Source organism: Quercus robur, chromosome 4 (assembly GCF_932294415.1).
Source record: "Quercus robur chromosome 4, dhQueRobu3.1, whole genome shotgun sequence".
Classification (NCBI taxonomy): Eukaryota; Viridiplantae; Streptophyta; class Magnoliopsida; order Fagales; family Fagaceae; genus Quercus; species Quercus robur.
Window position 1 is genome coordinate 74,199,482 of NC_065537.1, and position 143,572 is coordinate 74,343,053.

The 143,572-nt window shown below is 35.3% G+C and overlaps 10 protein-coding genes and 2 long non-coding RNA genes across 32 annotated transcripts; 8 read left to right on the plus strand and 4 right to left on the minus strand.

Moving 5' to 3' along the window:
• Positions 1–3,044: 3,044 nt before the first annotated feature.
• LOC126722577 (putative disease resistance RPP13-like protein 1) lies at positions 3,045–4,622 on the plus strand. The gene has a single exon (XM_050425725.1). It carries the CDS (start codon positions 3,234–3,236, stop codon positions 4,620–4,622), a length of 1,389 nt encoding a protein of 462 aa, XP_050281682.1. The 5' UTR covers positions 3,045–3,233.
• Positions 4,623–8,735: 4,113 nt separating this feature from the next.
• Positions 8,736–10,038, minus strand: LOC126722579 (uncharacterized). Its single transcript, XM_050425726.1, has 3 exons — positions 9,993–10,038; positions 8,806–9,653; positions 8,736–8,750 (listed from the first exon to the last, which is right to left on the minus strand). The coding sequence occupies exons 1-3, from the start codon at positions 10,036–10,038 to the stop codon at positions 8,736–8,738; spliced, it is 909 nt and encodes a 302-aa protein (XP_050281683.1).
• A 38-nt stretch (positions 10,039–10,076) lies between these two features.
• On the plus strand, positions 10,077–12,159 carry LOC126722580 (putative disease resistance protein At3g14460). Its single transcript, XM_050425727.1, has 2 exons — positions 10,077–11,211; positions 11,318–12,159. The coding sequence occupies exons 1-2, from the start codon at positions 10,077–10,079 to the stop codon at positions 12,157–12,159; spliced, it is 1,977 nt and encodes a 658-aa protein (XP_050281684.1).
• A 6,915-nt stretch (positions 12,160–19,074) lies between these two features.
• On the plus strand, positions 19,075–21,277 carry LOC126723702 (uncharacterized). Its single transcript, XR_007654423.1, has 3 exons — positions 19,075–19,352; positions 19,776–19,955; positions 20,470–21,277. It is a non-coding gene; the product is annotated as an uncharacterized LOC126723702 (long non-coding RNA).
• A 728-nt stretch (positions 21,278–22,005) lies between these two features.
• Positions 22,006–25,334, plus strand: LOC126723703 (uncharacterized). 2 transcript variants are annotated; one of them, XR_007654424.1, is made up of 3 exons: positions 22,006–22,133; positions 22,305–22,381; positions 24,860–25,334. It is a non-coding gene; the product is annotated as an uncharacterized LOC126723703 (long non-coding RNA). The 2 variants fall into 2 exon arrangements; XR_007654425.1 differs by lacking the exon at positions 22,006–22,133 and having other exon boundaries at positions 22,153–22,381; positions 24,903–25,334.
• Positions 25,335–36,873: 11,539 nt separating this feature from the next.
• LOC126723701 (putative disease resistance protein At3g14460) lies at positions 36,874–52,341 on the plus strand. 16 transcript variants are annotated; one of them, XM_050427462.1, is made up of 10 exons: positions 42,763–46,393; positions 46,794–47,076; positions 47,669–47,921; positions 48,041–48,422; positions 49,083–49,158; positions 49,231–49,696; positions 50,135–50,259; positions 50,385–50,484; positions 50,913–51,017; positions 51,565–52,341. In XM_050427462.1, exon 1 carries the CDS (start codon positions 42,897–42,899, stop codon positions 46,362–46,364), a length of 3,468 nt encoding a protein of 1,155 aa, XP_050283419.1. In that variant the 5' UTR covers positions 42,763–42,896; the 3' UTR covers positions 46,365–46,393; positions 46,794–47,076; positions 47,669–47,921; positions 48,041–48,422; positions 49,083–49,158; positions 49,231–49,696; positions 50,135–50,259; positions 50,385–50,484; positions 50,913–51,017; positions 51,565–52,341. The 16 variants fall into 16 exon arrangements, with proteins under 16 accessions (XP_050283432.1, XP_050283430.1, XP_050283431.1 ...); XM_050427475.1 differs by lacking the exons at positions 49,083–49,158; positions 49,231–49,696 and adding an exon at positions 36,874–39,568 and having other exon boundaries at positions 45,057–46,393; XM_050427473.1 differs by lacking the exons at positions 49,083–49,158; positions 49,231–49,696 and adding an exon at positions 36,875–38,943 and having other exon boundaries at positions 44,429–46,393.
• Positions 52,342–53,014: 673 nt separating this feature from the next.
• On the minus strand, positions 53,015–65,512 carry LOC126723704 (uncharacterized). Its single transcript, XM_050427476.1, has 14 exons — positions 64,951–65,512; positions 62,846–62,935; positions 62,242–62,304; positions 61,590–61,676; positions 61,361–61,513; positions 61,109–61,269; positions 60,072–60,306; positions 59,784–59,894; positions 57,903–58,961; positions 57,557–57,802; positions 55,980–56,165; positions 54,693–55,847; positions 54,021–54,359; positions 53,015–53,740 (listed from the first exon to the last, which is right to left on the minus strand). The coding sequence occupies exons 1-14, from the start codon at positions 65,386–65,388 to the stop codon at positions 53,471–53,473; spliced, it is 4,593 nt and encodes a 1,530-aa protein (XP_050283433.1). The 5' UTR covers positions 65,389–65,512; the 3' UTR covers positions 53,015–53,470.
• Positions 65,513–79,370: 13,858 nt separating this feature from the next.
• LOC126723708 (xanthoxin dehydrogenase-like) lies at positions 79,371–97,822 on the plus strand. 3 transcript variants are annotated; one of them, XM_050427484.1, is made up of 3 exons: positions 79,371–79,508; positions 81,648–81,688; positions 96,844–97,822. In XM_050427484.1, exons 1-3 carry the CDS (start codon positions 79,465–79,467, stop codon positions 97,599–97,601), a joined length of 843 nt encoding a protein of 280 aa, XP_050283441.1. In that variant the 5' UTR covers positions 79,371–79,464; the 3' UTR covers positions 97,602–97,822. The 3 variants fall into 3 exon arrangements, with proteins under 3 accessions (XP_050283441.1, XP_050283440.1, XP_050283439.1); XM_050427483.1 differs by lacking the exon at positions 96,844–97,822 and having other exon boundaries at positions 79,372–79,508; positions 81,648–82,665; XM_050427482.1 differs by lacking the exons at positions 79,371–79,508; positions 81,648–81,688 and adding an exon at positions 94,152–94,301 and having other exon boundaries at positions 96,803–97,822.
• LOC126723712 (chloroplast envelope membrane protein-like) lies at positions 85,842–87,626 on the minus strand. Its single transcript, XM_050427490.1, has 3 exons — positions 87,546–87,626; positions 86,999–87,172; positions 85,842–86,035 (listed from the first exon to the last, which is right to left on the minus strand). The coding sequence occupies exons 1-3, from the start codon at positions 87,560–87,562 to the stop codon at positions 85,876–85,878; spliced, it is 351 nt and encodes a 116-aa protein (XP_050283447.1). The 5' UTR covers positions 87,563–87,626; the 3' UTR covers positions 85,842–85,875.
• A 9,181-nt stretch (positions 97,823–107,003) lies between the features above and the next one.
• LOC126723707 (uncharacterized) lies at positions 107,004–118,466 on the minus strand. Its single transcript, XM_050427481.1, has 8 exons — positions 118,167–118,466; positions 117,864–117,937; positions 116,901–116,981; positions 116,452–116,536; positions 110,912–111,009; positions 109,226–109,313; positions 108,277–108,631; positions 107,004–107,407 (listed from the first exon to the last, which is right to left on the minus strand). Exons 1-8 carry the CDS (start codon positions 118,422–118,424, stop codon positions 107,154–107,156), a joined length of 1,293 nt encoding a protein of 430 aa, XP_050283438.1. The 5' UTR covers positions 118,425–118,466; the 3' UTR covers positions 107,004–107,153.
• Positions 118,467–120,635: 2,169 nt separating this feature from the next.
• Positions 120,636–128,867, plus strand: LOC126723709 (xanthoxin dehydrogenase-like). Its single transcript, XM_050427485.1, has 3 exons — positions 120,636–120,820; positions 123,314–123,456; positions 128,017–128,867. Exons 1-3 carry the CDS (start codon positions 120,777–120,779, stop codon positions 128,670–128,672), a joined length of 843 nt encoding a protein of 280 aa, XP_050283442.1. The 5' UTR covers positions 120,636–120,776; the 3' UTR covers positions 128,673–128,867.
• A 1,676-nt stretch (positions 128,868–130,543) lies between these two features.
• On the plus strand, positions 130,544–138,536 carry LOC126723706 (uncharacterized). Of its 3 annotated transcripts, none has more exons than XR_007654426.1 (7): positions 130,545–131,115; positions 131,555–131,892; positions 133,343–133,495; positions 134,592–134,684; positions 136,131–136,185; positions 137,505–137,598; positions 137,986–138,536. XR_007654426.1 is itself a non-coding variant. In XM_050427479.1 (7 exons), the coding sequence occupies exons 1-7, from the start codon at positions 130,641–130,643 to the stop codon at positions 138,202–138,204; spliced, it is 1,431 nt and encodes a 476-aa protein (XP_050283436.1). In that variant the 5' UTR covers positions 130,547–130,640; the 3' UTR covers positions 138,205–138,536. The 3 variants fall into 3 exon arrangements, 2 of the variants coding, with proteins under 2 accessions (XP_050283437.1, XP_050283436.1); XM_050427479.1 differs by having other exon boundaries at positions 130,547–131,115; positions 136,131–136,189; XM_050427480.1 differs by lacking the exons at positions 136,131–136,185; positions 137,505–137,598; positions 137,986–138,536 and adding an exon at positions 135,785–136,051 and having other exon boundaries at positions 130,544–131,115.
• Positions 138,537–143,572: the final 5,036 nt, after the last annotated feature.

Here is a 143,572-nt window from a genome sequence, read left to right on the forward strand (position 1 = left end):
TTTTGAACATTCAACAATATCAAACTCATAATATGAACAGTCCAAAGCACATGAGTCAGTCATTGTTCTTGCTGTTATTGATGTTTTGTTTTACCAATACATGTCCTTGTCCATGATTAAACTAAATTTGTACTCAATTAAAAAAATATATAAATAAAATAGTTAATCGGAGGGTGACAACAAAGTCCATCAAAAGACCTCTCTATTGCTCGACCAACTTATCATCTTTATAAAGACACTAATCTCATCCCTCTCTCTTCTTATGTACAAAGCTTGTGGGATCCCTGAAGTTAAGTTACAAAGATATTAATCTCAATTTTGCCTTAGTGAGACCATCTCTAACAAGGACCCAAATTTTGGCCATCATACTAATAGTGACTCTTAATAGCTCTACCAAAACCTGTAACCCATGTCCCATTACTGTCTCTCAAAGTAACACCCTAAAAAAGAAAAAAAGAAAAAAGAAGAAGCAAGTTTCATGAACGTTATTATCAATTTCTTTCCCTTAGAAATGTTCTTACTCCGTTGGGTTCATAAAATACCCAAATTCCCATTGAAAAAACAAGATTCCAGGGCCAAGAGAAACATAAATCATGAAAAAAGATTGAACGACTCTGATTTGATTCAAGAAGTTGGTAGGAAACACCATAGACAGATAGAAACATTCCAATTCAAGACGCAATAGCTTACAAAAACTTGCAATCCTTCATCAAACAAATTTAATGGGTCATCAAGTCATTCTCTTAATGGACCATTGAACTCCAGTGATCCAAATAAAGCTTACGATTGGCCCATTTCTTACACTAAACCTAAGTTCTTAAACAGTTCAGCCTATGACTATTTAATGATTTATTAATTCATTTGGGGTGTAATGTGATGAGGTATTTAGTATTCACTCCATAATGTCTGTGTCGCTAAGCCCATTTGGTTTGGTAGTAATTTGGAATTAAAAATTATGGTAAAATTTTTTTTAAAAAAAAGAAGTATATTTTGAGTATTCATAATGTAAAAAATTGTGTTTGATACCATATTTTTATAACTTTTTTGAAAAAAAAAATTGAAACCACACACTCAAGTGTTTTGCATAAGTATTTCTTTTTAACAAAAGTGTGTTTTATGTATTTTTCAACATCTTGTGGGTCCCATGATTTTGAAATTAATTATAACCATGTCATTCAAAACTGTTATTTGAAAACTAAGTGTATATATGTGTGTGGAACTCCCTCCTAGAGATATGAATCACAACCCTTATTCTCCAACCCACAAGAATTTGTACTTGTGGAGTGATTATCACGCAAAAAATACATAGCAGTCACAATTTTTAGCACTTGAAAACTAAGAACCGTAGTTTAAATCTTTCTACCAAACACTCCTAAGCCATACATTTCCATTTCCTACTTGGATCAAGATTTTTAGAGCTCCTTAGAGTACTCTACCACGTAGAGTTCATTTAATCTGGACCATTCAATTTCTTAACCAATAACTTATGTTATAAAATGTCATTAATCCACCTAGAAAAGCCTTAAATGATAATGCCATATCAGGCTGTTAAAAAGGACAACAACTTTTACAAGTTAGATTGTAAATGTGCCTTTTGGAAGACCAATAACTGTGTGGGATCTACCACAACGCGTAATTCAGTCACCCCATTAAAATCAGCTGTCCTATCTCTTTCATCTTCATTTTTAGCAATCAACTTCCACTCGATTTTTTGATTTTTACTTTTGGAGCCTAAACTTGTTACTTGACTTCCTTCCACAGAAAATAGTTACAAACATTACGAGACATCTGTCTCTTGATTTGTCTCATTTTAAAAGAATCCTCATGTAGTTAGCCTTTACAAGTCAACAACTATGTTCTCCACTTCTCCTAAAGCAAGTTACATGAATGTTATTATCAATTTCTCCCCCTTACAAATTTTCTTATTCTAGTGGGTTCATAAAAACCCAAATCCCCATAGAAAAAAAACAAGATTCCAAGGTCAAGAGAAACAAAAACCATGAAAAAAGATTGGACGGCTCTGATTTGATTTAAGAAGTTGCTAGGAAGTGACTTCCACTAGGTTTACTATTTATTTTTAGGAAGTGTAGTTCCTTTCACTGGCTGAAAAAAAACCTTGACCCGCATTGAATTTTCTTCATATAAAGTTACAAACAATACAAGAAAAGACGCCCCAATCCAATTGTAACCTCAAGGAAAATAATGGTTTGAGTAAAAAACACTACTTGTTGATTATAATCTTTCAACTGCTCCTTTCTATTATCAGAAATTATAGAAAAAGAGACACCTCGCACCAATGCTAACCTAAGGATATAATGGTTTGACTAACACCAACCATTCTAAGATCAAAGCTGGATGAGATTATATCCATTGCTTCTTTAGTTTATTTGTTAAGTACACTTTTTTTAAAATGAATAATTGTAATTTTGTATAATAAACCCACGAAAATAAACTCATTTAACTAGATAAATTTTCGTGGTCACTCGATCACTTTTTTATTTGTTAGTAGGAACCACACAGACTGATAGGCAACACAGTTGCACAAAGAGTCATATATGTCAAATTCTTTGTCCATTTTTGTGCATATAACTGTGTCTGGAATGTGGGATCCACCAGAACGCGCAATTATTCATTGACATCAATCAGTGGTTCACATTTGGTTCACACCTTTTTTTTTTTTTTTTGAGAAACCTCCCTACTCAAGGAAGGGAGAGAATAACATTACTACTGCAAATCTTTTACAACAAAGCTGAAAATATTTGGAGGCACTTCCTCTATCCAAACTCTTAAAGGAAAAGAAAACCTAGCATCCCTAGCTAGCGCATGGGCTACATGATTGCCCTGCCGCCTTACATGGATGATAGAGGAGGACTGAAAATACCCCCTTATAGACATAAAGTCTTTTACTAAGTGGCCTGTCAAAGCATTTGAATCCGACCCCGACTGCAAGCATTTCACCACTAGCTCCGCATCCCCTTCAAAACAAACCCGACTAAAACCAAGTTCCCTTGCAAACAGAGCTGCTCTTCGTGCCGCCAACATTTGGTTCACACCTAGATTAGTAAACAAAGGACCTTTCAGCTGCACGCCTTAAAAGCAATAGAGGAAGTATTTTAAGAGTTACTGCAAAACAAAAAAAACACTTTCACCGATCACATTTCTCTCTCACTCTCTCTCGGTTCTCTTGTTTGCATTCTCTTTCACCACTCACGTCTTTTTGCACAGAAGAAAGCATGGCTGCAGAGTTTGTGGGTGGAGCAGTTTTCTCTGTATTCCTTCAGGTGGCGTTTGACAGAGTGGCCTCTCGTGACGTTGTCAACTTTCTCAAGGGAAGCAAAGTTATTGAAGGATTGGTGCGAAAGCTGAAGTTAGTGCTGATAACTGCTGATTCAGCGCTCAGTGATGTGGAGGAGAAGCAATTTGAATACCCAAATGTGAAACGGTGGCTGAACGAGCTTAAAGATGCTGTTTATGTTGCGGATGACCTCCTCGATGAGATTGCCACTGAAGCCTTACGATCCAAGTCAGAAGCTGAATTTCAAACCAGCACTAGTACGGTATGGGACTTCTTCTCTGCTAATTCATGTGATATACAATCGAAGCTAGAAAAAATTCTGGATAATTTAGAATATGTTATAAAACAAAAGGATGTCCTTAGTCTTGTTGCTAGTGTTGCCCTGAAGGATACCCCTGGTCTTAAAGGTATACAATCAAGACCATTGACAACTTCTTGCCCTGAAGAATATGGTGTATTTGGTAGAGACAAGGACAAGGAGGGGATATTTGAGAAGTTCCAATCTAATGGTGCAAGTGTTGATGGGATATGTGTTGTTCCCATAGTGGCTATGGGTGGAGTTGGAAAAACTACTCTTGCTCGGTTTGTTTTCAATGACAAAAGAATTAATGAGAGTTTTGATCTCAAAGCTTGGGTTTGCGTTTCAGAAAATTTTGATAATTTTAGGATAGCAAAAACAATTTTTGAGGAGGTCACTTCCTCTGCTTGTGACAATCAAAACATGAATTTTCTGCAAAATAAAATTAGAGAGAAATTCATGGAGAAGAAAGTTTTCCTCGTTTTAGACGATGTTTGGAATGAGAAATATAGTGATTGGGCTGAGCTACTTAAAGTTTTCAGATGTGGTGCAAAGGAGATTAAGATCATTGTTACTACACGCAGTACAAAAGTCGCATCAAATGTCCGCACTGTTGCAGATTTTTTTCTAAGACAATTATCAGAAAAAGAGTGCTGGTCATTGTTTAAAAAACACACATTTATAAATGGAAAGGCTAGTGATCCAATTCTAGAGGATATTGGTAGGCAAATTGTCCAGAAGTGTAAAGGCTTACCTTTGGCAGCAAAAACACTTGGTGGTTTGCTGCGTTGTGAGCAAGATCCAAAGGAGTGGACAATGATTTTGAAGAGTGATATATGGAATTTACCAGAAAAAGAAAGTGACATCCTTCCGTCTCTAAGATTGAGCTACCACTACCTCCCATCACATTTGAAGCATTGCTTTGCTTATTGTTCCATCCTTCCAAAGGGTTATGAATTTAAAAAAGAGGAGTTGGTCTTGTTGTGGATGGCACAAAATTTTTTACGGCAATCCAAAGGAAATGTATAAGAAAAACAGAGTATTACAATGTAATGAAGCTAGAGAGAGAGAAATAGATGGAGAATCAAGAATGAAGAAAACTGAGATATTTCATTGAATAATGAAGAAATGAAATACAAAAGACTTATATACCAGAATTAGTGAAAAGAAAATAAAATAACTAACTTTAAACTAATTCCAGAATATACGGATCAACTAACTACAATTGATCATCACACTACACGTGTCCATACATAATAACCAACTAATCCAAGACTAAAACTACAGGTCGTATCTGATGCAGTAGCCGTTTAGTGGAATAGCTAATTAATCCACAAATGCTCTGCTCCAATACTCTGCCTCTCTGCCTGATCTGATGACTCATCTTGAAATGCTTCCATTTAACTTCTTATCATCTGAACTTTGACATTCCCCCTCAAGATGAGAATCTGAACTGTTGCTTGCATCTGTCTTCTTTGTATCTGACCCTTTATCATCTAAATTTTTTTACATTCCCCCTTAGTATGAAAAGCTGAGTTGTGGATATTCATAACATTCATTTTACTTAACAAGTATCTCAGCTGTGAACTGTTAAGGGCCTTAGTGAGTAAGTCTGCCAGTTATGTGTGTGTGGGAGTGAAGAACAATCTAATCACATTGTCTTGCACCTTATCTCTGACAACATGACAGTCAACTTCTATGTGTTTGGTTCTCTCATGGAATACAGGATTTTCTCCAATATAAATGGTTGCTTGATTGTCACAAAATAACAGAGCAGGTTGAGGATGATAGATCTCCAAATCCTTTAATAATGCTAGCAGCCAAGTCAACTCACACACTGTAACAGCCATAGCTCTATATTCTGCCTCAGCTGAAGATCTAGATACTATAGATTGTTTCTTAGACTTCCAAGAGATTAAAGAATCACCCAAAAATATACAATACCCTGTGGTTGATCGTCTGGTGTCTATACAAGATGCCCAATCAGCATCTGTATAAGCTTTCAAATGAAAATCTGAAGATGCAGATAGGAAAATCCCTTGACCTGGACACCCCTTTATGTACTGCAAAACCTTGTAAGCTGCATCTAAATGAGGTTTCCTGGGTTTGGACATGAACTGACTCAGCTTGTGAACCGGGTATGCTATGTCTGGTCTAGTGATAGTTAGGTACAACAGCCTACCCACTAACCTTCTGTAAACTCCAGGATCCGGTAACAATGTACCTTGAAGCTTGCTCAACTTCAAATTCTGTTCCATTGGTATTTTACTAGGCTTACAAGCTGACATTCCTGCATCCTTTAAAATCTCTAAAACATATTTTCGTTGGCATAAGCTAATTCCTTTATCTAATCTAGCTATCTCAAGGCCAAGAAAATACTTCAAACCTCCAAGGTCTTTAAGTTTGAAGTGTTGATCTAAAGAGACTTTAAGTGCTTCAACTTCTTGAACATTGTTGCTAGCTATGAGTATATCATCAACATAAACAACCAATGCTATGAAAGAACTATCAAATTTCCTTGTAAACAATGAATAATCGGCCTTTGATTGCTTAAACCCCAGCAGCTTAATAACAGAACAGAATTTTGCATTCCATTGTCTTGATGCCTGTTTAAGGCCATATAGAGACTTATTTAATTTGCAAACAACATTCCCCCCTTTGCTGTGAAAGCCTTGAGGGAGTTGCATATAGACATCCTCATGTAAGTCCCCATTTAAGAATGCATTGTTTACATCTAATTGGACTAAATGCCATCCTTTCACAGCAGAAATGGCAAGAAGAGTCTTAACAGTAGTTAACTTGGCAACTGGTGAGAATGTATCAGTAAAATCCAATCCCTCTTTTTGAGTGAACCCCTTTGCAACTAGCCTTGCTTTATATCTCTCCACAGACCCATCTGCCTTGTATTTTACTCTATAGACCCATTTGCATCCAATAGCCTTTTTGTTGGAAGGCAAAGGAGTAAGAGTCCAAGTATTATTGGAAACCAAGGCTGTAATCTCATCATTCATGGCCTCTTTCCATTTTGGATCCTTAACAGCCTCATGATAGAAACTTGGTTCAGGGATTGAGGTGATAAGGGAGCAAAAATTGGCATAGGAAGGAGAGAGAAGGGAAGAATCAATGTAATAAGAAATAGGATATTTGGTACCTGACTTGTTGTTGAGATGAGTGGACTGTGTAAGCTCAGTTGAACTGATAGTGCTGCATTGATAGTCTTGCAAGTATGCAGGAGTTTTGGAAGGCCTAGAAGACCTTCTTAAAGAAGGAAGTTGAGCAGATGGAACAACCATGGGAGTGTGACCATGGGACAAAGAAGCAGGTTCTGCAGAATTGTTATGACTGGAATCTGACATAACAGATTCAGGTTCTGCATAATCTGAACTGACAGGAAGTATATGGTCTAATACTTGATTAGGAACCTGAGTGGGACTATTAGTGGAAGAAAACATGCCTGGGGGAGGAACAATAGGATCTAGAAACTTGGCATCAACTGGGATTGCCACATTAGGACATATATGAGGGAAAGAAATTGATGATTGGGGAGAGTTGACAGAAGAAATGAAAGGAAAGACATGTTCATGAAATGAAACATCCCTTGAAATGAATATTTGTTTTGTGACCAAATTTAACAATTTGTAACCTTTAACACCAAAAGGGTAGCCAATAAAAACACAAGGAATAGATCTAGGAGCAAATTTAGATCTATTATGAGCTAGAGTAGATGCAAAACAAAGACATCCAAACACTCTTAAATGAAGATAAGAAGGGGTTTTGCAATAAAGTTTCTCAAAAGGAGTTTTATGGTTCAAAACAGTACTAGGCAGCCTGTTAATAATGTGTACAGCAGTTAAAACACACAATCCCCCCAATAGCAAAGTGGGATATTAGACTGAAATTTTAATGCTCTAGCAATGTTTAAAATGTGTTGATGCTTTCTTTCCACAACTGAGTTTTGTTGTGGAGTAGCAACACATGAGTGTTGATGGATAACCCCATGTTGAGCATAAAAGTCTTTTAGAAAGAATTCTTGAGCATTATCAGTCCTAATGACTTTGATATTGGTTTGAAATTGAGTTAAGATCATTTTGTAAAATGAGATTAACAAGGGCCTAGTTTCTGTTTTAGATTTCATGAGATAAACCCATGTGGACCTTGTAGCATCATCTACAATGGTAAGAAAGTATCTAAAACCATCATGAGTCACTTTAGCAAATGGTCCCCATACATCACAATGTATTAAATCAAAGGCATGCTCAGATAGATGATTAGAATTGGGAAAGGGTAGTCTTTTAAGCTTTGCAATTGGACATACAACACAATCTTTATTTGAAGAAAGAGAGGGTACATTTGATACACAATAGGGAAGTTTATCATCAGACACATGTCCTAATCTAAGATGCCACAAGTAAGGCTTATTCACAGTGGAAACAGAATGAACAAAAGATTTGAAAACTGACTCTAGGACAGTAGTGGCTTCTGATGCAGACTTGCAATTCTCTGAGGTTTGCAGCAGGTAAAGGTTGTTATGAAGCTTACCCAATCCAATCACTTTCCAACAAGTAAGGTCCTGTATGAAACAGTAGTTTGATAGGAAAACTAAGCAACATGACAAGAATTTGGTTAATTTGCTTACTGAGATCAGATTAAAAGAAAAGGCTGGAACACAAATCACATTTTCAAGAATCAAGGTTGGAGTGAGTTGAACTGTGCCTATGTGTGTAACAAGGACTTTTTCACCATTAGGCAAATGCACAAAAGATGATAATGAACTAGTTATATTGGTAAAAAGAGATGTAGAATGGATTATATGATCAGTGGCTCCTGTGTCAAGAACCCAAGTTTCTGCATTGTGGACTGTTTTGTTTGAAGGATTTTCAGCAAAAACTGAATTCTTCAAATTAAGGCAAACGGAATTATGGAAAGAGGCACAAGAATTACCTGAGAGAGCTGAATTTGCTGCATGAATAACCTCTTGATTATTGGAAGGAGATGCATGTGAGCTCAGCATTGACAGTAACTGCTGGCATTGTTCAGCTGTAAAAGGGAAAGAGCTTGATTGTGGTGCAGCTTTGAATTGATCAGTTTCACCATCAAAGGTCACTTGATTTGCCACAGAAACTCTGCCCTTTTGCTTGTATCCTAGAGGAAATCCCACTAACTTGTAACACTTCTCCATAAAATGGCCAAGTTTGCCACAGTGGCTGCATACAGGTCTGCCCTTGCCTTTGTTCTTCCCACCTTGATTGAACCCTTGAGTCTTGACTGCAAGAGCTGTTGAATCAACTGACACGCCACCTCCATTGAAGCCTAAAGCCCTTTGCCTTTCTTCTTGTATCACCAAAGAAAAAGCTTTGTCAATCGAGGGACTTGGCTCCATCATTAGGATCTGAGTCCTAACTTGTGAGAATGCTTCATTTAAGCCATTGAGGAATTGCATCAATGTATCTTGATGATTGAAAAGTGTGATTTTATCATTCACTCCACAGACACACCTTCCACAAGAACAAGAGGGTAGAGGCCTAAGATTAAGCAATTGATCCCAAGAAGCTTGAAGATTAGTGAAGTAGGTAGTCACTGTTGCATCTCCTTGCATAATTGCTGAGATCATTTTCTGAAGTTGTGAAATCCGTGGACCATTGGCTTGGGAGAAACGGTTTCTGAGTGAATTCCAAACCTCCATTGCAGTGTTTCTGTAAATCACACTTGCAGTGATATGAGGTGAAACGGAATTCAGGATCCATGAGGAAATCATGGAATTGTTCTTCGACCAAGCAATCTTCTCCAGAGGTGTAACAGCCATGGAATACGTAATGGATCCATCCACAAAACCTAGCTTGCTTTTCGCATCTAATGCCATAAGCATAGCCCTAGCCCAATTAGGGTAATTGTCCTCAGTTAAGAGTTGAGTGACTAGAATTGCACCTGGTGATTCTCCATGGTGCAAGAAGAAAGGGCTTCTCGGATCCTCCATTGGAGTAAGCTCACGATGAGCAGTAAATTGAGAAGCAGAAGATGAAGAGTTTTGATCTTGATTCGCCATTGATGAGAGCTCAGGCTCTGATACCATATAAGAAAAACAGAGTATTACAATGTAATGAAGCTAGAGAGAGAGAAATAGATGGAGAATCAAGAATGAAGAAAACTGAGATATTTCATTGAATAATGAAGAAATGAAATACAAAAGACTTATATACCAGAATTAGTGAAAAGAAAATAAAATAACTAACTTTAAACTAATTCCAGAATATACGGATCAACTAACTACAATTGATCATCACACTACACGTGTCCATACATAATAACCAACTAATCCAAGACTAAAACTACAGGTCGTATCTGATGCAGTAGCCGTTTAGTGGAATAGCTAATTAATCCACAAATGCTCTGCTCCAATACTCTGCCTCTCTGCCTGATCTGATGACTCATCTTGAAATGCTTCCATTTAACTTCTTATCATCTGAACTTTGACAAAATGGGAGGATGGAAGAAATAGGTGAACGGTACTTTGATGATCTTGTATCTAGGTCACTTCTTCAACAATCAAGTACTAATGAATCACGTTTCATAATGCATGACCTAGTCAATGACTTGACAACATTTATATCTGGAGAATTTTGTTTTAGGTTTGTGGAAAATGATGAGTTGAATAAAATAACAGAAAAAACACGTCATTTTTCATATCCTAAAGGTCGATTTGATAACTCTAAGAAATTTGAGTTCCTTTATGAAGCAAAGGGTTTGCGAACCTTCTTGGGAGAAAAACAGTTACTGTTACCATGGGAAAATTATAACTCTGTAGGGAAGATAATGATAGATGATTTGTTGGAGGAATTTAAAACCTTACGGGTGTTATCATTGTCTAGCATGGGAATAAGAGAGTTGCCTAATTCCATTGATAATTTAAAGCACCTTCGTTATTTGAATATTCTTTGCACTAAAATCAGTCACTTACCCGATTCCATATGTAACTTGTATTGTTTGCAAACCTTGATATTGTCACGGTACATCACCAAGTTGCCTACGAACACGAGTAAACTAATCAACTTGCGCCACCTAGATAATAGTGGAGCCAAAATGGAAGAGATGCCACCACATATGGGTAAAATGAAAAATCTCATAAAATTACCTGTTTTTGTTGTGGGCAAACGTGATGATGGGTCCAGTATAAGAGAATTAGTGGAGCTTCAGCATCTTTCTGAAACTTTGTCTCTATTGAACTTGGAAAACGTTCAATGTATAAATAAAGATACTGCAGAGGTTATATTAAAGAATAAGCAAGATTTATCTGAGTTGAAGTTGGAATGGAAACACGGTCATGGCGCTGAAGATTCAGAAAAGGAAAGAATTATGCTCGAGCAGTTGTGTCCTTGCACAAACTTGAATTCTCTCACCATCACTAATTATGAGGGTACAAGCTTTCCAAAATGGTTAGGAGACTCGTCATTCTCTAAAATGGTGTCCATAGAGCTTCGTGATTGTGATAATTGCTTCTCCTTGCCTCCGCTTGGACAGCTACCTTACCTCAAGAGCCTTGAAATTGAATGTTTTGGTGAAATATCAAGTGTGGGCCCTGAGTTCTACGGGAATACGATTAACCCGTTCAGAGCCCTTGAGTGTTTATCATTTGAAAATATGCTAGAGTGGCAGGAGTGGGTTATATTTGAAGGAGAAGTTTTCTCTTGTCTTCAAAAACTTTATATTGATAATTGTCCCAAGCTTAGTGGGGGGTTTGCCCGTTCAACTTCCCTCTTTGACCGAACTTCGTATTAGTCAGTGTAAGCAGCTTGTTGCTTCGCTTCCTAATTCTCCAGCTCTCCATCAATTAGTATGCACAGGGAAAATACAGATTCCAAATGGTCATGACTATCAATCACTTAAAACTGTGTTCATAGCGGGCGGCGGTGATTCAATTTTGTCATTTCTACCAGAGTTTACTTCCCTCTATCGCTTGGAATTCTTTGAGTGCCTTGATTTAGTTTCCTTTCCCAGCGGAGGACTGCGCGCTCCAAATTTGTCTCAGATTGTAATATTTGTGTGCAGAAATTTAAAGTCACTGCCTGAAGGGATGCATACCCTCCTCCCATCTCTCGTGGGTTTGAAACTGTATGGGTGTCCAAAACTTGAATCTTTTCCCGAGGGAGGTTTGCCCTCCAGCTTAGAAAGTCTTGCTATACACGGGTGTGAGAAACTCATTTCCCGTCGCATGGAATTGGGATTGCAAGGTCTTCACTCTCTCAGAAGTTTCACAATTTCTAATCATTGCAACGAGTTGGAGTCCTTTCCAGAGGAGGCGTTGCTGCCTCCTAATCTTACTGATTTCGCCATCAGTTATTTACCAAATCTAAAATTGCTCAATGGTAAGGGGTTTCAACTCCTTACCTCTCTTAAAAACTTGCGTATTCGGAGCTGCAATAATCTTGACTGCTTACTAGAAGACGTTTTGCCTACCACTCTTTGTGAGCTACATATTTCTGATTGCCACTTGTTGAAAGAACGGTATGGAAATGAGAAAGGGGAGGGCCAGGTCAAGATTGCCCACATCCCCAGAATATGCATACGTTGATTGAGCTATGAGTCGAAGAACGCTTCTGCCCAGGTACTAATTCTCATTTTCATTAACTCCCATCAAGCTACAGTGAAAAGTTTAAATTTTTTTCACCAAAATCATTTTATTTCATCTAACTTTTTAATGCCAAGCTTTGAAGTATCTTTTCTTTTAACTTAATCATAAGCTCTATAGACCATATATCATAAACCACAGGTTTAGATTTAGTTTTAGTGTGTTATTTAATTATGAATTAAAGAAAAACTCCCCAACATACAGAACTATATACATATATAAAGGAAGCATTAGACCATGCTACAGTTGAAATATTTGAACTGGGTGATTTTCAACATTGTTATATATGCTCATTTCATTGCCTTTTCTTTTGCAGTGTTACTTTTACCTGTAAATAACAAGTGTCTTACACACCCGCTGTCAATTTCATGCCACTGCTAGCTGCTAATCCTTCTACATTGTGTATGAATTCCTAAATGTCAATTCTCCAAAAAAAAAAAAAAAAAAAAAAAAAAAAAGACCTCCAAAATATCTGATTAGTCTTCAAGTCACTGTAAAAGCTCATCCTCTACTCTCATTCTTGCCGGTGATGCTTTTGCCTCATTATACATTCACTACATTTCTACTCTAGACTTCTGATGTTTAAGCTAAGGTAATGCTAATTTCCAGCATATGTATTTGTTGATCAACACATTCATTTAAAAAGTTAAAAGCATTTTTTAACAATCAACGAACTGCAAACTACCAATCAATTTGTTTATTGAATTGAGAAAAAAATTATAAAAAAATTGTTCCTTCAAATTATTTTATTAAAGTTTTAGAGGATAAAATAACAAATGGATAATGTATAGTAGTAAATAAAAAAAATTAATTGGATTTATAATAATTTGTTCAAGGTATGTCATTTATGGCTTGCTGATCCGGGATGCACAAACTTTGGCAAACTGGTTAAGTGGGGTTAGGTTCCAATACGTAGGTAGAGAAAATAACAAAGTTGCTCACAACCTTGCTAGATATGCACGCCATATCACAGGTTATTATGTATGGATGGAGGATGTTCCAGCCCATTGTTTGAATGTTTACCAAGCAGACATGCCTTAAGGAATAAAATTCAAGTCATCTTTCTCAAAAAAAAAATATATATATATATATATATATCATGATATTGATACCACAACTTTAGTATTAGACGTTTCAGTTTTTATTTTATTTTATTTTATTTATTTTTTATTTTTTTAAAATTAATTTATAGAAAAACTTCATGGCAACCAGAAAAATGTTCAGATTTATCTATCTATATATATTCCAGAACAAAGTAAAGCTTTCTAGTAGTAAAAATATTTTTGGCACACCTGTGTAAGAGATGCTGTTAGATTTCAACTAGAAGCTCTGGATCCCAAGATTATACTTCAGTTGGCATATATTTTTTGAACTAGATGATTTTCAACATGCTCATTCATTGCCTTTTGTTTTGTAGGGTCACATTTACTTGCAAATAACATGTGCCTCACACATCTGCTGTCAATTTATGCCACTGCTAGCTATTGATTATTTTGCATTGTATATAAATTTCTAAATCTCTGATATGTTTTCAAGTCACTATGAAATCTCATCCTTTTCTTAATTAAAGAATCGTTTACTCTTATTCTTGCTAGGGCTGCTCTTGCCTCACTATACTTTCACTGCGTTTCGACTGTTCCATTTTGAAGTGCAAGACAAATGCTTTTGAGGTAATGCAATTTTTCCAGCATATGTATTTGATGAATAATACATTTGTTTTATAAGTTTAGAGTATTTTAAGAAATATTGGGATTTGACTTGGCCAGTTTGGCATGTTGTTTAATATCAGGTAAACTATGTGGCAGTTGATAGCTAGTGCTACTTCTTTACCTTTTTAACAGCCGCTGAATCACACTGATCAAGTGTGGAGAGGGACTTACTCAGGCTTTCTCTTTGGAATTGGTGGTAGATGGGAATATGTGACGTCCCCTCCAGAGGATAGGTTGCTGCATTTGGTTCTTTTTTTCTTCCTAACCTGAAAGAACTCAAAAGGTTCAGCCAGAATATGACTGCTCTTGCTGTCCTCACCTGTTGGGGCTACCATTACTATCGAGAATTTTAAATGCCATATTGTGTGACAATGGTGCCAAGGCAGAGGGGGGAAAGCTGGCCCAAAGATTGCTGAGATTCTTGTTCCATGATAGATCAAGTCCAAAGATGCCCTGTGATTGTTAGGTTTGTTCAACTGAATTGTGTTTGTTGTTATAAACTTTGAACCTATCATCAAAAATGCTTTTTAAGTCTTTGTCAACTCTGCAAAGTTTTAAGCCTCTAACAAATGCATAAGGGACAATTGCTTCAAATCATCCCATTGATGAATATAATGATTATAAACCTACCAAATGCATCTCTTGCGATCAATATTTTCGAAGAGCTAAATTTACATTCAGTGAGCCGTAATTATGTATGTCCTGCCAGCATGTTTTGTTTTCTTCAAATTTGGACAGCCCTATATACTGTATTGTAATGAAGAATAATGTAGAGAATGGTGCCTCATAACTCCAATTCCGGCTCCTAGATTTGAAAGAAAAGATATCCTTTAGGCATTTTACAGGATATCAAGTGTGATTGTGAGTTCATGACACCTTGAGAACTTGATTGTCTTCCATGTGAGTTTGTTTGGATGTCTTCCAAATATTCCTAACTTCATAATTTTTTTTTTGTTACTTTTCCATCGCTCTCCATTATTCAGCTTATCCACTAATTGTTTTCCTTGTACCTATGCGTGCTCAATTATACATCTATTGAATTAACTTGTTGTCATTGTACTTGTATTCCCTTTGATGATGAAATGATACCAAAAAAAGAAGGGAAAAAAGTGACACAAGATTGATCACATCCCTTGCATACATATAGATGACTAAGTCATTTTAGGAGCTAAAATTCCAATTTAACCCAAGCTACTGTTTTACAATTAGGTACATTCCATTCAATTTTATATTAATATAAGTTTATGTGTTGATAAATATATCTGAAAAAGTGTTACTACTTGATGAAGGGCTGGCTGAAGAAAGGTGTCATAATCTGTTTCTGCCTTGAGATCAAGCACTTTTTAGGTGTTGTCTTTTGTTGAAGGAATGGTTCCATTAAGAAGAAGGGCAAAGAATGGAGCAAGAATGCCCATTTTCTTCAACATATTAATTGATGATGAAGTGATCATGCGGCCTGAAGGGATGCACACCTCCTCTGTAAGAGATGCTGTCAGATGTTTTTCAACCAAAGGCTTTGGATCCCAAGATTATGCTACAGTTGACATATAGTTTTTGAACTATGTGATTTTCAACATGCTCATTCATTGCCTTTTGTTTTGTGTGGTCAATTTTACTTGTAAATAAGTGCCTCACACACCCGCTGCCAATTTATGCCACTACTAGCTGCCAGTCCCTTGCATTGTACATAAATTCCTAAATCTCTGATATATTTTCAAGTCACTATGAAAGCTCATCCTTTTTTTTAATTTGAGAATCATTTACTCTCATTCTTGCCAGAGCTGCTCTTACCTCATTATACTTTCACTGCATTTCTACTTTGCACTTTTGAAGTGCAAGACAAATATTTTTGAGGGAATGATTAACCCAAGGTAATGCAATTTTTCCAGAATATGTATTTGATGATTAATACATTTGTTTTATAAGTTTAGATTATTTTAAGAAATATTGGGATTTGACTTGGCCCTTTTGGCATGTTGTTTGATCTCAGGTAAACTATGTGATGGTTGATAGCTAGTGCTACTTCTTTACCTTCTAACAGCAGCTGAAACGCACTAATCAAGTGTGGAGAGGGACTTGCTCAGGCTTTCTCTTTGAAATTTTGGAACCGGTGGTAGATGGGAAGATGTGAAGTTCCCTCCGGGGGATAGGTTGCTACTTTTGGTTCCTTTTCTCTTCCTAACTTGAAAGAGCTCAAAAGGTTCAACATGTGACTGCTCTTGCTTTCCTCACTTGTTGGGGCTATGACTAGCACCAAGAATTTTAAAATGTCCTATTGTGTGACAATGGTGCCAGAGGCAGAGGGGGGAAAGCTGGCACAGGATTGCTGAGATGCTTGTTCCATGACAGATCAAAGTCTAGAGATGCTCTATGATTGTTAGGTTTGTTCAACTGATTTGTGATTGTTGGTATAAACTTTGAACCTGTCATTTGTTGGTATAAAATTTGGACCTATCATCATAAATGCTTTTTAAGTCTTTGTCAACTCTGTAAAGTTTTAAGCCTCTGACAATATTAGCATAAGGGACATTTGCTTCAAATCATCCCATTGATGAATAGAATGATAATAGACCTACCAAATGCATCTCTTTCAATCAACATTTTTGAAGAGCTAATGTTACTTTCAATGAGCTGCAATTATGTTTGTCTTGCCAGCATGTTCTGTTTTTTTAATGAAGAATAATGTAGAAAAACTCCCGTACAAAGACTTTTGTGAATGTTTAAGCTAAGGTAATTCTAAATTTCCAGCATATGTATTTGTTGATCTACACATTCATTTAAAAAGTCAAAAGCATTTTTTAACAATCAACGAACTGCAAACTACCAATCAATCTGTTTATTGAATTAAGAAAAAAATTATAAAAAATTGTTCCTCCAAATTATTGATTAAAGTTTTCGAGGATAAAATAAAAAATGGATAATGTGTAGTAGTAAATAAAAAAAAATTAATTGGTTTTATAATAATTTGTTCAAGGTATGTCATTTATGGTTATAAATGCCTTATCCTATGCTCTACAGACCGTATATCATGATAGTGATACCACAACTTTAGTATTAGACATTTTAGTTTTTTTTTTTTTTTTTTTTAAAAAATTAATTTATAGAAAAACTTCACGGCATCCAGAAATATGTTCAAATTTATCTATCTATATATATTCCAGAACAAAGTAAAGCTTTCTAGTAGTAAAAATATTTTTGGTACACCTATGTAAGAGATGCTGTTAGATGTTTTTCAACCAGAGGCTCTGGATCCCAAGATTATGCTACAGTTGACATATAGTTTTTGAACTAGGTGATTTTCAACATGCTCATTCATTGCCTTCTGTTTTGCAGGGTCACATTTGCTTGTAAATAACATGTGCCTCACACATCCGTTGTCAATTTATGCCACTACTAGTTGCTGGTCCTTTTGCATTGTATATAAATTTCTAAATCTCTGATATGTTTTCAAGTCACTGTAAAATCTCATCCTTTTCTTAATTAAAGAATCATTTACTCTCATTCTTGTTGGAGCTGCTCTTGCCTCATTATACTTTTACTGCATTTCTATTGTGCAGTTTTGAAGTGCAAGACAAATACTTTTGAGATAATGCAATTTTTCCAGCATATGTATTTGATGAATTATACATTTGTTTTATAAGTTAGAGTTTTTTAAGAGATACTGGGATTTGACTTGGCCAGTTTGGCATTCTGTTTAATCTCAGGTAAACTATGCAGTTGATAGCTAGTGCTGCTTCTTTACCTTCTAACGGCCGCTGAATCACACTGATCAAGTGTGGAGAGGGACTTACTCAGGCTCTCTTTGGAATTGGTGGTAGATGGGAAGATGTGACGTCCCCTCCAAAGGATGGGTTGCTGCATTTGGTTCTTTTTTTCTTGCTAACTTGAAAGAGCTCAAACGGTTCAGCCAGCATATGACTGCTCTTGCTGTCCTCACCTGTTGGGGCTACCATTACTAGCAAGAATTTTAAATGCCCTATTGTTTGACAATGGTGCCAGAGGCAGTGGGGGGAAAGCTAGCCCAAAGATAACTGAGATTCTTGTTCCATGACAGATCAAGTCTAGAGATGCCTTGTGATTGTTAGGTTTGTTCAACTGAATTGTGTTTGTTGTTATAAACTTTGAACCTATCATCATAAATGCTTTTTAAGTCTTTGTCAACTTTGCAAAGTTTTAAGCCTCTGACAAATGCATAAGTCATTATTGCTTTAAATCATCCCATTGATGAATACAAAGATTATAAACCTACCAAATGCATCTCTTTCAATCAATATTTTCAAAGAGCTAAATGTACATTCAATGAGCCGCAAATATGTATGTCCTGCCAGCATGTTCTGTTTTCTTCAAGGTTGGACTGCCCTATGTACTGTATTGTAATGAAGAATAATGTAGAGAATGGTCCCTCATAGCTCCGATTCCAGCTCCTAGATTTGAAAGAAAAGATATCCTTTAGGCATTTTATAGGATATCAAGTGTGATTGTGAGTTCATGACACCTTGAGAACTTGATTGTCTTCCATGTGAGTTTGTTTGGATGTCTTCTGAATATTCCTAACTTCATACTTTTTTTGATACTTTTCGATTGCTCTCCATTGTTCATCTTATCCGCTAATTCTTTTCCTTGTACCTGTGTGCGCTCAAGTGTACATTTATTGAATTAACTTGTTGTCATTGTACTTGTATTTCCTTTGATGATGAAATGATACCAAAAAAAGAAGGGAAAAAAGTGACGCAACATTGATCACATCCCCTGCATACATATAGATGAGTAATTCATTTTAGGAGCTAAAATTCCAATTTAACCCAAGCTGCTGTTTTACAGTTAGGTACATTCCATTCAATTTTATATAAATATAAGTTTTTTTGTTAATAAATATATCTGAAAAAGTGTTACTACTTGATGAAGGGTTGGCTGAAGAACAGTGTCCTAATCTGTTTCTGCCTTGAGATCAAGCACTTTTTAGGTGTTGTCCTTTGTTGAAGGAATGGTTCTATTAAGAAGAAGGGCAAAGAATGGAGCAAGAATGCCCATTTTCTTCAGTATATTAGTTGATGATGAAGTGATCATGCGGCTGAAAGTGTAGAAAGAGTCCTCATTTGCTGTTTTCTTCATTCACTTGGCATCATTTAAATATTAGAGTCAGGTACATAAATGTTCGACTAAAACCATTTAGTTCTCAAATTGATTTAGTACCTTCTATTATTGGATAGTTTAACTGATGTTAATTATGATGAATTAGAACACTTTCCAGCTTCCTTCACTATTTTGGATAATCAAATTTATCTGACATGAGTAGGTATGAAAGGCTGAAACAAGAACAAGCCCATACAAAATCAGGAAGTGGTCGGCAATTCTTCTGCTTTATTATGTGTGCTTCTATTGAAATTTGATTAAAAGGAAATCATTTCCTTCAGAAAAAAATATCAAGTATGAACCAGGATCTTGAAATTTCTTCTTCATTATTTCTTTGTGAAATATCAAGCAAATGTTTTGAGATAATAATTTTGTTCCTTTTGCACATAATTCTTGAATTCAAATTATATTTTCTAAACCTTGGCATATGCTTGACAAGAGGAGGCTGGGAAATTCAGGAGAAACTTATCATATCATCGAAAGAGTATTGGTGGTGGTAGCATTCCAAAGCTCACCAAGTACTCCATCCTAGTTTATGCTAGACTAACCCTTCATTTATGCACTTCCAAGTTTCAAATCCTTTGAATCTTTTTCCTTATTTATTTATTTATTTATTTGAAAAAGGTTAAGAAATGATAGACATCAGCTTAACTTTTTGGTAGTACTCGCTAAAAATTTTCCTTACCATCACTAGTCCTAATATTTTATTTTGTGCAGCCCATGAGCAAGGCAAATGTTTCGGATTTCTCAACTCACCACCAGTAAATGCCCTTGTTTGGGTGTGGATGGGTTTGGTATCTCATCAACTGATGAATGAATTTGAGCAATCCAGTGATGTAACATCCTCGAGATTTTTAGAGACACATCTACCGATATGTTTCTTCTGATTAGTCCTAGGTAAAATCCTTTAATTTTCTAACAGAAGCTTATAGAAGTGCAATTCTTATGTTGAATTTTAAAAAATTGAAGCAGTAGTTCTAATGAGAAATAAGTGGGCTTGCAAGTCATGGAATGAATAAAATCCATAATGAACAGATAATGAACTAAATAGGGGCTAGCTCATTTATTTCAAACTATTGCTTTGATTTATCATTGTTTTAAAAATAGAAAAGCATTTCTGAACAAATCCTTCTCTTGTTAAAGAATTTCTTCTTCAATTTGACAAACCAATCTTGGCAAATTTTGGTGCTTGATAACGCTGAGTTATATCCCATCTTAAAAAATTGTTGATTTCCATAGCATTTGAATGTAAATATCCATGATCAAAAGTGAATTTATCAATGCATTTCAGAAAATAAAAATAGTGCATTTATTTATCTTATTTTACTAAAGTGGGGGTAAGGGAATGAAATATTGTATATTTTCTTATTTTCAACTTAGGAATGATATATTTTATATTTCATATGCCCAGTTTAATCCAAATAACATCATCAAATGCAACAAACACACTGTCTATGGATGGATTTGGGCTCATAGACTCTCTTCAAGATTTTGGTATTGGTGGACATGAAGATTTGAAGTCCTAACCAGAGGAAATGTTGCTACTTTTCTTTTTCCTCCTAACTACAAACAGTTCATAGGTTCAGCAAGTCACTCCTCTTGCCATGGTTGCTTTCGTCACCAGTAGGAACTAACCAACTCTCTTTTTCACATCAAGAATTTTATAGTCTTATGCTACTACAATGGTGCCTGAAAGAAACTGGGAAAGCTGGCTGTTGACCTAAGATTTCTCAACTCTCGTTCCTTGAATATAGCTAAAAGAGATTAGATTAAATCAAACTAAAATTATATAGGGTGTGATTAGACGTTAGAACAATATATAAAAAAATCAAATGTGAGTAGTCAAATATTACATTCTTATATTTATCATATTGAAAATACAAAGCCATATAATTTTATCAACTAAACCACCATTAAAATCTCAAACTTTTTTACACTTAACCACACACATGCATGCGCACACACATTTGAATGACTCACAGATAGAACATCCCCATCTATCTTAATATCCTCTTCCATGCTGATGCTGCTTTCATGTTGCATAGAAGGTCTATCAGTGTCCATGGTATTGAACACAGTTTTTGAATTTTGTTGATTGTTTTGTCCTGAGTAGGTCATATAATGCTCAAATTGATGACTCATGTATCGTTCCTGACATCAATAAAAGTACGAGTCTCAGCTTCAGAATTTAGTAAATTTTGCAATTATGGGTAACATAAAAATAAATTAAAAAAAAAAAAAAAAAAAAACAACGTTAAGAAAAAGGTCCTAGATAATAGATTAAACCATCACCCTCTGTTGATGCAAGATATAGATTAGATTTAAAACATTATTATCATTATTTTCGTGTGTTCTAATAAATATTATTGTTTACTCCAAAAAAAAAACTCAGAATTGCTTTCTAACTCGCTAATTGGCAATCCTTCATTAGCAAAATTTAGTGGACCTTCAAGCAATTTCCTTAATGGACCATTGGGACTCTAGTGATCCAAAGTAAAAAAACTCACCAAAGCCTATTATACATCACCCACTCTTACACTCCGGCCCAACTTCTAAAATGATTGGTGAGATATTAATACTCCATAATATCTGAGCCCATAAAAATTACAAAATATAATACAAATGGACTCATTGTCACGGCCCAATAAGAAAAACACACAAAAAAAAAGAAAAAAAAAAAGAAAAAGAAAAAAGAAGTTGTCTGTATCGTAATCAATCTCAGTGGACCTGAAGCCCATGCCTGAGATGTGCAAAATCTCCTTCTATACTATTGAATATTTTTGGAATGTTTTTACTTTTTCCACAGAAAGTGTGCGGGGAAGATGTCGGTAGGGGAAAGCAAAAAGGAAAAGAAAAACAACTATAATAATATTAATATTAAGAATTGTTGTACATAATATGTAAGCAAAACATTATTAGAAGGTAAGAATAATTAGCATTTGATCCTCCAATTGAAAGCATAACCATGCAGGCAAGTAACGGATAAAAAAAGGTTGACACGTTTATCTCTTAGTACGGCCTATCTGAGTGAAGAAACATCTTCCAAATCAAGCGAAGATGTTTAACCCTGTAGAAGTGCATTACTTTTCCTTTCTTGGTTAAACTCACTCTTCTTTCCCTATGTTTAAGTTTCTAAGCATTGCAAGTGAAGGAGAAACTTTCAGTTCTTTGCAAACTTCTATTCAAAATCCATGTGCTCCTTTACCAAAAGTTCTAATCCGTAGTATCTTTTCTTTTTCTTTGTAGATCTTCTTGTTGGCTCTTAACGACCATTAATTCTGTGGAGCTTCCTAGTCAGGGCAGGGACTCAAATATGTATTCAGGTTTGTTTACTGATTTTTAACTTAAAATTTTCATCATCATTCTTGTAAACTTATTGTGATGCTTAGGCTTTGTTTTTGAACACCACCTTAATTTTTTTGTGCACATTTGGAAGCTTTATCATGTTTTGGTGCTCTAGATAAAGTTTACATTTACACAATGGTCTAAGTCTAGTAAGTAATAACAAGCACTTCAAGGACCATTATTGCTCATTCAATTTTTATTATCCAGAAGGAAAAAAAAGTATAATACCCTTGCATTTTATCCCAGTTTCTGCATGCAGGCCTTGAAATAGACTAATTATAGGAAGCGATTGAAAAATATGCAAAGCCTAAAATGAAGGCTAAAGTTGGCCTTGCAACAAGATGCGCAATCCAAACTCATTAGCTAAGAGAAGTTGAATTAGAGCAAGAATTTTAGTAGTGAGCGTGATTAGTACTAACGGAAGATGTTACTATTTTGTTAAACTATGATAGGGTGCTCATCAAACTTCAAGGTTCTAACATGTTACTATTTTGTTCTAACTTGTATGTTACCTCGGCATTTGTGAAATTGAGATTCAAATATAATGATTAATTATTATTTTTAATGTCCTTCCTAATAGAGATTATTAAAGGGTTTTTTTTTTTTTTAAATAAAGAATAAATAAAGTTTTGTTGGTGGACGGGGTCATGTTTGTGTTTGAGTTGTCTTGAAGCAGAAGTACCCTATTATATTCATCAGTCCTAACTTGACTTATTTAATAATTATCTTAAAATCCCTTAATCCTACTACATCCCGTTTACTAATCAAGTTAACACAACGCAACCTACGTACGTAATATGCTTCATAATCATCTAAACTATTATAGATTTTGTTGTGGTTTGCCATCATTTTTGCAGCTCCATATCTCCACGACCTCTCTATTGTTTATTATCCTTATCAAGATGGGTAATTGTTGTTACACAAACTCTTGCACACAATTGTATACATAAGCAAACTTTGCACTAAAATCATGACTTCAAGTCACAATTTTAGTGCAAATTTCATGTGTACAGTTGTGTAAATGAGTGTGTAATAAACACCACACTACAAAGATGCTACTCTCGTTCGAGACTATTTCTTCCTTTTTTTGGGTGGTTGTATATTTCACATTATTTTAATGAGCCTTCGAGCAGTTTCCTTAATGGACCATGCGGCTCCATTGACCCTACTAACAGCCCTTTGTATATTACTCATTCCTACACTTGGCCCAAGTTCTTGAACAGTACAACTTATTACTATTTAATAATATATCATATATTAATTCTTTAGGGTGTAACAAGGTATTAATTCTTTGGGGCTAAAATATAATGAGCTATAACAATTCAAAAAAAATAATATAAATGGGCTTGTAGTCATGACCCAATAAGAAAAACAAGAAGGGAAGACAAGTTCGTTTTAAAAGTGGGCTCTGAGTGGATCTGAAGCCCAAGTATAAGATGTGCAAGTGAGATTTCTAAAAAACCTTGACCCAGATTGAATTTACTTCACAACGCTAACCCAAGGAAATACCAGTTGAGTAAGTCCAACAATACTTTGAAAATGCAATATCTCATGCTTTAGCTAAGTTAGTTAACTTTGTTAATAGCAATGTACTTATATTTGTTGTGACATAACTCTTCCAATTTGTTTGGTATACTTGGATGAAAGACTCTGTTACTTGCTTTGTTGAATGAAATTTTAGATTTATCAAAAAAAAAAAAAAAAAGTTTTGATGAGATTATAACTACCATGACCATCCAATATTGAGAACCTCTGACATGAAACTTAATACTTGATTGGATGAGCTTATTTTCATATCTTATTTTATTTATTTCTTAAACACAATTTATAAAAAAAAAATTAATTAAAAATATTTACATGATAAACAAAATTTATTGAAGGAAATAAATTCAACAAATGACAGAGTTACGAGATAAGTTCCTTCTTGTCAAATGGAGGTGGTGTTTTGTATAACTAAGATATTTTAAAACTCAGTGGTGTTATATATCCAATTGGATTCAGATCCTCTAGATTTCCTAGGAAACTCTATCAGTAGATTTTCTTAAATCCTAACCACTTTTTAATGATTTAATGGTCTAGATTCTGTCATGTCAGCATTCCACTAATAATATTCTTAAAATAATAAAATAATGTTACAAACAAAACAATTAAGATTATTGTTAGTGGAATGCTGACATGGCAGAATCTAGACCATTAAATCATTAAAGAATGGTTAAGATTTAAAGAAATCTATTTGGTAGAGTACCCTAGAAAATCTAGAGGATCTGAATCCATATCCAATTACATAAGGTCTTTATCTTTTTAATAGTGGGTAGGAAACACCACATCACTTTAGGAACAAATAAAAATAAATAATGGTTTTCTTATTATTGTGAAAATGAAGGAACTAAATTTTGTCCATAAAGAAATCTCGTGGGAACAGGAAATAACGGTTGCCTTGCCTTTCTCATTAACAGTAAAATTCTAATATGACTATTATTGATGACGTGGCATGGTCAGTTAAAGAAGCTGAGTTGGAGGAATATTCCCAATTTACTGTGGGGGAAGACTGGGCCCATAAGCGGTTCGAAGCCCAAAATATATGAACGAGACAAACTTCTTTCTTCAACCCAAGTATAGGCTTGGAGAGTTCTATTCTGTAAATCATTTTCTTAATGGGCTTTACGAAAGTGGCAGTGCAACTATTGGATCTTTCCCTCAAATTGATCTCAATATGGGCGTTGAATGCACTTCAAGCTCTTTGGGCTATCATTGGATATGACTTGTGAAGTAGCGAGGTTTTTTTATTTTATTTTTTTTTTAAGGATTATTCTCTTTTAATCGTGAGGAAATTGTTTCACAACACCTTAATTATTTTGCTGCTGGTATTACACTATCATATGCCAGCCATGTTTGGGTGCTGTTTTGCGTGAATACATAATGATGGTAGGACATATTTGCTTAGTGCTTTGTTATTTATGTGAACAATATCCAAGAACCTTTCATGAGTAAGCATCTTCTTGGTATTTTGTAAAGAAGACATTTCATCATTTTCCTTAAAAGATATTGGAACTATGATAAAATGGGATTTTCCTTCACATTATGTATCTAGCTGATGTTTCATTTTACACAAATCCAAAACATATTGTCATGAATCCTCCTTTTCATCGTTGTTGGTTTAGAGGTTTTGAGTACTATTATACAGCTGAAACAAATTGATCGAGATCACTATCATCATTATATGTTGCTTTGTGACTCTACTATTTAGAGCCCTACTTTTTTCAATAAAATTTATTTCACACACATATATATGCTAATGAGGTCTAGCTCAATTTGCACCTCCCCTTAAAAGTTCTAGGTGGAGGATGATGTTGTGGGTTCAAGACCCATCAGCTGCTTGTGTAAATTTCTAATGTTTCTATGTGTGTTGGTTTGTAAATCCATTTTTTTCCTTTCTCTTAGGCTTTCTCAATATGAGTTTGAATAGGTACATTCCTTTTTTGATGGTATTTATTTAAATCCTTCTAATTCCTCATTACTGACCTAGGATCTTGTCATTATCATCTCCTTTTATGCTTTCCTGTTTTTGTTTGATATATTTATCAAAACTTGTCCATGTTTCATTAAGACCCTTAGCCATCCCTAGATTTGGCTTGATGGCATTCATCAATTGATTAGTGAGCATATGATGTACGTGTCTACACAATCTATCTTCTTCTCTTCTTTTACCTTCTTCTGTTCTGCTTCCACCAGAATTATCTCTTTATTGTGATACAGTAGCACCCCTATTTTTTAGTAATTATTGCTGAAAGGCACCAATCCTTAGGGCATCGAGCTTAGTAATGACCTAAACATATACATGTGAAGCATTGGATTTCTTCATTAACTTTGAGGAAGAATCGTACTTCATTGAGTGTCATATGAATCAGCAAAGTTTTCTTAAGTACAATAATTAGGTTTTTTCTGGTTATCTTTACTAGTTTAAACAATTTCAAACATTGGACTGTATTTTTGGATGGATCATTTGAAGACCAGATGTTTTAAAAATGGGATCATAGTGCTGTTGCCAAAGTAAATAAATAATAAGGCAACTGAATTAGAAAGGAAATATGTGTGAAGTGATCTTTAAGGATGGTGAAGTGCTAGGCTGCGAAGCATAAGATTGTGATTTGACTCTTGTGAGCGGCCACTTAGAAAGTATTTGAGGATAGCCACCCCTCCTAGAATCCCACTTATAGGAACTAGCACTAGGAAATGGCCTTTATTATATGAACTGGTATAAAAGGTCTTCATAATTTTTTTTTCATTTTGTGTATCAACCTTCTGGCTGGTAGCTTTGTTAACTTTCTACCCAACAAATGTTGTTCCCTTTGAAAAAATGTACGTTGTAACAGCATTGTAACAGAGTCATATTGACTGATTTGACTTCAATCTTAAATGCTGTCCTTAATACTATAATGTGGGAATAAAAGAGAGGAACAGTTGTAGCTTGAGGGATCATTTGGGGGAGTAGGAAAAACTTACCAACCAATATTTGAAATGGACAGTTTTTGGAATAGAGCAAATTGAAGGGTGGAGGACAATGTTTATCATTTGAGGTGCTAAAAATGTTAAAAAAAATAGTATTTAGCATTTTTAACAACTTTGAAAGAATGTTCTAATTCTGTAAATGACTCTTATTTCCTCAAAGCTATATTACTGCCCTTTGGCATTTAATTAAAAATTTAACCTTTGGGAGTGATGACCATTCTGGCGTTCAATTCAAGGTGGGTAAGAATCTGTTGTGATTTTCTACAATCTGCATTAGCCAATAGCCACAGCATCACTTTGTTCCAAATATCAATGAGGTTTATGTCCGTTGATAAGAAAATCCAAAGACTTGTGATCCTGGAGGGGCAAAAAGATTATGGCCGTTTAGTAGAGCATCTTAAACACATGCTTTCAGTTTTTAAACAACATTATTTGTATTTACATATACTTTTTTATCCACACGTATATTATAAAAATACAAACAATATTACTCAAACTTTTCTATCAAACGGGCCCACAAATCTACAAATATATTTTTGAAATGCGCACAAATAACTTAATAAATATTATATGTGTGTGTATATATATATATATATATATATATATTTGTTGAGAGGAGGAGCCTTAGGGTATGTTTGGTTGGGGTGAAAATAGGGGGGAAATTTTCCCTCTGGGCTCACCTTTTTTTATCCTTCCAATTTGAGAGGAAAATAAGGAGGGAAAAATGCTGAGAGATAAACTTTACACAAATACCCTCAATTTAAGTTGTTTTTTTTTTCTTTCTTCTCTCTTCCTTGGGCAACAGCATTGCCTCCTTTTTTTGGGGGGCAATCATATTGCCAGTTGTCACTTTTTTTTTTTTCTTGGGCATTAACATTGCCTCTTTTTTTTTTTTTTTCTAATTTTTTTCTTTTGATTTTTTAGGGCTTGGGCGTGATATTTTATTTTTATTTTTACTAGATGTGATTTTTTTTTGGAACATATTTTTTATTTTTATAAAAAATTTTGGGTGATTGCTATTTTTTGTGTGGTTATTTGTCACTTTTTTTATTTATTTTAAATTTGGCTACATTCTTTAACAAGAGTATATGAGTAAATTTATTCAAACTCATTTTTTTCATCCCTCCATTTTCCACTTCCAACCAAATAAAAAAGAGAGAAAATAAAATCTTTTCTATTCTCCCACTTTTTTATCTTCCCACAATTTTCTATACTCTCACTTTTTCACCCCTCTAACCAAACAAACCCTTAATTCATATTAAACCTGATTAATCTTTGGGTTTTATGTCCTCAAATATATATTACTACTCTTTGGGTTTCAAATTATGTAGAAAAACACTTGCGAGTGGTAGTTACTCTGGAGTTAAATTCATGGTGGGTAAGACTGCTGGTTTATGATAGTCTGCATTAGCCACAGCATCACGTTGTACCAGATATCCTCGAAGTTTATGTCCATTGATGAGTAATCTGAAGACCTGTGATTCCTGAGGGGTATAAAGATTGTAGATCTATAGAAACATATTTCCGAAATGTATAGTTTTTTTTTCGTTGTTGTGTTGTTGGAGAAAAGGGACCTTAATTCATAAGTGTCAGTGATTTATGGGTGTACCTATGCTAATTGTTTTGTCAAACAATAGAAGACCTTTTTCAATAGTTTGTTGTTTTTTATGGTTCCTTAGCACATTGCCTGTGCTTTGGTTTTTTATTGTACCTTTTCATCTTTTTTTGGAATGAAGCATTATTTACTTGGCAATTGAAAAAAAAGAACCAAGAACAACAACAGAAGACCTTATCTCCACAATTTTTAATACTCACAACATGTCAGACCCAAGACCTTGACTATTAAAGGTGCAGAAATACGCTACCCTAATGATGCCACTGGTTATATGCCGTTAATTTTAGTTGTAATGCTTTTGATCCACTTGAGCTGATGCCAAGCTTTCTATTGGTGTCTATAGTTCCTCAACATCTATTCATAATTTGTTGCTCTCTACTTAGATGTTGGATTGCTCTCTGTAATTTTTAGCTTGTTATATAATTTGCTTGTATTTGATTGTTCTACTCGGTATCTCTTTGTTGCTGTTTCAAATAACATTAGGAACATTTGATCAAGATGAAGCTCAGACTGAGTGCCTGTTTGTTTCAACTTTTATGGGCTAAAACGCATGTTTGTTTAAAAGCTGGATAGAAATTACCGTTTGGTTCAGCAGAAAGGCAACTTTTATATAAAAGTTGCGTTTTGGGCCAAGGCATAAAACACGCAAGCCAATTATGGAGCTCTGGAAGTCCATAAACAAAAAGTCCATGCGCGTTTTGAAGCTATCCGTTGGGCTCTTTCAAAAATTACCAAATTACCCTTGATAAATCATTAGTTCTCACGTTGTCCCTCATTCCTCTCATCTCATCTCTCTGCTCTCCGAACAAATTTCCAAATCCAAACACAAAAAAAATCTATAACAAATTCCCAAATCAACTAAGGAAAAAAAAACAATCCCTTGCAAATTAGGATTCCCCAAAATGCAAAACAAAAAAATATCAGAATATAGCGAAATGATAGAATTACAAGACGAAATTGAAGGCGAATGTGTCAACAACACCAACTTCTACTTCGATCAAATCGGCGAACCCCTCCCAATCAAACCCTTCGACTCCGACCCCATTTTCGATCTCCAAGCCCTTCCCTCTCAGCCACTCACCGTCTCCAAACTCCACCGCCTCATCTTCGTCGCGCACTCTGATGGATTCTACGTCGCCAAAACCTGAGTGGGACGCTATCGATTCCACCAAGAACCAATAGACGAAGTGCTAAGAGGAAAAAAAAAAAAAAAAAAAAGGAGAGCTCTGGAACGTTCTGGAGTTTGGAGGAATGGTACGGAAAAAAAAAAAAAGGAGGAAAGAAGGATAAAAAAGAAAAGAGAAAGGTTACGTGTATGGAGGAGAAAAAAAGAGGGGAAAAAAGGAAAAAAAAAAAAAAAAAAGAAAGAATTGCCGTGTGTGGAGGATAAAAAAAGAGGGAAAAAAGAAGAAGGAAATGTTATCAAAATTTTTTCACAATAAATTTTAAGGGATAGGTTATTATTAGCTAATATTGGTGAGAAAAAAATAATTTTTTTAGAAAGAGAAAAAAATAATTTTAATAGTATGTTAAAATTAAAATCAATATCAATTTTCTATCACAATACTTTCACAATAAATCTTAAGTGGTAGATTATTATTAGCTAATATTTGTGAGAAAAAAGTAATTTTTTTAGAAAGAGAAAAATTGATTTAAGTATGATAAAGTAGTTGATTTAAGTATGAAACAAACTCACATAAAAAAAAAAATAAAAAAAATAAACTCCATTATATATACATTGTCCTTTTTGGTAATTTATCCCTCAAACTACCACTTTTATAAGTGCTAGCCAAACACTCAACTTTTTCAAAAAGCATTTTTTAATAGTTTTTACCAAATACTCAACTTCTTGAAAATATACTTTTTCATTTTGCACTTTTACAAAAAACTAAACCAAACTCACCCTGATTACGCTTTGTTTTGCAGCAATTTTGGCCCAAGATATGCTTAAGCTAGTTGCTTGTTATCAATCATACACTATCAGGTATATTTATAGAAATGTGAAACATCATAACTTTGATGATGGAACCTTTTTAGTTTCATATGACGGATTTGAGGAACTGGCAATTATTTTTTTCGTCATATTTGTAATTGTGATTTGTGAGACTGATATTATCTCCATGGGAGAAAGTGGGAGCTTAGCATAATTAATATGCAATTTAAATTTCATGCCATACGAATATTATTTAGGACAAAATTTGGCTACTAACTTAGTTTTAGCCTAAAGCTACAACTTTCATTAAAAAAAATGGTTATGTATTTTGTACCAATCAAATGTTATTTACTTTTTTATCCACAAACTTACCTTTTATGCATAATTTTATACTGCCAAAATTTGAGATTTAAATTTTGATTGATGACATAACTATTGGTATTTAATCTTCTAAAAATTTTGTAAGCATAAAGGATAGATGAAAAAAAAAAGTACTTTAAAGGTGGATTTGTCAAAATTCACACTCAATAAAAAGATAGTAAGTGGAATTCTACCCCAAGACTATAACAAAGTTTGTTGCCAAAGTTTATCCTATTATTTATTATTCAATCTATAAACTTATTTTTTGTACATAATTTTATACTACAAAACTTGAAATTAAACATTTAATTAATGATATAACTATTGATACTTAATCTTTTGGAAATTTTACATACATGAAAGATATAAGAAGAAAGTGTAATCCATAGTGGATTTGTCAAAATTCATATTTAATAAAAAGATATTGAGTGCAGTTGTAGCCATTGGCTAACTAAGTTTGTAACTAAATTTTGTCATTTTTCTAATAAGTCAATTGATTTGTTTAAATAATATACATGAATAATTTTAAATGGACAAAGTTCCAATAACTACAATTCTTACTAAAATACTAACGTGACTACATATTACAAAAATTAACCATTAGATTACATGTTGTTTATGTTTTTAACATATATATCAAATTTTTTTTCCAATCAAATATGATTTACTATTTGATCCATAAATTTATTTTTTATACATATTTTTAAATTACAAAAATTTAAAATTTAAACATTTAATTGATGATATAAATATTAATTTTTAATTTCCTGAAAAGATACAAGTATGAAAAATATAATAAGTAAATATTATGGATTTGATGAAAGGACAACAACTGAAAAATAGTAAATAATGTTAATCAGCATTCCCTCTCATTAAGGTTCTTTCTCTTGCGCATTAAACCTAAGGCCCCCTCTTTAAAAAGGGGGAAAATATATTACTTGGACTAAAAAAGAATTACTATTGCTAGTCAACAAAATAATTACACTGACCGACAAAGTTGATCATAAATCGAATTTCACTTTTTCAAAAGTAAACACTCAAAGGGGAACCTCTCAAAAAAAAAAAAAAAAAAAAAAAAAAGACTCAAAGGGGGAAGGAAAATGCCCTACAGCTGGTTAAAGGTAAGTCTTTTCTCTTTTCTTGTCCTCATTTATTTATTAATTTTTACTGTTGCTAGTCAGCAATGTAATTCACTCGCCAACGTAAGTTAAAGATGTTGTCGTCCGGTACTCTTAGGTAAATCGTTAATCTATTATTTTAAAAAAGTTTTGACATGATTTCTTATGGAAAAAAAAAAATCAAAATATTAATTTTTTTCTTAAAATTTTTTAAAAATGGTTTGTTAATTATTGTATTTTTTTTAGAGAGTTTTTATTTATGACGTTTGCTACTGAAGATGAGTTTTTGATGATAGTTTTTTATTATCAGATCAAGACATTAATCAATTTTTGGTGTAGATAGATATTAAATCTCAAATCTCTTATTCAACCATAAAAAATTTGCCAAATAAATTAATTGAAACCTGTTAACAATTGCATGTAAGTCATCTTTTTAACATTTTAAAAGTAAACACTGCGGTCTTTCTTTCTTCCTTTGCAGGTACAAACACTACAGGAATGCTAACCCATAATGGTTTAAGTAGCACCAACCATTCTAACATACTAACATCTAAGTTTTTTTTTTTGATCGGAAACATCTAAGTTTTTATGATAAACTACTAACATCTAATTTGGTAAGTTTAAAACTGAAAATTTGTATATTAAACCGACGAAGATAAACTAGAGAAATTACTTCTCTCACTCACTTTATAGTAGTTGGTAGGAAGTAAGAACCACCACAACTGATAGCACAGCTACAAAAGAAAAGAGTTGAATTTTCAATTATTGTGTTTCCTGGAAAAGGGGCAATGACCGAGTTTGGGATCCACCACTATGCGCAATTATTCAATCATCCCGTTGAAATCAATTCAATGGTTCACACTTGATTTGCTTGTCACCCATTTATTTTGTTGAAAATAAAAATTTTTTGGTGAAAGTATTCTAAATAAAGGTAAAGTTAATTGAAATAATATAATAAGACTCATGAATATTACTAAAAAATATAATAAATCTCATAAATAATAATAAAAATAAGTTAAATAGTAAAATAAATTAACAAAATTAATCAAGCCAAATGAACAATATGATGTAAAAGACCCTTATGTTGCATGCCTTAAAAGCAAAAGATGATTTAAAAATATATATATATATATATAAGAGATAGATTTAATTATAATATCATATTTTTTATGTTATTTAAGACATATAGAGGACAAATTATTTGTAAAGAGTACTAAAAATAAATTCTAACCACAAATTATATTATTTAAAAAAAAAGAAAAAAAAAAAAAGAAAAGGCAAAACTTCCCTCTTATTAAAAGGGAGAAAAAGATATTACTTGGACTAAAAAAGAATTATTGTGGCCGACAAAGCATATTACTGTTGCTAGTCAGCAAAATAATTACACTGGCCGACAAAGTTGATCATAAATCAAATTCAGTTTTTCAAAAGTAAACACTCAAATGGGGAAAGGGATATGCCTTACAGCTGGTTAAGGGTAAGTCTTTTGTCTTTCCTTGTCCTCATTTATTTATTAATTTTTACTGTTGCAAGTCAGCAATATTTCACTGGCTAGCGTAAGTTAAAAGATATATATATATATATATATATATATTTTTTTTTTTTGAAATAAGTTAAAAGATATTGTTAACCGTAGTTTTAAGTCAATTGTTAATCTCTTATTTAAAAAAAATTTTAACATGACTTTTATGTAAAATAAAAATAATTAGTATTAAAATATTAATTACTTTTTTTCTTTATCTTTAAAAAAATTTTTAAAATAGTTTGTTAACAATTGCACTTTTTTTTATAGAGTTTCAACTTATAACATGTGTTCTGAATGATAAAGAGCTTTTCTAAAATGGTTTGTAAGAATTGCACCTTTTTTTTAGATAGTTTTCTAAAATGATTTGTTAATGATTGCACTTTATTTTTTTAAAGAGTTTTAAATTATAGCGTCTACTTTTAATGATAACTCTTTATCATCAAACTAAAACACCAATCGATTTTTGGTGTAACAAAAATTAAATCTCAAATCTCTTATTCAATCATCAAAGATTTTATCAATTGAATTAATTGAACCTGCATTAACAATTGCACTTAAGTCATCTTTTAACCTTTCAAAAGTAAACACTAGAGTCTTTCTTTCTTCCTTTGCATGTACAAACACTACAGGAATGCTAACCCAAGAATATATAATGTTTTAAGTAATACCAGCCATTCTAACATACTAACATCTACGTTGGTTAGTTTATAACTGAAATTTTGTATATTAAACCGACGAAGATAAACTAGGGAAATTACTTTTCTCACTCAATTTATAATAGTCGGTAGGAAGTAGGAACCAGCACAGCTACAAAAGAAAAGAGTCAAATTTTCAATTGTTGTGTTTCAAGGAAAAGCGCAATGGCCGTGCTTGCCACTACAAAAAAAGAGGGCTATAACCGCATTTGCAAAACGCAGCTATAGCCTATAAAAAACTCAGCTATAGGCCATAGCTGTGTTTTTATAGCCGCGTTTCCAAACACGGCCTATACGGCGAGGCTATAGCCCCCTACGAGGACCTAGAGCTACGTTTCAAAAAACGCGGCTCTAGATCTTTCTATAGCCGCGTTTATTTTGTCCTATAGCCGCGTTTTTACACAGCGCATAGGTTCGGGACCTATAGCTGCATTTTAAAACGCAGCTTAAGAGCTTCCAGCTAAAACGCAGCCTTAGCCGAACAAAGCGCGGCTCCACCCTTGGTAAACGTGACTATAGAAAAGGGGTGGAGCCGCATTTTACAAAAACGCGGCTCAAATTACTATCCTGGAGCTGCGCTTTGAAGAAATGCAGCTTAAATTGGCGTTTTTAGTAGTGTAATTGGGATCCACCACTATGCGCAATTATTTATTCATCCTATGGTTCACATTTGATTCACACATATAGTGGTAAAGAACCTTTCTGCTGCACGCCTTAAAAGCAAAAGATGATTATTTTTTATAAAATACAAGTGATAGATTTAATTATAATATCTTACTCTTTATACCATTTAAGACGTATAAAGAATAAATTGTCTGTATAAAGTATTAGAAACAAACTCTAATCACACATTATATTATTTATAAAATATTTAGTCTTATTTAATAATTAAATGTAAAATATATTATGTTTTCTTGAAGAAAAAAATAGAAAATTTTAAAACATTTTTAAATAACAAATATTGATAACTTAATTTAGAAAATCTAATATATTGTATCAACTATACTTTGTTAGAAAATAATCAAATCATTTTATGAAGGGTTTGGAACGAATCCTTATAAGCCTCATTTATTATTTTCATTTTTTACTTGAAAAAAAAAAAAAACAAATCGCTGAATTTTTTCATGTATAGTGCAGGTTTGTGACTAGAATTAAAATAAATATATTGTCTTAGGTTGCCACTAATACGACACATGTCAACTTATTTAAAGAATATAACCCAAAGTGATTAACATATTTTTATATTTTATACGCACATAAATTATAATTATTATTAGAATATAAATTCTACTTAAATTTTATTTCATATAATTATAGTATAAAATCTAAAATTTCTTATTACAAGAGTTTCCACCAAATTTATAAATACAAATCTAAAAAAGATAAAATGAAATGAGACCTTTTTCTTTATTTTTGGTGAAAGGAAAAGGGGTCTTAGAGTTTCAAATTTCAATGGAGAATTCAATGCCATAACTAATTATTCAATTCTATGTTTAAATTATAATTTATATTGGAAAGAAATGAATTTTATTTATCTTTATACATTAAGAGGATTTAGAAAGTTAGTTATGACTTCAAAAAATATCGAAAATACCTTTAATCTAATTAGATAATCCTTATTCTTAAAAAAAAAAAAAAAAGGGTTAAAATTGCAATTCAAAAACAAAAAAACTACTAGAGAAACTTTTTTCTTAAAAATTAGCACACACTCTCTATTTAAATATATCTACGCACTGATACATTTTTGTTCCTAAAACTAGCACACACTAAACCCAGCAGTTTACTCATTTTCGAAATCTTAAATTTTAATTTCTTAACAATAACCTCACTAACAATAGATAAATTCAAATTGAAAAATTATATTAAACTCAAAATAAATAAATAAAAAGCCTTATCGCACGTGCACAGCGTGTGTGACGAAGTTAGTATAAGTTAAACAAGTTTAGTTGTGACAAAAGAGGTCAATCTGTCTTGATAGAAATAATGAATCAAATCATTTGGGGTTATTCACATTATGTTGGACAATGACAATTAACTATAAAAATTCACATTATCTTTGGAGAACATATGGTTGGTGTTATCCAATGTTGATAAGATTATTAAAACTCAACAAACTCATTTTCTTTTTCCTTGAAGGATTATCTATTTTGATTGATTTTTTATGAATAGCCATATCCAATTCCTTTTGTTTATTACTTAAAAATACAATAAATAAAAAAATCAGTTAGTCCCATGGATCTTCAATCTTCTTGTTTTTCATGAACAACCTTATAAAACAACTTTCACTCAGATTTCTTAATTTTAACTTTTGGGAAGTAAACTTCATAGTTTCTTCCACAAAAAAAAAAAAAAAAAAAAAAAAAAAAAAAAAAAAAAAAAAATACTTCGTTCCACTTAGACATTTTTGAGAATTAAACTTCCTTCCAACTAGTTAAATTTGACATTTTCATATCTTCTTTTTTCAGAAACAAGTAAGCAACTTCCACTATATTTATTTATTTAGTTTTAGGAAGTAAAGTTCATTCCACTAGCTCAAAAACTTGACCCCGCATTGAATTTTCTTCTCATAAAGTTACAAACATTACTAGAAAAGATGCCCCAATTATTGTAACCCCAATGGAAATAATGGTTTGACTAAAGCACACCAACTATTCTACCACCGCGGCCCCCCCCCCCCCCCCCCCCCCCCCCGGCCCACAAAAAAAAAAAAAAAAATTTGTGGATCTGGATCTTTCTACTGCTCCTTTCTATTATCAGAAATTACAGAAAAAGACACCCTACTCCAATGCTAACTCAAGGACCAATCATTCTAAGATCAAAGCTTGAAGTGTTTATTTCCATTATTGCTTCTGTAGTTTATTTGTTAAGTACAGTATTTTAAAAATGAATAACTGTAATTTTGTACAATAAACCCATGAAAATAAACTCAATTAACTATATAAATTTTCCTTATCTCCCACTGTCTCACTCACCTTTTTGTAATTGGTAGGGACCACACAGACTGATAGGCCATTGAAATCATGACCGTGTCTGGGATCCACCACAACTTGCAATTATTCAATCACTCCATTGAAATCAATCAACGGTTCACATTTGGTTCACACGTATTGCGTTATATGATCTTTCTGCTACACGCCTTAAAAGCAAAAGAGGAAGTATCTAGAGAGTTTCTGCAAAACAAAAAACACTTTCACAGATCACATTTCTCTCTCTCACTCTCTCTTTCTTGGTTCTCCTGTTTGCGTTCTCTTGCCTTTGGTTTTTCACCACTCACATCTTTGGCAAAGAAGAAAGCATGGCCGGGGCTTTGGTTGGTGGAGCATTTCTCTCTGCATTCCTTCAGGTGGCGTTTGACAGGCTGGCTTCTCGTGATTTCCTAGACTTTCTCAAGGGAAGGAAAGACATTGATGGATCGCTTAAAAAGCTGAAGAAGTTGCTGAGGTCTGCTAACGTGGTGCTCGTTGACGCGGAGGAGAAGCAATATACAAACCCATCTGTAAAAGAATGGCTGGACGAGCTCAAACATGCTGTTTATGGTGCGGATGACATCCTGGATGAGATTGGCTATGAAGCATTGCGATGCAAGGTAAGTGGCTTGATCCCTACTTCTGTTGTTTTGCTTGACACAAGGATTAAATCTGAACTGGAAACGATTCTAAACGAATTAGAATCACTCACAAAAGAAAAGGATGACCTGGGCCTGGAAAAGGTTGCTGGTGGAGTTCCATCACGACCATTGACAAATTTTCTCCCTGAAGAATATGGCGTGTTTGGTAGAGACAATGATATGGAGGCTATATTTCAGAAGTTTAAATCAGATGATGCAGCTGTTAATGGCCTATGTGTTGTTCCCATTGTGGGTATGGGTGGGATTGGTAAAACAACTCTGGCTAGACTTATATATAATGACAAAAGAGTAGCGGAGTATTTTGATCTCAAAGCTTGGGTTTGTGTTTCAGAAAATTTTGATAGTTTCAAGATAGCAAAAGCTATTTTTGAGCAAGTCACTTCATCTGCTTGTGACTTTCAAGACATAAGTTTGCTGCAAAATAAAATGAAAGAGAAATTCATGGGGAAGAAAATTTTCCTTGTGTTAGATGATGTTTGGAATGAGAGCTATAATGATTCCGTTGAGCTACTTAAAGTTTTTAGATGTGGGGCAAAGGAGACTAAGATCATTGTTACCACACGTAGTGAAAAAGTCGCATCAAATGTACTCACTGTTGCAGCTATTCACCTAAAGCAATTATCAGATGAAGAATGTTGGTCATTATTTGAAAAACATGCGTTTATAAATGGAAAGGCCAGTGAATTTCCAATTCTAGACGATATTGGTAAACAAATTGTCCAAAAATGTAAAGGCCTACCATTAGCTGCAAAAACACTTGGCGGTTTGCTGCGCTGTGAGCAAGATCCAAAGGAGTGGACAATGATTTTAAAGAGTGATATATGGAATTTACCAGAAGAAAAAAATGACATCCTTCCGGCTTTAAGATTGAGCTACCACTTCCTCCCATCACATTTGAAGCGTTGCTTTGCTTATTGTTCCATATTTCCAAAGGATTATGAATTTGAAAGGGAGGAGTTGGTCTTGTTGTGGATGGCACAAGATTTTTTGCAGCAATCTAAAGGAAACGAGGGAATGGAAGAAATAGGCGAGCGGTACTTTGATGATCTCGTATCTAGGTCACTTTTTCAACAATCAAGTACTAATGAATCATGTTTCATAATGCATGACCTAATCAATGACTTGGCAACATTTATATCTGGAGAATTTTGTTTTAGGTTGGAGGAGGAAAATGAGTTAAATGAAATAACAGAAAAGACACGCCATTTTTCATGTTATGAAGGTGGATTTGATGACTCTAAGAAATTTGAGATCCTTTATGTTGCAAAGGGTTTGCGAACCTTCTTGGGAGAATTAGAACGTAGTCGGCAAGAGCATGACAACATAGGGAAGATGGTAGGTGATTTGTTGAAGGAATTTAAGGTCTTGCGGGTTTTATCGTTGTCTGGTTTTAGAGTAATGGAGTTGCCTAATTTTGTTGATAATTTAAAGCACCTTCGTTATTTGAATATTCGTGGCACTAGAATTAGTCACTTACCTAATTCTCTATGTAACTTGTATAATTTGCAAACCTTGATATTGTCATCGTACATCACCAGGTTGCCTGCCAACACAAGTAAACTAATCAACTTGTGCCACCTAGATAATAGTGAAGCCAAAATGGAAGAGATGCCACCGCAAATAGGTAAAATGAAAAATCTCATCAAATTACTTGTTTTTGGTGTGGGCAAACATGATCATGGGTCCAGTATTAAAGAGTTGGGGGAGCTTCATCATCTTTCTGGAAAATTGTCTTTATTGAACTTGGAAAACGTTCAATGCATTAATAAAGATACTACAGAGGTTATACTAAAGAACAAGCAAGATTTATCTAAGTTGAAGTTGGAATGGAAATATCGTCACGGGGCTGAAGATTCAGAAAAGGTAAGAATTTTGCTTGAGCAATTGTGTCCTCATACAAACTTGAATTCTCTTACCATCACTAATTATGAGGGTACAAGCTTTCCAAAATGGTTAGGAGACTCGTCATTCTCTAAAATGGTGTACATAGAGCTTCGTAATTGTGATAATTGCTTCTCCTTGCCTCCGCTTGGACAGCTACCTGACCTCAAGAGCCTTAAAATTCAATGTTTTGGTGGAATATCAAGCGTGGGCCCTGAGTTCTATGGGAATACAATTAAGCCGTTCAGAGCGCTTGAGTGTTTAACATTTGAAAATATGCCAGAGTGGCAGGAGTGGGTTATATTTGAAGGGGAAGTTTTCACTTGTCTTCGAGAACTATATATTAAACATTGTCCCAAACTTAGTGGGGGTCTGCCCGTTCAACTTCCCTCTTTGACCACACTTGATATTAGAAAGTGTGAGCAGCTTGTTGCTTCGCTTCCTAACTCTCCAGCTCTCCATGCATTATTATGCTCGGGGAAAATACAAATTCCAAATGGTGACGACTATCAATCACTTAAAAGAGTGAACATAAAGGGTGGCGTTTATTCAATTTTGCCCTTTCTACCAGAGTTTGCTTCCCTCTCTTTCTTGGCATTCTCTGAGTGCCCTGATTTAGTTTCCTTTCCCAGCGGAGGACTGTGCGCTCCAAATTTGTCTGAGATTGTAATCTTTGAGTGCGAAAACTTAAAGTCACTGCCTGAAGGGATGCACACCCTCCTCCCATCTCTCGTGCATTTAAGTCTGTGCCGGTGTCTAGAACTGGAATCGTTTCCCGAGGGAGGTTTGCCATATATATATGTCAAATTCTTTCTCAATTATTGTGCTAGGATCCACCACAACATGCAATTATTCAGTCTCTCTCTTGTGTCTATCTATTTGTTTTTAAAAACAAATAAAAATAATTTTCTATTTATTTTTTAAAATAAGACAAATATAAAACTTTAAAAAAGTGTGAGCTATGAACTACCATGTAACACAATTTATTTTATATATATATATATATATATTTGCAAAAAGGTAATGCGGTGGATGGTGAATATAATTAGTAAAATTATTATATTAGTGGTTGATTCATATGAGAATCAACAATTTATAATGATGTTGTAAGATAGTTTGTGCATATAGCATTATTTATTATATATTTGTCACTTTGCAAACCATTCTCCCCTGATTTTCTACCTAAATTACAATCGTAAGTGTTCACAAACATATGATATAGTATGTATTGTATCGTAAAATCGTACATATCATACGATACATAGATAAATACTTTAAAATAAGAATTTTTTGTTAAAAATTGTACTTTTATTTGAATCTAACAAGTTGTTAAACTTGTTTTTAACATAAATTATTAAGTTACTTAATTTAGCCTAATAAAATAACATATTCATAAGTTTTTTTCCCCTCTTTTTCTCTTACAAAATTTGGACTATATAGTACACACTTACACTTCAATTTAATATTTATAAATTTATTGTCTATACTATGAATAAGATATTAATCAACAATATATTTTTTTAATTTATTTTGGTCATTATTGTTATAAGTCCAAGAAATTAGAATGCCAAGAAGAATTTTTTAAAAACATATTAAAATGAAAAGAACAAGAAGGGATAGTAAATGTTAATGACAATGAAGAAAATTTTAGTGAAGAAATAAGTTTTCAAAATGATAAACATGATAATAACATTGACTTAGATATGATTGCTCAGGCAATATGATGAATATGAGGAAAATAAATTATTATTTTTGAGTCTTTGTAACATATTATAACTTTTAAATTTAAGCAATTTGAATGTGTAGACTATAAACATATGCTAGTTTGATTTATTTAGTTAGCTTGTCAAATATTATTACATAAGTGATGAATAAACTAGTCATTAGTGAATATATTCAAAATTTATAATTAATATATACCCTTTAAATATGTATATCTATAATTTTTTTTCTTAAATTTTATTAAGTGTTTGTGTATCTTACGATACATGACACGATACAAAAAAATAAAAAATCGATTCATAATACGATTTATGTTGTGACAATTATAGTTGTTATACGTAAAGAAAGATAAATAATTAAAAAATTCAATAAAAAATTAAAAAATATATTTTGATGAAAAGTAATATAAAATAAATAATATAGTGAGTATGTAAAATAGAAAAAGTAAATTTTTATATTAAAATAGACAAAAAAAATTTTACACAAAATACTCACAGGGTGCTATTTTTGGTATTTATTACACTATAATGTCGGAGTCCATAAACCTTGTTTCTTTAGGCCTAAAATCCAATGCCACCTGTCCTCCGAGGCTATAAAATTGCTTTATCAAAAGCTGAATCATAATCAAATTCACTTACTCAAAAGTAAACCAAATATAACCAATAATCAGAGGGGTAAATGCTTTTACACTTGGACTAAGGTAAAGTCTTTTGTCTTTTCATAAACATATTTAACAAAGCAACTTCCATTAGAGTTAATTTTTTATAGAAAGAAACTCTCTATTCTCTTACATGAAATTTTTAATTAAAAAGATATTGTTTGATTCACTTTTGTAACAGTGGAAGGTGCAAAGAGCGTGCGGGATCCACCACGACGCGTAAATTCATCTTTCTGCTAATAAGCAAAATAATTACAGTAGCCAACAAAGTTCAATCATAAATCAAATTCACTTTATCAACAGGATAATTTTCGTGAGTATCAGTTAGTTCAATTAGAAAAGTTTCGGATGGTTGAATAAAAAATATGGGATTCAATCTTTATTTAAACTAAAAATTAATTGGTGCCTTGATTTGATGATAATGAATTATTATCCTGAACAGAAGGTATAAGTTGAAAGTCAAAAAGAAAAGAAAAAAAAAAAAAGGTTAAGTGTAAAGTGTAAACACTGGTGTTCATTTTTCTTATCCCTCAATAATTTGAATCACAATCTGCTAGCTGTGCTCAATTATTGTGCTTCCTGGAAAACGCGCTATGACCGTATCTGGGATCCACCACAGCGCTCAATTATTCATTGAAATCAATTCAATGGTTCACATTTGATTCACACGTAGATTGGTAAACAAAGGACTTTTCAGCTGCACGCTTTAAAAGCAATAGAGGAAGTATTTTTAGAGTTTCTACAAAACAAAAAACACTTTCACTGATCACATTTCTCTCTCACTCTCTCTTGGTTCTCTCTTGTTTGCATTCTCTTTCACCACTCACGTCTTTTTGCAAAGAAGAAAGCATGGCTCTAGAGTTTGTGGGTGGAGCAGTTTTCTCTGCATTCCTTCAGGTGGCGTTTGACAGAATGGCCTCTCGTGACGTTGTCAACTTTCTCAAGGGAAGCAAAGTTATTGAAGGATTGGTGCGAAAGCTGAAGTTAGTGCTGATATCTGCTGATTCACTGCTCGTTGATGCGGAGGAGAAGCAATTTGAAGACCCAAATGTGAAACGGTGGCTGAACGAGCTTAAAGATGCTGCTTATGTTGCGGATGACCTTCTCGATGAGATTGCCACTGAAGCCTTACGATCCAAGTCAGAAGCTGAATTTCAAACCAGCACTAGTACGGTATGGGACTTCTTCTCTGCTAATTCATTTGACATACAATCTAAGCTAGAAGAAATTCTGGATAATCTAGAATATATTATAAAACAAAAGGATGCCCTTGGTCTTGTTGCTAATGGTGCCCTGAAGGATGCCCCTGGTCTTAAAGGTATACAATCAAGACCATTGACAACTTCTTGCCCTGAAGAATATGGTGTGTTTGGTAGAGACAAGGACAAGGAGGGGATATTTGAGAAGTTCCAATCTAATGGTGCAAGTGTTGATGGGATATGTGTTGTTCCCATAGTGGGTATGGGTGGAGTTGGAAAAACAACTCTTGCTCGGTTTGTTTTCAATGACAAAAGAATAGAGGAGAGTTTTGATCTCAAAGCTTGGGTTTGCGTTTCAGAAAATTTTGATAATTTTCGGATAGCAAAAACTATTTTTGAGGAGGTCACTTCCTCTGCTTGTGACAATCAAAACATGAATTTTCTGCAAAATAAAATTAGAGAGAAATTTATGGAGAAGAAAGTTTTCCTTGTTCTAGACGATGTTTGGAATGAGAAATATAATGATTGGGTTGAGCTACTTAAAGTTATCAGATGTGGGGCAAAGGAGATTAAGATCATTGTTACTACACGCAGTACAAAAGTCGCATCAAATGTCCGCACTGTTGCACCTTTTTTTCTAAGACAATTATCAGATGAAGAATGCTGGTCATTGTTTAAAAAACACACATTTATAAATGGTAAAGCTAGTGATCCAATTCTAGAGGATATTGGTAGGCAAATTGCCCAGAAGTGTAAAGGCTTACCTTTAGCAGCAAAAACACTTGGTGGTTTGCTGCGTTGTGAGCAAGATCCAAAGGAGTGGACAATGATTTTGAAGAGTGATATATGGAATTTACCAGAAGAAAAAAGTAGCATCCTTCCGGCTCTAAGATTGAGCTACCACTACCTCCCATCACATTTGAAGCAATGCTTTGCTTATTGCTCCATCCTTCCAAAGGATTATGAATTTAAAAAGGAGGAGTTGGTCTTGTTGTGGATGGCACAAGATTTTTTACAGCAATCCAAAGGAAATGGGAGGATGGAAGAAATAGGTGAACGGTACTTTGATGATCTCGTATCTAGGTCACTTTTTCAACAATCAAGTACTAGTGAATCACGTTTCATAATGCATGACTTAGTCAATGACTTGGCAACATTTATATCTGGAGAATTTTGTTTTAGGTTGGAGGAGGACAATGAGTTGAATGAAATAACAGAAAAGACACGCCATTTTTCATGTTATGAAGGTAGATTTGATGACTCTAAGAAATTTGAGATCCTTTATGATGCAAAGGATTTGCGAACCTTCTTGGAAAAATTAAAATGGAGTTGGAGGAAAGAATATGACAACTTATGGAAGATGAAATGTGATTTGTTGAAGGAATTTAAGACCATGCGGGTTTTAACATTTTCTAGTTCAAGAATAACGGAGTTGCCTAATTTTGTTGATGATTTGAAGCACCTTCGTTATTTGAATATTAGTGACACTGTAATCAAACACTTGCCTGATTCTTTATGTAAGTTGTATAATTTGCAAACCTTGATATTGTCAAGGTACATCACCAAGTTTCCCACCAACACGAGTAAACTAATCAACTTGCGCCACCTAGATAATAGTAAAGCCACGATGGAAGAGATGCCTCCTCAGATGGGTAAAATGAAAAATCTCAGAAAATTATATGTTTTTGGTGTGGGCAAACATGATGATGGGTCCAGTATTAAAGAGTTGGGGGAGCTTCAGCATCTTTCTGGAAAATTGTCTCTGTTGAACTTGGAAAATGTTCAATGCATTAATAAAGATATTACGGAGGTTATATTAAAGAATAAGCAAGATTTATCTAAGTTGAAGTTGGAATGGAAACCTGGTCATGGCGCTGAAGATTCAGAAAAGGAAAGAATTTTGCTTGAGCAGTTGTGTCCTCATACAAACTTGAATTCTCTCACCATCACTAATTATGAGGGTACAAGCTTTCCAAAATGGTTAGGAGACTCGTCATTCTCTAAAATGGTGTACATAGAGCTTCGTAATTGTGATAATTGCTTCTCCTTGCCTCCGCTTGGACAGCTACCTGACCTCAAGAGTCTTAAAATTCAATGTTTTGGTGGAATATCAAGCGCGGGCCCTGAGTTCTATGGGAATACAATTAAACCGTTCAGAGCCCTTGAGTGTTTAACATTTGAAGATATGCCAGAGTGGCAGGAGTGGGTTATATTTGAAGGGGAAGTTTTCACTTGTCTTCGAAAACTATATATTAAACATTGTCCCAAACTAAGTGGGGGTCTGCCCGTTCAACTTCCCTCTTTGACCACACTTGAGATTAGAAAGTGTGAGCAGCTTGTTGCTTCGCTTCCTAACTCTCCAGCTCTCCATGCATTATTATGCTCGGGGAAAATACAGGTTCCAAATGGTGATGACTATCAATCACTTAAAAGAGTGTACATAGAGGGTGGCGTTTATTCAATTTTGCCCTTTCTACCAGAGTTTGCTTCCCTCTCTTTCTTGGCATTCTCTGAGTGCCCTGATTTAGTTTCCTTTCCCAGCGGAGGACTGTGCGCTCCAAATTTGTCTCGGATTGTAATCCAAGATTGCAGAAACTTAAAGTCACTGCCTGAAGGGATGCACACCCTCCTCCCATCTCTCGTGCATTTGGGTCTGTACGGGTGTCAAGAACTGGAATCCTTTCCCGAGGGAGGTTTGCCCTCCAGCTTAGAAAGTCTTGCTATAAACAGGTGCGAGAAACTCATTTCCCGTCGCATGGAATTGGGATTGCAAGGTCTTCACTCTCTCAGAAGTTTCAAAATTTGTGGTTATGACAACGAATTGGAGTCCTTTCCAGAGGAGGCGTTGCTGCCTCCTAATCTTACCGATTTCGGCATCAGTTATTTACCAAATCTAAAATCGCTCAATGGTAAGGGGTTTCAACACCTTACCTCTCTTAAACGCTTGACTATTCTGGGCTGCCAAAATCTTGACTGCTTACTAGAAGACGTTTTGCCTACCTCTCTGTGTGAGCTATATACCTTTGAATGCCGTTTGTTGAAAGAACGGTATGGAAACGAGAAAGGGGAGGGCCGGGCCAAGATTGCCCACATTCCCAATATATCCATAGATTATTGAACTATGAGTCGAAGAACGTTTCTGCCCAGGTACTAATTCTCATTTTCGTAAATTCCCATCAAGCTACAGTGAAAAGTTTAAATCTTTTTTACCAAAATCAATTTAAATTATCTAACTTTTTAATGCCAAGCTTTAAAGTATCTTTTCTTTTTAAATTAATATATGGGTGAATATTTCATCAAAAGCCTGAAAGTATGTTTATAAACACTTAATCATAAGCTCTATAGACCATATATCATAAACCGCAGGTTTAGTTTTAGTTTTAGTTTTAGTGTGTTGTTTAATTGTAAATTACAGAAAAACTCCCCAACATACAGAACTATATACACATAGAAAGGAAGCATTAGATCATGCTACAGTTGAAATATTTGAACTAGGTGATTTTCAACATTGTTATATATGCTCATTTCATTGCCTTTTCTTTTGCAGTGTTACTTCTACTTGTAAATAACAAGTGCCTTACACACCGGCTGTCAATTTCATGCCACTGCTAGCTGCTGATCCTTCTGCATTGTGTATGAATTCCTAAATGTCAATTCTCCCCAAAAAAAAAAAAACTCCAAAATATCTGATTAGTTTTCAAGTCACTGTAAAAGCTCATCCTTTACTCTCATTCTTGCCGGAGATGCTCTTGCCTCATTATACATTCTCTACATTTCTACTCTGGACTTCTGAAATACAAGACAAGACTTTTGTGAATGTTTAAGCTAAGGTAATTCTAAATTTCCAGCATATGTATTTGTTGATCAACACATTCATTTAAAAAGTTAAAAAGAATTTTTTAACAACCAACAAACCGCAAACTACCAATCAATCTGTCTATTGAATTGAGAAAAAGAATTATAAAAAAATGTTCCTTCAAATTATTTGATTAAAGTTTTAGAGGATAAAATAACAAATGGATAATGTATAGTAGTAAATAAAAAAAATTAATTGGTTTTATAATAATTTGTTCAAGGTATGTCATTTATGGTTGTCAATGCCTTATACTATGCTCTACAGACTGTATATCATGATATTGATACCACAACTTTAGTATTAGACGTTTTAGTTTTTTTTAAGAAAATTAATTTATATAAAAACTTCAAGGCATCCAGAAAAATGTTCAAATTTATCTATCTATATATATTCCAGAACAAAGTAAAGCTTTCTAGTAGTAAATATTTTTGGTACACCTATGTAAGAGATGCTGTTAGATGTTTTTCAACCAGAGGCTCTAGATCCCAAGATTATGCTACAGTTGACATATATTTTTTGAACTAGGTGATTTTCAACATGCTCATTCATTGCCTTTTGTTTTGCAGGGTCACATTTACTTGTAAATAACATGTGCCTCACACATCCGCTGTCAATTTATGCCACTGCTAGCTGCTGGTCCTTTTGCATTGTATATAAATTTCTAAATCTCTGATATGTTTTCAAGTCACTGTGAAATCTCATCCTTTTCTTAATTAAAGAATCATTTACTCTCATTCTTGCTGGAGCTGCACTTGCCTCATTATACTTTCACTGCGTTTCTACTGTGCAGTTTTGAAGTTCAAGACAAATACTTTTGAGGTAATGCAATTTTTCCAGCATATGTATTTGATGAATAATACATTTTTTTCATAAGTTTAGACTATTTTAAGAAATACTGGGATTTGACTTGGCCAGTTTGGCATTCTGTTTAATCTCAGGTAAACTATGTGGCAGTTGATAGCTAGTGCTGTTTCTTTACCTTCTAACAGCCGCTGAATCACACTGATCAAGTGTGGAGAGGGACTTACTCAGGCTTTCTCTTTGGAATTGGTGGTAGACGGGAAGATGTGACATCCCCTCCGGAGGATAGGTTGCTGCATTTGGTTCTTTTTTTCTTCCCAACTTGAAAGAGCTCAAACGGTTCAGCATATGACTGCTCTTGCTGTCCTCACCTGTTGGAGCTACCATTACTACCAAGAATTATAAATGCCCTATTGTGTGACAATGGTGCCAGAGGCAGAGGGGGGAAAGCTGGCCCAGGATGGCTGAGATGCTTGATCCATGACAGATCAAAGTCTACAGATGCTCTGTGATTGTTAGGTTTGTTCAACTGATTTGTGTTTGTTGGTATAAACTTTGAACATGTCATTTGTTGGTATAAAATTTGAACCTATCATCATAAATGCTTTTAAAGTCTTTGTCAACTCTGCAAAGTTTTAAGCCTCTGACAATATTAGCATAAGGGACATTTGCTTCAAATCATCCCATTGATGAATAGAATGATAATAGACCTACCAAATGCATCTCTTTCAATCAACATTTTTGAAGAGCTAAAGTTATTTTCAATGAGCCGCAATTATGTTTGTCCTGCCAGCATGTTCTGTTTTTTTAAAGTTTGAACTGTCCTATGTATTGTGTTGTAATGAAGAATAATGTAGAGAATGGTGCCTCATAGTTCCAATTCCAGCTCCTAGATTTGAAAGAAAAGATATCCTTTAGGCAATTTATAGGATATCAAGTGTGATTGTGAATTCATTACACCTTGAGAACTTTATCATCTTCCATGTGATTTTACTTGGATGTCTTCCGAATATTCCTAAATTCATACTTTTTTGGTACTTTTCCATTGCTCTCCAGCATTCAGCTTGTCCACTAATTCTTTTCCTTGTACCTATGCGCATTCAAATTATTCATTTATTGAATTAATTTGTTGTCATTGTACTTGTATTTCCTTTGATGGTGAAATGATACCAAAAACAGAAGGGAAAAAAGTGACACAAGATTGATCACATCCCCTGCAGACATATAGATGACTAAGTCGTTGTTGTACAGTTAGGTATGTTCCGTTCAATTATACACACACACACACATATATAAGTTTACTTTTTGATAAATATGTCTGAAAAAGTGTTACTACTTGATGAAGGCTGGCTGAAGAACAGTGTCATAAGTTGATTCTGCCTTGAGATCAAGCACTTTTTAGGTGTTGTCCTTTGTTGAAGGAGTAGTTCCATTAGAAGAAGGGCAAAGATTGGAGCAAAAAATGCCTATTTTTTCAGAATATTAATTGATGATGAAGTGATCATATGGCTGAAAAGTGTACACCGTGTCCTCATTCACCGTTTTCTTCATTTAAATATTAAAGTCAGGAACATAAATGTTCCACTAAAACCATCTAGTTCTCAAAGTGATTTAGTACCTTCAATTATTGGATAGTCAAATTTAAATGGTGTTAATTATGATGAATCAGAAGGCTTTCCAGATTCCTTCCTTCATTATTTTGGATATATCAAACTTAACTGACATGAGTAGGTATCTCTCATGTCACCTCTTGAAAGGCTGAAACAAGAACGCCCATACAAAATTAGGAAGTGGTCAGCAATTCTTCTGCTTTATTATGTGTGCTTCTATTAGATAATTAGGAAAAGTGACTGATATGTTGCATTTATGCAGAAAGTTCATTTGTTTTAGGTATGATATGTTAAACTTATATTTCTAAAACTGTCCTTTGCAATGATGATTTTTGCAGACAGACCCTAGGGAAGTCTTGCCTAAGATTGCTAATGTCTATCCCAAATCAATTGACACTCTTCACAAAACTTAGTTTAAATACAATGATTTAATTAGGAAATTGCGTGAATCAATAATCTTTTTTTTGTTTTGTTTTGGTCAATGTTGTCACTTTCTCAGCTTGCTACCAGCATTTTGCTATTAAACTTTTTTCCATTCTTTAATATTTTAATTTATTTTCAAGGATTCTGCACAATTTTACCTGGTTTTCCATCTGACTTGTATTTCTTTCGTGCTTCCAGATATGATATGCTATAAATAGCCCTGTGAGATTCAAGCTTGTGATATGAAAATTATTACCTTGCGTTCAAAATCCAGGGTGACTTCAGCCAACCAACTCAAATTTCCTCAGCAACCAGCACTTTTGGTAAGCATTCAAACCTCTTTATTCAAGATGTCTAAAAATGGTTTACTACCGCTTATTTATTTATTTTTTGTTTTCAAGATTTATTCTCAAGTTTCCTAACCTTCTATTGTTACTGGTGCCTGGAGGTTGGCCCTGAGAGCAATGGAAAAAATAACCACTGGTGGTCCTCATTGTCAGCATTGAAATTTGATTAAAAGGAAATAATTTCCTTCAGGAAAAAATCAAGTATGAGCCAGGATCTTGAAATTTCTTCAACTTCATTATTTCTTTGTGAAATGTCAAGCAAATGTTTTAAGATAATAATTTTGTTCCTTTTGCACTTAATTCTTGAATTCAAATTGTATTTTCTAAACCTAGCCATATGCTTGACAAGAGGAGCTTGGGAAATTCAGGAGAAACTTATCATATCATTGAAAGAGTATTGGTGGCGGTAGCATTCCAAATCTCACCAAGTACTCCATCCTAGTTTCCACTAGACTAACCCTTCATTTATGCATTTCCAAGTTTCAAATCCTTTGAATCTTTTTCCTTTTTTCTTTTTGTATATTTTTTTCAAGAAGATTAAGAAATAATAGGCATCAGCTTAACTTTTTGGTAGTACTCACTAAAACATTTCCTTACCATCACTAGTCCTAATATTTTATTTTGTGCAGCACATGAACAAGGCCAATGTCCTGGCTTTCTCTGCTCACCACCAACAAATGCCCTTATTTGGCTGAGGACAGATCTGCCTGTATGCTTCTTCTGATTAGTCCTAGGTAAAAATCCTTTAAATTTCAAATAGAAGCATATTCAAGTGCAATTCTGATGTTGAATTTTAAAAAAGTGAAGCAGTAGTTCTAATGAGAACCATGTGAGCTTGCAAGTCATGGAATGAAAAAAATCCATACCGAACAGATCCTGAACAAAATAGGGGCTAGCTCATTTGTTTCAAACCAGTGCTCTGATTTATCATTATTTTAAAATTAGAAAAACATTTCTGAACAAATCCTTTGTTTGTTAAAAGAATTTCTTCTTCAATTTTACAAACCAATCTTGGCAAATTTTGGTGCTTGATAATGCTGAGTTATATTCCATCCGATACTTACAACACAGTATAAAAAATTATTGATTTTCATTGCATTTGAATGTAAATATCCATCATCCAAAGTGAATTTATCAATGCATTTCAGAAAATGCACCATTTTTCTTATTTTATTAAAGTGAGGGTAAGGGGTGATATATTGTATGATTTCTTATTTTCAACTTAGGAATGAATTATTTTACATTGCATATGCTTAGTTTAAATTCAATTAAAATCATCAGATGCAGCAAACACTACCAGCGGGTGGATGGGGGCTTCTAAGAATCGAACACACTACCTGCAGATCGATATGGGCTCATAAAGACTCTTCAAGATTTTGGAAATGGTGGTGGTCGTGAGGATTTGAAGTCCTTGCCAGATAACATGTTGCTACTTTTGTTTTTCCTCTTCCTAACTACAATCAGCTCATAGGCTCAGCAAGTAACTCCTCTTGCCAAGGTTGCTTTCAGTCACCGGTAGGAAGCGTCCAACTTGCTTTTTCCCATCAAGAATTTTATAGTCTTATGCTGAGACAATGGCGCCTGAACTAGACAGGGAAAGCTGGCTGTTGACCCAAGATTGCCCAGCTCTTGTTCCTTGAAAAATCAAGGCAATTCTTGATTTTAGTAACAGTAATTACTAATATGATTTCTCCAACCAGAAGGTGCTCTGTGATTGTTAGGTTCATTCAATTGATTTATTTGTTTATAGACATTCAAAGATTTATGTCTCATGGTGTAAGCTTTGGACCTCTATCAAACATCTTTGCACACTCTTCTCTATGTGTACAATTATACAATGAAGAGCAATGGAGGGGCCTTGACACCTAGATTTGATAACGTTTGTAAATAAATGGTTATTTTCATGCTTAAGAACATTATGAAATTGACAATTTGTATTTGTAAGCTTTTATATAGCTAAGAACGTTAAGTGTGAAGAGATTCAAGCACACTTGTGTGGGCTCCAGCATATGAGTTTAGACCTAATTATGTTATATTAACATTTTTTTCTTATCGTTCGTATTTGATTTTCGTATTTGATGTGAGACTTTACTAAGGTGTATAGCGTAAACCCAACACCTATCTTATTCTAAAACATCGGCTCTATTCAAATCTAATGAACATGTACTATCATAGACATGGGGACAGATGGTGTTTAAAGGAGGCCGAATGCTCCTGGGTTATCCGGGGAAAAAAGAAAGAAAATAAATAAGATGAAGAAGAAGTATTTAACAAAATATCTATTTGAATTATAAACCAATGAGGATGCCAATAACTGAACCTAGACTGGAAAAATACATTTTTAATTCTAAAATAAATTAAAGAACTATTCTATATTTTACATTTTTCTTAAGGTGATTTTAAATATAAGAAGGCAACTGTGCAAAAATATCCCAAATGTCATGCATTCGTAATTGGTAAACCAATTGAATACCACGTGACAATTTCATTAGTAATTTGATACAAAAATATAGCTAAAAGAGATGAGATTAAATCAACCTAAAAGTATAGAGGGTGTGATTAGACAAAAAAATAAAAATAAAAATAAAAAAAACCAAGTGTTAGTAGCCAAATACAAAGCCATCTAATTTCATCATCTAAACCACCATTAAAATCTCAAACTTTTTAATGCGCACGGGCACACACAAACAGTACAAAATGAGTGTACAATGATAACATTTTCCACCATTAGTAAGAAAAAAAGCATAGTCATAGTTGGAATAAATTAGTAACAACATTAGCTAAGCCCAAAATTGCATGATGCTTTACTTACAATTAGTATTTGGTATAGACAGCAGGAACAGATAATTTCCTATCTCAGGATATAAAAATGTTCAACAAATTTGGCACTGTACAGCTGAAACATATTTTGATATGCAACATGCATCTTTTCTTTCTGCCACATGACGTGCTTGCTCTTCAGTACTTTAGTCTCACAACTTCCAGGCCTATTTTTGAGTTCCAAGTTTTTCACCTAAACACCAATGAAGGACTTGAGACCTAGTTTCTGCAGTTATTATCTTAATACCTCAGTTTTAGGAAAGGCATTGGCTGGCTGCCATGATTGTGATTGACATAAAACTGAACCTCCAGATCATTTAAAATTAGCAAAAGAAGAGGACTCCTGTGAGAAGCACTATTAACTACACTACTCCGTCATATTTTCCTCACTTGAATTGCTGCTTTCAGGTTGCCTATCATTTTCATCATTTTTACTAGCTTCCTTATCTACTTCCCCATTTGAATGACTTGCAGGCAGAACATCCCCATCTATCCTAGTATCCTCTTCCATGCTGCTTCCATGTTGCACAGAAGGTGTATCAGTGTCCATGGCATTGAACAAAGTTGTTGAATTTTGTTGATCATTTTGTCCCGAGTAGGTCATATAATGATCAAATTGATGACTCATGTATCGTTCCTGACATCAAGAAAATTACAAGTCTCAACTTTAGAATTCAGCCAATTGTGCAATTACAGGTAACCAAAACAATAAAAGTTAAGAAAAAGGTCCAGGTTAACAGATTAAGCCATCATCCTGCGTGGATGAGGATATAGATTACATTCAAGTGTGATACAAATTTAAGCAATTAAAAGCATTTCTGCATAACCTAAAGTCAAAACTTCTTTCCAAATCGATGCACCAATCATGCACTAATGAGCATAAAAATTTAAAACCCGAAAAAGAAAGCCATACATACCTGATACCTCCAGTTAAAAATGCTAATCATCTCCTCAACACCACTGACAAGATGGATAGGTCCAGTGTCTTCAACATGTCGTTCTGTATATGATGTGATCTCATTTAGATTGAGGGCAAGGCGATCAGGTCTCTGAAGCAGAAGTTGAAATGTAGGCTGCAGTTCATAGCATTGTTCAAACAGAGATCGGCGACAAAACACATACAAACCAAGTCGGGCACGAGACATGGCAACAACCAATCTTCTAACATCACGAAGGTGACCAACAAAGCGAGTACGCACAAGAGACAGCAATATAAAATCATTTTGCTGACCTTGAAACTTATCAACAGTTGTAACCTATACACAAACATTAGTAAAAACAGTAACATATTAATATGATAACATAGCGCGGTCCTACTAATATTTTAGAAGAATAACATCTAAACAGGCAACAATGACAATAAAATAAAACCTCACACAAGGATGGCTGGGGTAGTTAATCATGTTTAACATGCACACAGGATATTAAAAAAGTGAAACCATCAATTAGGAGAGTCCAACCAGGCCTCTGCTCTTGGTAGAGCACATGTTCATCCCGAAAAATGTAAAATTTACACATCCTGACCCACAATCTAACTGTTGATATGCCTGCTAATTATAATGTAAAAGGGGGTTCGCTTGGTAATTTACCTTGCTGGGTGGACCAATGAAGTCATATGGAACACATCTTCTATTGATAACATCACGGATCAAAAGTTTCTGGCCATTGTAAGTTGTCAAGATGGATATCTTATTTGCTGGGTACCCAAGTAAACGCAGGTACATATAGACACTGACAACATATTCAGCTTCTCCCTCATTTTGATAAAACCAAGGGGAAGGGGCGCTTTCACCTCTACCTTGGTAATCGGGCACATCCACTAACTGGTACTCATAGGAGAATCCAGCATTTGCTCTATGGAAGACAGCATCCTCCTTTACATAAGGAAGGTCACCCAAATCTCTGTACCTCCAGTTGTACAGTTTGGCTATACTTGGCCTGGCTCTACCCTGGGCATTGAGCTCAATATAAGGAATGCCAAGACGAACAAACCTTGTAAATAGACTCTGATCCATGTGGCTATACTTCTGGAAAGCCATGTTCTTCACAACAGGAGGCAACTGATGATGATCACCAATCAGGATGCAGCGCTTAAGCCGTGCATAACCATCTTCTTGCCTCTGGAGCAACATTGGGATGAAGGTCTCAATCTCCAATATTTGGGCACTTTCTTCCATCAACAAGTTGTCATACTTGAAACCTAGCTGAAGAAAGTCCTTCCTCTTGAGAGCTGCATGAGTGCAAGTCATTGCAACAATCTTTGCCTGCTTGGTCATGAGATAATTTGCTCGATCAGCCGTTGACTTGAGCAATTCAAATGCCCTACACTCTTCAAGCTCTTGAAACATGGTCTTAAGATGACGAAAGCACCCCTTAGCGGCTCTCATGTCTTTCTCAAAAGACTCACCCATAAAAATTGGATGCGGAGTGTCAGAGAAAAATTCCTTGAAGGGAAAGCGGTCTTTAACAAATGTTGGTTTATCTTCATTCTCAGCACAAGCCGCCAAGAATTGTTCCCAGCGAGAGTATACATGAAGCAACCAGAAATATCCAGCAGTTTCGCATGTATAACCTACATCCTCAGGCAGTTGAAGAGATCTAGCCAACCTCTCCACTTCACCAAGCAGTTCTAACCGTCGGACAAGCATTGCATTCACACGGCCTTGCCTACTAAAATCGAGATCAGTCGCTAGTTCTTGTTCTCCTTGACCAAGACGGAGTAGATAACGTGCAGGTACATCCCTCTAAAACAATAAACATGAAGATGCATTAAAAACTATCCTACTAGTAGCCAAAGAACCGTACACACTACAAGCTCAAGCATAATCACTATACAAATGAAGAGGAAGGGCAAAGTTATCATCCTGAAGTGGTACCTGCATTATCTTCTCAAAAAGGTCATTCAAAGCCTGATTTGAATGTGTGATTATCAATGTCCGCTGAGAAGGACAATTGTGATAAAGCACATTCAGGATTTGCACAGCTGTATCAGTTTTTCCCGTACCAGGTGGACCCACAACCATAGTTAGTCCAGGCTGAATACCAGAGATGATTGCTCCAATCTGTGCAACAAAAAACACTACAAATACTTAGTGACACTTTCAAAAAGATGTAAACATGGCAAATGTAAGTAATGATGTTCACACAAACACCAGCACCAATGTTGAAATGAATCTAGAAGCAAAATATGAGAACACTAGAACTAAACTACAGTTGCATATTTTTATTAGAGTCGAATAATTTTTCCAAAGTGGCACAAAGATAAGTTTATTCACAAAAATCCTCACAAGACTGCAACAAAAATTGAATTCAATTGAAACAAAGATTTGAGGATCCCAGAAAATGACTTACCACATATATAACCCACAATTTACACTTAACACAAAAAGGTATCAGGATAATGTTTTTCATCCATGTGTGAAACTAAAACAAAAATAAAGAGAGATATCTTCCAAGCCAAGAGTCTGTGCATTTTATTATCAACATGGAGTTGAACAAGTTAGCTCCAACATAGAGCTGGAAGCCTAATTACGCACATGAGGTCTGCTAGTCTATGTACCTTCTCCATTGGCTATACTACAAAAGGGTATTCAAAATGATTACATGCATAATATCATCCATTGAAATTAGCATATGTACCATTCACAATACCAGCCATCAATGATCACAGCTCTCAATATGAAAATCCAATGAGAATCCTTGATATTCCAAAATCTTGTATATGTATCATTCACTTTCACAAGGTAAAATAAACACAAAAGACAACCAAAATGTCTCTAATCAGTAAAAAAAATATCAGATGCCATGTCTAAATCATAAATTGCTTGAGCATAAAGATGAATTTCAAAGCTAAAAGTCTGGTAGCAGAAACTTCAGTCATACAACCATGATAAACAGATGACCAATTCAGTCAATAAAAAGAGAGAGCAAATTCAGCCCAGGAGAAGATTAAAGTCCATTTACTTTCTTACTTCTCATTTCTCTTTCCTGTTAGAAGGGAAAACTCACACAGCCTGGGGTTGGATACTTAAGCTAGGTTCCTCTCATAAGCCCTAGTAACTGTTAGTGTGGTTCAGTACTGTTTCTTTCCAGTCAAAATGTTCAGGGGGTGAATTGCCCTCTCTTCCCCATCTGATCATCCCTATTTAGATACTACTATTAATCTAATTAGAACAGGACAGTTAAGAGCTAACTATGACTTTATATTCTAACATAATAATCAAGTTTAAACCGAGATACAAGTTGCATATAATTATATAAAGGCCCACTAAATGATCAATTTAGTTAACAAATTTGCCAATTCAAACTTAAATTCACGCAGCCAATGGGATAAGTACCAATTATATAAGGATTACAATAAATAGGCAAAGGACTTCGGATCATAAGAAAGGATTTAACACAAATAAGCATGAAAATGATACAGTGCAATTGAAAAAAAATAGTTGCATAGCACCTGTGTAGGTGTAAATCTAACTGAGTTCTGTTTTGGCTGATCTTGGGGATAAGGACCTGGGTCAGGAGGAGTGTATGCCTCAACAATGAGTGTATCCTCCATATTGACACCATCTGCTGAATCAACACCAGATATCTTATTCCCAGTAAGTGCATGACTACCGCCTTTCTGCGTCTTGGGAAGCCTAATTCGAAAAGGAGGCATCGGCTGCAAGTTTTCTCTGCCATCTGGATTTATAAAACAAACCTAAAAGAAGAGAAGGAAAGGTAGTTTTTAAGTGACATTATTTTTACTCAATGCATGATTATACATAAAACATCAAAAGAAAGGGAAAACAATAGCAAACCTTATAATCCGGAAAACTGTCTTTCAAATGGTCAGCATCAAGGAAAGTATCTTTGAAATCTACTATTTCCAAAAGATCAGGCATGTTAGTCCATTGTGCTGCAGAAGGATTCCCATAGCCCAAAAATACATTGTGCAGCCAATCAGGAACGATACAATATTCATTCATAAGATCTCTTATAGACTCTAAAATTGCTTTGAAATTGTTTTCTTTTGGCTTCCTCCTCATCAATATATTGAATGTCCCATAAACATCATCTGCACCTTTCTCTGCAATATTGCTGACATCCATGTGGTATTGCGCTGTATCTAAAGCAACAGTTACAGTTCTCAGTTCCCCTTTTGGAGGCTTCCACTCATCTCTTTTAATTCTTCCTGTGAAATCATTCATGAGAGTTCCCTCCTCATCACGAACCTCAATAATCTCACATCCCCTCACATACTGAAGTCCAAGCCTTTGTGGCACACTTGCCTTGGCAGCTTCTTCAGCACTTAGAGGCTCAAATGAAGGGCGAATCGAAAGTAAAAACAGAACATCGTGCTCTTTAAGGGCATTCCACTCTGATCTTATTTGTGCTTTATAACTGGAAATGCTAAAAGTCACATCTGCAGTAACAGATGACGGCTTGACTTCTCCAATGTTTGGCTGTTTTACCTCGGTGATCTTAAATTCTTTAATTGGCACAGCCATTCTTGACCAACCACGAAAAGCAGTTTCTCCTTCATTATTGATGTAGGCAAGGAGATGTGGTACAGCTTCCTGAATATCCTCACGTATCTCATATGTTGATTCAAGACGGAAGAGATTAAAATTTCGCAGAAGATAATCATGAAGCGTTAAGAATTGTAAATTAAGTTTTGGAAGAGCTAGACAACCCTCGCCAGAGTAATTTATGCTTGGTACAAGGCTTTCATCCCACATAATTTGCTCGTTTGGGTAGAGTGGGAGAGCATTTATGGCTTCTTTTTGAGATTGTTGTTTCTCAAAAAAGGAGACCATGACTTCAATAAGAAAATCAACCCTTTCTGACCAGGGATCTTCCTCTGAGATCAGTTTGAGCTGAAAAAAGGGATCATGTCAGCTAGTGTCCAAAAATCATACAGTTTTTAAAACAATATCTTTATACGTAAACACAGTCACACACACAGGGAGAAAGCATGAGAGGGGAGAGTACATTAAGAAAGAATATTACAGCCAAACTGTTTTATGACATGATTTTAAACTAGTGCAACACAAGATGAATGGCAGCATCAGAATACCAGATTTGCCCCAGACAGAATTACAGAAGAATAACTTTCTCTTGAGTCTGCAAGGGATAGTATAGGGACTTTCATGTACAAAAAAATTATTAAAATATAATTCATTTCTAAAACCCGATGGCAGTTAAAGCCAGAAATTTTAATATAGTTACAATACTACATGCAGAATCATTAACATTAAGGCCTTCACAGGGTAAATCCCAGAACTTGTTGTTCTAAACAAGTACTTATAATCAACTTACCACTTAGCAGAGACATTAAAGAATATATTATTAATTTGCATCCCCCTTCCCCAACCCACCCCCAAAAAAATAAAAAGAGAAAGAAAACCTTATCAAATTTCTCATACACTCCTAAAATAAAAAAATACATCTAGTTCTTCTCAGTACTGTGCTAACTGATGGTAGAATTTTATGACTTGTGATTTTAGAGGTAAAAGAGTGATAATTCTTGGGAGCCAACAGCAACAAAAATGACCTTTGTATAAACAGTTGTGCAAGGGTAGAGGAAGCACTAACAAACTCCACATGAAGATCAACAAGAACTCATTCTGGTCCTAGGCATGAGATCAAAAGTGACTATCAACATAAGGCAACATGTAATCAATCATTCATTTACAAACCTTGTGGCAAACCAAATCCCTCAAATCCATAGGAGAAAGCTCAGACAACTTCTTAGAGAGATCAGCCCGCTTGTTAATTGCACCAATGTTAGCCAATGCAAGTTCTCGCAACTACAAGCACCAATGGAAAGAAAGTTGAGACATTTATCGAATTGAATTAAACAATAATCAGAGCAATAATGGTGATAACAACAATAATGATAACAACTAATTGTTCCTTAATATTAACATCATAAGCAGTGACATTTTCAATTCAGAACAATTATAAATGCCTGCTGAGACACGGACCTTGGGGATCTTCTTGAATGCAAGCAGTTGAAAAGATTGGAAGCGGTCATAATGAGACTGCAGCACCTCATCATCTGTCAGTTGAGTCCCAACATGATCATTAATCTCAAATTTCTCATAGAACTGCAGCAAGTCGACCAGTTGTGCAAAGAGTTTCCCCTTCTCATGTTTATAGAGTGCACTCAGATGGCACTTGGCAACAACAGCCACATCAGCAACAAGAGGTCTCAGGTACCTGTATGCCCCAGAAAAGAGAAAACGTTTTGAAAAAAAGAGAATAAAATTATTCCCATAAAAAAAAATGATATATAGAACTCGAGAAGAAAAAATAATCATAAAACATAGCATGAGTAAATAAGTTGACCAAAGGATTCCACCATTCACAGATCATAAAAGCGTATAATTTCACTTTGAAAAATCTTTTCCAAGGAAGATCTAGTATGTGATAAAATAATCACCACAATCTAAAGAAACCAATGTCAAATAATGTGGGGAACAGGAACCAGTTGTACAGTATCATTTTGGATTTTAAGATTATTCTCCACATATAGGCAAGATTGAAGAACAAAACACTAAGATCTCAACTTTAAAAACATAAAAACCAAGGAAACTATTATAGATCAGAACAGAAAAAAGTCCCATTTCATCTTTCTACTTGCTAAACTTAATTAAGTGTAATTTCAAACTAAAATTACCATTAAAAAAACACAGAATGCAATCACATAAGCCCATCCACATCTGCTCAGATATAAGTTTACGAAACTTTTTTTTTTAATGAAAGTAAGAATAATTTTATTGAAACGAGATTACTTCATGAAAAAAGTCACAAAGTACCCTGTTGTATTACAAACGGAAAAAAATATCTACATATGAATGGACTCTATGAAACATTGAACAGAATTACCATCTGTAAGACCCAATGCAAAAGACCACTCATAAAGAGAACTAATGAAGGATGCTAGCAATTGAGTTGACATGCACTCCACATCTTCAAAAGGGAGTGTGGAGAATGATAAGGAAAAAAAAGTGCACTTTACCTCCTTGTTGGCAGTTGGCTCAAGAGATCAATAAGAAATTCCATAAACCTCTCACAGTACAAAACACAAGCATCGTCAACTTGCTTCAAACCATAAGCATCAATTATTTTATCATCTTCATTAACATGTTGTTCCTGGGAAAAAACCGTTGAATCCAATACCTGGTACAAATTGATAAACTTAAACATAAATGCCTTGCGCACCATAGTTATAGATCAAACAATTACTTCATAGTTTATTGTACGATAAAACCTCCAGAAATTCTTCAATAAGATTTCTCAAGAATTTCACTTCAAGCTTAGTTGACGGGTCAAAAAGCTCTCCTCGCTTTGTTGCCTCCTTAGCTTCTCTCTTTATCATTCTTTTCCATTTCTTGATCAATTCCTGATTAAGACAAAGCTCCATCTACAGAGAAGAGAAGCAGATATTTAATAAATGCCAACCACTATGGAAACAGATTAAGAAAGAGCATGTGTCATACCTGAAAACGACCATATGACAAACTGTGCCAGGATTGCAAACTTGCTAATCTCAACACAGCCTCGCTGACAACCTCATCTCCCAAGCTCTGTTACACAACATATAAATCAACAGACAAACAACTAAACAAGAACTCATTTATTTGCAAGAATGAATTGTACAATATAAGTTTATAGGCGCAAGCATATGTATACATGACCAAGTGTATGACTGCGTCGAGCATGTAACAACGTCTGGACATACTTGAGTTTAGATGACTTTCAATTATTTCTTATCATAAGGGCAATAAGCGTCATGCAGCTCTACTTAGGAAGAATCAAATACAGGTATATTTTAAGTGCGTGTCTGAAGTTTATTTCTTTCCACTGAGAATTTAGAAGTGCGAAAAACTAACCATCAGCAACTTAATCATTCTAACTTCATAAAGACCATGAAATGAAAATTAAAAAAAATGGAAGCATTGATATAATGAGATATAAATAATATATTCGTACATATCACATAAATAGAGTATGACTGCTAATTAAGCAAATTAAAAGGTTTAGGAGATAATGCATATATGGACCACATAATAGGTTAGAGACATCCAACAAGTGATTGTTTCTAGCATCTAAATGTATATGATCAAAGCATAAAGTAGGATGCTAGCATACCTGAAAGGCATTGATCATGAAAACCAAGTAATTCGTCTTCTCGGCAATGCTTAATTCTATTCCCTACAGTTACATTTGACATATAAGAGATTCAGATACATCAACAGTGCATCAAGTTCATCATATAATCAGATCATATGTTTAAAAGTAAACCTACCTTCATAGAAGTTCTTTTAAAAAGCAAAATTCATAACCGCCTTTTCTTTTGACAAGTAATAAATTATATCTGGAAAAAATCAACAAGTACATAGACTACAATAGCTGAGAACATAATAAAACCGCCTTTGGAATGTCATACATTCAATAAGACATTTACAAGTTTGTAAATTCTCAAAGAGTTAGACCATTTAATCAGAGGTTTCATTAGAAATCATGCTAGTTTATGACCATTACACATTCAAAGAAAGTGAGCATATATTATGGGAGTGCACATACTAAATAATCCTTTTAAACCTAAAACAGATAATGCAAAAACCAGTCTCATCATGATACACACAAAAACCCAACAAACATGCTGCAAAAATTCATAAGCAAACAAACAACTACAAAAGTCCTTATAATAAAAGGACCAAAATACAACCATAGAAAGAAAAAGTAGACAAACCTCCTTCAGCCGAAGGACCCTCTCAAGGAATCCCTTAAAAATGTCTTTTCGATCATAAAAGCATACCCAAGCTGCCACATTCTCCCGAAACTGCAAGTTTTCCACATAAAAAAACTGTGATTTCAGAAGCTCATCATAACTATCCATCCCATTCAAAATCAATCCCCCATAACCACATTTACAAAACAGAACACCAAAAACCTCATGCTTCTACAACTAAAGTGTCACAAAACTATTACACCAGATTAGACGGAGTCTTTTATCTGCTTCTTTTAATAGAATAAAAAAGTGCATATTACAGTATTATACACACATGCATATAGCACTTTTTTATGGTAAATTACACATGCAAACAACATAGCTGTTATATGGTCCACAAAGCATCTGTCATTTGCAGGAAGATTACAATTGCTTCAATCTGTCTTGCATGGAATTCAGGTATATTGGACCAGTATTTTTATTCTCCCTGCTAAAATTGTGAGAATCATTGCTCTAGGGCTTCTTGTGGAAGGGCACCAATAAGTGATGACTCATCTTTAGTGGCAAACGAGGCTTGGGATTTGGTGTGTGCCCCAAAGAGAGAGGGAAGATTAGCTTTAAAGAAAGTAGTTTAATGGAATAAGGAAGAAATTCTAAAGCACATTTAGAATATTTTTGTTAAAGCAGGTTCCATATGAATTCAATGGGTTTTGAGTATCTGTTAAGGAATAGAAGATTTTGGGTTGTCATATTCCTTGTGATGCATCATGGGGTTGGAGAAAAAATGGAAATTACTTCTTAGAGAGCTAGCTAGGCATTTACAAAAACATAGAATTGAGCAGGGAGGAGAAGTTTTTGTATTGCTAGATAACTCACACACAGATGGTCCTTTGTTTCCTAAATATGGTTTCAGAGTTGTTTATGATACTGGCAGCAACATCAATTTTCAAATCTCCAGTGTTTTATCTGATCAATAATTGGTGATGGACGCTAGCTAAAGCTGATGTTCTGGTTGAAATTGAAGTTAAAGTGTTCAAGGTGAGCTTGGGAAGAGGGATTCTGTTGCATGGCCTGTCTCCCAATCCAGTGTCGTCAATTGTGCAAATACGTGGGAAGCTATCAGGTCTAAACTTCCAGTTGTGGATTGGTGGAGTATGGTCTAGCACTCTTTTAGTATTCCAAGACACATTTAGTGCATGTTTGGATTGCACTGAAAAGGAAAGCAAACGCGCGTCTGCGTTTTTTGTGTGGGTCCCATGCACTATTCACGGGACCCGCAAGTACTTTTTTCAGCAAAAACAACTTTAAAACTACGTCCCACGGCATTATTCACACATTTAAAAATTATTTTGCTACAATGTTTTCACTTTTCAATTTTCAGTTTTCAGCAATAAACGGTATCCAAACAGACCCATATAAGCTAGCTGACCTTAGAAATAGGCTTAGCACTTGCGATAGATTCTTGAGTTTGCGCTATCAAGGCAATTCTCTCTGTGTTTTCTGTGGAGGTTACATTTAGAGCAGGGATCACTTATTTATTGAGTGTAATTTTATCATAAGAATATGGCATCATATTGAAGGCAATCCGGGTACAATATTTTTCAACAAGCTGTCAGTACTTCAAGGAAAAACGGTCTCAAATCAGTAACCCGCAAAGTAGCCTGGGCTCTGGCTTTGTATAATGGTGTTACCAAATCTAAAGAAAGCCTTTATCAAGCTATTAAATGGGATGCAAAAATCAGAACTTTTTAAACCTCATTGCATAAAAAAACTTTGTGTAATTTGTGGGGTATATCCCTTGTACAGTTTTTTTTTTTTTTTTTTTACTACAAAACCTTTCTAAAAAAGTGCCCTTTGGACTCGCGTCTAAGCAACTGACCCCACCCACCAAAACTAGTTACCAGATAATCCAAGTGCATTATTCACTCCTAACGGGCTAAGCAGTTAATACAGTTTTAATGAGTGCAAAGGGTAGTTTTAGCTAAAGATTTTGAGTTTCACACTTCAAAGTGTTCTAACTATGCTGTGCTTAGTAAAATCTCAAGCTCATTCATACAATTATAAACTAAATTAATAAAAATAAAAACTTCATACTTTGTATATGAACTTCACAACAACTATTTTACCTTCTCATTGACCATGAGAATCATCGACATGACGTGCTCGAACGACGCCGTATCGGGGTCGAAATTGGGCCAGAGGTAGTTCTCCAAATACTGACTCACCTCCAAAATCATCACCCTCTGCAACGGCACGGGCTTTCTCCCTCCTTTGACCAGCAACTCCGTCTTGTAAATCTCCTTCACCAGCTCCGGATCGAACCGCTTCTCACCGCCGGAGCCTTTACCTCCTCCACCTCCTCCGGCAGCTTTCGACCAGTTATCCTCCGCGATCTTCGTGAGCCGGTCCCGCTGAATCTCCAACAGCGTTATCGTGCTCGGCAGCGCAGACTCCACCGGCTTCTCCGCCGCCGGCTGCGTCGCCGACGACGTTGGATCCACCGGGTACTCCGCCACCCTGTGCCGCTTGAAATCGTACGCGCCGGTTCCGTACACTTTCGTCATTGCGAGCAATTCGAGAGAAGAATCAAGGGGGTTTTGAAATTAGGGTTTTTTTTTAATTTGGATGATAAACCCTAACCCTAGAGAGAGAATTGGGGTTTTTTTTTTTTGGGTTTTTTTCAAAACTCAATAATTTGATAACGTTATTAGAGGCGATGAAGGAATAACCCAACGGGCAAAAACTCGGGTTTGTTTGTTGAGATGGGCTTAACCCGGTTCGTTTTCAGTTCTTTTTGTAGAGAGTAGGTGGGAGGCCATTAAACCCGAGGAAACCGACCCAACCCAATATCTCGGATGAGGGTTTTATTTTTGGGCCCTAGTTGAGTCAAATGTTGATATAGGGTTTGTTGAAGAACTTTGTGGATTTTGAGTAGTTTATTTGTATTCTGACTCTTCTATTTTTATAAAAAAAAAGTTTTGAAATAACGTTTATTTCAATTTTCTAACCCCAAAAAAAAAGGTTCTAATATTTAAAAGAAAAAACCATGTTAATTTTTATAAATAAATAATAAAAAAACTATCTTTATCACATATTTTCATGTAGTTTTTATTTTTATTTGCTTTTTATGAGATTATTCCATGTAGTTAAAAGAATATCCAACTATCTACTACTCTTTTCCACTTATCTAAGTAAAATTATTAAATTTTAGCTTAAATGGTTTGAAAACTCCTTAACATCAAAGTTCTAAAAAAATATAGGTTTTAGCAACTCAAAAACCTATTTTATCTATTTCAACAATTCACTTTATTATATATATCCAACATCAAAAATTCTATTTTAACATTCAACTTATTAGAGAATATAAAAAAAAAAAAAAAAACATTCAGCTTATTAAAATAATATAAACAATACAATAAAATAAGATATCCTAACACAATACGCAATAGCTTCAGCCACAACAACCACCGCCTTAGCCACGATCAGACACTGTCACAGCCACCAAAACCACTGCACAAGCCACCACCAACATCACTCACAACCGCAACCCCCAACCACCACAATCACAACAAATTGCAACCCACCACATCCAAAATAAATTAATCACCCAAAACCATCATCTTCGCCACCCACAACCTGCAAATTGGAACCCCATCGCCGAATCAATCAACCCACACCCACAACCCAAAGCCACCCCTTTCAACTGACACCCATAACCTAGCTAAACCACCCAAAGTTGCCGAAACCCAACAAAATGTAGAAAAAATATATGTTTGTATCGCATACAAAATATACGCAGCGGAAAATTAACGGATCTACTTCATTCGCAATTGATAACATGTACTATGTAAGTTTTAGAATTTAAGAACAAAAAAGCGTACCTTGGTGCGGTGAAAATATTAGAAGCACTTAGGAACACTTTTAATCTTCACTCCAATTCCACTTAATGCCTAAGAAGTGTGGTCTCTCAATCAGTTTTCCAATGAGAGAATAAGAGAGTGTCCAACACTCACATACAAAACATTTTTATTCCTTATGAGAACTCTTATGAAAAAACTTATTAAAATTCTATATATTTCTCTCCTTATATATAACTGATTATCTAATTGGGCTAGTATTTTGAGTCATTCCAATTGGACTCTAGCATGTGACTTGGAGTGGGACCAAAAGGGAACAAATAAGACTCTAGCTCTAATGGGCCTTAGGCTTTTCTGTCAACTCTTGACAAGTCCAGAGTTACCATTAATTATATTCAATACCACTATAAGAATATAATTACACTCTAGGCCTTATTAATAAATTATATCACAAAACTTTATTATACATGCAACCCTTTTATTAAAATATTCATAGTAATACAAAGTCATGAATGTTGATTGCTACTTTGAAGATTACTACATGTTGATCCTTGAGTACCCGGTTTAATCCTTTACGTTATTCATCATATATTTATGAAATCCAATTTCATAAATATATACTTTAGTAACTCTTTACTAAAGTGGTTGAGCCCAACACTCTAAATAACCAAACCCATTAAACTTATTTCAAGAGAATATTTTATATCTCCATTAAGAGATTATGAATTCCATCGTGAGAATATATGTTCCATCAACATTAAATGCGGCTGCCCAACATACTGAGGTTTTGATCGTGACTTATAAACCTCACTCCTGTATATTAAAGCAACCTACATCTCATGATTAGATCCATTATTCTTTTAGGATTTAGAGTTGATGTAAATAGAAGTCATGAGATTTATTATTCATTTGACAGTCGTTAGGAGAATAATAAATCTCATAGCGGTCCAGTTCAATATGTCTTAACTCTTAAAACATATCAACATATCAACTAGAAGTCCCCACTTCCATGATCAAGAAAAATCATCTTGGTTGATATGTTATAGTCTTCGCAAATGAAACGCTCAATTTCATCACCGACTACGAACTAAAATTCTGAATTTACAAAGAACTTGTGATTTATATCTTCTGTGACTAAATCACATATTATGCATCTCATGGACTAAGATAATGTCCCATTAGTTCATTTATAAATAGTCTCATATAATTAAACAATTTAATTATTTATGACATGCCAATAAATTGGATTTTTAGGGCATAAACCCCAACAAAAAACCACCCAAAGCTACCAAATTGTAACCTCAGTGAGAGAGAGAGACTGAGAGGCATAGAGAAAGAGAGAGACGGTGAGAAAGAGAAAGAAAAAGAGAGAAAATGTAGAAAAAGAGAAACCTAGCACGAGAGAGAGAGAGAGAGAGAGAGAGAGAGGGGCTACAATAAGTTGCTAGTTGTAGCAACTTATTATAGCAAGTTGCCAAAACTTTTTAGATTTAGCACCTTTGATGTAGAGCATGTTTTGATGTGAATAATCGTAAAAATAGTTGTCAGTATCATACGATACGTATTGTATCATATGCAAAAAGTTTACATATCGTAAGTGCTCATGAATCATCCGATACATAAATGTGTATCATATGAATCGTATCATATCAGTGAATTGTACGATACGTACGATACATAGACATGGGGGTTTAAAATGAGTCTTTTTGTTAAAATTTGTGACTTTATTTGATTTAAATAAGTTGTTAGACTTTTTTAACACAAAATTATTGAGAAACTTAATTGAATCTAATAAAATAGCAAGTCAATGAGTTTTTTTTTCCTCCCCTCTCTTTCTCCTATAAAATTTAAATTATACTCATAACACTCACTTTCATATGTGCAAATTTATTTTCTATGCTATTAATAATGTATTAAATTAAAATATAATTATTTTATTATTATTATTATTATTATGAGTCTAAAAAGCTAGAATGCCAAGAAAAAATACAATGAATAAATTATTAGAATAAAAAAACAAAAAAAAATAGTAAATGTTGATAATAATGAAGAAAATTTTTGTGAAAAAATAATTTTGCAAGATGTTGATGATAACATTGACTTAGATGGAATTGATTAGCTAAGATGATGAAAAGATATTATTATTTTGGTTCATATATCATGTATTATCACTTTTGAGTTTAATAAATTTGAACATGCACTTATAAATATAAGTTAATTTGATTTATTTAGTTAGCTTTGTTAAATTTTATTACATAAATAATGATTAAATTGGTTATTAATTGAATATATTTTGAATTTATAATGAATATACCTTTTATATATGTATATCTATAATTATTTTATAATTTTATTAGGTGTTTGTGTATCTTATGATACACAATTCAATACAATGCACGATACAGAAAAATAAAAAATCGATTTACAATACGATTCACAATTTGACAACTATGCTTTCAAATAGTAGTATAGATTATCTAAATAAAACTGTTCAATTTTAGGTAAATTTAAAAAAAAAAAAAACATTTTTTTTTTCACAACATTTCTCCATATCCCATAAAATTAGGTAGACCTCTCCTTAAACTTTCTAAGTTTTTATTTTTTTTATCAACCTGGGCTTATTTGTAATAGAGTTAAACACGTGCGAAAAAAGAAAAATGTGAGAGAGAGACACAAAAAAGGAGATAGATTTTATAGGTAACCTAAAATTTTAAATTTTAAAACTTAATAATTTTACTTAGATAAGTTGAAAAGAGTAGTGGATAACTGGTTTTTTTTTTTTTTACATGGAATAATCTCATAAAAATACAAATAAAAAGAAAAACTACATGAAAATATGGGATAAGGATATGTTTAAAAAAAAAAATTAACATGGTTTTTTTTTTTTAATATAGGATCCTGGGTTTTTTTGTTTGGTTAGAAGATTGGAATGAACGTTATTCCAATTTAAAAAATAATAATAATAAAATAAAAGAGCCTCTGAGCGCGTGCTCAGAGGTTAGCGATTATTAAAAAATATAGACTATACCTCTAAAATTTAGGAGTCTTTGGATTTTATTCCTTAAAATTATTTTTTGTTTACATTAGTAGTGCCCTCATCCATATTTTCCATTAATTACCGCATAAAGCTATGCATGTTTAATTCATCCAGTAAAACAATGCCATAACATTTTTGTAGCAAAAAAAAAAAATTTTGAATAATTAAAACAAAAATGACGTGGCATAATGAAATGATGTGGTATCATTTTATTAGACAAACTAAACGGAAAATATAAACGGAAGAGTTGCTAATGCAAATGGAAAATAACTTTAGGATGTAAAATCTAAATTTTGAAATTTTAGGTGTAAAATCCAAAGACCTAAACTTTAAGGGTGTAGTTTGCACTTTAGCCAAAAATATAATTGTTGGTAAAAAATTTTAAATGTGCGACAAAAAGTTCAAAACTAGGTTTATTTATTTAATTTTTTATAAATAAGACTTAAAAGTTAGTTTATTTAAAAAAAAAATTAAAGTTAGTTTTCAAAACACGATTTCAACTTAGTTGAATTTGAAGTAAAATCAATTTTGTATTCTTCAAAAGTCTTGTAACTCAAATGACACATTTTAATGTTTCCAACATGGATATTTAAGTTTTAATTCCCCCTCTCCCATTGTAATAACTATTGCATTATAAAATTTTTAAAAACAAAAACACTTAAAACCAATTTTAATTTTAATAAGAGTGCAAGAATCCTAAATTGCATCAAAATAGTGATTATGAGATAATGAATGATGCCTAACCTTTAAACAACCTTTTCTTAAAATTCTTATAAAAATTATTATAAGTTTAGGAAATCAACTTTAAAATGATAAAATCTCAAGTCTTAGTAATGAGTCTAAAAGGTCAAACATAATTATTTCAAATAAAAAAACACAAAGATCAAATTTGCAACCTCAAAGTCCAACCAATAGGATCAAATTCAAAAACTCTATTTGAAAACCTACGAAGTGTTAACTAGGATTATTAAAGTGAACGTTAATATTGTTCAGAGAGATGGGAAGTCAACGCTGACTATCATAGCTCATGACATTGTAGGCAAAAGCAATTGTATTGAAATTCAATGGATATAAACTCACTCTTCAAATGTGGTTAGAAGCACGGGCTATAAGGAAGACTATTGAATTGACAACGCCCATAAACTTTGAAAATGTGATCACTGAAAATAAAAATAAAATAAAAAGTAAAACTAAATAGTAAATGAAAAAAAATTCAATATGTGGTTCCAGTTAACTTAATTGGTAAAGTCTCTAGTTGAATAAGAGATCTGGAGTTCAATTCCCACATATACTAAAAACTGATTGGTGTCTTAATCTGATGATAAAAGAGTTATCATCAAGAGCGGACTTCATAAGCTGAAACATTCTCAAAAAAAAAAAAAAAAAAAAAAAAATTCAATACTTTACTCAATGAATTAGCACTAACAAATTCAAGAGATTTAATTTATATTACTCAATGAATTAGCACTAACGAATTCAAGATTAGCTTTTGTATATAGAATCACAAATCAAGGTCATGAATGTGTGAAATTTAATATAAAACAATAAATATTAAAAATAAAATTACTTATTTAATTTTCAGAAACTTAGATAATTACATAAATCCATAAAAATAAAATATAAAGTAAAAAAAAAAAAACCAATCAAGAGATTCAATTTCTATTTATAAATAAGCAACCAAGAATAGTACAAAGAAAGTTCATAACATAAAAAATAGACAAAAATGGAAATAAAGTGTTTAAGATATATTCCACACCCAATACTAATACTAATAAAAGAATTATTTGCTCCCTAATTTGGGACAAAATGTATCAACACTAGAGTCTTAAATCACAATACTAATACTAATAAAAGAATGCTTTCTGTGTGATGCAGCCTTTAGAAACATGCCCTCATTTGTTTTCAACTGTCCCATGACATCTAGTTTTGGTGATGCCGAGGATATATAACTAATGGATTGACAATCTCTAACAATGGGGAAATTGTGAAGCTAGTTGTAGAACTGATAAAGGAGGCAATGTACTACTTCTCTTTGGAACCTAAGAATTATGTTGCTCATCAGGGAGTAGAGATGAACATAGACGCTTGAATTAATGGTATTAAGAGCAAAGTGCATGAGCCTATTTTGATACTAGCTGATGGCAATTAAAAAAATTTGCTATAATTTATTTGTTTTGCTTTAAATTGTCAAATTTTTCTTTTTTTGAGAAATTACACTTTACTACCCTAAACTATACCACATATTATACTTTGCACCCTAAACTATTCGAATGCATATTTTGCACCTTAAACTTTGACATTTGTTACACTTTGCACCCCAAAGTTAGTTTTACTGTTATGTTGACCGAAATTGATAGCATGTGACTTGCATATGATTTTTGCTTAAGTGGCACATAATTTAAAGACAAAAACACCCTCTTCCCAATAAATTAAAAACAAAAGCTCTGTCACGTGCATAGCATACCATTTTTCTCAAATCAAAAATCTGTCTAACCCTAAATCCTCAAACACATCTCACATATGCGTCCAACAGCTCCTCTTCTCCTCTCACAGGATCCAGGTACTAAACCACTATGATGCAACATTTTATGAGTGAGAAAAGGTATGGCATTAACGTACACACCGACATGCAAAGAAACTCTCACTAGTCATGATCAGATGTGCATGCGCTGGACACAGCATAACAAAGAAGAGGCTTTGTGATTTTGTTCCTTTTAATGGCTCTTTGCATTTCTCTCTGTCCCTCTTTTTTTTACTTTTTGTATTTTGTGACTACTATTTCAGCAAAATTTAGTTTCTATATCAGAAAATCAAAATACACAAGGTCCTTAATAAAATAAAAAAACCAAAATTTTCACAGGGTATAAAACCAATATGAAGAGTGAAAACCAACCAAACCTTAAAAATAAAAACCCAGCATGAAAAACCAAATAAGGAAAAAAGAATTTTGAAGAGTGATTATTCTCTCTCTCCCTCTCTTTTTTGTCCTTAGTGGGCTGTCCTTTTACTGTGCTTTATTTGCCACTAACTCAGTTTTCCATCATCCAGTCCTGAAAAATCGCCATAGTTTTGCACACACAGAGAGAGGTGTAGAATCTGTAGATACCCCCTTGTTCACTTCCTTAGCACAGAACGAGTTGTTGCTGGCTGCAATTGCTGCATCCGCCATTGTTGTATTAGGCGCTGCAACAGATTTTTGATTTGAGGGAGAAGGAGATGCAACACGTGAGAGAGATTTTGTTTTTAAGGTGAGTTTGGTTCAGCTTTTTGAAAAAAGTGCATAATGAAAAAGTAGAGTTTTGTAAAAGTGCATAATGAAAAAGTAGAGTTTCAAAAAGCTGAGTGTTTGGTAAAAGCTGTTAAAAAGTGCATAATGAAAAAGCTAAGTGTTTGGTAAAAACTGTTAGAAGTGGCTTTTTGAGGGGTAAATGACCAAAAAGGACAATGTATATATAAGGGAATTTATTTCATACTTTTTTTTTTTTTTTTTTTTATGTGAGTTTGTTTCATACTTAAATCAATTATTTCATCATACTTAAATCAATTTTTCTCTTTCTAAAAAAAATATTTTTTTCTCACCAATATTAGCTAATAATAACCTACCACTTAAGATTTATTATGAAAGTATTGTGAAAATATTGTGATAAAAATTGATACTAATTTTAATTTTAACATACTATTAAAATTATTTTTTTCTCTTTCTAAAAAAATTATTTTTTTCTCTTTCTAAAAAAATTATTTTTTTCTCACCAATATTAGCTAATAATAACCTACCTTAAGATTTATTGTAAAAATATTGTGATATAATTTTTTTCTCTCCCCACACACACACACACACACACACACACACACACACGGGCTCTCCTTCCCTTTTTTTTTTTTTTTTTTTTTTTCTCCTCCACCCACGTACCCACACTTTTTTCTTTTGTTTTTTTCCTTCTTTTGTTTTTTCCTTCGTTCCTCTTTTATTCCTACCACACGCACCATCCAGAACATTCACACAGCTCTTTCATCTTTTTTTTTTCCTCTTAAGCACTTCAGTCCAGAACAGTCGCTCTCTTTCTTCTTTTTTTTTTTTTTTTTTTTTTTTTTTCCTCTTAGCACTTCAGGCCAGAACAGTCGCTCTCCTTCTTCTTCTTTATTTTATTTTTTTATTATTATTATTTTTTTGTTCTCTTAGCACTTCGAAACAAATGAAGGAACCAGCTCTCCTTCTTCTTTTTCTATTTTTTTTTTCTTGTTCTTGGATCATCGGGAAGATTGGATGATCGGGAAGATTGGATGGTCAGTAAATCTCTCCCTCCCCTTTTTTTTTCGTCAGTCTTTTTGATCCGCCGGAGGGTCTTGATCTGCTGTTGTTCTAATTTTCTTGTTGTTGTTGTTGATCTGCTGTTGATTCGAAAGAGTTGTTGCTCTAATTTTTTTTTTTTCTATTCTTGATCTACTGTTTCCGAAAGAGTTGTTCTAAATTTTTTTTTCTTTTTTTCTGTTCTTGATCTGCTGCTTCCTAAATTGTTGTTCTTTTTTTTTTTTTTTTTTTTTTTTTTTTTTTTTTTTCTGTTCTTGATCTACTGTTTCCGAAAGAGTTGATGTTCTAATTGAATGGGTATTTCCGTAATTTTACCGTAGCAACGGTAACCATCCAAAACGCACACTGCGCGTTTTCATTTATGGACCCTCAGAGGTCCATAAAATTTTTCGCGTTTGTCCGTGTTTTTGCTCTATGCCCAAAACGCAACTTTTTGATAAAAGTTGCGTTTTGGGCTTGACCAAACGCAAATTTAGGACTGGCTTTTTTCAAAAAGCGCTTTTTGAGCTGAAAATGTGGAACCAAACGGGCACTTAATTGAATGAGAAGAGGGTATTTTTGTCTTTAAACTGTGTGTCATCTAAGCAAAAATGATGTGCAAGTCATATGTTTTCAATTTCCATTTAATATAACAGTAAAACTTTGGGGTGCAAAGTGTAACAAATGTCAAAGTTTATGGTGCAAAATGTGCATTCGAATAGTTTATGAAGCAAAGTGTAATCTGGATTCTGGAGTATAGTTTAGGGTGATAAAGTGTAATTTTTTCCAATTTTTTTATACATCTATAGAAATAAAAGGGTTACAAAAAAGACTTAAAATTATCATTGATTTACCTAAAGTTTTCCCTACTTTTATGAGTTTGTAGCAACTCCTTACAGAGAAATTTAAAATAATTTTTAATTGAAAATTTGAAACTTATGAAATCTAAAATTTAAGTTGAAAGTATTTTGAATGAAAAATTTTCTCTAGTTATTTTCAATTATCTTATCAATCACTTTAGAATACAACATTTTTCACAATTATTCTCAAAGTCAGTGAGACAATGTATTGTGATTATTGTATAATACAAGTGGTGTTATTGACATACTATTAGTGATGGATAAATAAGAAAGTGATGTTCATAAGATTTGAAAACTATTGGAAGTATTTTGCAACTTAATGACATTAGTTATTGACCTGTGCTTAGCCCAAATTTTTTTATTCAACTTATTATAATTTATAAATATTATAAGTAGACGTGTTATGAAAAAAAAAAAACATTATTTATTTGAGAGAAAATATGTTAGTATTATTATCATAGGGGGCAAAACTAACAGCTTGGCCCAACTTGGATGAGACTGGGTTAAGGTGGAGGCCTAATACAACTAATTTGTAGAGGTGGATGGTCAATGTCAAACTTTTAAGCCTTGGTAGCCACAGTATAGTAATTAGAGAAAGAAGATTGGCAATGATAACAATTTTAATAAAGAACTATAACAAGGAAAGATAAATTTTTATTTAAGTTCTTCCTTGAGCAGGGGCCAAGGAGTAATGGTTCCTTAGATATACGCTTCTCAATTTTACAATGATCATTTTCTCACTCTATTTCCCTATTTCTCTCTCTCTGAACTTGTTTCTAATCCCCATCAAGGGGGATCTTCCTTCCTATATATAACTATTTGGATTGCATCCTAGCCTTCCACTTGGACGTTTGTTGATCCTTCCTTAGATACTTGTCCCATCACTGCCAGTGGCGGTAGAGTAGGCTGTAGGGAGCACTGTTCAGAGGTCATTCTGCCATTAATACTGCTGGCTAAGTTGGTATGGTGCATTAAGGGTCTGTTTGGATAGAACTTATTTTGCTGAAACTGAAAACTGAAAACTAAAAACACTGTAGCAAAATAATTTTTAAATGTGTGAATAGTGCCATAAGACCCATTTTTAATGAAAAATTTGTAGAAAAGTGAAGTTTGTGGGTCCCGTGAACAGTGCATCACTGATGTGTTGGAAAGTCAAAAATTTCGGCTACTGTTCATGCACAGTGCATGAACAGTAACTGTTTCAGCTAAAAATGCGTGGGAAAAAAAAAAAAAAAAACAAAACAAAACAAAAGGACCAAAACGCAACGCAAACGCAAATGCCATCTATCCAAACCGCACCTAAATGTAGAAGTGATGTATACTTTATCTGGAAGTTTCCTTCTTCCCTTGCTTGCATGTCACTACTACCTTCCTCGGCCTTCAACATTATGGCCTTAGTGGTTTATCTCCGGTCTCTCGAGAAGTGTCTACTCTTCGGGCGAGTTGTCCTCTTGAATTTCCCTTACTGGTTATTTTTGACTGGATTAGGCTTGATCTAATGAATAGTTGGGCTTAGTTGCCACCCAGGTGGACTCCACTTGATGATTCCCTCTCTTCAGGCTTCCCCTCCCACAATATAGATTATTATTAATATTAACATTATTATTATTAGAAAATACAACCCATTAAGTTGTATTTCTTTTTATGATTCCATGTGTAATATAAAAAGGTCATTAAAAAAAAGTCTGCAACACAAAAGGACATGTATCTATGTTTAATTCGCATGTTGGTGGTTTTTTTTTTTTCACGTGAAGATAAAATGATGTAAATCACTTTATTGTATTTGTAGGGACACGATTTCAGTGACCCAATCCTTGTCGATCAAGTCTTGGCCCAAGAAGTCCCACACAATGAATTTTTTTGTAGAGTATGGGCTAAAGAACTCAGTTTCAGTTAGCTTAAACGGTTTGTTGCATGGGTTAAGAAAATATAGAAAGAAGAACGAAAAAGATGGACGTGAAGAGAGATCCCTCTTAAGTGATCAGGCTCGAAACTTCATTCCAAGGCATACAGTAAAATTTCTCTTCTGTGTTCCTTCTCTCCTCTTTTTTCCGTCCCCCTCTCTTGGGGGACTTTTACATATTATATAGGCCCTCTCTTATCATCTGGGTTTTACACTTGTTGATCATCCAAACCCCTACTTGAGCACCTGCCCCATCAGACACCCTTATCAATTCTTTGTGAGTTGCAGTGGCCAAGGTAGCACTGTTCAGGGGTCTTCTCTTCATTAAAGCGGTCAGGAGAGTAGTTGTGATGCATTTAATGTGGTGGTGGCAGCCTTTGCTGAGATATTTTGGGTTTCCTTCCTTTTTACGTATTTGGGGGGTGGACTACAGTGGCTTGGACGCACATTTGATCTGGATTTTGCAGTTTCTGAGGAGGAATTACTCCTCGGATATGTTCTCTTTGCCCCAGTGGGCCTAAATAAGGATTGCCTGGGCCACGATGTCTCCTCGGAAGAACTGGTCCTCGGACGGGCCTAGGGCCTAGCCAACTTATTATTCTGGGCCGGTCCCCACAGTATTAATTATGTATTCATCTCTTTCCCCTAAAACTTAAATGACAAAGATAATGAATTAATACTCATTTAAAGAGAATGGTAATTATTTAGTTTTTTTCCTTCCTAAAACTCAAATGAAAACAACAATAAATAGGTGTGTTGACACATGCTATTTTAAAAATAATAATAAAAATTAGATATAAAAATTAATCTTAACATATCTTTTTTTGGCTGGCCCATCATTTTAGAAAGTAGTCTCTTTCTTTTAATTTGTATAATAGTTAGATGTTTCTCCAATACAAAAAACATATATAATTAGATAATTATAAAAGGTTTATTTTTTCAAAATATTTTTTTAAAGATTTTATGCAACGTTTATGGGATTTCAAATGTAAGTAATTATTTAAAAAAAAATTATTCTATTTATAATTACATTGTTCATTTATCAAATGATCAAATGTGAATAGTAAATAGTTATATATATATATAGTAAATAATATATACATGCACCATCACTTGTAATAGTATTAAATTCAAAATGTGGGGCCCAATGACTTGAGACCCTGGCCCATTTATTCATTTGGGCCCAAGGCCCGAGCCGAGGAAGGTTATAGCCTAGGCTTGGTAATACGAGTACAAAATAGTCTTGGGATACAGCCGAGGACGATTCAGTCCTCGGCACGTCCGAGGCCCTCCTGGAAGAAAGGGCAAAAACGGTATGGGAACAGTCTGGAAAGGATCTAAAATATCTAGGTCAATAAAGAGGAATGCGCTGGACAGAATAACGGCTAAGGACAAAAGGAAAGCTGCCATTACTGCCATTCAACACTCTGCACTTGGCAGGACCATACGCCTCAGCTTTTACAACCACCCCCAACCACTCTGGGTAGGGGTTGATGGGACAAGTATCAGTCCTGGAAAGTAGAACCCACACGTGGACGCTGGATAAGGGATATAGGCTAATATAAAAGAGAAAGAAAGCAAGCCAAAGAGGAGGTTGGGAAAAATGGCCAGAATTCAGAGCCTCCCAGCCCGCCTCTAGGAGAAAGACTCCTAGGGCGATGACGACTTAACCATGTATGGATATCACGTAAAACCCACCGTTTGGCGACCAAGGCCTAGCCTTTCAAACCCACGCTCTACAAATGATGTTGTTTGGGCCTTTTTACGTGCGAACCCAACACCGTTATGGTTCGTTACGATTCATGTCCTTACATATGGATATCACGTAAAACCCATCGTTTGGTGATCAAGGCCAAGCCTTTCAAATCCACGCTCTACAAATGATGTTGTTTGGGCTTTTTTACGTGCGAACCCAACACCGTTACGGTTCGTTACGATTCGTGCCCTTACACAAAATATTTATAATGCATTACTGTTAATTTAGGATTAAATATGTTGTCATATGTGAGATGTGACGTGTTATAGACAAATTGTTAATTGACATGTGGCACTGTTTGTTTACATCATTCGAAATGGATATAAGATTACGCCACTTGTCATCGTTGTGTACATTCACCAATTACGAGATCTAACTTTTATGGAAAATTATTAAGTACTCCCGGAGTATCATAAATACGTACTCCTCCCTTTCACATAAATGGTGGGTCCCACCATGAATTTAATTAGTGGGACCCACCATTCATGTGAAAGGAGGGAGTATGCATTTATGATATTCTGGGAGTACACAATAATTTTTCAACTTTTATAACGCATATTATAGATTGGTTGTACTGATTCAAATCCCCTCCCTTGTTGGGTTTTTTTTTTTTTTTAGGTCCTTTGTAGTTATAACTATTGAATTATTTATTGAATTATTCATTTTTTTTAAAGTATGATTTGAACTTTATTAAATGAGTTAATTGGAGCAAATTACACTCTAATTAATTTTTATTTTTATTTAAATATTGTTGTCCCCAAAGGCTAAAAGTTATTAAAAAATAAAATAAAAATATAGAGAGTCTAGATGTAGTCAACTTGTCCACCTGAAAGGTTGACTTCTTAAATTAGAGTGTCTCGAAGGAAATGGGGACCGAAAAAGACACAACTCACAAGAGAGAGACAGAGAGAGAGAGAGAGAAAAACATAGAACTGAGTCATGTCCACAGTCAACACTGTTGAATCTTCACTTCCAACCCAAAGGTAACCCAACAGTTTTCCTATATTCTACAAATTAATAAGATGCCATTTCTCACTCTTTCTTGTTTTGTTTTGTTCACAGTTTCTGACTGTAGCTTTTTTTTGCTTTTAACTATCAAACTGAACATGGGTTTCTCATCTTTCAATGGTTTAAGATCTGGGTTTTTACTGCCCTTTCTCTAACAAGGCAAATTTGATTGAATCCGTAGCTTTAGACCTTGAATTTAACTCAAACTAGGCTTTATGAAGTTTATAGTTTTATTAATTTGGAAGACTGACTGAGGTGCCAGTTACAAAATAGTGACTCTCTCTCTGTTTTATTTCTAAAATTTTCCAAATGCTTGGTTTAGATCAAATTAGGACTTGCCCAAATGCTCAATTTTGTGCCTAAATCTGTACAGGTTGAAAAAAAAAAAAAAAAACAAGTTCCTTTATAAATACATGTATGTACATATGTATATTCTGTCCAGTTTACCCATGTTTTACCAAGCTTCTTTTGTTTTGGTATGTGTAAGTGTTATGTTTTTATTTTTCTTATTCAAAATTTATGTTTGTTGAGGATTCGTAGTTGACACAAAATTTTTAGACTAAGGATTGGTGGTAATTGTTGTTGTTGTATCGCTCATTACCTTCAAATGTTACACAGTTACTGCCAAATTTGCACTCAGTTGTATACAGAAGTTTCCTTGGCATCTAATCTTGGGAGATCTTTTGTGACTATTCACTAAATTTATGACCAATCTTAATGGCCCATGTCTCATTAAGATTTCTTCCAGATAAGGTTTATGATAACTCACAACCAAGTTAGCACTTAGCAGAGTTGTTCTTTTGGGGAAGTGTAATTTCATCTACCCATGAATTTGGTTGAGTTTGCATTACCAACCTGGGGTTTAAAATATTACAATTTACCCACATGAGGTTTAATTGTATTTGCATTTGATATATTATTTTATTGTATTCAGATTATAATAAAGTTGCTATTTTGCTTCATGGCTTTCTTTTATTTTATCGATTTGGGCTTGGCAAATCAAACTCATCCCAAATCATATGTAGTTAAACATAATTACTTTCGTGCTTGTTGGACAGAAGAGAAGAGTAACAAATTTGCAAGATAAACGAAAGAAGATAAGGTGATTCTGCCTTGACCACATAATGGTCAAGGTCATTGATCATAAATCATCTAATCTTATAAAAAGGATCCTTTAAACTCCTAGCAATTGTTTCTTTCATTATTTTATTACACATTAAAGAATATGAACCTGCTCCCAATTCCCAATTCTGTAGGATGGCTCATTAAATTAGAGATATGTGTTTTCTACAATTGATGTAGGTGAGCTAAGTATCATGGATAGGAAAAGGGTTTGGTTGGCTATTTTTTAAACTGTTGATGAGGTTCAATGGTCAAAGAAATAAGAATACTTGATGGATTTTTCTTTTAGGAAGCTATTTTTTAGAGGAATTGAGGATAATTTCATTAGGTTTGAATTGAATCTTTAAAGGCCTATAGGTATCTCACCTAGAAAATTTTAATAAGTCTCACCTATGGCATTCCAACATCGTGGAACCTAGTGAAACTCACACAGAAATGGACCAGAAATATAATATTTTACTTTCACAGGATTTGTAGCTTTCTAAAAGACTACAGTTTTGACCAAACCTACGCTGCCTATACATTTCAAATCTTGATTGCCATAGCAAGACAGTGATTAAATAAAAAAAGGTTCCCACTTTTGCAGGGTTTGGGAGAGGTGAATGGTAGGCAGCCTTACCCCAAATTTTTTCTAGAGAGGGGATCATTAGCAAGACAGTAATACTGATCTAGAATTTATCTGTCAAAAAAATGGGCAGACTCCACAATGATCATGGAAATTTAAATCTTTATCTTATGACACTCAAAATAATTGTTTTCTTGCATGTTATATCAACTTGATCCTAAATATGAGTGATATACTCATCCCAGAAAGCTCATTTCTTAAGAAAAGCCAAATTACTAGAAATGAAGTCAGTAAAGTAGAAGTCTAAGTCTTTAACTCAGACCAGTAGCTTCATCAGTTCTAATTATAGTTAACTTCCTAGATACTACTATACTATATTAGATTTCTTATATAAGATAATACCTCCACTGTGCTTTTCCCTCCTCAGATTATTGGGGAAAGTGGCATTGGTCACAGGTGGAGCCACTGGTATTGGAGAGAGCATTGTGCGCCTATTCCATAAACATGGTGCAAAGGTTTGTATAGTTGATGTGCAGGACAAGCTTGGCCAGGCTGTCAGTGATAACCTTGGTGGTGAACCAAACACTTGTTATTTCCATTGTGATGTCTCTAAAGAAGATGATGTTTGCCGGGCAGTTGACTTCACAGTCAGTAAATTCAGTACACTAGACATCATGGTCAACAATGCTGGGTTGTCGGGCTCACCATGTCCAGATATCCGTAATGTAGACATATCAGAGTTTGAGAAGATATTTGATATAAATGTGAAGGGAGTCTTCCTCGGAATGAAACATGCAGCTCGGATTATGATTCCATTAAAGAAGGGCTCAATAATTTCTCTATGTAGTGTTTCAAGTGTCATAGGGGGCATAGGCCCCCATCCCTATACAGGGTCTAAGCATGCTGTGTTAGGGCTAACCAAGAATGTTGCAGCTGAGCTGGGGCTACATGGGATTCGTGTCAACTGTGTTTCTCCTTATGCAGTTGCGACAGGCTTGGCTTTAGCTCACTTGCCTGAGGATGAGAGAACTGAGGATGCCATGGCAGGTTTTCGTGATTTTGTTGGGAAGAATGCTAACTTGCAGGGGGTGGAATTGACTGTTGACGATGTGGCTAATTCTGTGCTGTTCTTAGCAAGTGATGAAGCACGGTATGTAAGTGGGGCTAATCTCATGGTTGATGGTGGCTTCACTTGCACAAATCACTTACTACGGGTCTTTAGATGATGCATAACATTCAAGAATTTGGCTGCCTAGTTTTAGTAGCTGTTGAAAGCTTATTGAAGTGCGATAATCCTGGTGGGCAGGGTCAATAAGTGGTAAAAGGTTTAATTCACTGAATCCTCCATAGAAAGTTGATTTCGATATCATCTGTTGTACACTAAATATTGCAGATGGATTGTGACAGTGCAAATTGAAATAAAAGTACATTTCATGATGGACTTCAACAGTTTTTTTTTTCCTTTCAAAAACAAATATATTGGTTGTCATTTTATATTTAAAAATTGGAGCTGGATAACTTTTCACAGATTTTTTTTCATTCTAAACTAAACTAGTTCTTGTGAACAAGGTGCTTGTGCCTTTGGTAGAAGTGACCGTGAATGGTGGTTGGCATAGGAACAGAAGATGGTGATGCTGAAGATATTGGTGATTCAATTTAAGTGAGCTGTGACAATTCCTATGGTTTGTAGTTGTATAGAATTATTGGTAGTTGTGTTGGCAGGAGTAAAATGGTTTTGTGTTGCTGGTGTCACGAGGTTAGTGTTGTTAGATTGCAGTTTTCTGGTGGCAGCTATTGTGGATAAAGCTTCCCAAGCTTTTGAAAATTGTATGCTAAGACGTTAGGAAAATCACTCAATTGAATTCCTGTCGTAATTTGAGATTTTTTTTTTTTTTTTGAAAAGTAATTTGAGATTTTCTGGTTAAATAGCACCGAGTATGAATAATACATGAATTTATCAATAAAATTAATGTACACTTAGAAATAAAAATATAATTAAATAATGCAGTATCATCTATTAATAATTTTTTCTGAAACAAAAGATCCGATATATTTAAATTAACTAACACCCACGACCTTATTATATTTAATGGACATTATACATTCTTTTCTTTCTTCAAAATTCTTTTCCAACATGGTAATACAAGTCCTCCTAAATTTTAGAGGCTAAAAAATCTCTATGGTCATTTTCAACTAAAAAAAAAAAAAAGTTCATAAAAAGGTTTAAGTAAACATCCTAAATTTTAGAGACTAAAAATTTCTATGGTCATTACCCAACAAAGAAAAAAAAATACCTATTCATAAAAAGGTGTTCAACTAATAAAAAATTTATTTTAAATTTTTGTTAGCTCAACTGATAAAGTTTTTATTATCAAATAAAAAAAAAGGAAAAATAGATTTTTTATTGTATTTCTAAAAATAAAAAATAAAAAACATTGTCATATTTGATGGCATTTTTTACCAAATAGCATAATTTTAGGAATAATTTAGTGAAAAAACACCGGTTCAAAGTTATTTAATTATATAACATTTTTTTTGGCAATCTAATCAAACATAATACTTCGAATTTGAGTTTAATAAACTCGAGTTTTACTTGGAACTTAAGTTTGACAAACTCATGTTTCAAAAAAGTTCTACACAACTAAATAAGTTTAGTCATGCTCTATTTAGCAAATTTTTCATGAAAATTATGCTATTTAGCAAAATTTTCATAAAAAATTCCCTTATTTGACGGTAACCAAAAAAATTCAGACCCATTCTGTTACAACTTCTAGGTTCCAAGTTCCAACACAGGAACGAAATGGGAAATTAGGCATAATTTCCCAACTATCTAGTTAATAGGTCCGGTTTTGAAAGAAATTAGGTTACTAACATCTCGAGTTTATGACAGTCGATTTTGGGGGTGTAAATCGAGTCTCACAGAGTCGGTTTTGATGGTCGGTGACATCTGATGTGGCGTTATTGCCAGGTGGTAGCCATCTGAAAATCGACTATCAGAGACTTGATTTCCATGTTGGCGTGACGTGCCATTGACGTGGACTGACGTGGAAGCCACCGAGTCTATGAAAGTCTATTTCTAATAGGATTTTTTTGAATTTAACGTTCTCTCTTTCAATCACCCACTCACTCTCCCTCATCAGTTAAACGCCTCTCTCAGTCTCAGCCTCACCGACACTCTCACTCACCCTCTCCTTCTCTCACTCTCTCAGCGTCACCGTCACCGACGCCGGCCCCAACCCACTCACCCTCTCAGCCTCACCGACCCAGTCTCAGTCACCCTCTCACTCTCTCGCTCACCGACCCACTGTCGCACGTCCCTGTCACCCTCTCTACTCTCTCACTCGCCCTCTGCTCAGTCTCCAGTCTACGCGGTATCTGAAAGAAAAAGAAGAAAAAAAGGTGAGTCCCTTTATGCATTTTGCAATGTAATCAGTTCGTTTTGTTTGTTTGTTTGTTTGTTTTTTTTTTTTTTTTTTTTTTTTTTTTTTTTTTTTTTTTTTTTTTTTTTTTTTTTTTCTATAAGAAGCATTCTTCTTCGTTCCCAGATTTTTGCTTCAATTCCTTCCCATTTTTCAAGTATGCCATTTCTCACTTACTTACTTTTTTAGATTCGAATTTTATGTTCGAATTAAGACAAATTTCGAAGACCCATTTTAGATAACATCAGTATTTTTTTTTTTTTTGTTTGAGTATATTATTGTGATGAAGGAGGACAAAAAAACGGCATGACATGTGGTGTAGCTTTGAAGGGGATGAATTTGGGTATTTGATTGCAGATAACACAGATGCTTCAGATTCATCTTTGGTAGGTTTTAGAGAGAGAGAAGGGGGGGGGGGGGGGGGGCTCAATACCGGAATTTGAGATTTGTTCAAAAAATTTATGATTGGGAATTGGAGGAGGTGGATTCTCTGATGGACTTGTTATACCCTCATTTTTCTAGAGGTACCGATTGATGTCTTAGCATTCAATATTATTATAATTGTCTACAAGTTGCCAGCAAAAGCATTTTACTTGGAAAGGTTTATAGAATAAAAAGGTGCTTAAGAAAGTGGCTTTCTTTGTGCAGACAGCTACCTTGAGTAAAACCTTGACTATAGAAAATCTTTATATTTTTATTTATTGAATGACCATAGACATCTTATGAAGAGAAATATATCACTAGTATATTGGTGTTGTCTGTGCAAAAGAACCGGTGAATATTAGACCATCTATTACTCCATTGCTCGGTTGTTTATGATTTGTGGTACTTGTTTTTTTTCCCTGCTTTGCTTTTGGTGTACATTGGTTAAGGTCAAAGAGGCTGGTAGATGTCAACTTTTGTTGGCAAGAGGCACATCTATTCAGAGGCACATCTGTAATTTCAACAATTCCAGCGAATTAAGAGGATTTTGGTACTTTAGTTGAGTTTAGAATCTTCTAGGAGATCCTATGTATCTTAGGTTTTATTTTCTTTAGGTCAAAGTTAGTTTTTTATTAGTTTTTACGAGTCAAACTAGCTAGGACAACAAAAAGTCTTTAGCCAGTACATTTTAGAGCCTACCAACCGCTACTCCCAAACCCCACAAAAGTAGGAGCCTTGTTTTTGTTTTATAGCCAGTAGACAGAAGGTTAAATCAATGAATAGTGTTGTCTGCAGTAATTCATAGACAAAGATTCATGCAAGGGAGTGCAATAGGCAAATAGAGTAATGGTAACTTACTTTAGTCTGATTGAAGTATAAAAGAATGAACAATGAGATCCCAAATACCATATCTGACCATATGTTGGCAAATGCTCTACGATTCTCTAACCTCCACTCATCTCTCAACTCTAATCTGTTCAAGCGACAAATAGGAAGCCAATAAGAATAGCATTCACTAAAGAAATTAAAGTTTATAAATCTATTTTCATATGAACAGAACACAAGGAAAGTTTTCTGGGGGCAACAGTTGTTTAGAATAACATTTCTAGCTGTAAATTGTCTTACAATAACTAAATACGCAATTTGTAATTGTTTATGAAGTTTTTATGTAAGAGGGGATAAAGTCATTATTCACAAATTCCTCTAATGATATGTTTCTCAAAGACATGTTTCCATTAGCATTGGCATCATGAGCAAGAAGAATTCTGAATTTGATTTATTCTAAGCTTATTATTTCCAGGTGCTGCTAATTCTGGACATCCTGAAGCCTATGTAGGAAATTAGATATACCATCTAGGTAGGTGATAGAATCTGATGTTTTCTTATGAATCAGTTGTCCCTGTAATCTAACCTTACTCAACTTGATACAATTTCAACAACCAAAATGTTGATGATGTGTGGCTTGAATTGCCACAAATGCTGGTCAAGTCATTGATATAGGCCCACAGCTCTAATGCCAGCTTTTGTATAGTATCTATATGTACCTAGCTTATTGAATACCAGTGCGTGAGAATTCCAAGCTGCTGCAGCCAAGGTTTTCTTGCCATCTACTTTTGTGAGAGAAAACCTAGGTTGTATTTGGGTTTTGTCTTATTTTTTTTTTAGAGATCTTGAGTGCCATTATTGTAAACTACCTATTTTCTTACATGAAATTTATCCTCTTCGTCACTTGTTGATGTAGGTAATCTGCCGAACCAAGTAAATTTCTATGTTCTTTGTGTGTGTGTGCTTGTTGATTTATTTTTGTCTTTATTGTATTTTATTTGAATCTTGGGAGTGCTATTGCACAACACAAGACAACAAAAATAAATGAAAAATAAAGATAGTATCACAAATGTGATGTTGCCCAAGGAACACAAAAGTGTGCTAAACTTACGCTCTATGCCGTAACTCCCACCAAACTTCCTCATCAGAAAGAGATGGTGATTTTCCGATCTCTACCTCAAGCCGGTATCTAGCTTTGTCCATCTTTAATTCTTTTACCATTTCAAGCTTTTGATTTCTTCTCACATCAAAAATTTGTGCTGCAAGTGGGACAGTCTTCACATATCTGTTCAAAACATAGGAGTTACTTGATTCATTATTAAGAAATTAAGTTCAAGTACAAAGGGCAGAAAAAGAAAATCCACGATTCAATGTGATATACTTACAAATCTTTGACTTAAACTAAAATTTAAACATCCATTACCCTATACAAAATCTAGAATCAGCTGTCACTATAGTAAGTACAGAGGGAAAAAAAGACAACCTTCCACCACAACCAGTAAATCTTTCATGGCTGCATCAATATCCTTTTGTATGTGAGTGTGTTTGTGAGTGTTTGTATTCAAGAAAAGAAGAATTAACCAAAAGAAAATCAATGTTGAAACGCAGAGATTAGGAAAAAGACTATTACTTATCATATTTTGTTTCAAAAAATTTACCTGTCCAAAAAAGGCATGAGAACATAGTCATGTACCAAAAAATCTAGGGCCCAGGGTATAATTATCAACACTGCCAGGAATTTAGCCTGTAACAAGGAAGAATATGGTTTAGGACATCAAGTTATGATTAACAAAAGATTTCAGCAGATTATCCAAATTGTTATGAATGAATTATATATCCTTTTTAAGAAGTAGATAACTAAACTAAATTATTTTGCATATTGAATTCTTTTTTAAAATTATTTCTCGTATTTTGCATATTGTAATAAATAAAAAATCTAATGCCATATAATTGTCAATAATCAATTATTCAAATTATTGAACTCTCTCTCTCTCTCTCTCTCTCTCTCTCATATGCACTCTGCAAACCATGCAATACATACACAACAACAAGTTGCTTAATTAAAGCTTTGGGACAGAGATTGTTCCACAATCAGCCTACAACAGCAACAATCTTGAATGATCAGTATTTCATATTTTGGAATGCTTAAATTATTTAATATTCCAACACTTGAAATCAACAAAGAGTACTGGGTTCTTATTAATGTTTGCCCCTTTTGAAGTTGATTGTGTGCACATGCCAAGAATTTTACATCCATTACTGGAACATCCAAAGCATCAGCTACCCAACAGGCATTTGAAATCCCTAAACTGCAGATCTTGAGTACACTGAAACCTTAATTGAGCAAGTCAAGATTTTATCTCTAAAAAGCAAATTCAAGTTCCCCTTAAATGGCCCGTCCGTGAGAACATAGGTCAACTACGGAAAGAATTTACCGAGTACTATAATCAAGATAGAAACAGAAAAAGAAAGATCATGATAGCTATTCAGTACTTCATACTGCTTTGTCTCATGTGGATGATTTGGAGGGACTGGTTTCAAAGATGTGGAGAGATCAATCATTGAATTTAAGTTGCTTTTTACATCTTCTGTTTTATTGCTGTACTATGCTGCTTCTCTCTCTCTGGTGTGTTGGGGGGGGGGGGGGGGGGAGGGGGGGGGGAGTGGTTCTTGTAATTAAGTTGATTTTCAGGATCTTTTGAGTTTGAGCGTGTAATTATTTAAGAAGCGCTCCTATTTGAGCTTTGTCTTTAATAAAATCAATATTACTTATAAAAAAAAAACTTGGTGTTTTGAAGACTAAAGTCTTCAACTGCAGAACTTGGGGTGCTTTTTTCTTATTTTTAATATTTAGATGACAAGTTGATTCTAGTGCACATGGTTGTAGAGGAATGGTCAATCTTTTGATGGTTAACTCATAAGCTTTAGAAGATTACACACATGTTGAATTGGTAAGTTACATGCACCCAACTAGTTTGAACTCACGACCTCACCTTCCACTCATTCTTTTGGGAGGAGGAAGTGCCATTCTGCTGCACATAATTATGATTTTGATATTAAGTCTTTCTAATATTTTAGGTCCCATCTTCTTAAGTAAGAAACATTGAAGTTGTATTTTGTGTGTGTTTTAGCTATGATTACTGGTACTTATTCATGAGCTCAGTAACATTCTTGGATTAAATTGGATTGCAAAGCAACTTTATTCCTTAGTTTTGAGTTCCCAAACAGCCAAGAGCCTCTTGTAGATCAACAACAGAGACATCCAAGATTAAAATCCCCCTTCCATTGTAACAATAACAGCATGCTTGCTAGTGCTAGATATAGTTCACGTAATTTACTGCTTGAATAGATTTTATCAACTACTGTCCACATGAAGTAATATGTTATTGTTATGCCAACAACAACTTTCGCAACTTTTGGTAAGACTCCTCCCAATCCCCAAATATCTTAGCAATTGCCTTTTGTTTTGCGTCCCATACTTTATAGTAAGAAAGCTCATGATTATACTTAGTACGTATGATCTCCCATAGCTCATCAATACGTGCAGTGTGATTTTTTTGCAATTTTCCCACAATTTCTGATGCAACAAAATGTGAATCCATCATTCTACCGTCTCTTTTTAGGCCAAAGGGTATATATGTGTGTGGACCCACATAAGACGTGACCATCCACATACCATTAAATTTAGTCTTCATGTATGCCCCAACATACCACTTGCAGTTGTCGTCAACACATGCGGCGCACAATTTCGTTTTGGTCGACCTCCGGATTATAAAATTTCTATTATCATTTGCTGCATATATTATCAATGCATGCTTTACCGCCTCTTTATTTGCAAAAGTCAACCCTTTAGAAAAATGCATCCCATCTTCCCAAGTAGAGACAAATGGTATCTGAAGACGTGAAGGATCAACCATATCTTTCCAAGTATTTGAGTAGAATGACTCAGCAGGAGGTCTGTAGCCAGTGGTCGTATTTCTATTATGCTGGACACCAATATCATCATTTGCATCACCTTCATCATGGTACTCCATATTTTCCTCTTCAAAATTGGGAACGACTTCATGGTCATCCACATCGTTCTCAAAGTCGCCTTGCTCAATCCTCTCTTCGTACTCATCCACAACCTCAACATTTTCACCATCATTCGCAACATGATCTTCGTCTTCGTCTTCCTCCTCTAAATGTGTCTCTTGAGGATAGAGGGTTTCACTAGTATTAGCAACATGATCTTGAGATGGGAGCATATAACCTCCCATCGTATACCCTTCCATTGTATACCCTCCCATCGTATACCCTCCCATTGTAGTGCATCCATCATCTAGGGCTGTAAATTGTAAAGCCGTAGTTGTTTGTTGCACCACCTCAGTAGTGTTATCTGCAAGCGCCTCCAAACTTACATACAACTCAGCAGCATTTACTTGGGGCATTTTCTGGATCCTATTAAACATCATCTTTACATGTTTATCTTCTTTGATCGCCATATACCCATAATTTATCCGTTCATGAAGGACTTCTTGTGGGTAATGATAAATAATCTTGATGTCATACCAAGCAGGATTCAATTTCAATTCGTCCATTATTTTCCTCTTCAAATCATTCAACGTCTTCAACTTACGACGTAACATCATGTAGTAGCATTCGATACCCTCCCCTCTAAATGGGAATCCATCAATCCCTTCAGGATTGTGAAGGGGTCCACCGAAGTATACATTTATATCAATATTCTTCAAAGATTGTGAACCTATTAGAGAGCCAAGCCAAGGAAATTTATGTTAGTGACATATTTTATCTCTTTCATTTAACATCAATTACAAAACATTTTCTATCTACTCAAAGTACAAAAATTACAAGGGATCTAAAAGTGTAACAATTGCATATACTCACCCCACATCACATACAAACACACTCAATCATTATAATTTCGTACTCAAACAAATAAAAAAACTAAAAACAAAACTCAACCCCATTACAAATTTTAAACTTAGCTCTAACAAAAATATAAATAAAAATATCATCATTCCAGTGCTACGGAAATTAATGGCATACCCTATTACACTACTATTAATGAAATAACATAGAGCAGGGTTCATCAGACAAAAAAAAACACTAATGTGAATATGATCATGATCAATCAAATTAGACATATCATCTAATTTGAAAATCAAGGCATTAATATACAGTGAAATATACTAGATGTGATATACAAACTCAAATTTTGACTCTGAATCATAAAAATCATACAATAAAAACTCCGTCATGACAGCAAATTTGTTTCGGATCTGCTAATATGTCATCAACTTTATGTCATCTAGAAAATGGAAAAATGACAGCTGCTTAATTAGGTGCAACTGGACCGGTGACCCAATTATTTTCATAGCTTTTACTGTATTCAATAATGTCTTTCTCATGGTTGGAATTTCATAAAAGTTGGAGGTTGCACAATTCTTTGAACGTGTTTCTTTTTTGTTTCCTTATGTGTCTATTATTTATATATTTATATAAATATATAAATATATAAATATATAATTGTATAAATATATAAATATAAATATATTTATATAAATATATAGTTGTATAAATATATAAATATAAATATAAATATATATATATATATATATATAAATATTTAAACATATAGTTGTATAAATATATAAATATAAATATATATACATATTTAAACAACCAACTAATATACATAAGGAGCCCTGCCTGGGCTTCCAGGCCGGTTACTCAAAAAAAAAAAAAACTAATATTTTGAAACAAATATACATATTTAATACAAACAAATATTTTATCAAGAAATGGCATGACAAATTCAATGCAAGCAACACTTTTTAAAGCAGCTATATACACTAAACAACCAACTAGAGAGTGAGGAGGAGACCCTTACTTGACATGAGGATGAGCAAATATACTGCTGAGATTGTATGAGAGTGAGAGGAGCAATGTTTTGCTGCTGATGTATGAGAGTTGTATGATGTTCTGTGAGAGTTGTTGAGAGAGGTTCTGTGATAGAAGTTGCTGAAGGTGTGAGAGTTGTGTGAGGCAGTCAAAATATTTTCTGAGAGTTGTGTGAGGTTGTGTGAGAGTTTTTTTATTACTGTTCAAATATTCTCTGCATACTCAAAACAGACGTATGAGACTTTTCTTTATTGCTACTCAGACAAACTCTGCATATTCAAAATAGACATAAAGATGGACATGACCAATCACTCAAAAACAAAACACGGATATGACCAATGCCAAAACAGTGCTGGTCAGACTTTTCTTTATAAGCTTTAACAAACTTTGCACATTCAAAATAGACAAAAAAATGGACATGACCAATCACCCAAAAACAAAACACAGACATGACCAATGCATACTGGCTGGTCAGATATTCTCTGCACGCCCAAAAGAGACAAAAAACATGGACATGACCAAGATGTGAGAGGGGGAGGTTTGAAACTATAAAAATCGAGTCTCTGAGACTCGATTTTACTTTTAGTAAACCGAGTCTCATAGACTCGATTTTCACGTGGAGAACACGTAGAAATCGAGTCTATGAGACTCGATTTCTACGTGGAAATCGAGTCTCAGACACTCGATTTCCGCGTGTACTCCACGTGGAATTTTGGCATGCCAAACCACGTAAACCAAGCCTTAGAGGGTCGATTTAGAGGCCCTAAATCGAGCCTCTAAGGCTCGAGTTGTTACTAACACAAAATGTTTGCAAACCGGGCCAACTAACTGAATAGTTAGTTTTTTAATGCTAGTTTCCTACAATCTCCTCCAACACAGCTCTCTCACGTACACACAAACCTATTAGTTTTCAAACGCCAACCCATGGCTTCTCTTCAACGTTCTTGGTCGCCATCTCTCCCTCAAAACCCACTTTCTTTCCCTCCACAAACCTCAACAAATCCAATTCATTCAAACCATTCAAGCTCTCATCCTCTCACTGGCAGCTCTAGGAAATTTTTTTAGGGTGATCATTGAGAAACTAAAATTATATAAAATTTAATAAAATTTGGTAAGTGAGGGTGGTCCTGTGACCAACCTCACATACAAGTGGCGCTGCCACTGCATCCTCTCCAAACCAATCCAATGCTGAATCTTCAGAACCCATTTCACCAAATTCACCAGAAACCACTCCAGAACCCGAACCGACTTTTTGGAGTCGTAAAAGAAGTCAATGCAATCAAAACCGGTTTCGAAAATTGAGCAGAACCGAGGTTTCTCGTGAGAGTACTGTAAATGCCAATGGTGAAGGTGTTGGTGGCGGTGGCACCAAGGAGGTGCCAGTTTCTTTTTTTTTGGATATTCAAACTTTCAGTAGACTTTCATTTAATTTGGACAAAAGTCCGAACCAGTTACATCTTTGATCAGTTGACATTCAATGATGGGTGGAGTATTCTCCACCCAAACAACACTGTCATTTACAAGTTTGGCATTTCTAGCCATCAGATGGGCAGCAAAATTGCCTGTCCTACACACATGATTTACCTGCCACGCGTGGACATTGAACTTCCACCTCTGGAAACCTTCAATGATCATTTGAATCGAGCTTGGGGGGAAGCAGCAACCAGCCAGTGCATCTATCACCAGTTTCGCGTCGCCCTCCAGTACAATATCCCTCAAACCGAGGTCTCCAGCCAGCAAAATTCCCTCCTCAAAAACTCAAAAGCCTTTGCTTCCACTTCCAACGCTCCCAAAGGTAAGTCCGTGGACACCTTTCGACGCCAAAGGCAATAGTTTGTAGGGAGTATGTTTTTACAGGCCCTCCACATGAAAAGTTTTGACTTTGCTTGGGCAATTTAAATCCCAAATGGCCTTCCAAAATTTTTCCTTTCTTCCCGGGTTTGACTCCTCACCCCCTGCCCCTCTTCCACTGTCTTCGGTCAGCCACTTATATGCTACCTGATATGCACTTCTCACCAAGAAGTCACCTTTTTTCGTCCAAGCCCAAATCAGCGCATCCTCCGGAAAACTAGGAGTCTAGGACTAATAGGAAGTGTCAGTTTCGGTTAAGGTTGCAATGGAAAAGGCCAAAGAGTACAAAATGAATATAGGGGTTGTGAGTGCTTAAGAGAGTGACAGTTTTATTGTATGTAGGTTTCTTTTTTATAATAAAGTTTGATAGAAATTAGAAAGTAGTAAAAAGCATGTCAAATTGAGAAAGTAATTAAAGAATGTCTTTTTCCGTAATATCTAACACGTTACCAATCTCTAAGGTGAAAGACGAGAGCCAACCATTTAAGGCTAATCTTTTTATATAAAAAATCTAGAGAATGCCTGTATATTGAAGGAAATAGCTTTTCAAAAAAAGGAAATAGGAAAAAGACATTCACAAAGAGAGAGAGAGAGAGAGAAACATAGAATTGAGTCATGTCCACAGCCAACTCCGGTGAGTCTTCACTTCCAAGCCAAAGGTAACCCCACAAGTCCACAACACATCAAACCTTTCGATTGTACTTCATGCTTCAAACTTTATTGTGTTGTTTTCTCTGACTGTTCTGCTTTTGTGGGTCTGAACTATGTTGTACAAAATAATAAGATGCCATTTCTTATTCTTTCTTGCTTTGTTTTGTTCAGTTTCTGAGTGTAACTTTTGCTTTTAACCATCAAACTGAACATGGGTTTGTTATCTTTGTTATGGTTTAAGATTTGAGTTTTTACTAAATCCAATGGTGGAAATACTTATCATTTCTGTAGGTTCAGTACCCTTTCTCTAACATGACAGTTTTGAATGAATCCGTAGCTTTAGACCTTGAGTTTGACACTCAGACTCAAACTAGGCTTTAGCCTTTATGAAATTTATAGCTTTAAAATGGAAGACTGAGGTGCCAGTTACAATATAGTGACACACTCTCTCTCCGTTAATTTTGTTTTTTTAACCAAATGCTTGATTTTGTCCAAATGCTCAATTTTGTGCCTGAATCTGTACATGTTGAAAAAATCAAGTTCCTTGATAACATATATGTATGTACATATGCATACTCAGTCTGATTTACCCATGTTTTACTGGGCTTTTTTGTTTTGTATGTGTAAGTGTCATGGTTCTCTAATTCTTTTTCAAGATATATGTTTGTTGAGGATTCATAGCTGACCTCAATATTTTGGGACTAAAGATTGGTTGATGTTGTTGCTCTATTGCTCAGTGTTTTCAAAGTTTTTAGTTACTGCCAAATTTGTACCCAATTGCATACAGCAATTTCCTTGACATCTAATCTTGGGAGATCTTATTAGCACAATTCACTAAGTTTATGACCAATGTGTTTTACTGAATTTATTGAAGACTAGGGTTGAATTGGATGGAGGGAGAGTGAGGGAGAGTAGAGTAGATGTGATCGGAAATTGATAAGGCAATTGGCCCAAATCTCGTTAAGATTTCTTCTAGATAAGGTTTAAATAACACACAACCAAGTTAGCACTTAGCAGAAAAGTTCATTGGGAGAAGTGTAACTTCATCTACCTATGAATTAGGTTGAAAGTGAATTACCAACCTCGTTAAAATATTGCACTTTACCCACATATGGGTAAACATAATTATTCTTGAGCTTGTTGGACAGAAGAAAACTAACACATTTGCAAGATAAAAGAATGAAGATAAGTTGATTCTGCCTCGACCATTCAAGGTCATTGATCATAAATCATTTTTTAAAAGGTAGCCTTTAAAGTACCAGCACTTGTTACATTTATTATTTTATCAAACATGAGAGAACATGAACCTGCTCCCAAGCGGCCAAGCCCCACTTCTGCAGGATGGCTCATTAAATTAGAGATTGGGGTTGGCTAATATTGATGTAGGTGAGATGCGGGAGCCCAACCAGAAATTGTTTCAATATTTAATTTATTTTAATTGGATTATATCAGATTTTAGGTTTTTAATTATTTAATTAAGTTGTGATAGGGATTAAATTTGATGTTCTTATATAGGGATTAATTTAGTATTTGAGTTCAGCTAGGATTAGTTATTATCTTTATCTCTTTAATTCCCGAGGCTATAGAGCTCCATGATTTATTTTGTATGGAGACTATTATTATCAATCAAAGATTTCCTTGTGAAAATGCTTTTACGTTTGGTGGTGATTTCAAACTACCCTTAGGTGGTGAAGCCTAAGGTTTACTGTAAGACTGTTGTGGTGAAGCCTAGGCTGTCTTGCATTAGTGAGCTAAGCATCATCATGGATAGGAAAAGGGTTTGGTTGGCTTAATGGTCAAAGCAAAAAGGAAACTTGATTGTTTTTTCTTTTAGGCATGTGCTTTTTAGAGGATTTGAGGGTACTTACATTAGGTTTTTATTTTGGGAAGAAATGATTGAATCTTATCAAGGCCCTTATAGGAGTGTCTCACCTATGGTGTATCACAAATCTTGGAACTTGGTGATACTCACACAGCAATGGACCAGAAATATAATGTTGAAGTTTAACAGGATGTGTACCTTTCCAAAAGACTAGAGTTTTGAACAAACCTAAGCTGCCTATCAGTTTAAAATCATGATTGCCATAGCAAGACAATAATAATGCTCTAGAATTTAGCTGTCAAGAAAATGGGCGGATACCACAACGATCTTAGAAAGTTAAAATCTTTATATGATAATATCTCAAAATGAGTGTTTTCTTGCATATTAAATCAACTCAATGATATCCTAAATATGAAGGATCTACTCATGTCAGAAAACTCTTTTTTTTTTTTTTTTTCAAAAAGCCAAGTTTGTACTAATAATCAAGTCAGTGAAGTATATTCTCTAGAATTGCTTCATTTTAATAGCTATGTTTTGTTTGGCTCCTTTTTGGTTTTGAGAGAATTCTGAGTCTTTAACTCAGACCAGAAACTTCGTCAGTGTTATTTATAGTTAAATTCATAGATTCTAACATATTATATTAGATTTCATATAATGTAATATCTTCAATGTGATTTCCCCCCTCAGATTACTGGGGAAAGTGGCATTGGTCACTGGTGGAGCCACAGGTATTGGAGAGAGCATTGTGCGCCTATTCCATAAACATGGTGCAAATGTTTGTATAGTTGATGTGCAGGACAAGCTTGGCCAGCATGTCAGTGATACCCTCGGTGGTGAACTAAACACTTGTTATTTCCATTGTGATGTCTCTAAAGAAGATGATGTTTGCCGTGCAGTTGACTTCACAGTCAATAAATATGGTACACTCGACATCATGGTCAACAATGCTGGCTTGTCGGGTTCACCATGTTCTGATATCCGCAATGCAGACATTTCAGAGTTTGAGAAGATATTTGATGTAAATGTGAAGGGAGTCTTTCTCGGGATGAAACATGCAGCTCGTATTATGATCCCATTAAAGAAGGGCTCAATAATTTCTCTATGCAGTGTTGCAAGTGTCATCGGGGGCCTAGGCCCTCATCCCTATACAGGGTCTAAGCATGCCGTGTTAGGACTAACCAAGAATGTTGCGGCTGAGCTGGGGCTACATGGGATACGTGTCAACTGTGTTTCTCCTTATGCAGTTGCGACAGGCTTGGCTTTAGCTCACTTGCCTGAGGATGAGAGAACTGAGGATGCCATGGCAGGTTTTCGTGATTTTGTTGGGAAGAATGCTAACTTGCAGGGGGTGGAATTGACTGTTGACGATGTGGCTAATTCTGTGCTGTTCTTAGCAAGTGATGAAGCACGGTATGTAAGTGGGGCTAATCTTATGATTGATGGTGGCTTTACTTGCTCAAATCACATGCTACGGGTCTTTAGATGATGTATAACATTCAAGAACTTGGCTGCCTTGTTCTAGTATCAGTTGGAAGCTTGTTTAGTGTGATAATAATGATGGGCAGGTTCAATAAGTAGTAACAGGTTTAAATTTGTGAATCCTCCATGGGAAGTTGATTTGGATCTCATCTGTTGTATTCTAAATATGGGGGATGAATTGTGACGGTATTAATTGAAATAAAAGGATATTTCATGGAATTAAACTAATTTTTATTTTTTTAAAATAAATATTTTGGTTGTCTTTTAAGTTTATAAGTTGGAGCTGGATCACTTTTCACAGATTTTGTCATTCTAAAATAAACTAGTTCATGTGGACAAGGTCGAAATGACTGTCTCAATGTGGTGGTTGGCAAAGCCACACAAGAACAAAAGATTGTGATACTGAAGATATTGGTGATACAAAATTTTAGTCCACTTTGATTGTATTCGATCCAGCTGGTCCACATTGGTTCTATTATGTTTGCTTCAGTCCTGTTCGGTCCATTGTGCCCACTTTGGTTCTATTCGATCCACATTGGTCTTATCCAGTCCATTCTATCTACTTTGGTCCTATTTAGTTGACATTAGTCCTATTCAGTCCATTACGTCCACTTGGGTCCTAATCTATACATTCATTCTTAGTCGCTTCTATTCAGTCCACTTCGTTCCACATTGGCTCACTCCATCCTAGTCGGTCCTATTCAGTCCATTCGGTCCACTTCATTTCGTTTGGTCCTATTCGGACCATTTGTGTCCACTTTGGTCCAATTTAATCCATTCTGATCCACTTCAGTCTATTTTTGTGCATTTACATATAGGGGGAAAAAAAACATGTTTGGTTTGAGAGCACCTATTCTAAATATAAATTTATTATATATATTGTGGTTGCACGATTTTCCTGGCCCAACTCGTGTTGATCAGGCCCTGGCCCAAAGCGCAACCCACAATGATTATTTGTAGAGAATGGGTTAAAGAACTTGGCCTCAGTGAAACTAACAGGTCCAATGCATGTAGTATACTGTTTGCAGAAAGAGAAAATAAGAACGTGAAGAAGGACTCCTCCAATCTGATTTTATTTCTTTTCTTTCTTTCTCCTACAGTTCCATCCGTCCCCTTCTTTGAGGGACTCCCCTACATTATATATTTTCCTCCTTTTCATCCCAGCCTTACACCTGTTAATCATCCAAGCACCCACTCGAGCACCTGTCCCATCAGACGCCCTCATCAGACCCTTTGTGAGTTGCAGAGGCCAAGGCGGTACTGTTCAGGGGTCTTTTCCTCATTAATGCGGCCAAGAGGGTGGTTGGGGCGCAATTAATGTGGTGGTAGCCTTCCGTGAGATATTTCGAATTTAATTCATTTTATATGCTGGGAAGACGAGCTGGTGTGGCTGGGGCAAGTCTCTAGTCTGGGCTTCACGATGTCCGAGGAGGAGTTACTCCTCGGAAAGTTTTCCTTGGCGCTATTGGGGTTGAATAGCGCTTCATACGAGGCTTTTCGTTGGACAGGACGCTCCTCGGACGGGCCTGAGCTTGGAATAGCCCATCATTTTTGGGCCGGGCCCCACATATATATATATATATATATATCTCAAACTTGTAATATCTAAAATCCTAATGTATAGAATTTATTATTACTACACTTTTGTTAAGCCATATTAACGTACCATTTTAGTTAACTTCAGTCCGACTAAATTTAAGTAAAAGTCTTTCTAAACATGAAAGTTATGAATATACAAATCTAATCTTTAGGGATGTTACTCATTAGTTTTAAAATCATTACTTTTAAATGAATTGCATGTGGCTTATTATACCTTCAAGCAAATATATATATATATATATATAAATTATTCAAATTCTTTATTGTTTTAAAAGAGATTATTATGATAATAAAAACTCATACTGAATATGTATAATTTATTCTCTAAATTTTTTATTGTATATAATTTGTTCTCCCTAAAAATTAAACAATTTCAAAAAGTAATTTCCATCAATCTATTTTCACAAATATATATGTGAGGGCACAAAATCTTTAACGGTCCAACAACGATGTTGGGCTCGCACACGGAAGGTCCCTCACAATAATATTTGTAGAGAGTGGGCTTGAAAGGCCAGCGTTTGATCATAGGGTGACATTTCGGGCCGGACTTTAGGCGAACCAGCATGAGGCGATGCTTTGGGCTGGATGTTCAGGCCCTTCAATCTTGTATTGGGGAGGATCTGGCTCCTCGGATAGTGTCCGAGGAGCGGTGGTGTTGTCCCCGATTGCCCGTCGGCGGGTTTTTTAGGTGATGTCCGGCGTATATTCTTCAGACATTCTCTTTCATCGAGTTCTTTTTCAGGAGCTCCATGGATCCCCCCCTCTTTGGTCACATAACATTCTCTTTTATACTAGCCTACGTTCGTTGTCCTTCGTCCACGTGTAGGGTCGATCTCTCCTGGGCAGATATCTGTCCCATCAGTCTAGTCCAAAAATTGCTGTAGATGATCCATAAAGCCTAAGATCCCGGCTCTGTTAGGGGCAGTGTCATGTCAGGGAAGGGTATTAAAGACAACTTCCCCAGGATATTTTCTGATCTTTCTAACGTACTCGTGTTTCACTCCTACCCCAGATTTTGGGCCTGCCGAGGACGAAACCGTCCTCGGCTATGCCTTCTGGCCATTTTTATGTTTCCTAGTTTCGAGCTTGGGCCCTGGCCTCCTTCAGTTTAAAACCTGTGAGCTTCCTATAAGCGTGTGGGCCGGACCCATAAATTATTGGACCCCACATTAGCCCCTCAAAATCCTGCTGTCCGACGTCATGGTAGGACAGGTGGATTTTGATGATGTCAAGCTCTTACTGCCGTTCACTTTCTTCGGATCTTGATCAATTCTGGCGACTCTTCCCCTCCACGAGGAACGCACCGGTATACGAGGCGTTTTTCCTGGATTTACGCATGTTGCCGTTATACTGCGTGATTATCTGCAGCGTGTCTTTAATGCCTTCCCATTTACGAGGCTTCCCAGATGTGACGGTTTCTGATGATGTGGGAGGACGAAGCGGCGCGCTATACTCTGGATTCCCCTGGGGATCTGAGTGCGTCACGTACCCCCTTCTTTGTTCCCTATATAAAGAGAGAAGAGTGAGGGTGACACTCTCATATCTGAATCCCTTTCGTTCCTCTCAGAATCCACTTCCTCCATCCGGTTACTCCCTATTCCATAATAACTCTCTCATAGTAATCCACCATGAACAAATCCTTCTTTTCCCAGAAATACCATGTCTCGATAAAACTTGAGATGGCTCGGTCGGGGCAAGGATGGCGGAGGCTTAAGATTTGCCTCCCCATTCTTTTAGCCAAAATCCGAAGCAGGGACTCGTCACGCCCCATTTCTGGTGTGACTGAGTCGAAAACCTCCCTTGTCATCTCCATCCGCTCTCTCAAGAGCATACCTAATATGGCTCCCCTTCTCCCTCTTTTGCTCCTTTTACTTTCTTTTCATTGCTTCCCTCTTCTTCTCCTCCTTCCCGCTCATGTCCTCCATCTTCTTTTTCCCTTGCTTTCTTCAGTGACAAGAGCTTGCTGAAGTGCTTCCATGTGTTCCAATTCTTCTTCCTTGTCCTTCATTATTTTTGTATAAGGATCTTCTCCTGATATGAGCAGCACTGAGGCATGGATTTCAGAGAGACTTTGAAGGCGAGTTCAGAAGACACCTGATGGTTTACTTATTTGTATTACGGATGTTGTTATTGTTTTAGCAGTTCATTTTTTGTATAGGCTTGTTTAAGCCCTTTCTTGTACGTTGTAACAATTTTTCATATTAATAAAAGTTATTGTTACTCTATTTCGTATGCCTTGTTTATATATTCTAACAAATGTGAAAGCGATGCTCGGCATAATAGCATAGCATTTGAGTCAATAATAACTAAGGCCAAAGTAATCGTTCATAAAAAGATGCCACGATAACTTTAACAAAACTATTATTCAACATGACAATCCGACCAGTGAGGAATGAGACTTATCTTAAAATTAGCCGTGATGGGCATTAAATGCTCGATAAGGTGTAAGAAGTAGTTATCCGAGGACGTGTTACCCACCGGATGAATGGCCTCCTTAGGTTGGCGATCATTAGGTTGTTCTGCCATCTCCATGATACGCGGGCCTTAACCTTTTCCAGTATTTAAGCCGAGAAGTTTCTTCATTCGGGCAATTGATTTCCCAAGCAGCCAGAGTCCGAGGACTTTGCAAAACCTGGGTTTTGTTCAGGACTTATGTGTTTTATCTTATGTACTTGATTTTTCTCCTTAGGCTTGAGTCCGAGACTTGTGTCTTCATCGGTACTTGGTTTTCCCCTTTAGCTTGAGTCCGAGGATTATGCAGGCCTTAGGTTCTGTCCAAGACCAATGTCTGCATTAGTACCTGGTTTTCCCTTTTAGCTTGAGTCCGAGGATCATGCAAGCCTTAGGTTCTGTCCAAGACCTTGAGTTCGGATCTTCCCTTTCATTGAGCATTTCCCTAGGTGCCGAACAGGGTGTCCCTGGGCCTTCACACAAAGCGGGCCTGGGCCGCGAATTCGATGAACCCGCGGATTAAGAGATATTTCTGCAAACTCTGGCCATGCAGTACTTCTCTGATGCCCCAAGGATCGAGGCGCGCCTTCACGAGGCTCCTAGAGTCTCTTGGCTACAGTTGACGTTGGAAGTTGAGCCAAGACCACTTTGTCTGTAGTGCTCCTTGGGACGCTGCATGAGTTGACTGCCATCATCTTGTCTTTTCGAATAAATAGGAGGGAGAAAAGGTTGCTTTATATATATACACCCCTCCTTTTGGTTTTCTCTTACATCACGCCTTCCATATCCGGAGTCCTCCTTTCTTGACATAACATGTTGAAAACGAGGGTTGGGAAGAAAGAACTTCCTCCGCCGCAGAAGCACCGTGTCTTCATGAGGCTTATAACAGTAAGGTATGGGCACAGGAAGCACAAGTTCAGGGGAGTACTCCATCTCCACCGAGAGGGAAAGGAATCTTCCCTTCTTTCAGTCAAAATCCGAAGCAGGTTCTGTCCTTGCCAGAGTTTTGGTGCGGCAGAAGAAGGGTTTTTCCCCATCAGCGCCTCTGCTTTGCGGCAGGCGTATATTTAGAGAAAGCCCCACCACCTCCAACTCCCTGCACCTTTTCTTCAACGGTGTCAGGTTCAAGTTGGGTCTCTTTGGCTGCCTGAGTTATGGGCATGTAAGGGTGCGGGGGAAGAATAAGGTCTCGGAGCTGTAGTCAACCTTTCCTCCGACATACCTCCTCGGCTTTCTCCAGCTTTCTTGTATTTTCTTTTCTTGCTTATGTAGTAAGCTTTGACGTAGGCTGATTCCAGCTTTTCATTGTACATTGTACTATTTCTTCGTTGTAATAATAAAAAATGGAAATTGATTTACATGTTCTAAGCGTTAATCTACTGGGCAATACAACTCTGTGAACGAATGTGCTCTATGTATGTGTTTTGAGAATATTTGTAACAAAGCTACTTTGAAGCATGATCTAATCAACTCTTATCAATCAGCACTATCAGGCATTATATCGATAATTTGTAATAAATCAAACTTAGGAAACTGACCGGGGTAGCAGTTGTTTACTTCTGTGATAAACGCGTAAATGTCGCCCAAGAATGGTGACCTCCTCACGATCCATCCGATCTATCGAACGGGAAGTAGGGTACTCCGATCATGCTTTTGTGTATCTGGTTTTTCCTTGGCGTATTTGGTTTCCCCATAGGCTTGGGTCCGAGGACCATGCAAGGCCTTGGTTCTGTCCATTACTTGTAAGATATCTTTTTTGTACTTGGTTTCCCCATAGGCTTGGGTCCGAGGACCATGCAAGGCCTTGGTTCTGTCCATTACTTGTAAGATATCTTTTTTGTACTTGGTTTCCCCATAGGCTTGGGTCCGAGGACCATGCAAGGCCTTGGTTCTGTCCATTACTTGTTGGAGATCAGCCCCTAGACCATGGCGGGGGGAATTTGGCGTGTAGCCGGAAGCCCCTAGAGCTGCTCGCGCTGTTGACACTGCAGGGCGTAGCCCCTAGTAAAAATTCGGGTCGGAGCAACGACTGCATGTCGCCGGAGATGGGGGGAATCCCGCAAACCTCAGCTGGCCAGAGAGTTGACTCAAACACCTCCTACGCCAACGCACAAGCCTTCCCACAGACGGCGCCAATTGTGAGGGCACAAAATCTTTAACGGTCCAACAACGATGTTGGGCTCGCACACGGAAGGTCCCTCACAATAATATTTGTAGAGAGTGGGCTTGAAAGGCCAGCGTTTGATCATAGGGTGACATTTCGGGCCGGACTTTAGGCGAACCAGCATGAGGCGATGCTTTGGGCTGGATGTTCAGGCCCTTCAATCTTGTATTGGGGAGGATCTGGCTCCTCGGATAGTGTCCGAGGAGCGGTGGTGTTGTCCCCGATTGCCCGTCGGCGGGTTTTTTAGGTGATGTCCGGCGTATATTCTTCAGACATTCTCTTTCATCGAGTTCTTTTTCAGGAGCTCCATGGATCCCCCCCTCTTTGGTCACATAACATTCTCTTTTATACTAGCCTACGTTCGTTGTCCTTCGTCCACGTGTAGGGTCGATCTCTCCTGGGCAGATATCTGTCCCATCAGTCTAGTCCAAAAATTGCTGTAGATGATCCATAAAGCCTAAGATCCCGGCTCTGTTAGGGGCAGTGTCATGTCAGGGAAGGGTATTAAAGACAACTTCCCCAGGATATTTTCTGATCTTTCTAGCGTACTCGTGTTTCACTCCTACCCGAGATTTTGGGCCTGCCGAGGACGAAACCGTCCTCGGCTATGCCTTCTGGCCATTTTTATGTTTCCTAGTTTCGAGCTTGGGCCCTGGCCTCCTTCAGTTTAAAACCTGTGGGCTTCCTATAAGCGTGTGGGCCGGACCCATAAATTATTGGACCCCACAATATAATTTATCATTTTTGATGTTTTTTTATTGATATTTTTATTTTTTTGAAATGGTCCATATTCTTCTAACTATTGATATTATGTATTATATTTCCTAGTTTCTTTTGGTACAATTAAAATTTTTATGTTTCAAAGTTATTATTCAAATTCTCATTCTCTTAAGGAGATTATTATGATAACCCCAAAACTAATCATATAATTACAATTAATACTACTCAAATAATTGATAGTACTTTTAACCCAAAGATTGAAGTGGACCTAGTTCGACTGGATAGACCTAAGTGGACTGAATGGGCCAAATTGGACCAAACCGGACCAAGTTGGCCGAAGTAGACCAAATGGACCGAATTTTACTGAATTAACTGAAGTAGACTGAATGGACCTAATTGAACTAAAGTAGACTAAAGTGGATCGGAGTAGACCGAACTGGACCGAATAGATGAAGTGAACCGAAATTGACCGAATGCTAATCTTTAATTAGCATAGCCAAAATTCTGTTTTGATATTACTTCCAAAATAATTAAGTATTAAATCAAACCCAAACTAAGAGAGAGAGAAGAGTGTAAAATGTGTTAACATGTGTTATGTTAAAAATCAATGGAGTAATTACACTCCCCTCTTTTGAGGTTTGAGAGAATGACACTCTACTCAAAACTTAAAAGGAAAAAACATTTTTTTTTTCTTAAGATGTGAAGAAATTAACACTCCCCCCATTTGCTTATAAATATATATTTTTAAAATCCCCTTTTGATTACATTAGTAATGAAATATTCTAAAATTTTATAAGAATTTCTTTAAAAGTTTAATCATGGTTAGTAAAAAAAAATAATCGATAAACTTCAATGACAAATCTCAAGGGAGTGTTTTTTCTCTTCAAGTTTTGGGTGGATTGTCATTTCTCTAAATCTCAAGGGCGAAAAGTGTAACTACCCCAAAATTATTTGATATCTTGGCCTAATGATAAAAGTGCAATCGAAAGCTCTTTAAAATAGTTTGTATTTTAATTTTTTTTTTTTTTTTGGTTTTTTGTTTTTAAAAACGTTCCCTTATCTGACAGTAACTAAAAAGCCAAACCCATTCAGCTCTAACTTCTAAGTTCTAACACCCAACTCTCAGCTCTCTCTCACGTACACAAAAACCCATTAGTTTTCAAACAACGATGGGAAAATTGTGTTCTGTCTCTTCTTTCCCACACGTTTTCTGCCGATTCTGATTGGCCTTGTCCCGTTTCTTTTTCTTTTATTTTTTTTTGTTGAGTTTGGAGCTTTCTTATCCGTGCTTATCTTGTATAGAAATGATGTGGGCTTCTTTGGGCTTGCTATACTTCTTGGGCCTTTTCAAGGCCCATTATAATTCCTCAGGAGGATTATCTCTTGGCTGTCTCCCATACACTGCCCATACCCTAAGGTGGGCCAATGGGCTATCTTTTGTCCCTCATGGGTATTTCTTTCTCTTTGGGCCCTTATTTGAGCCGTATTTGCTTACTTTCTGGGCTTTTAGGACACAGCCCAATTGACTTAGATTAATGATTTAAAAAAGAAAAAAAGAAAAAGAGTAGATGGAATTGTCTAAAACCCGGGAGAGTAGTCACGTTTTTTAAGTGAGCACAACAAGATATCCTCATCCTAAATAAAATAAAATAAAAAGAACCTACTAGATTGGTAGGTCTGTTACTTACAACAAGCTTAACTAACAGCTATTCAATTAATTTCAAATTCATAATGAAATTATGTAAGCAAAAAAAGATTGCTTAATGACCTTATTTCTATCTTAAAACAAAACATACAGCTTTTTAAAGCATGGCATTTTTTTAGGTACATACAACTTTATGTTTGCTTGATAAACAAAATAAGCTTATGAAGATAAACCCATCCAAATGCAAGCGCTGCATCATTCATTTGATTGATGGTCAACTTGTAACGTTAATATAAACATTTTCATATGCAAGGTCAACATATTTGATAGATTACAATCATTGCTTGAATGCTAAATCCATGGTGCAGGCAGGCTCATAAAAATGCAGGCGCTCCAATACTAGAGGGAATCCAAATGATGGCCAAGAAGGCAGTAGCAATTGAGAGCTGTAAAGTACTCCTTTTTTCTTTTTTGTCAATCGGTAAGTTACAGACGAATTCTCGGTGTGTCTTAAACCCACAACCTCACCTTCATCCAAAACTTATAAAAGAAGGAGGTGCCAATTGAGCTAATCTCATTTGCAGGGCTGTAAAGCACCTTAAGGCCAGCATTTTGCCGTAATGATTGCACGGACAGATAGACAAAGCCATTCAATTGTATAAATGATTCAGAGCCATGTAATATCAATTGGAGTGGAGTGGATCACCAAGTTTAAAGCATATGACAAAGAAATTAACTATAAATCAAAAGCAACCGTGTTATTCATAGAAACGTGGTGTCCAAGCGGATAGTAGCTGCAATAAGATCAACTATAAATCTACAATAGGGCATATCAGAACTCTTTGAATTAATTGGGTAGTGACAAAAAATATCTTACAGTTGAAATTTGTAAATGTAGATTGTAGACACAAATGACGTTTTTGCAAGAAGAAAGCAAATTACCAGTGTTGTCTACAATGTAAAGAGCAAAAGTGCACTATTTACAGAAGATCAAAAAAGTAATCCAGACCTTGTCCAATTTCCCAAATTGATATGCCACATCCCCATGAACGAGCTTCCTCGAGTCGCATAGAAATCGACAATAATGATGGATAGAAAACTGCATGCTTGATATTGTCATCATTGGAATAAAAGAACAAATGCTCCCCACTGTTCTTTTCCCACTGCAATGAAGGCCTGTGCTTCTCCAACAATGAGAGGTAATCCCTGCCAGTAATAGCTCCACCACCCAACCCTGCAGTTCTTATAACATGTCAAGATATGGAGGATAATCTTATTTTGTAAGATGAGAAACTAAAAACGAATTTTATCTATAAAGGGTTGTGTGTGTGTTGCAGGAGAGAGAGAGGGGGGGGGGGGGGGTGGGGTGAGGAATGCAAACACACCCCTTCAACTTTGGGCTGTTGCAAACTGACCCTACGGAGCTTCAATTTGAACTTTTACTCTTTAAAGAAATTGCTCCTTCCATCCCGTTTTTGTTAATTAAGAGGACTGAGAGTGGTCATGTGCACAACTTGTCTCAAAAATTTGGATAGAAAAGTGATCTAATGCACAACATGTAACTCAAAAATCTGGACGGAAGATTTTTGAGTGTAGGATGGTTGGCAAGGAAGATTTCCTCTCAATTGGAGTTAAAATCTCGAAGGTTATTCTTTTATGTGTATTGTAAACAATTTGGCCAATGAGCTCTAACACAAATAGCACTTCCTCCTCCTGTATAAGCAAGGTCATGAGTTCAAGACCCACAGAATGTGGAACTTACCAATCAAAATAGATTGGACAATTTGGCAAGAGGAAAAGTAGAACTTTGACAGTGTTAAATGTCCTCATCATGCCATCCTTTTTTTTTTGGTTTTCGTTGAGATCTTTGTATGACTAGATGGCTACCTTGGACAGAATCCCTTTTTTTTTTTCAAAAGGTCATTCAATTTTTATATTGTAATTCTTTAAGAGTGATTTGAACTATTTTCTCTCATGAATAAAATTATTTTGACTTACGAAAGACTAAAAAGTAATAAAGAAACAAGTGCAACAGAAAATGAGTAGCTCCTCTAAAACCATCAAGTAAAAAAAATGGAAAAGAAGCAAGAACAAAAGAAATACCTCCTGCTAGGACAAAATCATTTCCATAGAAATTGATGCCAAGAAATATCTTGTGGGCAGGGCCCTGAGCGCTATTGCCAGTGGGACGAAGGATTAGCTGTAGTGTGGAACGAATCCACTTCAGAGGTGCATTAGGACCTGGATTTTGAGGACTTGAAAAGTCATAGGTCATTAGTGAGAATCCATCTACAGCATTGCTCAAGCTCTGAAGATCTTCTGGGCCAAAATCATGCTTTTGGAGCTTGTCTGAATGTGGTGGACCTATAACAAAGACCAACTGCAACTGTTGCTTATCATTCCTTGCTGAGCTCAAAGAATGTAGTGCATGTCCAAGCTGTTTTATGAACTGTAGTGCCTAGGCTTGCAAAATAAGAAGGATCCCTCAGTAAAGAGCAAAAAGTTAAACAAAATATTTTCATGTCCAGCAAACAACATTACTGATTCACCGCAAATTGAGAGAGGTAATTTGAGAAAAGATATATGCTCAAAGATTCATACAACAAAAAGACTTCAAATCTATCTGTGAAGCAGGCGTATTCATATCTTTAAGTTACAGAGAAATCCCAATACTTAGACCCAAAAAACATTAAATCTCATATACTTGAAATAGCGAAAGGTTTGAATGCTGGGTCCAAGACAAAAAGAGAAACTCACCCCAAAAAAAATTTTCTCTTCCTGCATTGTGGGGGAGAGATGAGAGGAATCAACAGGCAATGCAACACAATGACAGAAAATTTTTTAAAGTAATATTTTATTGTTTATTTCTTTCAATTTTCTGCTGAAAATAGAGATTAAAAACAACTTGAATAATTATTGAAACAATCAAGGAGTCCATAAACTATTTTGAAGATTAGTACCAAAAATTTTAGAAATTGAAACCAAAGAAGCATAAAAGTATGTTACCTTAAAGAAAAATTATTACATAAGGAGCAGAAAGTTTGAAATGTACCAAATTACGCATTTCTGGATCATGCAAGATACCATAAGCTGCCCACCTTGACCAAGCTTCTAGCACAATACCATCATATCCCATATCCCTAAATATAAGAAAATCCACACAAAAAAAAAAAATAAAAATAAATAACAAAGTTCTTTTTATTTTATTTTAAAAAAAGAAAAAGAAAATCCTTGACCCAATCACAGGCACAAACTACAAAAATTATTTACAATAAACACCCTGCCCTAGGTATATACAAGTTAATCACATTCTCCACGAATAGAAATGAACCCTATCAAAAGTACAGGAGTAAGACGCAACTCTCTCGTTCACTCTGTCACACATGCGCTTGTGCATGGGGATTTGAATGTAGGCTAAAAATATTCATTTCAAATTTCAGTAGACTGCCATTGGCCACCTAAATCATTGAAACCGCACAATGGATCTCCCTTTCTTCACATAAATAATTCATTAAACACCCAGCCCTAGGTATGAACAAGTTAATCACATTCTCCGCTCCCTTTCTTCACATAAATAAATCATTATAAGGATGTCACCCAAAACACTGAAGGTATATTTACAAGAAAAGAGAAAAAATAACAAAACAGAAGCAAAGGCAAATAAAATTAAAGAAAAAGATGCCAAATTAACACATATAGTATCGATGAAGTCCAGAAAGCGATCAACTATAGAGGGATATGACTCTGTCATCCAAGCATACAATTTGAGTAGAAAAGAGTTCTTAATGTCACTAAAAGAATGCTCTTTAACAACCAAACATGCAACCATACTATTCCGTTTATAGACATGAAAGTAAGCATGAGGAAGAAACTCTCCAAAATGACCATATTTTCAGCTTCAAAAATGACCTCTCCAGCTACATGAAACCCATATAGAGTTAATTTTCTAGCTTTTGTTTTATTAAGTTCAGCCATGGCTGATTCTAAATACCCATATATAGTTTTTTATATGCTTACTTTCAGATAAGACTAATAGATATTAACCCCAATTCAACCACCCTGTTTGCAGTGCCCTCACCCTTTTTTAATTTTTGTCACTTAGGATGAATTTAGCTGAAATGAGAATGTTGAGATGGAAAATTGGAAATACAAGGAAATATAGGATATGAGATTAAGAGTGTGTGATTTTAGATAAGATAGAAAGGTAGAGAAGAATGCATATGGCTGATCCCAATTAGTTGTCAAAGATCCATAGCCAAACCTAAAATTTTGGGATTGAGGCTTTATTGTTGTTGTTGAGGTATTTATAGACTTATGATTCATTTTGTTAAATGCATGCATTGATTGAGTCATGCCAAAAAAGGAACGACACAAAACATGTGCACAGATTGGAATAGGGTTCAATTGAATACTTCTGAACCCAACTCTATGCCATGCTAGTTTTAATGTGTATGTTTGCAATAGTACAAAATTCTTCTCGTCCTCGAGGACCCAAGTACCCTGTTCTCACATTTGATAATCAATAAGCTGAAAATGAGAACTAAAACTGATTTTTTTTTTTTTTTTTTTAAAGAAGGAAGCCAGAGGTAACAGTAAAAAAAAGGAGTGAATCAAACTTAAGATGAATCAAAACGAACCAAAGCATTCCTTTCTCACATGCAGAAAATGAATCATTTTTCATTAGAACATGGGTTAATATGCTTAAAAGTATCCAGAAATGTATGAAATAGAGGCTTACTTGCACTCTGTTACAATAAGTTTAATAGCTTTATCCCTTTGCTTCTTCCTCATAAGCAATTCTACAGGAAATGCTTCCAGAACAACTCTGGGTAAAACCTATATCCCAAGGATATATCATTAATAATGATTAGACAATTAATCTAGGTTTTCAGAAGATTATCAACAAGTGTGGCTCATTTTTTTATAATAAGTGCGTGTGGGTCAATTTTTTTAAAAGAAAATATTCCTCCAAATTAGTTTTGGAGCAATCTTCTCCAACCCATTATGTGACAAAATTAAACCAAGTGTTATTTTATTCATGTGATTTATTTGGAAGCCTCATATAGATAAGTTAGTGACTTTTTTTTTTTGATAAGTAAGAAGAGAATATTATTAGAAAAGAAAAGTAAGAGAAACAAAAAGAGTTCACGGTAGTGAACAATGGAAAAACAAAACAGCAAGACAAAAAGCAGCCCCTAAACTATTCTAATAGAAGAAATAAAATCCGTAAGGGTAGAACAATCCGAGAAACCCCAACAATGAGACCAATCGAAGAGGGTCCTCTGGCAAAACTTAAATAACTGAACCACAGTTTTCTCCTCATCCTCAAAGGCCCGCCGATTCCGTTCAGACCAAATAGTCCACATTAAACAGCCTGGGACCAAATCCCATATATCAGAACTATGCTTCCCAAGCCAATGAAACCAACAGAATAATAAGTCCTCAACTGAACCTGGCATGACCCAAGCGATCCCAAACAACCGGAGCATATGCATCCACAAAGAATGAGTTATCGGACAAGAAAGTAACAAGTGATCCACAGATTCCGCATCACAACAGCACAAATAACATCGATTCACCATAGGGCGCCCACGAAGCATAAGGTTATCCAATGTTAGAATTTGACCATGAGCCGCTGTCCACATAAAAAATGCCACCCTTTTAGGAACCTTAACTTTCCAAATACCCTTCCAAGGGAAGGTGGAGTGAGCTGCATTACGAATCTTATGATAGAAAGATCGAGCATCAAACTTCCCACTGCCATTAAGATCCCAACAAAGCCTATCACACCCTCCACCCCTAGGGATTCGGGTTTGGATGAAATGAAGAAGAGAATAGGAGGCCGCCAACTCCCAATCATTGAATTCCCTCTGAAATCTTAAACTTCACACTCTGTCATTATCACCCACTGAAGGGCTTAACACATCAGAAATACAAGCCTCCTTATTAGCTGAACATAGAAATAATTGAGGATAAAGACTTTTAAGAGGGACATCCCCAGTCCATTTATCATGCCAAAAAAGAGTACGAGATCCATCCCCCACCACAACAGAGAAATGATTAGCAAAAGTTTCCCACCCTTCACTAATACTCCGCCATAACCCACAACCATGAGCCCTACTACAAGCTCTAGTGCACCAACCCCCTTTTCCCTCCCCGTATTTCATGGCTATGACCCTACGCCACAGATGAGAGGTTTCATGACCATACCTCCAAAGCCATTTCCCTAAGAGAGCCTGATTAAAAGGCACCAATTTCCGAATTCCTAAACCACCCATCTCGCGGGGTAAGCAAACCTTTTCCCAAGCCACCAAGGGATATTTGAAACACTCAACTGATGAACCCCATAAGAAGTTCCTTTGAATGCGTTCCAATCTAGTTGCCACAGCTTTGGGGATAGTGAAAAGGGAAAGGTAATAAGTCGGAAGGCTTGAAAGGGTACTCCTCAGCAAGGTGAGTCTACCACCCTTTGACAAATAAAGCCGCTTCCAACCTGAAAGCTTCTTTTCCATCCTCTCTAGGATCGGATTCCATATGGAGGGCGTTTTATACAGAGTTCCCAATGGCATACCCAAGTAAGTCATAGGCAAATTGCCCACTCTACACTGAAGGATATTAGCCACAGACTGGATGTAACGCACCTCCCCAACCGGGACAATTTCACTTTTCCCCACGTTCACCTTCAGACCAGTAAAAGCTTGAAAACAAGTCAAAGCTAGCCTAATAGATAAAATCTGCTCTCTAGAGGCATCACAGAAAAGAATGGTATCATCAGCAAATAAAAGATGAGAAACACGAATACCAGTAGAATTAATAGAACCCACATGAAAACCCTGAATGAAACCACCTTCCTCAGTTTTCTTCATGATACGACTTAAGACCTCCATGATCAAAAGAAAAAGAAGGGGAGGCAAAGGATCGCCTTGTCTAAGACCTCTAGAGCTACCGAAGAAGCTAGCAGGAGATCCATTAACCAAAACAGAAAAGCGAACGGTAGAGACACAAGTCTTTATCCATCTCCTCCATCTCTCTCCAAATCCCATCCTCTCCAGCAGATAAAACAAAGTGTCCCAATTCACATGGTCATAAGCTTTCTCAATATCTAACTTACACACCACCCCCGAAGTGCGACCCTTAAGTCTACTGTCTAAACATTCATTGGCAACAAGCACTGAATCCAAAATCTGTCTGCCACCAACAAAAGAATTTTAAGACTCCGAAATAAGATTATCCAACACCCGCCTCAATCTATTAGCTAAGACCTTGGACAAAAGCTTATACACATTGCCTATTAAGCTAATAGGTCTAAAATCTTTAATATTCAAAGCATTATTCTTTTTGGGAATTAGAGATAGAAAAGAAGCATTTAGAGACCGTACAAACTCTGCACTCCTATGAAAATGATCAAAGAAAGCCATGACATCTATTTCCACAACATTCCAACATTTTTGAAAAAAAGCCATAGTGAAACCATCAGGACCTGGGGCTTTATCACCCTCCATCTCTTGAAGAACCTTTACCACCTCCTCCTTAGAAAAAACCCTCTCTAATTCAAGACGCTCGTCCTCTCCAATGCTAGAAAACTCTAATCCATCCATAGAAGAGCGCCAAGAATTTGACTCAGTGTACAAACTCTGATAGAAGTGGACCATCTTAGACCGCACCTCTTCCTCATCCTCATATAGGACACCATCCACCTCTATACCCCGAAGGTAATTAGTTCTTCTATGAGAGTTTGCAACCCGATGAAAAAAACGAGTATTGTTGTCTCCCTCCTTCAGAAATAAGAACCGGGACTTTTGTCTCCAAGAAATTTCCTCCAAAGAGGCAAGATGTGCAATCTCTCCTTTAATCTGAGTACGACGAATTTGATCCTCATGAGAAAGGCCTAATAGATCCTCCCTAGCATCCAAACCCAACAACTCCGATAAAAGACATTTCTTCCTAAATGCCAAATCCCCAAATTCCTCCTTATTCCACTTTTTCAAGTCCTCTTTAGTTTTTAGTTTACGCCCCAGAATAAAGCTAGGAGAACCCGAAAAGCAATACCCATTCCACCATTGCCGAACCCTCTCTACAAAACCCTCTTCTTTCAACCACATATTCTCGAACTTAAAGGCACTACGGCCTTTATTAACACTACCCGCCACCACCAACAGAGGGCAATGATCAGAAACTACACGAGGGAGAACCCTTTGAGACACGTTTCCAAAGTGATCCACCCAATCCACCGATGCCAAGGTTCTATCAATTCTTGACATACAATCAGAACCCGAATCTCTAAACCAAGTAAAAGAAGCCCCTTCAAGGGGTAAGTCTACAAGGTAATTCGCCTCAATGAAGTCTGAAAAAGCAAACATAGCCGGAGTAAAAGCCTCACAACCAAATCTTTCACTCGGATATCGTATGGTATTGAAATCTCCAAAAACACACCATGCCGAATTCCACTTGGAGTGCATCCTTGAGAGTTCTTCCCACAAAGCACCCCGTTGAGAATCCTCATTAGGCCCATACACTCCTGAACAGGCCCAAACAAAATCATGTATTACCCCCTTGAATAAAACATTAACAGAAAAACGCGCAACAGCACAATCAACTTTTTCAAAAACTCTCTTGTCCCAAACCAGTAACACCCCCCCTGCAGTGTTGACTGCATCAAGAACAACCCAATCCAGGAAAGGGCTACCCCAAAGGCTTCGAACCACAAAAGAATTTATAGAAGACATCTTAGTTTCTTGAAAACAAACTATATCACACTTCCACTCCTTAAGCAGATTTTTACAAACCTCTCGCTTCTGAGGATTATTTAATCCCCTAACATTCCAAGATAATAGCCGTAAATTCATTTAAAACTAGTAATCGCCCCCGAACCTACTGAGAGGTCTTTGTTCCTCCCCTTAGATGCTACCCCATCATAATTAATAGAGGAAAATAAACCTTTCAGTTCCCTAAGCCCTTTCTGCTTGGAATTCACATTACCATTAGCAGACCCAAACCTGGCAACCTCAACACAGTCTTGTTCGAGAAGACGAAACAGAGCCAGGCATTGATCTTCATGCTTCACAATTGGAAAACCCACAATTCTACAAAAATTATTCATCAGGCTACAAACCCATTCCGAATTTACCACCGCTGACCCCTGAAAATCTCCCTCATCACTTTCCTGGAACACCTCCAACTCCTTCTGTCCATTGGGATCCCATTTAGAAAGAGGTGAGCATTCCAAAAAACCATTCTCCTCCTCACCATGAAAGAACTCAGGTCCATCCTGAAGCAACTCAAGCCCACCCACTTGACTCGGCAACACAGGCTCGACCTCAGGACTACTACAATCTCCTCCCTTCGTACCGGGAGCCACCATAAGGTCATCTCTCTCTTCTGAACAGAGATCCTCCCCACAACCCAGACCCGATAGAAGAGAGAAGGAGTTATGGGTAGTAACGGTCTTGCCGTAACCAGCTATGGGAGTTTGGGTAACGACCCCCATCCTCCGACCGGTCACCATCGCACCGGAAAACCCCAAAAAGGACCCCGCTGACGCACTCGCCGGCGCCGCCGTTGTCACCGGCGACCCGGGAACCTCCATCGTGCTCGCCGGAGTTTCGACTGGCACCGGCGGCCCAGTAAGCTTTCTCGGGTCGTTCACCACCGCGCCGGAAAAACCCAGAGAGGACCCCAACGACGCATTCGCCGGTGCGACTTATGTGATCAAAGTACATGTGTATGGTCATTTAAATCATCAAGTAATAGGTTGGTGGAATTTACCTCTGAAACAATTTGGAGGAAAATTCTACCAATTTTTTATATATGTACAATGGACTATGTTATTTTAAAACTGATCAACAACTCCGTTTTTGCATGGTTAACAATCTCTCAAAGTAGTCTCTCCCTTTTTTTAATATAAGTAAAGGAGCCTCTCTCATTTTATAACACGCTTCACCAAATTCATTTATCATTTGTAATTATTGCAACTTCAATATTCGAATAACCTCTCAACTGAATTATATAGCAAATAAATTGGACAAAAGACACATGCAGACTTCTTTCTTGGATTGGTAAGCTAAAGTCCAATGGATGCTAACCCAAAACCTGACCCTTCACCCCATTCACATAGGGGGGGTGATGCCATTTGATATAGAGCTCATTGTCAAGACATGTGCAATGTGTTGTCATCAAATTATCAAACCTATTTAGTTGTCAATTTCCTGAAGGAAGAAAGGGCCTAAATAAAAAATAAAATAAAACAAAAAATTAAAAAAAAGAATTTATTTGCCATACCCAAGCATCTCCTGACCTTCTAAGCTCTGAGATCCATCCAACATCAGCATTATGTCTCCCCTCAAGTATTAATCCCGTCCCTTGGCTGGCAACAAAAAGAATGAAAAGAAACTCATACAACAATGTGATAGAATAAGCAGTTCTTAAGTTTAATAAAGCACGGACATCTTAAATATCCACGAGGATTTAGAAGATACTGCTCCACCTACATATGTGATTCTTTTTCCCCTTTTTGGATAAGTTTACCTACAATAATGATGTCAGGGACAATCAAACCCAAAGCAACCACCCCCCGCCCAGAAAACAAAAAATAATCTTACACACACAAGTTGGTTCATTTTTAATTGTATTTAGCCGACAATTCTATCATGACCAACTGAGTGGCTCTAACAAGATTGCCAACAACCCACTTTCATCACTTGGCCAAAATTTAAAATTTGGGAGCTTACCTCTTCAAATCATACCAGACAGGTGATAAATGTGTAAACTTGGAATTAAACCTTTTTGCTATTTCATAGCCCTTAGAGTTCCTGCACAGCTCCACAACACTAAGTTTCAATATAAAAAAAAAAAAAACAGACAAACAACAACGACGACATTCAACCCAAAAAAAAAAAATTCCTCAACAAGATTAGTCAGGTCAACCACATGTATTCTTTTCCTCCATTCAATTCCATTCGAAATCATAGTATCCATTACTTCCTTATTTGACATGTTCTTTTAACTACTACTAATGTTATTTTTGGTCCTCATCTACCTCTTTTTTGTTCCCCCAACTCAAATCCACTCCCCATTTCTAGTGATGCATTAAAAACAAAGCCGTGCACTATATATAAAACTAAAACTATATTTTCTTTACCCACCTGTGGTTTGGTTGAAATTTAAGTTATCTACATATGGTTTGAAATTTGACACTTTATCCACCTAAGGATAGCTCAATTAGAGTTCCATAACCCACCTTTGTTAAAAAGGTGGCTAAATATGTAATTTTGCTCTACTTTTAAGACTCTCTCCTCCAAAAACACAAAAAGCATAAAAATACAAGATCAAAAAAAAAAAAAAAAAAAAAACAAGTGAAACACTTGCATCATGGAATTTCAAACCACAAATAGGCATTTTAAATTTTGGTCAAACCTCATGAGGGCAAAGTGTCAAATTTCAAACTAATAGGCAACTCAAGTTTTAACCACAACTGCATAAGTTGTAATTTGCCTTCTTTTTTTCTTTTCTTTTCCCTAAATCCAAAAAAAGTGAAGTGCCCTAAATCAAACTCTAGAACACTCACTTGGCCCCTAGTTCCTGCTATGAATGACACCATAGGGAAATGAAAACAAAGGCACAATTACATGAAATTTCACATATCATTTTCATCCCAAACTATGAAAATGACAAAACAGAGCAATGAGTAATACCATGGAGTAATGTAAGCCAGTACAGGATACGTATAATGTCGGTGTGACGTGTTCTCCGAAACCTTTGAATTCTCCTGAATTTCATATATAACAATAAAAAATTAGATACATACTTTTTATGAACAAGAATCTAAAATTTTCTCTCTTTCACAACAAAAATTGAAGCAGAATCTGTTTGGTTGCTGAGAAAAAATCCAGGAAAAGAAGAGCTCAAAACCTAAATCACTAAAATCCAGGAAAAAAAGAGTTTGCTTTCTAAAATTTTCTGAGGAACCAAACATTGCTTAGTACAGTAGTACTCACAGCGAGGATTTCTTGGAAATCGACGTCGGCTTTGACGAGGCCTCGTTGGAATACGTAGGAGTCCGGAGGTTTCGTAGTCGTGGCGTATTTTATACGGTATACGAGTACGGAAATGGCGGGAGATACGACAAAGAAGAGGACGAAGATAATGGCGAGCCTGCGATTCGACGAGGCCGAGTCGCCGAGTTCGACTCGCTGCTCTCCTCCTTTATTCGAATTCGAACTCGGTGTGACTCGGCGGTCTCGCTTCTTCCCCATTTGCCTCTCCACACCGAGGCAGCAAACGTGTTTATTACTCGATTAAGGTTTTTCTGTAAACATTTGTTAAAATTTTTTGAAAAAAAAAAAAATCTAGAAAATATTTTTTAATTATTAATTAAAATTTTTTAATTTAATAAATTTGAAGAAAAATTTAAAAAAATTGAAAAATTAACCACAATATATAACCAAAGTTGACTTTGTTGAATAAATTTGAAAGTTAGAGGATTGAAATAAATAAAAATAAAGTTAGAGAATTGAAAAAAAAATCTGAAAAAACTTAATATCAATTTTGCATTTTAGTCTTAAATAAATATTAAAACTTTTTTTTTTTTTTTTGATGAGAACTATTTAGTTTATTTAAAGATACTATGACTTGAAAATGATAACAAACAACTTAGGCTACATTAATGCGTTACTAAAAAAGTTCCCTTATTATTTGCTGTGATAAGTATTGATAATTTTAGAAGACAAAAGAATTACTACATAGTCTAAACATATAACTGCTCTTAGTATGGTGACTTCTTAAAATTAAGTCTATGACATCTACAAACCAATTGTGACTCCAAAAGTATTTATACATAGGCACTTTGAACAATCATTTTTACATGAGATTAGCCAAAAAGGTTCAAATCATTATCATTATGTGCAAGGATACAATGGTAATGATACGGAAAATGGACGAAAAACTTCTTCAAATTAGTTAATGAATATAGGCCCAATAGAGTGAATCTAGAAGATATTATGTACTCATACTGCAATAGCCAGTAGGCAAACTAAGATTATGATAATTGGTGAATGGCAAATGAATATGGTGGCACTCGGAAAACTAATATATTGGTTAAAAGTATCAACTCTCATATCTTCAAATAAAAGACCATATTAAATTTGAAAATTGCATAAGAAAGTTTAGAACAAACCTTAATTTGGGTTCTTGCATATGTTGGACCTGATTCTCAAAACTTTCATTTACTATCTAAGACTGCAAGTTTGATTCTAGAGAAGAAAACCTATAACCCCATTTAAGATAGAAAATCGTAAGTTTAAAAACGGTAAAGGGAATAACAAAGTGAAGCTTAATCCTATTTATAGAAAAGATGATATTAATAACCACCACTTGCTGGGACTTAAAAAAAAAAAACCACTGCTTAAAGCTTTTTAAAGTTCCAAAAGTGATTTTCCCCAATAGCCCAACACTAATCATGACATCCCACAAACTGTTCACCATCTACTGTTACAATACACCATCCTAGCCAAACTTCCTCCTCACCTACTAAATGGGCTTCCAAGAGGAGAAACAACTCATATTCCCATCATTCAAATTTCAAGTGGCTATCTGCAGATAGAACCTGAACCCAATGCAATATCTTTAGCGAATCAATAAATTGTCCATAAAATTCAACTCAAACATTTCGTCAAGAAAAGAAATGATATTCTCAGCTAATGGCACAACAATGAGAAAGATCACAGTATCATACTCATGAAAAACAAAAGAGAGGCACACCCCAAGAACTAATATTCCCTGCATAGTATCAGTAATCAAGAAAAAATAAACATGCATGTTGGAGAAAACCCAATGGGAAAAAAGATTCTTGAGAACCCAAAAAGCTTTGTCCATTCATGTGATACCAAAAGCAGAAAAACAGAGGTATACACATACCCTTTTTGTCGAATGTTGATTGCAGATTTTCTAACCGCCTAAAATTTATCGGTTCTATTGATGCAACATTCATTATCATCAGCTATTACAAAAAACACAGATTAAAAACGTACCAAGCTTTAGAGGCCAAGACTTGAGGCGGCAGAGACTATGAACAGAGAGAGAAAAGAGAGAAGAGGTGATGGACTGATGGGTTTGGCTGAGATGAGATGGGGGCAGCGTTTAAGCCATGAACAAACAAAAAGTCAGATCGAAGGGAAGTTAAAATGAATATTGAAACAATGGGGTGAAATTTATTTTCCTGGTTTGTGTTTAGTTCCGACCAACTTTGTCTCTTTCTCTATTATCACCTTATCAAGGCTTCTGAACGAATTTTAAGTGTTTTTAGTGTTGCTAAAACAGTATAATGTTTCGCATTTTAATTGTAAGCGTGACAGATTTTTAGATGGTTTTTTTTCCTACGTGGCAGAATAGCTTTAATTGTATATATAGTAGTATTAGATTAGACTAGATTAGATTAGATGTGTTTTTTATCAAAAAAAAGAAAAGAAAGATTAGATGTGTTTGAGAAAGTCATAAAGGTATGTCTTTCAATTATTAAGACGAGAGCTAACCATAAATGGCTAGAGAATGCCTGTGTATTGAAGGAAATTGGAAAAAGAAACTGAGAGAGAGAGAGAGAGACTTGAGTCATGTCCACAGCCAACTCGGGTGAGTCTTCACTTCCAAGCCAAAGGTAAACCCACAAGTCCACAACACATCAAACCTTTCTATTGTACTTCATGCTTCAAACTTTATTGTGCTGTTCTCTCTGACTGTTCTGCTTTTGTGGTTCTGAGCTATATTGTACAAATTAATAAGATGCCAATTCTTTTTCTTTATTTTTTTTTGTTTTGTTCAGTTTCTGACTGTATCTTTTGCTTTTAACTATCAAACTGAACATGGGCTTGTTATCTTTGTTATGGTTTAAGATCTGAGTTTTTGCTAAATCCAATGGTGGAAAACACCTATCATTTCTGTAGGTTCAGTACCCTTTCTCTAACATGACAGTTTTGATTGAATCCGTAGCTTAGACCTTGAGTTTAACTCAAACTAGGCTTTATGAAATTTTTAGTTTTAAATGGAAGACTGAGAATATAGTGACATACTGTCTCTGTGTTTATTTCTGAATTTTTTTTTTCTTTTCCAAATGCTTGATTTAGGCCAAAATAGGACTTGTCCAAATGCTCAATTTTGTGCCTGAATCTGTACAGATCATCCTTATAGAAACAAAAAGACAAACTAGAACCTAAGGCATATTTTGCTGCAACATAGGCAGCTGCATTACAGGATCTTCTAACCCACACAAAAGAACAAGAAGTAAAGGACACAAAAGGACACAACTAAACTAAGTACATTGCTAATGATACTGCTAATAGAAGGACACAGTTGCATTAAAGGACACAGCTAAAATCAAGTTCATTTATAGCATATATGTATGTAGATATGCATACTCTGTCCGATTGACCCAAGTTTTACCAAACTTTTTTGTTTTGGTATGCGTAAGTGTTATGGTATTCTTATTCTTATTCAAAATTTACGTTCGTTGAGGATTCATACCTGAACTCAAAATTTTGGGAGTGAGGCTTGCTTTTTGTTGTAGTTTTATTGTTCATTGCCTTCAAATGTTACAGTTACTGCCAAATTTGCATCCAATTGTATACAGCAATTTCCTTGGCATCTAATCTTGGAAGATCTTTTACTACAATTCACTAAATTTATGACCAGTGTGTTTTACTGAATTTGTTGAAGACTAAATAGGGCAAGTGGCGCATATCTCATTAAGATTTCTTCTAGATAAGGTTTAAATAACAACCAACAAGGTTAGCACTTAGCAGAATAGTTCTTTGAAAGTAGTGTAACTTCATCTACCTATGAATTAGGTTGAGTTTGAATTACCAACCTAAGGATTAACATATTGCACTTCACTCACATGAGGTTTATTTGTATTTGCATTTGATATATAAATTTATTGTATTCTGATTATAATAAAGTTGATATTTTGTTTCATGGCATTCTTTTATTTAAACAATTTGGGCTGCAAAATTTTTGAGGTGGATAAAGTGTAACCTTTGAAACCACAATTTGGCAAATCAAACTCATCCCAAACCATATATGGGGAACAGGGTAAGCATAATTAATCTCGTGCTTGTTGGACAGAAGAAAACTTACACATTTGCAAGATAAAAGAACAAAAAGGTAATGTGATTCTGTCTTGACCACATAATACTCAAGGTCATTGATCATAAATAATTTTATAAAACGTAGCCAAGTACCAGAACTTGTCATTTATTATTTTATCAAACATGAGAGATTATGAGCCTGCTCCCAAGTCCACTTCTGCAGGATGGCTCATTAAATTAGAGATTAGGTTTGCTGCAGTTGATGTAGGTGAGCTAAGCATCATGGATAGGTTTGGTTGGCTATGCTTTAAACTTTTAATGAGGTTTGATGGTCAAAGGAAAAAGGAAACTTGATGGATTTTTCTTCTGGGAAGCTTCTTTTTAGAGGAATTAAGGACACTTACATTAGGTTTAATTGTGGGAAATAGTAGGAAATGTTTGAATCTTATCAAAGGCTTCTAGGTGTCTCACCTATGGTGTATCACACATCTTGGAACCTAGTGAAACTCACACAGCAATGGACTAGAAATATGAAGTTGAAGTAAAACAGGATGTGTACCTTTTTAAAAGACTAGAGTTTCAGACAAACCTAGGCTGCCTATCAATTTAAAATCAAGATTGTCATAACAAGACAATAATAATGCTCTAGAATTTAGCTGTCAAGAAAATGGGTAGATACCACAAGGATCATGGAAAGTTAGATCTTTATTTGATGATGTTCTCAAAATGTGTGTGTGTGTGTGCTTTTTTTGCATATTAATAAATCAACTTAATGATATCCTAAATATGAAGGATCCACTCATCTCAGAAAACTCATTTTTTTAGAAAATCCAAGTTTTTTTCTAGAAATCGAGTCAGTGAAGTACATTCCCAAGAATTGATTCCCTTTTATAGCTATGATTTGTTTTATACCTTTTAGTTTTGAGAGAATTCTGAGTCTTTAACTCAGACCAGAAGCTTGATCTGTGCTATTTATAGTTAAATTCAATAATTCATAGATTCTAACATATTATATTGGATTAAGATATATAATATAATATCTTCGTTGTGCCTTTCCCCTTCCTCAGATTATTGGGGAAAGTGGCATTGGTCACAGGTGGAGCCACTGGTATTGGAGAGAGCATTGTGCGCCTATTCCATAAACATGGTGCAAAGGTTTGTATAGTTGATGTACAGGACAAGCTTGGCCAGAATGTCAGTGATACCCTTGGTGGTTGTTAACGTGTATTGTGTTATGGGCATTAGGCCCAATTAGGTTACTTGTATAGCACACTTGTACTTGTAGTACTACACTCTACTTGTACTGCACACATATGCCTCCTATATAAAGGCAGTGATGTATATTTTTTTATTCATGAAATACAATACAATTATTCTGTATTTCTAACATGGTATCAGAGCCACTGCTCTGATCTTTTCTTAGCAGTCTTGTCTTCATTAGTGTGACTTCCTTTGTTTACTAACGCTTCCGCATCACAACTGCCGCCGCAGCCTCTCGCCGTTGAACCTCCGACGTCATCCAGCCGTCGTCCTTGGGTTCCGGACCTGCAGCCGCTGTCATTAAGGAGTTTCACACTGCACAGACCACTGCCCTTTGCATCACCGCTGCGAATATTGCTCCGATTTCATTTTTGAAGGTACCACTGAGATCGTCCTGCGCCGATCTACACTTTCGTGGAAGCCTCGCCTCCATCGGAGACCGCACGCGCCCCCACGCGCCGCTCAAAGCTGCTGCGACGCTGATCACGCGCTAAACGCGCCTTCCACGCGCCACCACGCGCTGCCACGCTCTCTCACGCGCCGGCGACGCTCTCTCCACGCGCTGCCACGCGCCGGAACCTGGTCTGTTGACGTCATCCCCTCTGCCACGTCAGCCCTAACTGCGTCAGCATCCACTATTCTGCTGACGTCATCGCCACGTCATCCTGTGACGTCATCTGCTGGCCGTTGACCGTTGACCAACCGTTGACCGTTGACCAGCTGTTGACCGTTGACTTTTCCAGAGTTGACTTTTTCTGTCCAGGTTCTCCTTACCCAGTTTTTCGCGTAGATTTCATTTTTGCAGTCTATTTTTGCATATTTTGCTTCAAAATGAAGAATAAGGACAAGTCTTCTTCCTCTTGCAACAATCGTCGCCGACAATCCAACAAACGTTTTTGCAATTTTTGCAAACGATTTGGCCATAATATTGAGACTTGCTATCAACGCAACAAATCAGCTGTTTCCATCTCTGCTGCTACTGTTGCAAACACTGAGAGTGTCCAACCTATGGCTCCCGTCTCTGCAAAGTCTCAGTCTTCTGGATCCACTTTCACCATTTCCATAGATGACCTTACAAATATCATCGCCAATGTCATTCGTACGGTTGGTAATGCATCTTATTCCTCTTCTCTCTCAGCTTTATCTGGTATGTCTCCTACCTCTTGGCTTATGGATTCTGCTTGTTGCAATCACATGACACCTCACTCGTCCTTATTTTCTGACCTTAAACCTGCACCGCACCCTCTTAATATTCGCACAGCAAATGGTTCCACAATGTCTGGTCATAATATAGGTTCCGTTGCGACCTCCAATCTCTCGGTTCCTGGAGTCTTTAATATTCCTGACCTTTCTTATAATTTATTTTCTGTTGGACAATTAGCTGAGTTGGGTTATCGCATTATCTTTGATTATTCTGGGTGTATTGTGCAGGATCCGAGGACGGGACAGGAGCTTGGGACTGGTCCCAGAGTTGGGCGTATGTTTCCCGTGGACAACCTTCGTCTTCCACTTGTTGCTCCAGTTTCTGTTGCTGCAGCTGCTACTGCTTCTTCAATTCCTTCCCTTGCACTTTGGCATGCTCGACTTGGTCATGCATCTTCCTCTCGGGTACAACAATTAGCTTCTAGAGGTTTGTTAGGTTCAGTGTCTACGAAAAATTTTGATTGTGTTTCGTGCCAACTAGGAAAACAACCAGCTTTGCCTTTCAATACTAGTGAATCAATATCCACTGATATCTTTGACCTTATTCATTCTGATGTTTGGGGACCTTCTTCTGTCTCTAGTATTGGTGGGTCTCGATATTTTGTTGTCTTTGTTGATGATTACTCTCGCTATAGCTGGATTTTTAATATGAAACATCGTTCTGAATTATTGCAAGTATATTCTAATTTTGCAAAAATGGTTGAAACTCAGTTTTCCAAACGCATCAAAATTTTTCGATCTGATAATGCTCTTGAATATACTCAATATGCTTTCCAAGCTGTTTTGCATTCCTATGGCACTGTTCATCAACTAACTTGTCCAGGTACCTCTCAGCAAAATGGTCGAGCCGAACGGAAACTTCGTCATATTCTTGACACTGTTCGTGCTCTTCTTCTCTCTGCCAAAGTTCCTGCTCCTTTTTGGGGCGAAGCTGCTCTTCATGCTGTTCATACTATTAATCGCATTCCGAGTCCGGTTATCCAAAACCAAACTCCATATGAGCGCCTTTTTGGGTCATGTCCAGACTATCACCACCTTCGCTCCTTTGGTTCTGCTTGTTTCGTTCTTCTTCAGCCACATGAGCATAACAAACTTGAGCCTCGGTCAAGGCTTTGTTGTTTTCTTGGCTATGGCGAAACTCAAAAGGGGTATCGGTGTTATGACCCTGTCTCTCATCGTCTTCGTATTTCTCGCAATGTTGTCTTTTGGGAACATCGCCTCTTTGTCGAGCTCTCTCACTTTCGTGCCTCCCTATCTTCCTCCTCTGTTTTAGATCTTTTTCCAGATGAGACACATATTCCTTCTGTAGATGCTCCTGATCCTCCTGTAGTTGCTCCTGATTCTCTTGTAGACTTCTCTGTCCAACCACCAGATATCACTGATCCCTTTCCTAGTTCACCCTTTAATGAACAGGTGGAAGATGAACAGGTTGAAGACGAGCTACCCAACCCCAACCCTGAGCTTGGGTCCCCTGCTCCTGCTCCGCCTGAAGATCTTGCACAAGACATTCCACCTCGTCACTCAACTCGAGTAAGATCTATTCCTACACATTTACTTGACTATCATTGTTACACTGCTCTTGCTACATTACATGAGCCTCACACCTATCGTGAGGCTTCCACTGACCCTTTATGGCAGAGTGCAATGAAAGAGGAACTTGATGCATTATCTAAAAACCATACTTGGGATTTGGTGACACTCCCTCCCGGGAAATTTGTGGTTGGTTGTAAGTGGATCTACAAGATTAAGACTCGCTCTGATGGGTCCATTGAGCGCTACAAAACTCGTCTTGTTGCAAAAGGCTTTACACAGGAGTATGGGATTGATTATGAAGAGACCTTTACTCCGGTTGCTCGTATCTCATCTGTCCGTGCCCTCTTAGCTGTTGCTGCTGCCCGTAAATGGGATCTTTTTCAGATGGATGTCAAAAATGCTTTCCTTAATGGGGATTTACATGAAGAAGTTTATATGCAACCTCCTCCTGGTCTCTCTGTTGACTCAAACAAGGTTTGTTACCTTCGACGTGCACTTTATGGCCTTAAACAAGCTCCCCGAGCTTGGTTTGCCAAATTCAGCTCTACCATCTCTCATTTGGGTTACATGGCCAGTCATTATGATTCTGCCTTATTTCTTCGTCGCACTGACAAAGGCACTATTTTACTTCTCCTGTATGTGGATGATATGATCATAACTGGTGATGACCTCATTGGCATTCAAGAACTCAAGGATTTTCTCAGTCAGCAATTTGAGATGAAAGATCTTGGACATCTCAGCTACTTCTTGGGTCTTGAAATCACTCATTCTACTGATGGACTTTATCTTACTCAAGCTAAGTATGCTTCTGAACTCTTGTCTCGAGCTGGACTCACTGATAGCAAGACTGTTGACACTCCAGTTGAGCTTAATGCGCATCTGACTCCTTCAGGGGGGAAACCATTGTCTAATCCCTCTCTTTACAGACGATTGGTTGGCAGCCTAGTTTATCTCACAGTTACTCGTCCAGACATCTCCTATGCTATTCATCAGGTGAGCCAGTATCTGTCTGCTCCACGATCAACTCACTATGCTGCTGTTCTGCGCATTCTTCGATACTTGAAGGGCACCCTCTTTCATGGCCTTTTCTACTCAGCTCAGTCTCCTCTTGTACTCCGTGCATTCTCTGATGCTGATTGGGCAGGAGATCCTACTGATCGCAGGTCTACTACAGGTTACTGTTTTCTCCTTGGTTCTTCTTTGATTTCTTGGCGAAGCAAGAAACAAACTTTTGTGGCCCGCTCCAGTACTGAAGCAGAATATCGTGCTCTTGCTGATACCACATCTGAGCTCCTTTGGCTACGATGGCTCCTTAAGGATTTGGGTGTGTCTACCTCCTCTGCTACTCCCCTTTATTGTGACAACCAGAGTGCCATTCATATTGCTCATAATGATGTCTTTCATGAACGGACTAAACACATCGAGATTGATTGTCATTTTATCCGTTATCATCTTGTCCATGGTGCTCTTAAGCTTTTCTCCGTCTCCTCCAAAGATCAACTTGCAGATATCTTCACCAAGTCACTTCCTAAGGGACGCACTCGTGATTTGGTTGACAACCTCAAGTTGGTCTCACATCCACCTTGAGTTTGAGGGGGGCTGTTAACGTGTATTGTGTTATGGGCTTTAGGCCCAATTAGGTTACTTGTATAGCACACTTGTACTTGTAGTACTACACTCTACTTGTACTGCACACATATGCCTCCTATATAAAGGCAGTGATGTATATTCTTTTATTCATGAAATACAATACAATTATTCTGTATTTCTAACAGTGGTGAACCAAACACTTGTTATTTCCATTGTGATGTCTCTAAAGAAGATGATGTTTGCTGGGCAGTTGACTTCACAGTCAGTAAATTTGGTACACTGGACATCATGGTCAACAATGCTGGGTTATCGGGCTCACCATGTCCTGATATCCGTAATGTAGACATATCTGAGTTTGAGAAGATATTTGATGTAAATGTGAAGGGAGTCTTTCTTGGAATGAAACATGCAGCTAGGATTATGATCCCACTAAAGAAGGGCTCAATAATTTCTATATGCAGTGTTGCAGGTGTCATTGGGGGCATAGGTCCCCATCCTTATACAGGGTCTAAGCATGCTGTGTTAGGGCTAACGAAGAATGTTGCAGCTGAGCTAGGGCTACACGGGATACGTGTCAACTGTGTTTCTCCTTATGGTGTTGCTACAGGCTTGGCTGTAGCTCACTTTCCTGAGGAGGAGAGAACTGAGGATGCCATCGCGGGTTTTCGTGCTTTTATGGGGAAGATTGCTAACTTGCAGGGGGTGGAATTGACTGTTGATGATGTTGCTAATTCTGTGCTCTTCTTAGCAAGTGATGAAGCAAGGTATGTCAGCGGGGCTAATCTCATGGTTGATGGTGGCTTCACTTGCTCAAATCACTTACTGCGGGTCTTTAGATGATGCATAACATTCAAGAATTTGGCCGCCTTGTTTTAGTAGCTGTTGGAAGCTTGTTAAGTGTGATAATCTTGGTGGCAGGTCAATAAGTAGTAAAAGGTTTGATTTGAATCTCATCTGTTGTAGACTAAATATTCGAGATGGATTGTGACACTGCAAATTGAAATAAAAGGATATTCCATGATGGGATTCAACAAATTTTTATTTTTATAAATATTTTGGTTGTCATTTTATGTTTAGAATTGGGAGCTAACTAAACTAGTTCTTGTGAAAAAGTTGCTTGGGTCTTTGGTAGAAGTGACTTTGAAAGCAGTGGTTGGCACAGGAACAGAAGATGGTGATGCTGAAGATATTGGCGATTTATTTTATTTATTGGTGATCAATTTGAGTAAATTGTGGCAATTCCTGTGGTTTGTAATTGTTTAGAATTATTGGCAGCTGTGGTGGTAGGGGTAACAATGGTTTTGTGGTGCTGGTGTCATGAGGCTAGTATTGTTAAATTGCAGTTTTCTGGTGGCAACTAAGGTGGCTAAAATGGTAGGAAAATCACTAAATTAAGTTCCTACCATAATTTAAGAATTTTAAGATAACTAGCACCATGTATGAATAATACATGAATTTATTAATGAAATTAATTTAACTTAAACAAAGAATCTTCTCAAAAAAAAAAAAAAAAAAACTTACAAAAGAACAAATAATATCATGTACTAATAATTTTTTCGGAATATGAATGTGTATTGATTTGAATAACACTTCCTAATAGGAATAGAGAATATTAATTGTACTCATTGTAAAATTTGGTAACAAAGTTTCAACTGGAATAAATATTATTGCTATTTTGTTTAGTACTTTTGGCAATGAAATCCAAGTTGGAGCAATTTTTTTTTTTATTCAAAATTTTTAAATGATTAATTATGAAATCTATAAACAAAAGAAAAAGCAGGAGTAAACTACCAGATAAAAAGTCAGCATGTAAGTTCTACATTGAGCCATCTATATTATCCTATGAAATAGTATGAACTGCAACAATGCCCACATCTAACCCAGAGAATGGAATTTTTCTTATGGTTGGTTTTGCTTTTGTGGCGATTAGGTGAATTGGATCCAATTTTAATTATATGTGGAACTATCTTTTTGTTTTTTTTTTAAAGGATAGTTCTAACCTCTTTTGTAATTGCTCTATATTATCATGCTAAGACATCAAATTTTTGGTGTAGGTGAAAATTATATTCCAAATCTTTTATTCGACGACAAAAGATTTCTAAATGAACATTTCTGTCTCTAATCACTCAAACATACTTATTAAAATTTTCTATTCAAGCAACTCCTGAGAAAGTGTTCAATTCAGAAATTTTTTTTTTCTAGTAAACCTTTTATTTAATTTTTATTTATTTCGTCTTCTTCTTTTATTCTTTTTGGGTTGAGAAACAAGGGCATTATAAGTTTTTTTGAGTATCTAACTATTTTCTCCTATGTATATAGTCTCTCATCCTATACACACCAGCTTATTACATGAAATAATCATTTGGGATCACCCTAAATATTGATGGGACGTTTTGATTATATTTAATTTTGAAATTATACATTATTTTTCTTTTTTTCAAAATAGTAATACAAATACAAATCCCACACTTTGTTCTTATTACGGATTAAAAATTTTCAACTGTTTTGTTTTTATTAAAAAGAAAACATTTTTTTTTTTTTTGAGAAGAATAAAAAGAAAACATCCTAAATTTTTTTTTTTTTGAGAAACAAAACATCCTAAATTTTAGCAAGGCCTAAACTAGTAGCACTAAAAAATAAAAGAAAAAAGAAAAACCGCCCAATGCAGAAAAATGTGTTAGACCAAAAAAACAGACCGTTCGGTTCCAACTTCCAACACTCAACTCTCTCTCTCTCTCTCTCTCTCTCACACACACACACACACACACACACACACACACAAACTCATTAGTTTCTAAACTCCAACCCATGGCTTCTCTTCAACCTTCTTGGTTTTCTTCCCTCAACACCATCTCTCCTTCAAAACCCACTTTCTTTCCATCCACAAATCTCAACAAATCCAATTCATTCAAACCATTCAAGCTCTCATCCTCTACAAATCAATCCAACGCCGAATCTTCAGAACCTATATCACCAAATTCACCAGAAACCACTCCAGAACCAGAGCCAGCTTCTGTTGACCCGGTGAAGCTCGCATTCGAAAAGGCCAAGTCGTATAAGAAGTCACTGCAATCCAAACCAGTTTCGAAAATTGAGCAGAACCCAGTTGAGGTTTCTGGTGGAAGTACTGTAATTGGGAATGGAGAAGGTGAAGGTGTTGGTGGTGGCACTAAGGAAGTGCCGGTTTCGGTTAAAGTTGCAATGGAAAAGGCCAAAGAGTACAAAATGAATAAGGGGGTTGTGAGTGGTGGCAAGAGTGGTGGAGAGGGTGACACAATTTCAGGTATTGTTTAGGGAAGTTGAAGTTTTGAGATAGAAATAGAATGCAAGAATTTTTTTTCTTAATTGATTGGCTGTGCTACATTTAGTTGTATGTAGGTTTTGTTTTTATCATATAATGTGTTTGATAAAGGACATGTCAATTAAGGAAGTAACAAAAGAGTATGACTTTGGATAGAATAAAGCTGACCCTGAGGATCCATAGTAGAGACTGAATTTTTGGGAATAACGCTTGGTTTTTGTTGTTGTAATGTGTTTGATATTTTATTCATTACCTTAGTAAACCTATGGAGTAGCAATAAAAAAAGAAAAAGAAAAACATATGGAGTGTTAATGATCTGTATGATTGATGGCTGATTACAAGTTTGAATTGTTGCTCGATGAAAAATGACATATTTGGTTGAGCAATTTGAGCTAAATTAGCTATGTGCATTTATTTTTAGGACTGAAGAGAGGAAATGGGGGTAATCTGGGAAATGGGGTTGTGGAGAAAACTGTTAATAAGAAGGGGGAGCTGTCAATTTCGAACATTGATTTTATCGGGCTGGAATTTGCGGATAAGAAGAGGAGCAGGGGATTGCCACCTGGGCTGGCTCCTGTTGTAGACCCTTTCCTGGAAGGGGACTTGCCTGAGGTGGAGATTATTGTTGGGGATACCAGAAAGTTTGAAGAAAAAACCTCATTGAAGCCTGAGCTGACTCAGGAAGATGATTCAAGTCTTTACAAGCCAAAGGTTTCTTCGTGGGGAGTCTTTCCTAGACCCAACAATATCTCAAAAACGGTATGGTGATTGCTATGAGAACTGATGATAGATTAGTGAGTTGATATGTTTTTGTCAATTGTTTTGGTGTACATGCTTTTCGTTGATGTTCTGAATTTGTGGGCTTGGAGGATTTTAGTCTCTTATGTTTAGTAATTTGTTAAAGTGATGATATTATGTTAGAAAACATATTATATACTCTGAAGGTTTGCTATAAATAGTAAACTATCTTAGTTTAGAATCTCTTATTCAAGTTTCTGACATGTATAATCAAGATGGAAATTATAGAAAGCAAGCAAAAAAAGAAAGAAAGAAAGAAAAGGACAACATGGAGAAACAGCTAGGGCTCTGTACTATTTTGAAGCTTCAAACTTGTCAATGTTGATCAAATATTTAATTTTTGAATCTAACACATGTTATAATTACTCATTAATCTCAATGCTGGCCTCTGAGTGCTGATACCAGCTAGATCTCTGAAGTTATAAATTACTTTCCTTACGGTAACTACTTTTGCTACATAGATGATGTGCATTCATTCTTCAAGCATTGAAGAAATCAATTAACTGAGTCAATGCCTGCACAAATCCTTGATTGATGTAGATGACAATATCTATCAGAATGCCTGCACAAATTCTTGTGTCTATATTCATGTCAAACTTGTCCATGGACAGACTACACCCATAAAAAGCAATCTGATGGGTTGTTGTAAAGGATTTTATAACTATTGAAATGCCCACAAAAATCTTTGATCTTTGTTGAAGAACTTGTCTCCCCCTGATGTTGTGTATGTGTATAGGTACATATCAAGGAATCCAGGAACAAGGCAAAAACACAAATGAGTGAAAGATGGATTCTTCTGCATGCCTATATATCAATTGAATTCCTGGCATGAATTTTCATTTTTGTTGAAGAGGTTGGAGCTCTTTGGTTCCACCTTTTTAAATTAAAATATTGAAATAATTGAAGAAATGCTAGCTTCAGTTTCACCCTTTAAGCATTATTTTATGACACTAGTCATATGCTTATATCTTACAATGGAGGATAGAATGGTCTCTTGGTTATTTTTAGAAAAGGTGTATCATATATGTTTGTCGCATCGTGTTCTCTGTTTTCTTTTAAAATTCCTTCCTAAGTAACTTTCAAAGTTTTACAAGCACATAACATTGAAGACCCTATCTCTTATATCTTATTTGACCATGGCATTGAATAGCAGAGTACAGAAACATTCAGAAGATGTTTTTCTACAGTATCATTAAACGAGTCAATCCGTCTTGTACTTAACTCTGTTGGTTTGTTAGTACAATTATAAATATATTTGTTAAGTAATCATCAATTATCTTTTTCCCTAAAGCAATATGTATTTCATTATAGAGGATTGTTATTTGTTTCATAGTGGATGCCGCTTTTTAGTGTAAGTCACAAGAGCACCAAAAGGTGTTTTTCTTAGAGATTTCTTTCTGTTCTTTGTTAGTTTGGTGGTGGAAGAGTTATACGCCCTGGGGAGGTGCTTGAAACAGCGGAAGAGAAAGCTGCTAAAGAAACACGTACAAGACAGTTACTTGCTGCCTACAGGAGTGAAATGGGCTTAGACATTGATCCAAAGTTAAAATCTGAATGTGAAGAGGTATGTTTCTATCAAAATATCATCTTCTTAACATGTTTTTATGAGCTTGTACATATGTTCTTGAATAAATGCTATAAGTGCATTTGTATCAAGCAATTCAAGTTGGTCTTAGGCTTTATCATGTTTTTGTCATGATCTAAGGTCTTAGTCCAAGAAAATCATTCAATTTATAAATTTTCACAGTATTTGAATTGAATTTAAAATTATGATTGTTGTTTAAATTAAAATTTTAGTGATGACTGGTTTAGTGATGGCCTTGGTCGTTTGGATAGGGTATTGAGACTTGAGAGCGATGACTTGTTAGTGTCAATGGTTGTCGTGGTCGTTACAGCTTGCTAAAGCTGGTTAGTGGTGGAGTTTGTGATTACAATGGGTTGTGTGCAGTGGTATTGGACAATACCACGATGATGGTGATCGATGTGCTTGGCAATGATGAACTGTTAAAATTTAATTTGAAGTAGTTATGGTTAGTGGGACTTGTGAGATGAGTTAACAACTTGGTGTTAGTATTTAACAGTGGCAATGCTGCTGCTAAATGGTAAGTTTTGTAGCTTAGCTGGTGCAAAAATGGCATTGGCTATGAAGGGCTGTCATAGGGTATCCGCGGGTGGTGGTCTCAATGGTAGTGGAGGCAGCATTTAATAATTCTTACCAAATGCTCTGTTCATTTCTTATTTGGGTGTAATTTCCAATGATCTGAATTGGCTCCAAAATCCTCACCCCCTCCCCGTGTCCTTCCTCCCTTTTTTTTTCTTGGGGGTGGGGATGGGTTGAGGGTTTGAAGATTTAAATTTTAAGCTTAAATTGCAGGCAAACGAACAAAAGTCAAGTCCCAATATTTTATATGGAAAAGGTTTAACTAATAAGGAGAGAATTTGGATAGGATAATCTACAATTTTCAATAAAGTTTGGCTTTGCAATATGGTTGGAAAATAGAAACTTTCAGTTAGAGAGAAGTTACTTTCACTGGGTCTGGAAACTAGTTTTTCAGTTTGACCCTTGTGTTTCTGTGTTTATTTTCCTTTAACTGCCAGTAAATTAATGTTCTATTGCATTTTTCATTTTTGAGAGCCATAATGCATTATCATGTTTATAGGCATTGAAGGATGGGGACTCATTAATGAATATTGGAAGGCTTAAGGAAGCATTGCCCTATTATGAAAAGGTTATGGATAAGTTAACATTCAAGGTAATTTATTGTTTGAACTGTTTGAGCTGCTTTTGTACTTGAAAAGAGATCTCACATCTCTCTCTTTCCCCTCCCCATCCCTTTCCCTAACATGGAAAGCCATAAATAAGAAGGGGCATATTTATAGATTTTCTATTTGAGTGCTATTGTGATTATGTATTTTTATTTATTTATAAAAGTGGATTACTGATGTTAAGTTGTTAACTACCATATTTACTCTGAAATTAGGATGGTTGAGGCATTTGTGGGTAGGATGAGTTAGGATTTGTTGTGCCCTGGGCGTTGAAGATTAATGAAAAGTATACTCTACCAGGCTCATGATTTAGAGCGGAGAACGGGATTGGCAGTTTACATAGCCAATTTTGCAATATTGAAGACATTATAGATAGGGAAATTCTTTTCTTAAAAGAAAAATCTAACTGAATTTTCGTGCTAAATAATTTGGGAGCTCTATTTTCAAGATATATCTGTGTAACACATGATCCACCTCTTGTGCTTTTGGTGAGTGAAGCATGCTGTCACATCATTTTTGCATGAACTTTTTGTATGATTGGTTAGTATATATACCATCACTCTAGAAAAATATACTATCCATAATTGAACATGCTCAAAATATGAATTGAGATAGGATATCAGGAAATTGATTCTCATAATCAAATTTGAATCTATTTCATTTGTAAAATAGGTGACGTGATTGGCAGACATCCTTGTTGTGGGAAAATTAGAGGAAACTCAAAGCTAGGTGGTTTCACAGGATCTTTGTAAAATGGATTTTTGTAATGTGTTGTTTTAGGGAAGTTGAGCAGAAAGCCAATTGCTGCACATGAAAGTAGTCTGACTTGATTAGGGGACATGAATGATTTCTCTTGAGAAAGGATTCTATGCTTCACTGATGAGTTTAATAGTGATAATGAAGAGGTGGACTTGGGAGTCGTGTTGGTGATAGAACGTTGAAAATGTCTGTGGCTAAGTTCTATATTTGTAGCTATTGCTTTTGTTTGCTCTTCCTTTTATGTCTTTTTACATGTTTCTTTTTTCTTCTAGGGGTGTCTCCTCCTTTTTTTATTCCTATATCTTTATACATTTTTATATCAAACCAGAAAAAGGAAAGAAAAGAAGTATTCCTGGGAATCAAGAACTTCCAGTTACAATTTACTAGCTCTAGTTGTATCCTCCCTTCTGCATCCAGGGGGAAGGTTTCTTTATTCATCTCTAATATACGTGAACTATTTTTGCCTCGAGGTTTGGAAGATTCATTAATTACTGCATGATTTTATGTCAACTTAAAAATCAAATATAGCTTTATTTGCAAGTACACTAATCTATTGGAGGTTATTGTACAACATTTATCTATCTGGTTTTTTCCCCCTCTTTTTGAAATGGTTTCTTTAGGAGTGACAGTATCTGAATATTTTGTGATTTGTTTCATGCATGTTATTCTTGCAGAGTGACCTTCATGGGTTAGCTGCGATACAATGGTCTATTTGTCAAGACTCGCTCAGTAGGTATATATGTCTTTTGAGATTTTACTAGATGCCCCTTATGACATCCCTTAACATGCCATAAAACTGAATTTGTTCATTGTGCTTTATGTTGAATATCGAATGAGTCTGTTGTTCCTTTGATGCATAATAAAGACATGTTTGTCATCATTTTGTCTTTAAGGCAACTTCTATCAAACTTATAAGTTTGTTTCCATCTTTGGGATTACTGTGGTCTCTTCATCTCTCACTGTGACGTGCATTTAATGCCATCTTACACATGTAATGCACTGATTAAAATTCTTTGTTATCTGTACATCACAAAATTTTGTAGGTTTATTTATAAGCAATTTTAAAAAAATAATTAGGTTGATCTTTGACCGGACAAACATCATCACATGTTAATTTTTGACTACATAAGTATTGTCATTTGTCACATATAAGTTGTGGTTCAGGTTTCAGCTAGTGTGTTATACTCCATTGTCCTTGAATCATTTGCAAGCTTACAAACATTGTAATAAATTCTGAGTTATTGAGATTTGTAAAAATATTTAAACTATATTTGCTAGGTGTGAAGTTTGTAATGGTGCATCCAAAAATAAAAAATAAAAGTTTAATGGACAAGGCTTTGCTCTAGTTGTTGTAAACTTTTTTGTTGAATAAGGTATTTGAAATTGTAATGTTGAATAGGATGGTTTGGGGCTTATTTTTGTATCTTTGTTAAAAAGGAACTAAGTTTTGAAAATCAGCTGCTGCACTTTTGGAGGTTCAGTTATGACAGTAGAAAAGTTAGCATCATATGGTGATTTATATTAATTAGTTTTGTGAATATTTTTTACTAAGATTGAATAGCGAAGAAAGAAATGAAAAAAAGACAACAAAACTTTTAAAAGCAAATATAGATGAGAGAAGTGTAGTAGATGGGAGGACTTAATTTATATGGCCTAATACAAAAGGATAAGTTGAATTGTTAAGAGAGTCCTAGTCAAACTTTGATCACTTTGGTCCCACCCAAGTCAGGGTAGATGGAATTATACTTCTTGAGTTCATATGGCTGTTAAATTACAATGACAAAAAAAGGATTGAGAATTGTGAAAGTTAGATTTAATTTGCAAGCCTGACAAATATCACTACAACATAGTTTTTCCTGAAAGCTACATACCATTGATTGTAATACCTGAATGGATATATCAGAGTTATTATGCCTAATTACTAATAGTTTGCTGTGCATGATTTGAAAAAATTTCACGTAATGATGTATGTTAGATTGTATTTGTAACCTCTTGACTAGCAAATGAAAGTGCTGAGTGATGTTAATAGTTGTAATAATTGTTGACAGGTCGAATGAGGCTCGATTAATGTATGAAAAGCTTCAGTCCCACCCAAATGCTCAAGTAAACAAGAAAGCAAGACAATTCGTGTTCAGCTTTCAGGTAATCACCAATTCGTTGTGTGAATAATATAGTGTCTATGTTTATGGGTGAAAGCTAACAGGGAAGCCTCAACAAACATGAACAGTGACAGCATTTCAATGCCTAAATAGCTATTTGCTATGCGGGTATTTTCTTTTCCTAATCATCACAAATTAATGGTTTTCAAAATTTATTTTCCCAACACCAGTTCCTTATGTGTACAGGTTCTTTAGAATTGATCTTTCACATTACAAAATAAAATCACTTTTTTTTTTTTCCTTCTAAAATAAATACACTTTTCTTTCCTACTTTTCTTGTGTACCTCTCTCTCTCTTTCTTCTTTTTTTTTTTTTTTTTTTTTTTAATTTTATTTTATTTAAATTCAACTGAAAATTACAACTCTAACAGGCCATGGAGATGATGAAGGTCACAACGAGCAGTCCTTTTTATCTAAAGAACACAGGTTACCAGAATTTTTTTGAAGCGTTTGTTGAAAATAAATCCAACTACCCACTTAAAGAAGCTGAGATTGAAGAGGGTTCTCTGAGGCAAGTTCTCCCATATATTATTTTTCTGGTTTCTCCCATTTTTGCCATTCTGCTCATTGCCATACAAAAGAGGATATAAATTCAAAGATAGAGTTTACAACTACAACTAGGAAATGATTAAAAATCGTTGTTCTTGGAGCTGTATATATCTTACCCCCCCCGCCCCAACCTTTACGCGAAAAAAAGAGAGGAAAAAAGAATGGTATATATCTCTAACTATTATGTTAGTTTATAGTATTACTAGTCATGTGGCTGGTTCAGTAAAAAGAAGCTTTTCCAAGAATTCTATTTACATGTAATCAAGAGGCATGTATAGTTAGATCATACAAGGATGAGAAATTTGTGTGTGCATGGTGTTATGTAAACTAATATGCAGGTTGAATAAAAGGGTCAAGAATCATTAACATGACATTCACCATTTGAACACAATTGGGCCGTTAGCTATCTAATGCCAATTTTAGAATCAGAGAAAATGCTAATGGGTCGTGAAAACTGAAAAGCTCCTCTTTATCAAATATCTTTGGGGGTCTTCTTTTTGTGAAAATATGAACTAGTGTCTACACAAAGAGCAGCACAATTTGACTGATCCAACTTTCATGTTTTATTCTGTCCTATGTTTAGGTGCAATCACGTGTGAATTATTTCCCCCCGTTATTTAATCTATGCTACAATTTTTAAATTACTTCTATAAATGTCATTTAAAACTATTAGCGATTCGCCTACTTTATCATTACTTAATTGAGCGAAGAATAATGCTAGTACTATAACAAAACTCCCAATTTTTATCACAATTTGCCCACTTAGCAAGTTGTGAGTGGTAGAGTTGTGAACTCACAATTTGACACGTAAGCACATTGCAAAGAAGTTGTGGGTTTTGTTAAGGTACTAACAATATTCTAAGTTCTAACCAAGCTTATATTATGATACATGCATGCGCATGTGTTGACATGAATAGGAGCTCACTGCTCACCAATTAGTTCACACCTGTAGAAACTACAATATATGCCACTAAACAAATATTTCAAATGATTTAAGAAAAAAAAATGCTCTCAAGTTAAATTAGAGTGAATAGACAAAATTAGTAGTGATTGTCAAGGAATTTGACTAATTTGTATTTTTAAGGTGTTATTTAAAAATACAAATTATTCAAATTTGCAAAATATATTGGTGATTTTCTAGTTTGGTTGGAGGAAACTCCCAGTCTCATTGAGTATGCATGTCCTTAAGATGTAATCTTTTTTTCTTCTGAATAAGAATGAGAAGCAAAGTCTTTCCATAATTTAAAAAAAAAAAAAAAAAACCATGATGTTAATTTGGGTGCAGGTCATTGTGTTTTAGCAACATCAGAACCTTGTGCCTATTTTTTATTATTATATCCTTTGGTAGTTAGTTAAAAACAAGGAGTAGATGAATGAGTTAGGAAAATTATGTCAATCATTTGGGCGTTGATAAGCACTTGTACTTACTCTCTTAATCATGATATAAAATAATGAATCAATGGAGTAAAAACTTTTTTGGGAATGCTGGATAAAAATGGAAGCCATCTAATCTCACCAACTGTACTAATCTGCCTTGAAAGATGGTAACAATTGAACAGATCTTGCACATCCCCAAGCTTTTTTACATTACAGCGCAATCAGTGCCATGCTTTTGATCACACTCAACCCCACCATAATCTTTTGTCTAGTGTGCAAATAAATCGATATTTGTTAAGAGAGAAGATGCACTGGAATAATATTAAGCCCCTCCACCAGTCACTTACAATATATACCAATTGCTTACTTTTTTCCACTGATTATTTGGGTTCACTAAGCCAATATAGGATATGAAATTTGTCCTAAAGGAATGCAGGAACTGATACAATATATTATTGTTCATCTTAGAAAGAGAGCATATCCATAATTTCTGGGATTTGGGGTACAAATGCAAGAAACAAAATGACAATACCTACTACACATAACACTCACCAAAAAAATATATTTAAAAAATGATGCTAATGGGTTGTGAAAAGCTCCACTTTATCAATATTTTTGGGGTCTTCTTTTTGTGAATATATGAACTAATGTCTACACAAAGAGCAGCACAATTTGACTGATTTAACTTTCATGTTTTATTCTGTTCTATGTTTAGTTGCAATCATGTGTGAATTATTTTTCCCCACTTTTCAATCCATGCTACAATTTTTAAATTACCTATTCTTTCCTTGGTTAGGTAAAACCTGACACTTTTTAACCTTACAAATCTTTGTGTATAATTAAATACATTGCTACTATTCTTAATCATCATTTTGTGTATCATTTAACCCATACCAAAAAAAAAAAAAAAAAACCTTTAAATACCATTTAAAACAATATCAGTAATGCACCTATTATTATTGGCTGAACTGAGTCAATAATGCTAGTATCACAACAAAACTCACAATTTGTCCATAGGACGAGTTGTGAGTGGTGGAGTTGTGGATCCACAACTCACAACTCGACAAGTGAGCAAGTTATGGCAAAATTGTAAGTTTTGTTGAGGTGCTAGCAATATTCTAACTAAGCTTATATTATGCTACATGCATGCACAAGTCTTGATGACATGAATAGGAGCTCACTGCTTACAGATTAGTTCATACCTATAGAAACTAGAATATATGCCACTAAACAAATATTTCAAATTATTTTTTTTAAAAAGGCACTTAGGTCAAATTAGAGTGAACAGACAAAATTAGTGGTGATTGTCAAGGAATTTGACTAATTTGTATTTTTAAGATGTTATTTAAAGATGCACACAATTTCTATAAGAGCATTCACATTTGCAAATTGTAATAAAATTTTAAAGTAAAAGTTAAATTAAAAAAAAAAAGATTTTAACCACCAACTTCTCAAATATACCATTTAATTTATGATATATTCCATTGTTTATATTCTATATATATATATATATATATCTATATCTAATTAAAATATTCATTATAAATTATTTTATTTATAGAAAAGAAAAGAGAGAAGAAAAGTTTTACAAAATACTACTGTGCTCTCCAAATTTGTTGAGCTCCGTAGCATTTTGCAAAAAAAATGAATAATGTTGGAGAATTGAACGTGAGACCATTTATTTGGTGTGTCTTGACTACAATGCTCTTCAATGTGACTTAAAAAATGTTTTGAAGAGTTGGAAGCTAATGCGTAATATAACTTTATAAAGGCCATACATGCATTTCCATCTTTTAAGAAACTGTCTTGGAACCTAGTGGTATTTTTTCGCCTTTAAAAAAAATTTATAATTTGAAATTCCATTCATAATGAGATTGAGATTTGTAGGATAAAGAATGCTTCTATTGCTTGTCCAGAAACAAAGTTCCAACGAAGTATCGCTCTTGACCTCAACTTTTGTTATCTAATTCTGGCCTAATAGGCAATAGAGAGAGAAAAGAAGAAAAGAAGAAAAACTTTAAACTAAAATTTTGGTGGTCTTTAGACCTTAGTTTAGGTGTTAGTTTGCAAAATCAGTGAATTTTTTTTTTTTTTTTTCAATCATGTCTATGTTTTGTTGCAATGTAGAATCGTGAAGATTCATATAGTGTTTATTACTGTCCTTTTACCCCCACCAAAAATATTGGAGGATTCAGAATGGCCTTATGGGTTTGTGTAAATTGTAACAAAACCTATCATTCATTTGGTGATTCAGTGTTAATTAATTCTCTAAAAGAAAGACACCAACTCATTATGTTGGTTTAGAAAAGTTTCTTGGTTATTTTTAGATGCCTTAATGTACCAAAAGGAAAAGCAGATTCCCAATAAGATCCTTTTGTCTTTAATTTACCCAAGTTGATTACTTTCTAAAAACATATCACCTAAATAAAGAGATGCTACTAAATCATGTAAAGGTACACTTATTATCTATCTCTTCTTTTTCTTTTGATAAAGTAGGTATGATGCCTTATTTGTTTTTACGCTAGAGAGAAGAGAGTACTACTGTTGGTTGAGGCCCATATATCAATGTTAATTAGTTCAGTTTTATGCTTTCATTAGTCAATGATTAGGTTAACTATCATCGCAAATGATAAATATAATGCCATCTTAATTAGTACTTACCAAAAACACCACAGACCCATTCCCAATTTCAGATTGCCAATTTGGCATGGCCTAACATTTTCTTTCAAGAATAATAATTAATACATTGCTTATAATTAGACTAATAGACTTCTCTGTATATATATATGTTAAATATTATAAATGTGGAGAGAGAGAGAGAGAGAGAGAGTATAAAGAGAAGAGAGAAATCACAAGATTTACCTAGTGACCTACATTAATAGAGAGAAACTCTTAACGACTACATCTTCATTATAATCTCAATTCACTTAGTTACAATAAACCCTAAATATAGAATTTATATATAGAGAGAGTTAGAATTAGGCATTCATAGACTTACAATAGAATTGAGCCTACACACAAAAACCTAATAACTTTATATATATATCTAAACTGTAGAAGAATTCAAAGTTTCAAATCCAACCTTTCCTGCCAGCAATCATTGTTAAAATGGCTCTTGGGGAGTGCTGAAGTATTAGATCTTAATTATGCAAACGAAATTTCTAAGCAAATACTTAATACTAACATTAAAACGATTAATAGGTCTTTAATTAAGCACCACTGTCATATATTTCTTGCAAGAAATTTTGGATTGAATTTGAATGGCAAACTTGGCTTCCTGACAATTTCGTTGAAACTTCGTCAGTTTACCAATTCTTGATTTGAGTCTTGGCTATTTGAGTACGAAATTGGATTTTTGGAAAAGAACAACGAAAGTTACGAAACATAGCGTAAATGTTTAATTTCTGAAGCCACTAAGAAGCTTGCAAGTATGAGATGTGTTACATCATGTGTATCCACCTTTTTCAATATTGAAATTTCAATTGCACCCCTTTGTTACGATATCCATTATATTTAGTTTTACTAAATCAAAAGTTTAAGATGTTCATAAATTAAAACATCCAACTGCACATTCAATAAAGATCTATCATATATATATATATATATATATATATATATATATGCGCATGTCCTGTACTCAATGTATCTTAGCCTGCCCTAGCTATGAGGTTTAACTTGTACTTCTGCTTTAACTTGACTTGTCAATTGTCATAGTTATAATTAGGAAAAATATTATCTTAAACTGTTTATATTTACTGTTTTACATCAATGCCTACAATTGATATAAAAATATTCACATTTAAAATATGAAAATGGATGTTAAAAAAAAAAGAAAAAAAGAAAGCAAAAGTATCATTGCCTTATAAATAAGGGAAACATAAGAAAAATATACTCTTAGGCCTTTTGTTTCCTTTTTTTTATTTGATTCAAACTATTTGAAACTACCTTTTAATATAGTAATGGTGCCAAAATTGGTATAAGGAAACCTAGTAAGACCATTTGCAGCAGTGGAGCTAAAAAACTATAATGCTA

What these genes read in the sequence shown, in the direction of transcription:
- LOC126722579 (XM_050425726.1), bottom strand. Translation starts at nt 10,038, where the DNA reads ATGGAAGCATTTCAAGATGAGTCATCAGATCAGGCAGAGAGGCAGA. An exon ending in AGATCAGGCAGAGAGGCAGA is followed by an intron (nt 9,654 to 9,992) that starts GTATTGGAGCAG and finishes ATATGGTATCAG; the next exon opens with AGCCTGAGCTCTCATCAATG.
- LOC126723708 (XM_050427484.1), top strand. Translation starts at nt 79,465, where the DNA reads ATGTCCACAGTCAACACTGTTGAATCTTCACTTCCAACCCAAAG. An exon ending in TCTTCACTTCCAACCCAAAG is followed by an intron (nt 79,509 to 81,647) that starts GTAACCCAACAG and finishes TTCCCTCCTCAG; the next exon opens with ATTATTGGGGAAAGTGGCAT. An exon ending in GGTCACAGGTGGAGCCACTG is followed by an intron (nt 81,689 to 96,843) that starts GTATTGGAGAGA and finishes GTGGAGCCACAG; the next exon opens with GTATTGGAGAGAGCATTGTG.
- LOC126723704 (XM_050427476.1), bottom strand. Translation starts at nt 65,388, where the DNA reads ATGACGAAAGTGTACGGAACCGGCGCGTACGATTTCAAGCGGCACAGG. An exon ending in GGGATTTGGTTTGCCACAAG is followed by an intron (nt 58,962 to 59,783) that starts GTTTGTAAATGA and finishes CCCTTTTTTCAG; the next exon opens with CTCAAACTGATCTCAGAGGA. An exon ending in TTAGATTTACACCTACACAG is followed by an intron (nt 56,166 to 57,556) that starts GTGCTATGCAAC and finishes TTTGTTGCACAG; the next exon opens with ATTGGAGCAATCATCTCTGG.
- LOC126723701 (XM_050427468.1), top strand. Translation starts at nt 42,897, where the DNA reads ATGGCTCTAGAGTTTGTGGGTGGAGCAGTTTTCTCTGCATTCCTTCAG.
- LOC126723706 (XM_050427479.1), top strand. Translation starts at nt 130,641, where the DNA reads ATGGCTTCTCTTCAACCTTCTTGGTTTTCTTCCCTCAACACCATCTCT. An exon ending in CCAACAATATCTCAAAAACG is followed by an intron (nt 131,893 to 133,342) that starts GTATGGTGATTG and finishes GTTCTTTGTTAG; the next exon opens with TTTGGTGGTGGAAGAGTTAT. An exon ending in TGGATAAGTTAACATTCAAG is followed by an intron (nt 134,685 to 136,130) that starts GTAATTTATTGT and finishes TTATTCTTGCAG; the next exon opens with AGTGACCTTCATGGGTTAGC.
- LOC126723707 (XM_050427481.1), bottom strand. Translation starts at nt 118,424, where the DNA reads ATGGGGAAGAAGCGAGACCGCCGAGTCACACCGAGTTCGAATTCGAAT. An exon ending in ATTTCCAAGAAATCCTCGCT is followed by an intron (nt 117,938 to 118,166) that starts GTGAGTACTACT and finishes TATGAAATTCAG; the next exon opens with GAGAATTCAAAGGTTTCGGA. An exon ending in TGATTTTGTCCTAGCAGGAG is followed by an intron (nt 107,408 to 108,276) that starts GTATTTCTTTTG and finishes TAAGAACTGCAG; the next exon opens with GGTTGGGTGGTGGAGCTATT.
- LOC126723712 (XM_050427490.1), bottom strand. An exon ending in TGGGAGTTACGGCATAGAGC is followed by an intron (nt 86,036 to 86,998) that starts GTAAGTTTAGCA and finishes TCGCTTGAACAG; the next exon opens with ATTAGAGTTGAGAGATGAGT.
- LOC126722577 (XM_050425725.1), top strand. Translation starts at nt 3,234, where the DNA reads ATGGCTGCAGAGTTTGTGGGTGGAGCAGTTTTCTCTGTATTCCTTCAG.
- LOC126722580 (XM_050425727.1), top strand. Translation starts at nt 10,077, where the DNA reads ATGGAAGAAATAGGTGAACGGTACTTTGATGATCTTGTATCTAGGTCA. An exon ending in CCCGTTCAGAGCCCTTGAGT is followed by an intron (nt 11,212 to 11,317) that starts GTTTATCATTTG and finishes TCCCAAGCTTAG; the next exon opens with TGGGGGGTTTGCCCGTTCAA.
- LOC126723709 (XM_050427485.1), top strand. Translation starts at nt 120,777, where the DNA reads ATGTCCACAGCCAACTCGGGTGAGTCTTCACTTCCAAGCCAAAG. An exon ending in TCTTCACTTCCAAGCCAAAG is followed by an intron (nt 120,821 to 123,313) that starts GTAAACCCACAA and finishes CCCCTTCCTCAG; the next exon opens with ATTATTGGGGAAAGTGGCAT. An exon ending in GAATGTCAGTGATACCCTTG is followed by an intron (nt 123,457 to 128,016) that starts GTGGTTGTTAAC and finishes GTATTTCTAACA; the next exon opens with GTGGTGAACCAAACACTTGT.